Consider the following 144179-nt stretch of genomic DNA (forward strand, 5'->3'; position numbering starts at 1 on the left):
GCCAAGTGGACTCCGGCATGCACGCCGTGAACAAGGTGTACCTGAGCTCAATTAAGGAACTATGCGTTTGCCTATTTAAGGACTGTGCTCATACATTTGCATCGCGAAGTATTACGATACGCATGTACGCATTACTGAGCCTTTCTACCCGTTGTCTTCATTTCCTGTTTAACAATCCTTGTGCCTGTTTCTCGTTCTTGTCCTCACTTAGCCTTTGATGTACTGTTTGCGCCTCAACCAACCCTTTTGCCTGTATTCTCATTTTTGATCTTGCCTGCTGTTTTGGATTGTTTGCCTGTGTATATATTGTCTCACTGTATATATATTCTGCACTTTATTAAACTGTATACTTCTGCACATACATCCACCTCCCTCACATACGTGACATGGAGATTATTCCATACAACTTCAAACCAACGTGGAGTAGAGAAGCGTTGGAAAGACAACAGGATAAGGACTAGTCCATCGCGCTGGTATTTACGTCATTACTGTCACACAATTAAAACATGCCAGATTAGGCGGCTGGTGGGTTTTCAAAATAATAAATACATGCATGTATTTTTGTGATAAATACATATTATACTGAGTGCATTTCCCACATAATCCTCACTAAGGTTTCGGACAGCACTACAAAATGGCGTCCCCACTATATAGTGCCCTATATAGTGAGTAGGGAGCGATTTCAGACAAGGGAAAATGTCAGCATTCGAAGGAGGGCACGCACGTCTTTTAATTATCTGTGCATTTATACGAAATGGAAATAGAATCTAGTGATTGTATTAATTTTAACAATTCAGTTCAATGTTTGCAAATTTAAGTAGCTCAGATGAACTACATTATTAATACTTGCTCAACATATTTCATGACTTATTTGCATAGGTGGGTTTCATCTCATCTCATCTCATTATCTCTAGCCGCTTTATCCTGTTCTACAGGGTCGCAGGCAAGCTGGAGCCTATCCCAGCTGACTACGGGCGAAAGGCGGGGTACACCCTGGACAAGTTGCCAGATCATCACATGGCTGACACATAGGCCCTGTCCACACGGCAACGGATTCAGGTGAATCTGATAAAATTGTTTATCGTTTCGGCCTGGCGTCCACACGGCACCGGCGTTTTGGGTGCCCCAAAACGAAATCTTTTGAGAACGGGTTCCAGAGTGGAAAAATCTGGCAACGGCGCTGTTGCGAAGTCATCTGGATGAGTAGAACGGATTTGTTTAAGATGATGTCACAACCACATGACTGTGAGTGCTTAACGCCAGGTAGAAGTGTAACGAACTCGATGCGAGATGTCAACAAATCAAACAATCCCGCCAGCAAAAATAGGGAAAAAAAAGGAGCGATCTCACCTCTTCAGATGTTGGTTTAAGTCCGACAATACATTCCTCAAAAAGGGTGTAGAAGAACAAAGTAATCCATCAATGTGTAGCATTCAATTTATTCCGGACCATTAAAGAATTCTGGAGGATATCAGAATGTTGGCGTACCGGCTTCCATCTACCCCCATTCATTCCTCTGTCCGCGTCTCCATTCAAAAAACAAGCACGTGATTTAAAGGGACTATATCCATAGGACAGGGAGTGAGAAGGTGTGTGCGTGTGACAGTGACAGGGAAGAAGCTAGGCTCATGCTCGCCCTGAATTTCTCTTAAAGTGAAGTCAGAAGAACGTTCAGCGCCTGGCCAGGCTTTCTATGTATTAATTTACATAGACGTTTTAATATGAAATATAAATAAGTGTCTTAGACAATAGATACTATTTTACGCTACTGATTAATAATCAAAACTTTATGTGGCTGATGCTACAGAAGAAGGGGTTTATGCGCATGCGTCCTGCTTGTTCTATTGTTCTGGTGTCTCCGATGGGACCGTCTTACAACGCACATAGCGGTGTGGCATGTGTATTGCATCGTTTTCAGCAAGCATTGCGTTGCCATATGTACCTGATATTTTACTGATCTGTTGCCCATGTGGACGTGATATTAAAAAAAAAAAAATCTCATTGCCATGTGGATGTAGCCATAGTCACAGACAACCATTCACACCTACGGTCAATTTAGAGTCACCAGTTAACCTAACCTGCATGTCTTTGGATTGTGGGGGAAAACGGAGCACCCGGAGGAAACCCACGCGGACACGGGGAGAACATGCAAACTCCACACAGAAAGGCCCTCGCTGGCCACGGGGCTCGAACCCGGACCTTCTTACTGTGAGGTGACAGTGCTAACCACTACGCCACCGTGCCGCCTAGTTGGGTTTTATCTGCTTTGTTATTAGAATATATTCAAGGAAAATTTAATTCAGAAATGAAATATACACAATTTTCCCTTTCGCCAAGCTTTAAGATGTTTTTGTTGCCTGAAGTTTGCTTCTTTTAGTTTTGTACTCGAAATAAAAGCATCCCTCAGAGAATTTTACAATCTTATCATGCTAACCTGCATGTCTAGATGATCACAGACCTGCATCAAAATACATTTCTGGGGTCAGTAATAGAAGAATATAAATTTGCAAACAAATAATTTTATGAAATTGCACAATAGGTCTGTATTAATAATTGAATATTGAAGACTAATTGAAACTATCAATTCTCATAGTTTCACTATCACTATGACTACTTCAATCATACTTCTGCCCAAACTAAACTGGTTCTGTACTTTTATTAACCTAATTTTGTAGACAGCAGCATCATAAACCACAGAATAAATACTTTGGTTTGCGGTTAGTAGGTGATGTTTTAAACATACACTTTGCACAGTGTTATACCAATATTTATCAGTTTCTCTCTCTCGGTTGCTCTATTAGCTTCCCAGTGTCACTGAAAAGCTGAAGTTGAAGAAGCAAACTTAATTTACCAGTTGTATCATACAGACAGCAGCAGCAGCAGCTCATAACCATAGATTTTGATGTGGCAGGATGACAACAGTACTGACATAACCTCAGACAGAACCAAGTTGAGATGTTATCAGAGTTGACTTATTATAGGTTACTGTCAAAGATTTTTTTTTTTTTAGTAGGCCAGTAAGAAGCAGTTTGCCTCATCCAGTGTACAGTGCAACAGCACCTTTTGAGTGGTTTTATCTTTGATACAGCTAGCATGTTTCCTTTAGCTAGTGAGACACACACAGAAGGTATAAGATCATTACCTGCAGTTCTCAAGTTTCAGCAACATTTCTGGGACATCTCAAAAAATACATCAATAAAATCATAACAAAAATAGATAATAATAGTAATACAAAAATTGATCTGAAATCCAGCCAAAACACTTGAACATTGGAAACAGGAAACTTTTTTTTTAGCCTTTGCAGAGGAAATATACTGACTTTCGTGCACATGCATTTCAATCATATGCATATGATCTGTATAATCCTCATTTCTCTTTCCCAATATATCTCACAGTAGAAGTGGTTCTGTACATCATAAACATGCATTGTTTTCACTTAGACTTTGCCTTTTGTTTGCAGAAATTTATTGGATTTAATTCTAAATATTTGCTATAAAACAAGACCTTGGAGTATTTTAAACTAGCCCAATTGGGCATAAAAAAAACAAAACAAAACAAAACAATGATGCCTTGATATTAACTATCAAGTCTGCAGTTCCTCTTCCACTGTAAATATTCATAGAGCAAGCATTGGGCAGCTTGATTCCTGCCCCAATGGACCTCTATTAGTGCTTGTTGCAGTTCTCATTTTTGACCACTAGATGCAATAATAACTTCTTGATGAGCATCTAGAAAGGCAAGCAAATGAATGGAACATCTTAAATCTTATCTCTCTCTCTCTGTTTTTTTTTTTAACTGTTGGTCATGCAAACAAGGTATTTCAGTAGAATTTAAAATGTATGGAGCCTGGAAATTATTTATGAAGATTAACTTTTTGTTGAAAAACTGATATATAGTGGTGTTCTGCCCCATGTACCCCTATGGACAAGCTGCCACTGCTTAAAGGATTGACTACATTTAGGGGTTATTGTTCAGGATGTTTTCAATTTCATTTTTCACCAAACTACTCCTTTAACCGTGTAGTCTGTCTGTTGTCTTTGTGATTTTTATTTATAATTAGCAAAAGATAATGTTCTTCAGATAGTACTGCACTTTGGATTTTATCAAGCTACAGATATGACCAAGGAATTTGTACATATTGTATATGATAGAAGTGCAAGCTGGCCTAGTGGTTAGCATGTCTACCTCTCGACTGGGAGATTGCGAGTTCTACTTGCGCTCAGGACATACCAAAGACCATCATAAAAATGGTACCTACTGCCATCTGGCAAGACACACTGCAATACAGATGTGAGTATGGAGTCAAACTCTTATGGTTACCAGAGTACTAGACCCCCACTGTAGCTGTATAGGCGAAAGGTTGAGGGCTGTGGAAATGGAGATCAGCACCGCACCCATGCGCCTCAAAGAGCTGGTTAGTACAGGGACAGGAGACTGCCTGGGAAGACCAGATCATGGTGTGGAAGGGACTTTGACTTTTTGTATATGATGGAGGGCAATTTAATAATCTATATGAATAAAGTTGCAAGAAAGGGTTTAAAAATACATTTAAAAAACCCTAAGCTTAATCTTATTATGAATTGTTATGAATATGAGAAATCCTGTAAATAAAAGCAGTCACTGGAGAGCATACTGTTCCCTATGCCATACTATACCATCTTGGCATGTGTCTTAAGCCAGGGTTCTGAGTGATGTACAACCCTATGCTTTCTTTATTACAAGATTGCAAGATCCTTTTAAGCCATTATTAACTGACCATTTAAGACAATGCTTTGTGACTCAATACACTACTTAGCTGTTTTTTCCCTCCCCCTCTAATATTTCAAGAATGCTTTCGGATTGTTTCCAGTTCACAGCATGTTTTATGGGTTCGACTGCTTGTCTGACAGCCAAGTGCTGATGAACTCATACAAACTCATTTTCCTTAAACACATCTAATAATAACTCAGGCTTCTCACACTCCCTGCAGCTTTATCTGTTGCAACAAACAGACTTCTACTGTCACAGGAGTGGCAACCACTACCTGCCCTTGTTAAATCTTAACCCACGTGTCCAGGATGTTGCTCTAACAGCTCCAGTGTCCCTGTATAACATCTTGTCAATTTTTCAACTCAAGATCTACGAACAGAAGTACATATTCATTTATTCACATTACACTTTGCCTGGCAGGGATTCCCAAATGTACCTAATATATCATGCACTTCTTAAACATTCCATGTAGTTTGCATTTTTGGCAAATTCTATGCAATTTTAGATTATATTCTAGACATGTTCTATACAACCACATATAAACCATTTAAATTAGAACTCAAGTTCATCTTAAAGTTTAAAGTTTAATCAACTTCTTTCTCTTTACTTATTGCTCAAATTGTTGTACATACTTAAGAGTTCAGTGTCTTTTCACTTTTATTAATATTTTCAAAAAGCTGAAATAAAATCCACTCACCTGTATATATTCACTTTCAGCAGTTTGCTCTTACAGCTGTGTGCTATGACAGTATGTTTCTCCTTCTGGACTCCTCTGTGAAACTAGCAGCCTGAAAACTTCCTGGCTGTCTTAATGCTTTGGCTGTTCAGACAGGATTTGCAAATAGGGAGGTGTCTCATTGGCTGACATGCCTCATGAAATTTAACACCTTCCAAAGTTTCACATGCATTATGCTGAATCGGATGTGTATTATAAACATGTTTTACTGCAACTGGCATGCTGCCATTTTAAACTCTGTTCGTGGTAGGTTTGTATATCTTACATGCAACATTGTAGAGGACTCCATAAAATGTGGGCTTTCTTTAACAATAAAACATGCTGAAACTAAGATATAAGAACAAGGTAGCTGAGGATTAAGGTGAAGATGTCATGTCAATAAAGAACTTAGAAAGGAACTCGATGCAGGTGCAAACTTGCAGAATAACGGGCTACTGTAGTGTTGAATCCACTGTCATAACTGTTTTTGTTCTCTTCGTTTACAATATCTGGATGTCTTTTAAGCAACAACTGGGTGATCTCATGATTGAGGTGCAGTTTAGCACTTGTAACTTAAAAAAAGAAACTTTATCATTTCCAGCACTGAGGCTAAGTAATTATGCATTTAACCATTCATAAAATATGTTAACCATATCCCAGGCAGCAATAACATTTATTTACAAGGTTACAAGAATTTACAACACATCAAACTTTGAGGTGGATGGACTACAACAGCAGAAGACCACATCAGGTCCCACTCCTGACAGCCAAGATCAGGAATCTGACGCTATCATGAGTACAGACTCACCCATGCTGGACAGTTGAAGATTAGGGAGAGAGATGAAGAAGAAGAAACACCTGGCCTTTTTCTTTCACCTAGTCTTCAATTATCCAGTTTGGGTGAGTCTGGACCCATGATAGCCTCAGACAGGAGTGGAACCAGATGTGGTCTTCTGCTGTTATAGCCAACCCATTTCATTACAGGCATTTAGCCAATGATCGTATCCAGAGCAACATATAACAAAACACTGACATACCCACAGCAGTGAGCAGCCCAGGAAGCAGTTGGGGCTCTTCAGCCATTCTTGTTGATCCAGGGAATCAAACCAGTGCTCTTTTGGTCCCAAAGCTGCTTCTCTAACCTTCAGGCCATGGCTTCCCCCATCCCACCGCAAGGTTTGATGTTTTGTGCATGTGCATGCTGAGATATTTTTCTGCTCACCACAGTTGTAAAGAGTTACTATTCCATCCATCTATCCATTACCGCTTATCCTGTGCAGGGTCGTAGGCAAGCTGGAGCCTATCCCAGCTGACTATGGGAGAGAGGAGGAGTACACCCTGGACAAGTCGCCAGATCATCACAGGACCGACATATAGAGACAAACAACCATTCACACTCATGGTCAATTTAGAGCCATCAATTAACCTAACCTGCATGTCTTTGAACTGTGGGGGGAACCAGAGCACCCGGAGGAAACCCACGCAGACACATGCAAACTCCACACAAAAAGGCTCCTGTCAGCCACTGGGCTCAAACTCAGAACCTTCTTGCTGTGAGGCAACAGTGCTAACCACTACACCACCCAAAGTGATTATTTGAGTTGCTATATCCTTCCTGCAAGCTCAAATCAATCTGAACATATTCCTCAAACTCTCAGTAAGGTGTATCATCCCACAGAACTGTCACTCACTCAATGCTTCTTTTCTTTTTTTTTCCCCCTTGCGCCATTCTGTGTTAACTCAACAGACTGTTGTGTGTGAAAATCCCAGGAGATCAGCAGTTTCTGAAATACTCAAACCAGTCCATCTGGTATGAACATCCATGCCATGATCAAACTCACAGTGATCACACTTTTTCTTTATTTTGATGTGAACATTAATTGAAGCTCTCGACGTGTACCTGCATGATTTTTGGCACTGCACTATTGCCACATGACTGTTTATGTATGTTTAAAATGCATGTTACCTTTACTTTACATCTGTAAAAGTAATATCAGTGGGACATAAACGGCATCCCGATTGTGGAACTGCTTCAACTAACTGAGTGTTTTCATAATTTTAATTGGCCTCAAGTTTAGACTGAAAATCAGGTCACTTGTAGCTCAGTAAAATGTGCAATCATAAACTGAAGACTTGCCAAATGCTCAGCAGTAACATACATTTGCCCAGAAGTACTGGAGTATTGTTATTACTCAGAAGACGGATGCTACCCTATGCTAAGTTACCACATATTTTCAACAGTTATACTACTCCTGCGAAACAGACCAAAACCACTTACTACATGCTGACTTATGGGTGCCACTGAATGTGTAACCTGTCAAGGAAAAAAAAAAGCATGCTATTCTCGGTTTGGCTAAAAGCGACTTCAAATAACCAACTACAGGAACAGCAGCTGGAGACATTTTTAATTAAATGTACTGGACTAGCACCCTGTCCAACTCATGATAAGCTTGCTAATTAGCTGATTATTTACATCAGATGTCTTGGCACTCTGTGTTTGGGAAAACTGAACATTTTCTGTTGTACTGTGTTTGGATGACTTGGCTTGAGAACCCTGGACTAGGACATCGTTGCCACCATGACATTTTGACCTTCAGGCTAAGTTTTATTTTTGACAGCTAATTTACCCCTGTGCACATTTCTATCCCATAATTAGTGGGGGGAAAGAAAAAAAAACGACTGTCATCCTAACCAAAACAAGCAGCTCGCTCTGTGGCTGTATTCACACAATAATATTAGGAATATTAGGAGAATATTAGGAGTTCTCCTAAGTAGAACTAAATATCCCAGGCTTTAATTTTGCTAAATTTATGAATTGGGAGATTTTTTAAGGAAAAATAAATAAATAAATAAATAAATAAATAAATAAAAAGGAGAGTGAGGTCGGCCCCATTGGTACAGATGACAACTGTTGAGCTTATATTTTAGCCTGGCTTAACAAGCAAAAAATGGCAATGCAATCATTCTTATACAGGATCATTTGGGTGTGTAATCACAAAAACATAATTAAAAATCCTCACACTGCAAGGCTTAATAAAATCTAAACTAGCTAAGCATTGCCAAAAGCCAAATTCAACAGAACATGGCATTACAGAAATACAAAATGATTTCAGGCAATTGTACCATCATCATTACATGGAAGAAGAAAAAAAAATCCACAACCACACAAATAATAAGCTGAGGTATAAACACATCATTCTAAGGTCATTTAGTGTGATGAGTGGCAAAACACCCCATAACTGGATGACAAAACAGCACAACTGGGAGATAAATTGATAAACCAATTAACCAATAAAAACAATCACCCTGTTACAATCCATCCCATACTCAATCAGCTTTTCCATGCACTGACAGTGATCTAACAGAACAAAATGATTCTGTGTGTTTATTTTCACTATTTTGGATTTTATTCAGTTTTGGAGTACAATGAATTTGATTTGTTTTGATATTATACTTAAAAAAAACCTTTAGAACAACTTTTAAACAAAAATCCAATTGTGATAAATACAAACCAGTGCAACATTACAGAAAAAGGTGCCTTTGTTATGCTATAAGAGACTTTTTTTTTTCTTTTTCTTCAAAGATTTGGGTCCAAGAATCACTGCAAATCAATTCAATTCATCCATCCATTATCTGTAGCCGCTTATCCTGTACAAGGTCGCAGAGCAAGCTGGAGCCTATCCCAGCTGACTATGGGTGAGAGGTGGGGTACACCCTGGACAAGTCACCAGATCATCGCAGGGGTGACACATAGAGACAAACAACCTATTCACACTCACATCTACGGTCAATTTAGGTGGGGTTTACATTAGACCGTATCAGCGGATCATCAGATTAACGTTTTTAAAATGATTAGTGTGCACACAGCAACGCCAACACACGATTCGCCTGCACACAGCAACGCCAATACACTGATACGCTCGGCTCCACAGGCATCCTGCGCTCCAAATCACTCCGCCCTGAACAGCGAGTGCCCTCTGGAGGGTGCGCACTCCGGCCCTGCGCAGCTCACAGAGTGCGCGAGTGGAGTGCATGAGCAGTGATTTGGGACTGAGCCGCTGTGTGTGTGATCTCAGTGCATGTCGGGCATGCGCGTCACTTACCACTTGCAAGTGGAAGGATGGCAAGCCTAAAGACAATCATAACTACACAATGGGCAGTATTTGCATCAGTATTTGCAGTATTTTCATACTTTTATACTCTTTAATGAAAGGTGATACAAGGCGGAAGTCCGCGCCGTTTTTCAGCAGTCGCGTCACATGACCAACGCCAGCGAATCAGGAAGGTGGATGTCACAGTGACGTTGTCCAATGACGACGCCAGCTAGAGCTCAGCACAGCATATCCGCGTATCCGCGTATTCTCAATGTTTACACAGCACCGGACCAGACACGATCTAGATTGAATACGTGGACGCTGGCGGATTCCCGTTTCCCGGCGTTTCCAGGCATTTTAATGTAAACAGACAGTGCATCCGCGAAGAAAATGAGACAGATACGGTCTAATGTAAACTTGGCCTTAGAGCGACCAAATTAGCCTAACCTGCTAAGACATGGGGAGAACATGCAAACTCCATACAGAAAGGCCTCCATCGGCCACTGGGCTCAAACCCAGGACCATCTTACTGTGAGGCGACAGTGCTAACCACTACGCCACCCAGATTCAATATTATTTATATACCACTTTTAACAATGGACATTGTCACACAGCTTTTCAGAATTATATAAATTCTGGATATAAATACTTACATAAATGCATTTATAAATTTATCCCTAATGAGCAAGCCAGAGAAAACGGTGTCAAGGAAAACTCCCTGAGATGACATAAGGAAGAAACCTTGAGAGCAACCAGACCCAAAAGGGAACCCATTTTCATCTGGGTGACACTGGACAGCGTAATTATAATAAATAAATAAATAAATAAATAAATAAACCTTGCTTCTATACTGTGTGCAGAAAGTGCAATCATGCAACCATGAAACTCATTACAGTTTTAACAGTCTATTTCAATGAAGTTTTCAAGTCACATTTATTTATAAAGCACAGTTAAAACAACAGGACAACAGACGGTGAGCCAAAGTGTTGTACAAAAGACATAAAATTAATGCAATACTAACAATAGTGCAAAAACAGATTATTAAATACTCTAATTCACAAATAAACACAATAAAAGGCAGAGGAGAAAATGTGGGTATGAAGACATGTTTTAAAAATCTCAGTAGAGGAAGAAGGCCTGATGTGGAGAGGAAAATCATTCCAAAGCCGAGGGGCAACAACTGAAAAAGCCCTGTCACCCTTAGACTTCAGCCAAGATCTTGGGACTATGAGGAGAAGTTGTCTGGATGACCTCAGTGATCTTGGTGCAGAGTCGGGATGAAGGAGGTCACAGATACATTTTGGAGCAAGACCATGCAAAGCTTTAAAAACAAACAACAAAAATTCAAAATCAATACAGAGTCTCACCAGTAACCAGTGGAGAGGCTAGTACAGGTGAGATATGATCCTTTTTTCTCATGCCAGTTAAAAGTCTAGCTGCTGCACTTTGAACCAACTGAAGACGAGACAGAGCACATTGGGCCAAACCCACATATAAAGAGTTACAATAGTTGAGCTGAGATGTGAGAAAAAGCATGAATGACTATTTCCAACTCCTTCTGTGTGAGAAAAGATCTTGTTGAAATTTGCCTCAGTTAGTAAAAACTGGACTTGATAACCATAGAAATTTGTTTATCCAAACTGAATGATGACTCAAAAATGATACCCAGGTTCCTGACATCATTATAAACCGTTGTTGATAAGGAGCCTAACTGAGTGCCGATTTCAGCAGTACATGAGTTTGAGCCAAAAATAATCATCTCTGTTTTATTTTCATTTCAGTTATCAACTATTCACTGATAGAAACTTGAGCTCAAGACTGTTTGTGACAACTGCATTCCTAAAATTACCGTGGCAATTGGTAGTCCTCAGCCATTGTATCAAAACTATTTGTATCATTTGTGGTTCAAAGCCATCTTCACAGATTCTAAGTGCATCTTTAAACTGTCCATACTGGGTCAACCTCAGCAGGAGTAGTGGAATATACGGTATGAGAGAGAGAAAGACAGAGAATCAATGAGTATGTGCATGCTGCTTGCAATGATTCTCTATAAACCTTGTGTACTATGTTTATTTTTTACTATTTATTCATAATTATTACAGAGTGCATTAACTTACTCTTCCTTACTCAAATATGCTATCCATTTAATATGGAATTAGCATAGAAATTAGCATGGAATACAATATTTACACAGTGTATGACCTTAACTTGTTATTATATATGTCTTATGACAACTCCTAACAACTACTGGACAGTAAGAACTAATATTTGTAAAGAGCAAGGCCAAGTTTACATTAGACCGTATCTGTCTCGTTTTCTTCGCGGATGCACTGTCCGTTTACATTAAAACGCCTGGAAACGCCGGGAAACGGGAATCCGTCAGGGTCCACGTATTCAATCCAGATCGTGTCTGGTCCGGTGCTGTGTAAACATTGAGAATACGCGAATACGCGGATACACTGTGCTGAGCTCTAGCTGGCATCATCATTGGACAACGTCACTGTGACATCCATCTTCCTGATTCACTGGCGTTGGTCATGTGACGCGACTGCTGAAAAACGGCGCGGACTTCCGCCTTGTATCACCTTTCATTAAAGAGTATAAAAGTATGAAAATACTGCAAATACTGATGCAAATACTGCCCATTGTGTAGTTATGATTGTCTTTAGGCTTGCCATCCTTCCACTTGCAAGTGGTAAGTGACACGCATGCCCGACATGCACTGAGATCACACACACAGCGGCTCAGTCCCAAATCACTGCTCGTGCACTCCACTCGCGCGCTCTGTGAGCTGTGCAGGGCTGGAGTGCGCACCCTCCAGAGGGCACTCGCTGTTCAGGGCGGAGTGATTTGGAGCGCAGGATGCCTGCGGAGCCGAGCGTATCCGTGTATTGGCGTTGCTGTGTGCACGCAAATCGTGTATTGGCGTTGCTGTGTGCACACTAATCGTTTTAAAAAACGTTAATCTGATGAGCTGCTGATACGGTCTAATGTAAACCCCACCCCAGACACATGACTCAGGAACAATTTGGATTTTTGTGGTTTATGGTCCATTCCAATGATAATCAATGACTATCAATCTTCATCGCATAGGTCCCTTGGTTGAAATATCTGTCTATTACCTGTATATAAGCAAGCTTTGGGAGCACAGAATGTGCCACTTCTCTGCATATTGGCTTGAGTTGTCTGAGTGGGTATTAGTTACTCCAGGGCTGTTTTGACATTTATTATAACTGCGTGTTGTAGGACTTGTAGTGCACAAGACAATTATGCTTATTATTTTCACATGACCAAAATACACTATTTGGCCAAAGGTTTCTGGACACCTGATGGGGTGGCACGGTGGTGTAGTGGTTAGCATTGTTGCCTCACAGCAAGAAAGTTCTGGGTTTGAGCCTAGTGGCCAATGGGGGCCTTTCTGTGTGGAGTTTGCATGTTCTCCCCGTGTCTGTGTGGGTTTCCCCTGGGTGCTCCGGTTTCCCCCACAGTTCAAAGACATGCACGTTAGGCTAATGGGTGGCTCTAAATTGACCGTAGGTGTGAATGTGAGTGTGAATGGTTGTTTGTCTCTATGGCTACGTTTACACTAGACCGTATCTGTCTCGTTTTCTTCGCGGATGCACTGTCCGTTTACATTAACCCCCCTGAAAAAGCGGGGAAACGGGAATCCGCCAGCGTCCACGTATTCAATCTAGATCGTATCAGCTCCGGTGCTGTGTAAACATTGAGAATACGCGAATACGCTGTGCTGAGCTCTAGCTGGCGTCTCATTGGACAACGTCACTGTGACATCCACCTTCCTGATTCGCTGGCGTTGGTCATGTGACGCGACTGCTGAAAAACGGCGCAGACTTCCGCCTTGTATCACCTTTCATTAAAGAGTATAAAAGTATGAAAATACTGCAAATACTGATGCAAATACTGCCCATTGTGTAGTTATGATTGTCTTTAGGCTTGCCATCCTTCCACTTGCAAGTAATAAGTGATATGCGCTGGGATCTCACACACAGCGGCTCAGTCCCGAATCGTGGCTTGTTCACTTCACTCGCGCGCTCTGTGAGCTGCGCAGGGCCGGAGTGCACACCCTCCAGAGGGCACTCGCTGTTCAGGGCGGAGTGATTTGGAGCGCAGGATGCCTGCGGAGCCGAGCGTATCCGCGTATTGGTGTTGCTGTGTGCACGGCTAACGGTTTTAGTGTAAACGCGAATCATTTTAAGAACATTAATCTGATGATCCGCTGATTCGACGTAATGTAAACGTAGCCTATGTGTCAGCCCTGCAATGATCTGGTGACTTGTCCAGGGTGTACCCCACCTCTCACTGGGATAGGCTCTGGCTTGCCCACTACCTTGCACAGGATAAGCGGTTATGGATAATGGATGGATGGATGGATGGATGGATGGCCAAAGGTTTATGGACACCTGATGGGGTGGCATGATGGTGTAGTGGTTAGCACGGTCACCTCACAGCAAGAAGGTTCTGGGTTTGAGCCCAGCAGCCAACGGGGGCCTTTCTGTATGGAGTTTGCATGTTGTCCCTGTGTCCGTGTGGGTTTCCTCCAGGTGCTCTGGTTTCCCCCACAGTTCTTCAAAGACATGCAGTTAGGTTAACATGGGGCAGCCATGGGCTGAAGTGCCCTTGAGCAAGGCACCTAATCCCCAACTGCTCCCTGAGCACTGTAGCATGGCTGCCCACTGCTCTGTGTGTGTGTGTGTGTGTGTGTGTGTGTGTGTGTGTGTGTGTGTGTGTGTGTGTGTGTGTGCTCATTGCTCACTTGTGTGTGTGCATGTGTGTCTTCAATGCTTCAGATGGGTTAAATGCAGAGGATGAATTTCACTGTGCTTGAGTGTGCATGTGATAAATAAAGGCTTCTTCTTCTTCTTCTTCTTCTGACCATTACAGTCATGGGTCTTCCCCAAAATGTTGCCACAAATTGGAAGTGCCACAGGCCTCACTCATCATCAGTGCCTATCTCAGTAATGTTCTTGTGGCTGAATGGGCAAATCCCCACATTCATGATCCATAATCGAGGGAAAATTATTCCTCGAAGATTGGAGGTTATTATAACAGAAAAGGAAGACTAAATTTTCAATAAGATGTTCGAAAAGCGGGCAGCACGGTGGTGTACTGGTTAGCGCTGTCGCCTCACAGTAAGAAGGTCCGGGTTCAAGCCCCGTGGCTGATGAGGGCCTTTCTGTGTGGAGTTTGCATGTTCTCCCTGTGTCTGCGTTGGTTTCCTCCGGGTGCTCTGGTTTCCCCCACAGTCCAAAGACATGCAGGTTAGGTTAACTGGTGACTCTAAGTTGACCATAGGTGTGAGTGTGAATGGTTGTCTGTGTCTATGTGTCAGCCCTGTGATGACCTGGCGACTTGTCCAGGGTGTACCCCGCCTTTTGCCCGTAGTCAGCTGAGATAGGCTCCAGCTTGCCTGCGACCCTGTAGAAGGATAAAGTGGCTAGAAATAATGAGATGAGATGTTTGAAAAGCACATATTGGCATGATGGTCAAGTGGACACAGACTGTTCGCTGTACATTGTAATTATGTAGACTGTACCTGTGCTTACCTAAACCCCCCCACAAGGGTCCCTTCTCTGACAAGTCCTTTTAAACATGATCTATATTTTACTGCTCTGTAGTTGGTTTTGTTTTGGTCATTATGTACATAGAAGGTAAAATATGGTATCGAAGTGTAATTGCTGACATGATGGATTTGGATGGGACTAAAATCCAAGAGATGCTGCTTTTATAAATAGTGTGCATTACCCCATCTCCCTGTGTAAAAGTAATCTAATCCAAATATGGCTTTCGGGAATTTAGAGCCCTCAAGCGTTCTTTTGATGTTCTTCTGGTGGAATATCTATGTTACATGACATTACATTAAGTTACATTATTATGTTTCTTGTAAAGGATGTCCTGCCCAAGTCTAGTCCTAGTGATCTACTTCCTTGGATAGTTTATGTTAATCCCTAATTTAACACACCCAATCCCTGTTAATCAAGTACCATAATTTTAGAATTCCAGAAACGTGGACCGGAGTAATATGAGGGTTATATGGAGTATTTCCCAATCAAAAAGGGTTACTAAATGTAGAGCCTTTTAGTATGCCAAGGGCCTTAATTATCCAATGAACTTCTGAAGAACCTTTCAAGACCCCTTTTTATTTTAGATCTTTGTATTTAAGTCACATGACCTATGCATTGCAGTTGGTCTGTTATTGTAAGTTTATGTTCTTTCCTTAACCCATATTTATGAATACCGAAGGTCTAGAATTGGCTTTCTTCCTATATTCTTGTAATTACTGTATGCAAAGAGTGTTGTTGGAGAGGAGGCTAAAAACATGCATCCCACACATTGACATTTCAGAAATATGAGCCCTGGCAATGCTTGGCTTTGCCATCTGTATGCGCTGTCCGTTAGTGCACAGCCAAGTGCTTTTTTTTTTTTTTTTCAGTTTTGGGCAATAAACTGGTTGAGTAACCTGCTGATTCAGATCTTTCTTCAACAGTTAGTCTGCAGGTGGAGGTGTGGCAGCACGACTTCTGGCAATTGACACTGCCAAAACTGCTCCCAGCCCTAAGGCCCCAGACTGTCTCCTTAAAAACAATCTGTTCAGCTACATCAGCAAAAACAAGTGTACTGGTTGGGCTGGATCTCAGCAAACTATTATAATTGCGAATCAAAATGTTTGGTGCTTAATTAATGTGAAGTGAATCATTGTTTACCAATGACAAATTACTGGAGTTTTGAGTTTTATGCAAGACATCTGCCAGTCAAAACAGCTCGGGTTCTCTCCACTGGCTGAACAACTGGAGAGGGAAGGCTGTTATGTGAAGCCCTCTAGTAAAAGTCAATACCCCGGTGACATTTGTCAGTCCATTATGACAGAAAAAGGCAATAATGAGCCAGTAATGGTCTATGGAAATTGTGTACTTTTTAAAATATCACCAGTGAGAAATAGTGCCAGATAATGGTGTTGTACACTGCTTTCAGGATTTTGCTTGAAAACTGACGGATCTGAGATTGTTCAATAACACCATCTGCTGGCCTTATATCCTATATACAGCAGTTAAATGAATAGAACAAATACAGAAGACAGTACTAGTTTGGGTTAAGTACAGACAATCTGACAGTCGTCTCGTCCATCTGAATACCAGTGAATTTGGAAAAAAAATTGACAGCTTTTAAAATATTAGATTAACAATGATGTCATTGTTTAAACAGCAAAGGTTGTGCTGATTCCAAGACAAAAGGGTTTCTACTCAGTAACAGCATGATTCAACAAGAAGCTGGGAAATGCTGTCACAGTTTTAGCTTGTTGAAGAGTTGAAGAACAGGTCATGTTTTTGTGCTCTGACAAAGCCTCAGGTTGACATTGCAGATAGATTCACTGACATTCAGGTGCCTCATAGATTGCACAAAAAAAAAAAAAAAAACACCAGGTGTTCCCAGAATGAGGTGCTCCAGCTGACAGCTCATCAAAAATGTATAGAAGCCCAAAATAAAAAGAAGACCAAAAAACAACATGACAGGGGAAAAAAAAAAATTGTCAACTTTGTTCTGCAGTTCAAATTGAATGTATAAGTGGTAAGAGCAATAGATGATCCCCATGTCCTTTATAGTCACTTTGTTCTTTCTATGTTTAATATGGAGAAGATTCAATGCCAGATTGAAATGCAATCATGTCACAAAGCTTGAAATGTGAGAAGGAAAAAAAATACTGTATTGCTTTTCATTAGTGATCTGTAGATAACATACCGTAACACCCTGAAAAGCAAAACATTCACTGGATTGCGCTTCCAAAACTTGATCTCATCTCATCTCATTATCTCTAGCCGCTTTATCCTTCTACAGGGTCGCAGGCAAGCTGGAGCCTATCCCAGCTGACTACGGGCGAAAGGCGGGGTACACCCTGGACAAGTCGCCAGGTCATCACAGGGCTGACACATAGACACAGACAACCATTCACACTCACACCTATGGTCAATTTAGAGTCACCAGTTAACCTAACCTGCATGTCTTTGGACTGTGGGGGAAACCGGAGCACCCGGAGGAAACCCACGCGGACACGGGGAGAACATGCAAACTCCACACAGAAAGGCCCTCGCCGGACCCGGGGTTCGAACCCAGGACCTTCTTGCTGTGAGGCGACAGCGCTAACCACTACACCACCGTGCCGCCCCTTCCAAAACTTGATCTGTAATGAAAAACAATCAGGGTGATTGTTTTTGCTTTTTATGAAAAAAAAAAAAAGCTGAACTTTTTCCAGAAGTGGATATGATCAAACTTTACAAGCAAGCCATGCCACTGCATTGCATTTTACTGTGGGATTCAGTTTCAGATAGAAAAGCAACCACACCAGTGAGAAAATGTGAAATACAATACACAACCAATATTGATTTGCATAAGTGACATCACACACCAAAAAGCAAAACCGTCACTGCACTGATATTACATTGCTTAATCAGTGAATTGCTTTTTTTAATCATAATTTCCTGACTTTGTGTCAGAAGTAAAAGTAATCCTCAGTTATAGTGCATTTCACTTTCATCAATGCACTGCAGTCATGCCAAACTGAAATGCAATCTATGTCAAATGACAGCCATAAGCTGTATTTGGGGTCAAGGCTGTAATCGGGGAAGAGGGCCTGGAAGTGTAATTTTCTAGGAGGAGCATCCTTTATAGTTTTGTTATTCAGTTGTTGTCTTTCGTGGCTACTGCACTGATTTTTGAGCAACCTTTTGATAAATATATTAATATGATTAAAGCCTAACTCATAACCCACTGTAAGTGTTTTGGACACGTATGGGTCTCAGGGTTTGGTAGCTCGCAGCCGTGCCGCAGGGTCGCGGTGAACCCGAGGGAAAGTTTGGGGGAGGAGTATGGGCAAAGTACTTGTCAAGTACAGGTTGCACGCCTGACTTCCTCGAGGCATGGGAAAAATTGCACCATTAGCCCGTGGAAAGCGTATATCTGATGCACGTGATCAGTCCGTGTTCAGTGAGTGTGGAGTGTGTGAGACTTGCATTTTACCAGTTTCCTGCGCTCTGAGTATGGGCCGCACTTGTGAAGCATGTGTGATGCATGTGATTAGCACGTTACAATCACTCATAACTTGTGTGTGACGCAAGCCAGGAGTGGGTATAAAACCAGCGTGTCTGCAGCATTCTGCATCTGTCTTTCGACTGAAGAACATTGAATATTTTATGGGAAAAATGTTTTAAATTTCAGTTTAAAGTTTAGAAAATGGGACCCAAGAAGAAGCAAGCAAAAGTGAAGTAGCCCAGCCTGATTGCAGCAGAGGGGGAGGAGGAGGAAGAGTTTGATGATGATGATGGCAGCAGCACCGGCGAGCCCTGCATGGACAGGGAGAAGTATGCCTTCAAGCCGGCAGAAGGCACAGCACCCTGCCAGAGGGATTTTCACAGGTACATGCTTTAAACATTCATTTTGGTATCTATGTGCTTATGTAATTAATATTATATATGCTGATTTTCATGTATGTTTCAGCTAACGGCGCCCAGAAGTGAAGACATTGCAATCTCATCATTGCTGTCAGGCCATTATGCCCTGCTCAGTGATGAGGACAAGGACATCCTGACACCCCGTCCCACCACTCAGTAGGAGTAGGAGCAGGACAGTAGCTCGGAGTCAAAGTGTGTTTAAGTCAAACTGTTGGGCTATTTAGTTGGGATTTTTTACAATGTAATAAAATGTGTTATTCCCTTATACTCGTGTTTTTTTATTTGACGTTTGCATGGTAAATTAAGGGGCGGCACGGTGGTGTAGTGGTTAGCGCTGTCGCCTCACAGCAAGAAGGTCCTGGGTTCGAGCCCCGGGGCCGGCGAGGGCCTTTCTGTGTGGAGTTTGCATGTTCTCCCCGTGTCCGCGTGGGTTTCCTCCAGGTGCTCCGGTTTCCCCCACAGTCCAAAGACATGCAGGTTAGGCTAACTGGTGACTCTAAATTGACCGTAGGTGTGAATGTGAGTGTGAATGGTTGTCTGTGTCTATGTGTCAGCCCTGTGATGATCTGGCGACTTGTCCAGGGTGTACCCCGCCTTTCGCCCGTAGTCAGCTGGGATAGGCTCCAGCTTGCCTGCGACCCTGTAGAAGGATAAAGCGGCTAGAGATAATGAGATGAGATGAGATGGTAAATTAACATATACTCAAATAAAAACAGCAAATGAGGTGGTCTTCTTCCTTTCTACAATGCTACACGCTACATGATCGGTTCCTTGGTTCCTCCCCAATATATATACCCAGAGTCTTGCCCCTCGTATCGCGTGCACTGCATGCAGTTCTCATGCGCTGTGTGCACGCCACACATAGGGGTAGAAAGTGAGATGTACTTCTCACTTCCACTCAAATAGCAAGTGTGGAATACTTGTGTAGTACTTCTGAGGCACGTCATTCATACAGTAACCATGCGTCACAAAAAGCCCCTACTAGCCGCGCTGCTGACTTTGTTCAGGCGTACAAAAGGAGTACGGGTCCCATACGTAGTGTATGCATTCTTGATTTGTCGCAAGACCTGTAGAATTTGCATGTGCAGGACCAAAAGTCTCCATGGCCAGTCTGCGACCTTCTACGGCGCTGAACACATGCAAGTGTCGCGCAAGTCTCAAACATGGTTTTGCCAAATTTTTTACCGTAGACTGCCAGTAGCAGCACGTACGGCGGGTTGTGAGTGAGGCATAAAATACTAAATCTCACAGCTGGACTTAGGAGTTATGTCATGCAGTTTCTTAAATTCAGGGATGCTGTATCAAAAATTAGAAATTTGTTTATGTTCTTTGCCTTCATTTAAACATAATAAAAATACAATGCATTTTGTGAATTGTATATAAAAAGTACTATACAGTAAATGATAATGATAGTGTCAATGAACATCATATTATAATGATGGAGAGAGAATACCAGGGATTCTTGTTTTCGTCTCAAATCAGGTAAACTTGTAAGGACAGGTTCTCTCAGAAATATGTAGATTGGTTGATTTCCATAAATAATGTTTAACCTACAGATATAATAGTGAAAGACAGGCTATATTGAGTATTTGAAATAAAACCTACTATTGGTGTAAAGCTATGGCCTAGGTCAATGAGAGACTAATCCATCCATTATCCATAATGGGGGAGAACATGTGGAGTTTGCATGGGAGAACATGCAAACTCCACATGTTCTCCCCCGTTAGCCACAGGGCTCAAACCCAGAACCTTCTTGCTGTGAGGCGACAGTGCTAACCACTACACCACCGTGCCACCCAATGAGAGACTAATGATGAACAAAACATAAGAGCTGTCAAACTTCGAGGGAATGTTCAAGACAACAGGACAACTGTTTTTTTTTCTTTTCTTTCTTTGTTCTTTGTGTGTTCTATAGTATTGCACCATATGGAGTACAATACAATTGTATCACAATATGGAGTAGAATAAAATACATTTTTACACACATGCCCACCCAAACACGCACACACACACACACACACAAACTTTAGTGCCTTTTGTGGATTTATGGAAGACAAGAACAGCTTGAAATGGCAAACCTCACATCCACTGAATCTTCTCCCAAACACAAGACAATCAATTATGAAACTAAATGGTTCAGTCTGAGCTACTTCTAAGAGCAGTGATTAATCAAGCCATTGCTTTATAAGACCTTTTCAGAAATGTCAACCTTTGAAGAGACTTCTGTCGATTAGCATTTTAAAGGGAATCAATGGTCTAACCTCTCAATATTTTAAACTGAAGGGTGCAAAAGGAATTATTGTATTCTATTTTATAGATGGATGAATTTTGAAAGGGCCTGCTGTTATTTGTCACTCTCAAAATGTTACTGTATGTAGCATGTCTTTAATAATTCAGCTAGTGTTCTGCTGCCCTCTCTGGCATCGATGGGAAGTTAATCTCCAGACCACGGATCTTTTACAAAGGACTGGTTTTATCTATTTTAATTGACATGACACAGCAAACTGAAATAATAGCACTTGTTTTTGCAACTTGGTGCCAGTCAAACTTGTAGAAATATTAGTTATATACAAGTACACTATTTTGCCTCCATAACATTGGAATCCAGTAATTAAGGAAGACTGGGGCAGAGAAGAAAGAGAGAGAGAGAGAGAGAGAAAACTCCAAATGTAAATTCAGCATACAACCTTTAATATCTTAATTATTATATTCAAAATGATCAATGTAGAACCAGAAACAAAACTTTGTCATCAATTTGATCTCAATAATCATTAAAAAAAGTGGTGCAGTTGGTTAGTACTGTCGCCTCATAGGAAGAAGGTTCTGGGTTCGAGCCCAGTGGTCGACAGGGGCCTTTCTGTGTGGAGTTTGCATGTTCTCCCCGTGCCTGCATGGGTTTCCTCCAGGTGCCCTGGTTTCCCCCACAGTCCAAAGACGTGCAGGTTAGGTTAATTGGTGACTCTAAATTGACCAGATGTGAGTGTGAATGGTTGAGAGGAGAAAACCTCTATAATAATCCAGTAGAAGGCAAAGGGAAACCACTATTGTAATGTTCCCTAGACACTTTGATGGCTGAAGTTGTCAGAGTGGCCACGTCACTGTAGTGATATGCCAAAATGGATGGATGGAATAATTAAAAATGAAGACTGAAATGTGAAGACTGCATTTCTTGTTAAAAAATGCAAACCAACATAAAGACCAGAGAGCTGTCTATAGGAGTAAAACAAACAGTTCTGAAGCTGAGAAAAGAATTAAATTCATAATGATGATGCATAATCCATCAACATATTTACCTGTTGATCTCAAACCCAAAGGTCTTCAGTATATACCACAAGCAAAAGAATTGGCCTTGCCATTCATGCAATCAAATTGAGACCAGGATTTCCAACCAATTACTATGCGTAGCCCAAAAATCAAATAAAGTATACCCATGTAAAATAATGTAATGCAATGTGAGTTAATTCAAAGTAACTGATTTGCCTTTGTCCAAAGTAATATAATATAATATAATATAATATAATATAATATAATATAATATAATATAATATAATATAATATAATATAATAGATGAGATGAGATGAGATGAGATGAGATGAGATGAGATGAGATGAGATGAGATAATAAGCGGCAAAGTTTGTTTGTTTGTCTTGAGCTAACTTCGCCATTTCTCGACGGATTTTCACCAAATTTGGCAAGTAGGTCAGGGGATGACCCAGAATTTTGCAGGTATAAATAAAATTCATGTATGGGCCCCAGGGAGGTCCCTGGGGGGCACAGCATCCACCCACCCCCTCCCTCAATGCCTTTCATGTTACATTTATCAACACAAACTCTTGACAGATCTTCACTAAACTTGGCTTGTAGGTACAGGAGATAGCCACAATTTGGCAGAACTCAGAAATTCCATATTTGGTCCCCAGGGAGTCCCTGGTGAGCCCTTGGGTGGTAGATGTTTGGATATTTGTTTGACTTGGGTTAACATCACCATTTCTTGATGGATCTTCAACAAATTTGATATGGAAGTCTGGGGCAACCCAGAATTTTGCAAAACCTGGGCAATGCCGGGTAACCTGCTAATATAATATAATATAATATAATATAATATAATATAATATAATATAATATAATATAATATAATATGCCCTGTGATGACCTGGCGACTTGTCCAGGGTGTACCCCGCCTTTCGCCCGTAGTCAGCTGGGATAGGCTCCAGCTTGCCTGCGACCCTGTAGAAGGATAAAGCGGCTAGAGATAATGAGATAATATAATATAATATAATATAATATAATATAATATAATATAATATAATATAATATAATATAATATAATATAATATGCCCTGTGATGACCTGGCGACTTGTCCAGGGTGTACCCCGCCTTTTGCCCGTAGTCAGCTGGAATAGGCTCCAGCTCGCGTGCGACCCTGTAGAACAGGATAAAGCGGCTAGAGATAATGAGATGAGATGAGATAATATAATAGAGTTTAGGGTGGCATGGTGGTGTCCTGGTTAGCATTGTTGCCTCACAGGAAGAAGGTTCTGGGTTCAAGCCCAGTGGCTGACGGGGGCCTTTCTGTGTGGAGTTTGCATGTTCTCCCCATGTCTGCGTGGGTTTCCTCTGGGTGCTCTGGTTTCCCCCACAGTCCAAAGACATGCAGGTTAGGTTAATTGGTAGCTCTAAATTGACCGTAGGTGTGAATGTGAGTGTGAATGGTTGTTTGTCTCTGTGTGTCAGCCCTGCGATGACCTGGCAAGTTGTCCAGGGTGTACCCCGCCTCTCACCCATAGTCAGCTGGGATAGGCTCCAGATTGCCCACGACCCTGTAGAGGATAAGTGGCTATAGATAATCGATGGATGGATGGATGGATGGATGGATGGGATAATTGGGTTTAAAGGGAAGATTTGATTTCCTACAAAACCTGGTTCAGGCATTTACAGTGCCAGTCAAAAGTTTGGACACACATACTCATTACATACACAGACTGTCATGCTCTGCCCTGGACTTCCACTCTGGAGATTACTTATCTCCCAGGTCAGTGCCAATCTGGATCCAGGATGGGAATTCCATCTAGCCTGCATTTCAGTTCCTGGTTCTCTCTGCTGTGTATAAATAAGCCTTTCTCAGACCCTGACTTTGCCAGAACATCTCGTTTTGTTATTCTACCCATTTCTGTGCCTTTATTGTGTTTCATGGTTTTTGATCAAGCTATTTTACTAGTCCATGGTTTTTGCACTAAGGTTTTTTTTCTAGTTCATGGTTTTTGCACTTAGGGTTTTTCTTGTTTTTTTTTTTTTTTTTGCTCTAGCATTTTTGTCCTTGTCTGTCTCGTGTTTTTGTCAAGTTTTTGTTTCTTTTTACCTGGACTATTTTTGCCATTTGTTTTTGTCCCATTTTTTGCCATGCCCTTTTCCCTGGATTAAAGCACCTTATTTATTGGATTACTGTCCGTGTTCTGCTTGTGGAGCCTTATCTCACCACACCTCCACCACCCCTAACAGTAAGTTCTGGCCAACATGGATCCAGCAGAACTCACCCGTCTGAGAACAGCCATCCAGCAGCAAGGGACTCTTCTTGGGACCCATCAACAAGACCTCCAGAAGATCACCCAGAACTTCACCACCTTGTCCAACTCACTCAATCTCCTCACCACACAGATGCAGCGCTGCCTACCCCTGCCCAGCCATCTCCTACTTCAGCTCCTCTCTGCGAACCGAGACTTCCAGCGCCTCAGACCTATGATGGAGAACCAGGTACTTGTAGATCATTTCTGTCTCAATGCTCTTTGAGCCTAGAGCTGCAACCTCTGGCCTTCCCCACAGAACACTCCCAGGTAGCATATACAATCACGCTTCTCACCAGCAAGGCCAGAGAGTGGGGAACAGCGGTCTGGGATGCCAGTGCACCCTTTTGTTCCTGTTTCAAGGATTTCTCCGAGGAGATGAGGCAAACTTTCGACTGCTCTCTGTCAGGCCAGGAGGTGGCTAGAGAGCTCATGGAGCTGTGGCAGGGGTCCCGGTCTACGTCGGACTATGCCATCAAGTTCTGGATGTTGGCAGCATCGTGTGGTTGGAACGAGAGCATCCAGGTTGACGCGTTCCTGCATGGCTTGTCCGATGTCATTAAGGATGAACTGGTATCGCGGGAACTGCCATCAGACCTTTCCAGTCTCATGGACCTTGCCAACCATATCAATGCCCGGTTCCAGCAATGGAGGAGAGAGAAGACCCACCCCAGCTTCACCTCCTCTCCACCTCCCTCCTTGTCTGTCAGACCCATGCAGGTAGACCGGGTACAGGTGTCAGCGGAGGAACGACAGTGCCAGTGGAGCACAGGGGCCTATTTCTACTGTGATCAGCGAGGACACATCTGCCGAGCCTGCCCGCTAAAGGGAACGAGACCACCAGTGAATCGAGGGGCCCTGTTGGGCAACACTCGGAACCAGCCCCCCCGCTGATTGACTGTTACTCCCTGTCATCATCATCCACAACAACCACCATCACCATCTCCAGGCCCTCGTTGACTCAGGGGCAGACAGGAACCTGATCTGCTCTGCCACCGCCAAGTGTCTGGGAATTCCGCTACTCGCCCTCGACGTCTCTCTCACAGTCCTGACACTCAATGGCACCAGCTTGACCACCATCACCCACCTTACTGCCCCGCTCACCCTGAGGATTTCCAGCAACCACTCTGAAACCATCCAACTCCACGTCATGAACAACCCCCATGTACCCATCATCCTAGGATTACCCTGGTTAACGCAGCACAACCCTCACCTAAACTGGGCTGATAATACCATCCTAGGCTGGAGCCATTCCTGCCTAGCTTCCTGCCTGAACTCCACCCTGCCTCCTGCCAAACCACCACAGCCTTCAGCCAGCAAGTTTCCTGACCTCTCTCACCTGCCTCTGGAACACCTGGACATAAGACTTGTTTTCAGCAAGACCCAAGCAGTGTCCCTCCCTCCTCACAGACCCTATGACTGTGGAATTGACCTCCTTCCCAGGACGGTGCCACCCAAAGGGTGACTCTACTCTCTTTCTCCTGTTGAAAGGCAAGCCATGGAGAAGTAGATCTCTGAGTCTCTGGCAGCTGGGATCATCCGCCCTTCCTTCTCAGCAGGGGTGGGATTGTTCTTCATGGAAAAGAAGGACAAGTTGCTCCGCCCCTGCATTGACTATCAAGGTCTCAACACCATCACAGTCATCAAGGTCTCAACACCATCACAGTCAAGAACCGCTACCCCCTACCATTCATGACTATGGCCTTTGATCTACTCCAGGGAGCCAAGCTATTCACCAAGTTGGACTTGTGCAATGCCTACCATCTCATCAGGATCAGGGAGGGGGACAAGTGGAAGACGGCCTTTAACACCACCACTGGCCACTATGAGTACCTCGTTGTCCCTTTTGGCCTGACCAACATGCCCGCAGTCTTCCAGGCACTTGTCAACAATGTCCTAAGGGACTTCCTTAACATCTTCATTTTCGTGTACCTGGATGACATCCTGATCTTCTCTCGCTCCCTGGAGGAACATCGGGGCCACGTCCGGCAGGTCCTCCAGCACCTGCTAGAAAACAAGCTGTTTGTCAAAGCAGAAAAGAGGGAATTCCACCAGAGCTCTGTCTCATTTTTGGGGTTCATCATCTCCCTGGCTAGGATCCAGATGGACCCCCTCAAGCTTGAGGCAGTCGGAGACTGGCCTACGCCATCCTTGCGATGAGAGTGTCAGTGTTTCCTGGGATTTGCTAATTTCTACAGGCGCTTCATCCACGACTCCACCCCTGCTTCTTCTTCTCTCGCTGGCTGTCCCCTGCTGAACATAATTATGACATCAGTGACAGAGAGTTGTTGGCCATCAAGCTAGCCTTGGAGGAGTGGAGGCACTGGCTCAAGGGGTCGGATATCCCCTTCCTAGTCTGGACCGACCATAAAAACCTAGAGTACCTCAAGTCTGCCAAATGTCTCAATTCCTTTCAAGCCCGTTGTTCTCTCTTCTTCTCCCGGTTCAACTTCACGATCCCCTACCACCCAGGCTCCAAGAACGGCAAACCCGATGCCCTGTCCAGGGTGTTCTCCTCCCACCAAGAGGAGTCCAAGCCACCCGAGACCATCCTTCCTCCACGCTGCCTGGTGGGAGCCACCATTCTAGAGGTTGAGATGCTCATGCAGAATGCCCTGGAGCAGGACTCTAGTGAAGGTAACTCAAGCAACATACCACCTAACCATCTCTTTGTTCCCTGTTCTGTGCGAACCCAGGTGCTGCAGTGGGGTCATGGCTCCAAGTTGGCTTGTCACCCGGGAGCTGTTTGAACCCTGGTGCTCATCCAACAGCACTTCTGGTGGCCATCCATCAAGGAAGATGTCCAGGAGTTTGTGGCAGCCTGTGACACATGTGCCCGGAACAAGACAGCCAATCGACCCCCTGCCGGCTTGCTAAGACCCCTCCCAATTCCTCATCAACCCTGGTCTCACATCACCCTGGACTTCATCACAGGACTCCCCAACTCAGGTGGCAATACATGCATCCTCACTGTCATTGACTGTTTTTCCAAGACCGTCCATTTCATTCCTCTGCCCAAGCTCCCCTCAGCCAAAGAGACTGCAGAACTACTTATCCACCACGTTTTCCACCTACATGGTCTGCCTACTGACATAGTTCCTGACCGGGGCTCTCAGTTCACTGCACAGTTCTGGAGATCCTTCTGCAAACTCATCGGGGCCACCTGTAGTCTCTTCTCAGGCTTCCACCTACAGACCAATGGCCAGGCAGAACAGGCGAACCAGGCTTTGGAGGTTGCACTCAGGTGCATGGCATCCAGGGATGCAAGTTCTTGGAGCAAGTACCTACCTTGGATCGAATACACACATAACACTCTCATTTCCTCTGCCACAGGTCTCTCTTCATTCCAGTGCTCACTAGGGTACCAATCACCACTGTTCCCCAGCCAGGAGGAGGAGGTTGCCATACCCTCAGCCCAGATCTTCATATGCCACTACAGGAGGACATGGGCAATGGCCCAGAGAAGACTCATTCGCTCTGCCCTAGCATACAAGAAGCAGGCCAACAAACACCGCTCTAAGGCACCCACCTACTGCATGGGGCAACGAGTCATGCTCTCCACACGCCACCTGCCACTCAATCAATCCATGTTCCGTCAGATTGGCTTTACCACTCACCATGCGACGTGTTCACCCCACTTTAAATTCGAGGTGGTCCAGAGGGTAGGGGCACAGATGATGATGGCAGATGACCTCTCATGCCATGGGGGGGATCAGCTGCAGGCTGGACAGCTCCCTGCCCTGAGTTGGGTGGTGGAGGTATGTGGCAGTAAGGGTGTGATCCAGCAAGGAGTCAGGGTGAACCAGCAGGTAATGTGTGATGTGGTACACCTGTGTCTAATTACTGGCTGTCTATTAACGTGTGTCTCTGTGTGTCTTGCAGATAGCCAGTAATGAGAGAGAGAGAGAGCTGTGTTCCCCAATGTGTGTGGTGTCTGTGTCTTAGCAAATGCACAGAAAACTGAAAAAAAATAATCATACCTTTTTCTGAAACCTGCTCCCAGTTCCTCTGTATTGCAAATGCCAGAGAGGCGTCACATATTTGATTGTGTCTTTTCATAGCAGCTTTTTGTCAAACTAGAGCTTATTCATACTGCTTCACAGAGGCTCCTTGGCTGGACACGGTTTCCAGAATGCATTCAGCATGATAATTCTGCCTGATCAACCTCTGCTGGGCCCATGCACCTGGGTCAGTCCTGCTGTTATGATCTCATCATGAATGAAGTCTCAGGTCTGCTTCCAAGAACAGAGTTTACCCACAATGTTTCAGGGCTGATGAGAAAAGTTTAGACCTCAGTGTAGATGGCAGGAAATAATGGAAGATTGGGGGGGGGAGAGGTGGGCAGGCAGATAAAGGTCTCCAGAGAACAAAGGGAAAAGCAAAACAACCAAAGAAAGATCCAAGTAACAAGTCTGTAGCACAGGGGTGGGCAACAGTTTTAGTCTGGGGGCCACATTCTCTTTGGCAAAGTAAGCAGAGGGCCTCATTGGACGATTGCTAATAAAACATAGTTACACGATTAAATGGTACAAATTAATTTGATGCAAATTATATATTGGGATACTTTACAGTTGCCTCAACTTTGCCAGCCTATTTCAAGGCCTGACACTTATTTTTGCTAGGCCTATCTGACACTGGCTACTCTAAGGTTACAATAACTGGATTTACATTCAAGGACTCATTTACTACACTATCATGCATCTTGTTCAACTGTCATTCATACCAACTGTAGCTCAATAGATAACTATTAACAAAACTTTAAATGTGTGCAGGTTACATCAACATACAGACACCAGGCAGACTGGCATGGAATTATCAAATTTAATTTAGGTTACCAGAGGGAGACCTTCATCACTGAATGACAAATACATGCTTATCCAGCTGATTTCTGTCATTATTCATTTTGTTTTTGTCATTTGTTTTTGTCATTTCTTTCACATATTTTAATATTTTTATGAAATGGAACACAAATGAAGTGCAGCTCAACTTCATTACACTTAGCTTGACAGATGTAAAAGGGCAACATGGAATATGCTACCGTACATCTAAAAAATTTGGAACTTTGATTTAGCTGTCTCATCACCATCTACGTGGGACAAAAATGCCAACATACAACTGAACAATGATGAGAAAATAACATCCTCAATTCAGGTGAACTGATCTGTGTAGATAGGCTACTTTAGAACACAGTATTATGGCCTATACAACTATGAGACGAAAAGCTTTTCATCAGTGTTATATAACTTAATGTGAACAATTAAGGCGGTCCAATCTCTTTACCAGATCATCGAAGTCTGGTGTCATGTTGGATGTTGAGATGCGCAAAACGGACGACAGGTGTCCGTCCGTTAGCCGTGATCTGTAATGGGACTTGTTATAGTTCATCACAGAGAAAGTCTGTTCGCATACATACGTGGAGCCAAATAAAACTAGCATCCTTTGTGCATGCTTCCACATGTTAGAAAACTGGCCCTCGTTCAAAGCACCATAGAACTTGTCCAATGATGACAAAGTGATTTTCTCTTTGAGAGTGGGATCGCACTGCAAGTCAATTAACTCAAGCTGAGCTTCCGGAGGTGCTTGGTCGCTGTCAAAGGTAAAGGGGGAGGATACCAGCTCCATCTCTTTTTCAATCTTGCCGAAGTCAGAAAAACGCCTGTTGAATTCAGTGTGCAGATCCTCGAGTGTAGTGGTGTATTTGACAGTGAGTCAAGATGGCACATCCTTCATTGTGGCGAGAGTTGGAAAATGTGTAAAGCTCTTGTTTGACATTTGTCGGGAAAACAGGGTCAGTTTTGCTGTGAATGCTCGCACGTAGGAATACAGTTCGTGCACAAATACATCCTTCCCCTGCAGCTTCAGATTGAGGTCATTCAAATGGCCCATTAAATCCACAGTGAAGGCAAAGTCAAGCATCCAATCAGGATCTTTAAGTTCTGGAAAGTCACTAGCCTTCCCGACATTCTCGAGAAACAACCCTATCTCACCTCTCAGGTCCCACACACTTTGCTCAGGCTCAGCCAGTGAACGTTCGAGTGGTATGGCACATTGGTGTGTTCTGTCTCACACTCCTCCAACAACTGAATAAACTGGTGGTGGTTAAGCGCCCAGGCCCTGATGAAATTGACAAGTTTAGTCACAGTTTTGGTGATGTGGTCAAGCTTTAACACCGATTTAGACAAGACCTCCTGATGAATGATGCAGTGCAAGAAAATCAGAGTTGAGTTGGGGTCATCCTCTCTCACCCTGTCCTGTATCCTACGCAATAGTCCAGAATTCTTGCCGGTGAGGTTTGGCTAGCCATCAGTAGTCACGTTCAGTAACTTTGTCCACGGCAGGTTTAATCTCTGCATACATCCTGACACTGTGTCGTAGAGGTCTGAACCTCTTGTCGTGCCTTTTATTGATTCCATCGCAAGAAACTCCTCCACTATTTCAAATGTGTCAGTAATTCCTCGGATGAATATAAGCAGCTGGGCAGTGTCTTTGATGTCAGTGCTTTCATCCAGCGCTATTGAAAAGTAAGTGAAATCGGAGGCCCTTTTTAACAATGCAGGATCGTAACAAAATATTTTGGTTTCCATTCTTTGTTAAATATTCGACATTCAGCGTCAACTTTTCTCTTTTTTGCTCCACTCATCTTGAGAAATTGTTTAGCAGCTGCATGGCCGTTTAGAGTTTGTGGCATTGAGGAGTGAAGAAGAGAATGAACCAAATTGTAATTTCACACAGCGACATCTGTTGGATTGGTTTTAATAGCGGGATTGGTTCGGATAAAGAGGGTTTTTTTTTTCCTTCCAAATTCCGAGGGCATCACGGGGGCCGGATTGAAGCACTATGGGGGCCGGATCCTGCCCGTGGGCCATATGATGGCCATGTGTGCTGTAGCATGAAATAATAAAAGGAACCATGTGAACATCCAGACGTATCCAGGCAAATGTATATTGCACACAAAAGGCAAGTAACTGCCAAAAATTTATCGAAAGACGAGGATACCAAAGATTTAGCAAGAAACACAAAACAGCATTTAAAAACAGAACACAGGTAAATACTATTATTAATGAACAAATATGAAGATAATTAACAGAAAAGGGTATAAGAAAAACAACCACAACACTGTAAAATATCCTCACCTATTGACCAAAACAAAGAAATCAAGACTGAGCATGATATGATTTGATTTATTGTATATAAGCTATTAATTTCATGTATCTATCTGGTGATGACTGTCATTCAAGCTCCAGGTCTAAAAGTTCCTATTATTCAAACTGTGATGATCTCATCTCATCTCATTATCTCTAGCCGCTTTATCCTGTTCTACAGGGTTGCAGGCAAGCTGGAGCCTATCCCAGCTGCTGCTGCTGCTGCTGATGATGATGATGATGATGATTATTATTATTATTATTATTATTATTTTCTTTTTATTTAGTCTCTGGTTAACCAGGGGTTCAATATTTCTATTGTTATACGTAGCTGAGAAGATTCTGAGTGTCTGATTTTGGTCCAGTATGTCCGGGTAAAATTCTGGATTCAAATTTCATGTTCAATTATAGATTGAGCTCAGACCAATGATCTGTATACATTATGTATCCACAGCAAATTCAGCAAAAATAAATAAATAAATAAAGCTTGTGTTGACATGGAATTAGAGTAGGTTACTGTGGGGGGAAAAACAAGTTTTACTGTTGTTTATTTTATTGTTCAGTTGTCTTTTTTTTAACTAACTAACTAACTAACTAACTAACTAACTAACTGTAGCAATTCGTAGGGGTGGAGCACAGAAAAGACAGCAGGCCAGAATTAAGTTCCACAAGAACCTCTTTATTTTATGTCTTTTCAGACTTTAGATAATCTATCTATCCACACATGCACACACACACCAGTTGTCTGGTTGGGGAGCAAGACTCCTTCCTCTGCTCTCTCTCTCCTTATAGGGCGCGGTCACTGGGGAAGACACACAAACACAGATTAACCAACATCAGGTGCAGTGATTCTGCCACTTACCTTCCCTGACTCCGCCCTCCGGTCACAGACTGACGCTTGACCACGCCCCCACTGACACACTAACTAAGTAAATAACCAAATAAATTAAAATAAGTAAATAAATAAATAAATGAAAAGTCGTGCAGAGCACGATCCTTGCGAAAATAACAAAGAAACGGACGTTATGGCCGATTAGGTGTTTTTACAAGATTTGACCTTGGTGACCTTGACCTTTGACCCTGACCCACCAAAAACTAATCATGTCTTTATGTGACCCTAGTGAGTTGTCCTGTGCATTTTGGCGAAGATTGGTCAAGAAATGACAATGCTAGAGCACAAACAAACAAACAAACAAACAAACAAACAAACAAACAAACAAACAGACAAATGGACAGATCAACATACTTGCAAAAAGCTCTGATTTTTGCAAGTAATGATTATAATGGGAATTCGATGGAATATGATGTGATTTTTTTTGTGACATCATTATCAAGGTCACTCAAGATTTTATTTTATTGATCAAAAGGGCTTTTCATGCAAAACCTCCAAAAAATTCATCAAATTCTGAGTTCAACGTTGAGTTATAGGTACTTGAAATGTTAGCATTAAAAACTGGTACTTTGACCTTGACCTTTGACCCCAGATTTTGCATATGACCTTACAATTAGGACCAGAATGCTAATTCATGGTCAGAGTATCGATATCAAATCGATAAACATGTTTTTGAAGTCAAGGTCTAATTTGTCAAAAATCTTGTGAAATTTAACCTCATTTTTCAACCTCAAGATGATGGCAAAGGTAAAACATAAATGGTGGACTCGAAAGGGATTTAAAAATGCTTTCCAATGCCACCAGTCCCATCTCAATACGAATGCTGGTTCTGAAGTTATGGCAGATTAGGTGTTTTTACAAGATTTGACCTTGGTGACCTTACCCTTTGACCTTGACCCACCAAAAAGTAATGATGTCTTTGTGTGACCCTAGTGAGTTGTACTGTGCATTTTGGTGAAGATTGGTAAAGAATTGATGATGCTAGAGCACCAACAAACAAACAAACGGACAGATCAACATACTTGCAAAAATCTCCGATTTTCGCATGTACTAAGTCTCATCTCATCATCTCTAGCCGCTTTATCCTTCTACAGGGTCGCAGGCAAGCTGGAGCCTATCCCAGCTGACTACGGGCAAAAGGCAGGGTACACCCTGGACAAGTCGCCAGGTCATCACAGGGCTGACACATAAACACAGACAACCATTCACACCCACAACCACGGTCAATCCAGAGTCACCAGTTAACCTAACCTGCATGTCTTGGACTGTGGGGGAAACCAGAGCACCCGGAGGAAACCCACGCGGAGAACATGCAAACTCCACACAGAAAGGCCCTCGCCGGCCCCGGGGCTCAAACCCAGGATCTTCTTGCTGTGAGGCGACAGCGCTAACCACTACACCACCGTGCCGCCGCATGTACTAAGTAAATACCTTATTAAATTTACATGTTAAACCCATGTGGGGGGCGGCACAGTGGTGTAGTGGTTAGCGCTGTCGCCTCACAGCAAGAAGGTCCAGGTTCGAGCCCCGTGGCCGGCGAGGGCCCTTCTGTGCAGAGTTTGTATGTTCTCCCCGTGTCCGCGCGGGTTTCCTCCAGGTGCTCCAGTTTCCCCCACAGTCCAAAGACATGCAGGTTAGGTTAACTGGTGACTCTAAATTGACCGTAGGTGTGAATGGGAGTGTGAATGGTTGTCTGTGTCTCTGTGTCAGCCCTGTGATAACCTGGCGACTTGTCCAGGGTGTACCCTGCCCTTCGCCCGTAGTCAGCTAGGATAGGCTCCAGCTTGCCTGCAACCCTGTAGAACAGGATAAAGTGGCTAGACATAATGAGATGAGATGAGATGAGATGAGATGAGATGAGATGAGATGAGATGAGAAACCCATGTGGACCCAGTCAATGCGGTAAAAGCAACACCAAATTAAATAAGAGTTAATTTTAGTTTCAACCACTAGAGGGTGGAGATGAGTTATGTGACTTATGTTCCCCTTCTTTCTTTCTTTCTTTCTTTCTTTCTTTCTTTCTTTTACTTTTTGTTAATTTATGCAATTTTTTTAAACCCGTGGATTGAATACAGTTCAATACTATACTGCAGGTTTATTTTGTTTATACTGAAACAAACAGTGGTGGCTCAGTGCTTCCAAGGCTCTGTGCTGCTGATCAGAAGACCAGGGAGTAAAAGCCCCAGCACTGCCAAGCTGTCATTGTTAAGCCCTTGAGCAAGGCCCTTAATCCTATCTCTCCAGGGGTACTGTATCATGGTTTACCCTGTGCTCTGACCCCAGCTTTTTAGGAAGAAATATATGCTTGTATCCATGAAAAAGGAATATAATTGTCTTGCAATGTATATGGTATGTGACAAATAAAATCCCCTTCTTCTTCTTCTTCTTCTTCTTCTTCGAAGCAGCATGTGTTGCCTTATCTTGTTAACACCACTTGTAGTGTATTAATGTTGAAGGTCAATAATGTTATATTCGATAAAAGGAGCCTCAGTGTCAAGTGTTACCCTTTCCATTTTTATTCAGTGGTTACTACTGATGACTTAGTGACTGACTGTATAACAGGAATGTCTGACTAACTGGCTGATTACATCTTTCTGGGCAAAAACTTCACACTGCTTTATATTAACATTGGTACAAAGATAAAATGGACAGCATAACTAAAGCTTTTTTGATAGTAAAACACTTCACAACTTCCACAATAAAATTATCATATTTAAAAGTAGTAGGCTAGGTAAAAAGAAATAAATTAATAAAATGCTTATGAAAACTGCAAATCATTAAAGCCTTGAGGGTCTACTTTCATTTGAGCCATTAACCACTACTGTGGAGTCTGACATCACAAATAAATGTTGAACATGTGTACCCCAAAACAGGCAGAAATTCCATTTTTGGTCTCTGGTAAAAAAGAGTTAAATTAATAGTATTAACTTGTGTTTAATTTTGTTTGAAGAAGAAAATCACCAGAATGTTCTGGGCCCCTGCCCTCGATGACTGGAGTTGGCCGCTGTTGATTAAAGCCGTCATAAATCTTACCTTCTCACCCAACTCCTGATAGGCCTATCACCTGTCAGCAGATAAGCTTTTTCCATTTATCCCGATCTTTAAATAATTCAGCTTCCATTACAGAGTCCAAAGATGTTAATCTTGCTGTGAGTGACTCAATGTCTTGGATCCATCTCTTTCTTGGTCATCCTATGAGTCTTTTAGTCATAGGTTTTTCCATTTCCGGTTGAAAGTGTGCTGTGCACATTATGGCTGCCACTTCTCACTAGAGCTTTTTATTTAATTTTATTTTCCATTTTGTTTTTCTTTTTTGTGTCTGTGTAGTTTGATGTGTGTTTGTTTGGGGTTTTTTGAGTGTTTGGGGTGTAGCTCTGGATCCAGTTTTGGGCGTTAGTTCCTTCCAGGCCTTGGTTTGCCGTGGGTGATGCCTGTGCTCCTTGCTATGGACTGCAGTGATCTCATTGCTCTTTTAACATAGTGGTTGTCCAGTGCTCTGTGTAGCGGTGCTTTTGTGCTTGGCGTGGCAGCTGTGGCAGCTGTGTGGGCGGTGTGGGACATACCAGCACTCTGCGTGGCGGAGCTTCTGTACTCACTTTGTGGATCTATGGCATGGTGTTCCAAGCGATGTTGCCCAGTGGCATCGCAGCAGCTGTGCAGGTGGTGTGGGACTTATCTTTGTGTGCCTTTTGGTGGGACTGTGGCGGCTACACCATTGGAATGGCATTCTGGCCTTCTTTTGATGGACTATTTTCTTTTTTTTCCCCTAATTGTAAAGTGACTTTGGGTGTGAGAAAGGTACTATATAAATTCAACTGATTATTATTATTACTATTTTAGGTTTCCAGATGAACCATTTCTTTGGTATTCGTTGGTCCTCCATTCTCATCATATAACCAAACCACCTAAGTTGGGCACACTCCACAAAAGTGAGGACACTCTCCACATCCAGTTCTTGTCTAATTTTTTCATTCCTGATTTTGTCAAGTTTGGTGACATCCTTGATCATTCTAAGATCAAAATCAAGCAAGAATATCAAAGTCAATACAATACATTTTAAAGGTGTATAAACTATATAGTGGCACAAATGTCTAAAGTTGCTTTCAGTCAAGGTCACCACTTCCTCAAACAAGGTTCAGTTATTTAATATTGTACATAAATGCATGATTTAAATACATAAATGAATACATGTATAGATTGCATAATTTCGAGTGAACACGTGGGGGAAATCCCTGTGACTCAAACTAACTAACCCCATCAGTGAGAGGTGGAGCAGAACCCTTGGGACCAAGATGTACTTATTGAGCAGGTATGCTGTAACATTTCTAAGGAATAAGAAACTTAAGGCTGCACACATACACATGTGTACACACACACACACACACACACACATATGGATTGTGATACTCAACAACAAGACATAATCAAGAATATTTGCATTTTATGCAATTGCTATTATTTTCCATTTAGCACTCTGGGTTAGTTTAGCGGGCTGTGTGTCATATAGAGGCGTGCATGACTGGATAGCATTAGTCAGTTCATAAGTTTTTCATCCCACCCACGATCTGTGGGGTACATCTCATCTCATCTCATCTCATTATCTCTAGCCGCTTTATCCTTCTACAGGGTCGCAGGCAAGCTGGAGCCTATCCCAGCTGACTACGGGCGAAAGGCGGGGTACACCCTGGACAAGTCGCCAGGTCATCACAGGGCTGACACATAGACACAGACAACCATTCACACTCACATTCACACCTACGGTCAATTTAGAGTCACCAGTTAACCTAACCTGCATGTCTTTGGACTGTGGGGGAAACCGGAGCACCCGGAGGAAACCCACGCGGACACGGGGAGAACATGCAAACTCCACACAGAAAGGCCCTCGCCGGCCCCGGGGCTCGAACCCAGGACCTTCTTGCTGTGAGGCGACAGCGCTAACCACTACACCACCGTGCCGCCCCTGGGGTACATCTTGACCTTGCAAATTATATTCATCTTTCCAATGACAGGTGGTCATGAGATTACAACCCCAAATCAAAAAAAGTTGGGACGGAATGGAAAACACAAATCAAAAAAGAAAGCAGTGGTTACTAAATTTACTCTGACTTGTATTTCACTGCAGACAGTATGAACCCAGGATGTTTCATGCTTTATATGTTCAACTTAATTTCATTTGTAAATATATTTCAGGCCTACAACTCATTCCAAAAAAAGTTGGGATGGGGGGGCAATGTATCAGGCTAGTAATAAGGCAAAACCATTAAATAATGATGTGATTTGAAAAAGGTGATATCAACAGGTGATTGTAATCATGATTTGGTTCAAAATCAGTATACAGGAAAGGATCCACCTTTGAGGAACAAAGATGGGCTGAGGATTTCCAGTTTGTCAACAAAGGCAAGATAAAAAGTATTGAAATGTTTAAAAATCTTATGTTCGACAAAGAAGGATATGAAGGGATTTGGATATTTCACTCTCTATGGTGCATAATATCATTTAAACAATTCAAGGAACCTGGATCAATTTTGTTGCAAAAAGAGCAAGGGCGCAAGCCAAAACTGAACACCCATGATCTCCGATCGCTCAGATGGCACTGTTTCAAGAACCGTCATTTAACTACAGCTGATATAACCACATGGGCTCAGGATTACTTCAGCAAACCTTTGTCAAGCTCTACAATACAGTTGCATCCACAAATGGCAGTTAAAACTTCACTGTGCAAAAAGGAAGCCTGAGGTTTACTGTGTCCAGAAGTGCTGTTGACTTCTCTGGGCTCGGAGGCAGCTTGGATGGACCATCACACAGTGGAAATTTATCTGACCACAATAGAGATCAGTATTCAAGGTTTTTTTTGGAAGAAATCAACACCATGTGCTCTATACCAAAGATGAAAAGGACCATCCAAACTGTTACCAGCAACAAGTCCAAAAGCCAAGGTTTGTCATATGGCCCTTTTCCACTACCCTTTTTCAGCTCACTTCAGCTCGCTTCAGCTCACTTCAGCCCAACATGGCTCGCGTTTCAACTACCTCAGAACAGCACGACTCAGCTCGCTTCAGCCCTGCTTAGCACCCAAAACTCGCACAGTTTTGGAGTGGGGCTGAAGCGAGCCAAACCGAGCTGAGTGAGGCTGGGGGTGTGAGCAGACACTCCCCTGTGCACTGATTGGTGAGGAGGAGTGTCCTCACATGCCCACACACGCCCCGCGAGCACGCTGGGATCTGTAAACACCGCAAACCCGGAAGAATAATAATTACGAATTACGAGAATTTCTGAAGCCTTATGCGCCTCGCCTCATCTATACGCTCTTGCCAGTATCTGTTGGCATTGTCGGTGACAACAAGCCACAGAACCAAGACCAGCAACACTAACGACTCCATGTCCTCCATGTTTATTGTTTACTATCCGGGTCGTGAGACTACCGCTTAAAAGATCACTGATGTCACTGTTTGTGCCACTTAACGACATCACGTGACGTCCACCCACTTTCGCTAACTCCACCCAATGTGTCCACCCACTTCCAGCCAGCACGGTTCAGCGCGGTTGTAGTCGAAATGCAACTCCAATAGCCCCGCTCAGCTCGACTCAGCCCAACTCAGCACGGCACGGCTCAGCCCGACTCAGCCACGTTTGTAGTGGAAAAGCGGCAATAGTATAGGGTTGTGTAAGTCCCCTTGGAAAAGACAACTTACACTTCTGTGATGGCAGCAATAATGCAGAAAAGTAAAGTGAGATTTTGGAGTAGCATATGTTCTCTTCAAGATGCCATCTTTTCTAGGGATATTTCAACAAGACAAAGCAAAACCACATTCTGCACACATTACAAAGGCATGGCTGTGGAAGAAGAGGGTCCCTATCCCCTCTGTCCCCAATGGAGAATGTGTGCAAATTTTGAAACAAAAAATATGACAACCTGTTTGCAGGAAGAATGGGACAACGTAAAACCTGTAATCCTTCATCACTTAGTGTCTTCAGTCCCTAATTAAGTGATGTGAGAAAGAATGGCAACATTACAAATGCCGCTTTTCCACTACAAACGCGGCTGAGTCGGGCTGAGCCGTGCCGTGCTGAGTCGAGCTGAGTGAGGCTGCTGGAGTTGCATTTCGACTACAACCGCGCTGAACCGTGCTGGCTGGAAGTGGGTGGACACATTGGGTGGAGTTAGCGAAAGTGGGTGGACGTCACGTGATGTTGTTAAGCAGCGCAAACAGTGACATCAGTGAGCTTTTAAGCGGTAGTCTCACGACCCAACAACGCGGACAGATACTGGCAAGAGCGTATAGATGAGGCGAGGCGCATAAGGCTTCAGAAATTCTCGTAATTCGTAATTCTTCTCCTTCCGGGTTTGCGGTGTTTACAGATCCCAGCGCGCTCGCGGGGCGTGTGTGGGCATGTGAGGACACTCCTCCTCACCAATTAGTGCACAGGGGAGTGTCTGCTCACGCCCCCAACCTCACTCGGCTCGCTTTGGTTCGCTTCAGCCCCACTCCAAAACCGTGCGAGTTTTAGGGGCTAAGCAGGGCTGAAACGAGCTGAGTCGTGCTGGTTTTTGGTAGTCGAAACGCGAGCTGTGTCGGGCTGAAGTGAGCTGAAGCGAGCTGAAGTGAGCTGAAAAAGGGTAGTGGAAAAGGGCCAATAGTGGTAAATGCTTTACTGTCCCAACAGTTTTTGAAATGTGTTGCAAGAATCAGAATTAAAATAAGTGTTTATTTTGAGAAAAACAAACAAACAAAAACAATACAATTCATTAGCTGAAACATCAAATAATCTACTGTTGCATTGTTTTGAGTGCAATACAGGTCAAACATTCTTTACAAATCATTGTTTCCAAATTTAATTTCAATTTCAAAATACTGCCCCAACTTTTTCTAATTTGCAGTTGTAAATGTGAGGCGAAAATCAAATATTTATCAATAGCTGAACATTAGAGCAATTAGATTTCAACGATGAAGTACAGTAATAAGCATGATATGGGGCAAACTATAACACACACACACACACACAGTCTAAAACAGATAGGCGGTTGCATTTGAGTTTTATTTTTCATGCCATATTTATCCAAAAACAAACAGAAAACTTAGTCAAAGAGAGTGTATGGTAGAATCTATCTATCTATCTATCTATCTATCTATCTATCTATCTATCTATCTATCTATCTATCTATCTATTTTTTAATGACTCTACCATACACTTTGACTGTTCTTAACCTAACAAATAATTAATGCTGTATTTGTCCCTGTTAAGGCACAAAAAATAAATAAATAAATAAATAAATAAATAAATAAAATTAAAAAATTAAAAAATTCTGGTCTTTAACTGAGTCCCTTCTTATCACACCCTCTCTCTATCAAATGTAGGCCCGTTCATGATAAAATAATCTACCAAGTCATCATAATAATCTCTGTTTTGTTTCACTTGGTTTTATCGATGCATGCATGACTTATCATGTCTCCAAGACTCATAACGATAGAACTAATCTTCACTATGTATCATAAAAACACTGACCTCAAACTACATGAAGTGGCAATTATATGAATCACCATGCAAATGCAACTGCAGTGTAGTCATAACTGGAAGTGTAGTGCAAGAAGTAGAAGTTGCCTAAATAAAATGCACAAACTAAAAAGATGTTGAAATGAAACATACCATTTTAGCAATCTATTCACACACCTCACACAGCTTGTAAGGAGCTATGCAAAGGGATCTCCAGTGATGGATATGGGAGTTTTCATATAATATTGCATTAATAACAATACCACAGAATGTGGGAAATAACAGATAGTGACTTATTTTTTACTTCAGTCTTGCAGGTCAAAGTTTACTATACAATCTACAAAACTACATAGAAGTTGTAATATTTCTTGAAGATGTGTAAACGTGTAATATTAACACATTATTTGCTGTCCTTGGCTACATACAGATGTTAAAAAATACGTCTAAACCCCCCTCCCCCCACACACAAAGTGCTAGACACAAAATTAGTTAATGACAATAATACACTGTTTATGAATTCAACATATTTTTTCTCAACACATTTATTATCATGACGTACAGTGGTGCTTGGAAGTTTGTGAACCCTTTAGAATTTTCTATATTTCTGCATAAATATGACCTAAAACATCATCAGATTTTCACACAAGTCCTAAAAGTAGATAAAGAGAACCCAGTTAAACAAATGAGACAAAAATATTATACTTGGTCATTTATTTATTGAGGAAAATTATCCAATATTACATATCTGTGAGTGGCAAAAGTATGTGAACCTCTAGGATTAGCAGTTAATCTGAAGGTGAAATTAGAGTCAGGTGTTTTCAATCAAAGGGATGACAATCAGGTGTGAGTGGGCACCCTGTTTTATTTAAAGAACAGGGATCTATCAAAGTCCGATCTTCACAGCACATGTTTGTGGAAGTGTATCATGGCACGAACAAAGGAGATTTCTGAGGACCTCAGAAAAAGCGTTGTTGATGCTCATCAGGCTGGAAAAGGTTACAAAACCATCTCTAAAGAGTTTGGACTCCACCAATCCACAGTCAGACAGATTGTGTACAAATGGAGGAAATTCAAGACCATTGTTACCCTCCCCAGGAGTGGTCGACCAACAAAGATCACTCCAAGAGCAAGGCATGTAATAGTCGGCGAGGTCACAAAGGACCCCAGGGTAACTTCTAAGCAATTGAAGGCCTCTCTCACATTGGCTAATGTTAATGTTCATGAGTCCACCATCAGGAGAACACTGAACAACAATGGTGTGCATGGCAAGGTTGCAAGGAGAAAGCCACTACTCTCCAAAAAGAACATTGCTGCTCATCTGCAGTTTGCTAAAGATCACGTGGACAAGCCAGAAAGGCTATTGGAAAAATGTTTTGTGGACGGATGAGACCAAAATAGAACTTTTTGGTTTAAATGAGAAGCGTTATGTTTGGAGAAAGGAAAACACTGCATTCCAGCATAAGAACCTTGTCCCTTCTGTGAAACATGGTGGTGGTAGTATCATGGTTTGGGCCTGTTTTGCTGCATCTGGGCCAGGACGGCTTGCCATCATTGATGGAACAATGGATTCTGAATTATACCAGCGAATTCTAAAGGAAAATGTCAGGACATCTGTCCATGAACTGAATCTCAAGAGAAGGTGGGTCATGCAGCAAGACAACGACCCTAAGCACACAAGTCGTTCTACCAAAAAATGGTTAAAGAAGAATAAAGTTAATGTTTTGGAATGCCCAAGTCAAAGTCCTGACCTTAATCCAATGGAAATGTTGTGGAAGGACCTGAAGCGAGCAGTTCATGAGAGGAAGCCCACCAAGATCCCAGAGTTGAAGCTGGTCTGTACGGAGGAATGGGCTAAAATTCCTCCAAGCCTGTGTGCAGGACTGATCAACAGTTACCGCAAACGTTTAGTTGCAGTTATTGCTGCACAAGGGGGTCACACCAGATACTGAAAGCAAAGGTTCACATACTTTTGCCACTCACAGGTATGTAATATTGGATCATTTTCCTCAATAAATAAATGACCAAGTATAATATTTTTGTCTCATTTGTTTAACTGGGTTCTCTTTATCTACTTTTAGGACTTGTGTGAAAATCTGATGATGTCCGTCTGGCCATTGGACTGGGGGTGGAACCCAGAGGAGAGGCTGGCAGTGGCCCTGATGCTCTTGCAGAAGCCGTGCCATACTCGGGAGGAGAACTGGGGCCCCCGGTCAGAGACGATGTCCTGAGGGAGACCAAAAACTCGGAAGACATGAGTGAACAACAATTTAGCAGTGTCAAGGGCAGAGGGGAGTTTCCACAGTGGAATAAAGCAGCAGGCCTTGGAGAATCTGTCCACTATGACCAATATGACAGTGTTACCTTGAGACTCAGGGAGACCCGTGATGAAGTCGACCGCCACGTGGGACCAGGGATGCCGGGGAATGGGCAGAGAATGCAGGAGACCCTGGGGACGCTGTCGCGGGTTCTTGGTTCTGGTACAGACCTCACAGGACAGGACGAATGACCTCACTTCCTTCTCCATGTTAGGCCACCAGAAGTGTCTTTTCAGGAAGTCCAGGGTCCTCCAAGCTCCCGGGTGGGCGGTGAGAGGGGAAGAGTGACCCCACTGGAGAACCTTGGCCCGGGCTTGACAAGGGACGTACAGGAGGCCCGGTGGCCCCGTCCCAGGATCAGGGTCCCGGCGTTGAGCTTGTCGAACAGTCTCCTCAATACCCCAGCGGACAGGAGCCACAATCTGGGATATAGGGATGATAGGCCCAACTTCACTCTCCCTGTTGTTGGGCGAGAACAGCCTGGAGAGTGCGTCCGGTTTGGTGTTCTTAGAGCCCGGGCAGTATGATAGGGTGAAGCTGAAACAGCTGAAAAACAAAGCCCACCTAGCCTGTCGTGGGTTCAGCCTCTTGGCTTGCTGGAGGTACTCCAGGTTCTTATGGTCCGTCCACACCAGGAATGGATGTTGCGCTCCCTCCAGCCAGTGCCTCCACTCCTCAAGGGCTCGTTTGACCGCTAGCAGTTCCCGATCCTCCACATCATAGCGGGACTCCGCAGGGCTCAGGCGGTGGGAGAAGTAAGCGCAGGGGTGCAGCTTCCCTTCCGAGCGTTGAGAGAGCACCGTGCCGACACCACTGTCCGAGGTGTCCACCTCCACGATGAATGGTTGGGAGGTGTCTGGGAGAACCAGAATGGGTGCCGTGCAAAAGCGGTGTTTTAGGTCACTAAACACCTCTTCCGCCTGAGGGGACCAGACAAAGGAGCCACCAGTCCTTTTGGTGAGGTCCGACATAGGTGCAGCTACGGAACTGAAGTTCCTGATGAACTTGCGGTAGAAGTTAGTGAATCCTAAGAACCACTGAACCTCCTTAACGGACTTGGGAGTAGGCCAGTCCTGGATGGCCAGGGTCTTGGCTGGGTCCATTTGGAGTTGCCCCGTTCGTATGATAAATCCCAGGAAGGAGACCTCGGGGACATGAAACTTGCATTTTTGGGCTTTAGCAAACAGATTATTCTGCAAGAGTCTCTGGAGGACTTGGCGGACATGGTGGTGGTGTTCCTGTACGGTCTTGGAGAATATAAGAATGTTGTCGAGGTAGACGAAAACGTATAGATTAATCATATCCCTCAAGACGTCGTTGATAAGGGCCTGAAAAACAGCTGGTGCATTGGTGAGTCCGAAGGGCATCACCTGGCACTCATAGTGCCCTGACGGGGTGTTAAAGGCGGTCTTCCACTCGTCTCCCTGTCGGATACGGATGAGGTGGTATGCGTTCCGTAAGTCCAACTTGGTGAAGATAGTGGCGCCTTGGAGCAGGTCGAATGCTGTGGACATCAGCGGAAGGGGATAGCGGTTGCGCACGGTGATCTTGTTCAGGCCCCTATAATCAATACATGGCCGGAGACCCCCATCCTTCTTGCCGACAAAGAAGAAGCCGGCACCAGCGGGTGAGGTGGAGGGTCGAATGAACCCAGAGGCCAAGGCTTCCTTGATGTACTCCTCCATGGCCTTGCGTTCTGGCTGAGAGAGGGAGAACAGATGGCCCTGAGGAGGAGTAGTCCCAGGGAGCAAGTTGATGGCACAGTCGTAGGCGCAGTGCGGAGGAAGAACGGTGGCCCTGCTCTTGCTGAAGACCTCCTTGAGATCCCAGTACTCTGTGGGAACTTGAGATAACTTGGTGAGATCAGGGGGCTCGGCAGGAGACACAGGAGAGCTAGAGAGCAGACAAGAGGCATGGCATGCAGGGCCCCATTCCACAACCTGGCTTGTAACCCAGTCTATACGAGGGTTGTGGTGAGTAAGCCAAGGAAGACCTAGAATAACTGGGAACTCAGGTGAAGGAATCAGGTGCAGGGATATTTCTTCCTTGTGACCTTGAGACTGGAGGAAGACTGGAGAAGTAACTTGGGTGACTTTTCCATCACCTAACGCTTGGCCATCGAGGGCAGACACAGACAGTGGGACTTCAAGAGGCGCAGTAGGGACATTGATGCTTTGGGCGAAGTGGATATCCATAAAGTTTCCAGCCGCCCCTGAGTCTAACAAGGCTTGACAAGAGTGGACAGACTCACCCCAGGAGATGGAGACCGGGATGTAGATTCCTTGGCCAGGGAGTCCGGGAGAGAGGGTAGGCCCCATCACAACCCTCCCTCGGCTGGACGGGGTGGTCCTTTTCCCGAGAGTTCGGGACATGATGCTTGGAAGTGACCAGGCTTGCCACAGTAAGTGCAGCACTTGTCCCTCCTTCTGCGCTCCCTCTCAGATGCGGAGAGGCGAGTACGACCCACTTGCATGGGTTCTGGACAGTCACTGGAGGAGGTAGACGGGCTCCAGGTAGAGGCAGGGAGGCCAGGGAGGCTCAGTACTTGGCGGCGTTCTCTCATCCTGTTGTCCAGACGAGTAGAATGTGAGATCAGTGTTTCGAGGTCACTTGGACATCCGATAGAAGCCAGACCATCTTTGATGGGGTCAGACAGACCATGGTGGAAGGCTGACACCAGGGCAGTCTCGTTCCATCCACTTACTGCTGCGAGCGTCCGGAACGAGATGGCGTAGTCTGCAACGCTTCCCTCTTGCCGGATGGACATGAGCTTTCTGGCTGCGTCTTTACTGATGTCTGCTTGATTGAAGACATGCAGCATCTCCTCAGTAAACAGCTGGAAATCAGAGCACTCAGGTCCCTGTCTCTGCCAGATAGCAGTAGCCCAGGCTCGCGCCTTACCAGCTAACAAGGTTATCACAAAGGCAATCTTGCGGCGATCCGTAGTGTAGGTGGTAGACTGAAGCTCAAAGGTGAGTTGACACTGGGTAAGGAACTCTCGACACTCACTGTGCTTGCCGTCATACCTCTGTGGTGCAGGAAGGCTGGGTTCGCGAGGTGAAGAAGGCAGCATGGCAGGAGGCAATGGAGCAGGAGCAGAATCAGGCAGAGGAGATGGGGCAGAGAAGTCAGCTGTGCCAGGGTTCTCCCAATCTGCTGAAGCAGTACCTCGTGGCGAGCAAGGGTCTCACGTTGGCTTGCGAGAGTCCGTCCATGAGTGCCCATGGTGGATCCGAGGTGTGTTAACGCAGCCATCATTCCCTGAAGGTTGGCCGGGTAGACAGATGAAGAAGCCTTTGCTGAGTCGGTTATGACGGAGTCTTTCTGTTAGGGTTTTGCTGGGATTCGAACCTGGTTCACTGGTGTGATAATCCAGCAAACCCCCCTAGGCCACCAGGGGGATGACTCAAATGCAGAGGTGTGAGGCGGAAGTAGAAAAAGTATCAAAAGGTTTATTTACAATATTTACACTATTAACAATCCAAGGCAAAAACAAAAGTATAATCCAAACGCTCAGAAGATAACCAGGAAAAAAAACAAAAGTTCAAAGAAACAAAGACCCAAAAAACCAGAAAAGAAGAGGCAAAAATACAAACGCTCAGAGTATCCAAAATGGTAAACAAAAAGTCCAAAAGAAAGCAAAGTACAAAAACCACAAAGACACGGGCGAGGAAATCGGAACAGAGGTTACTGGAGCTAAACATAACAGCACAAAGACTCCATGACAAGAGGACTGAACTCAGGGGTATAAATACACAAACTAATTAAGGACAGGGCGGGGCAGGAAACAGGCAATAAGACAAAAACAAAACACAGAATACAGTGGTGACCTCTAGAGGCCCAAAACAAACATGGCCAGAAAAGGAAATAACAGTGGCCTCTAGAGGCCAAAACAGTCCCAGTCCTAACAGATTCTTAGCGCACACTCTCGCCAAAATCACTGTATGTTAGCATTAACCAGTGACACCATGCACGAAACACACTCTTGCCAATCAAAACCAATAAACTACTACTGTAACTACAATATTAATCAGCCTTTACCTGCTTCAAGAGCACATTGTTAAAAACAAGTAGCAAGCTAAAGTTATTCAAGCTGAAGATAGAGAGAGCTAGCGTTAACACTACTTAATTAACCACATTAGTTAAAATTCCCCACTAAAACCCCTCATCTGAGTTACTATCATTCCACTGATTTCCAGAGGGTTGTAGACAAGGTCTTCAATCTTGTCTGCAAAGGGCTGGTGTATTACACCACAAGTAGGTAGTAAATACTGACCAGCTTTGAAATGTCTGGCATTGTTTACTTTGTCTCTGAGAAACAGAAGATGTTTGGATGCATTCAGTGACTACTGAGCTATGGATTATTTATTTATTTATTTATTTATTGCGATTCACAGAGTGAATTGATTATGATATAAAATATTACATTTTATGTCCAACAGTGTACAATAAAATGAAAATGAAACGGCAAGTCAATGTCATTATCAGACTACGGGCTGACTGCTGTTCAGCAAACACAAATAGCTCATGCATTTAAAAAATGACACTCAGTTTGTGTTGAGCAGATCAGTCTACACATATTGTGTGGAATGTTGCGAACAAATTCAGATGAGGTTTTCATTTTAAAACTGCACATAACTATGTGTAAAAAAAGCTGAATTCTTCAAACATGATTTTATTTAATATTGAGACAAAATGTATAAACTAGAGTGCTACACATAATTTGTCATTTTTCTACACATTCCTTCAGTGTACTACTACTAGTACTACTACTACTACGACTACTACTAATAATAATAATTATTATTATTATTATTTGTAGTAGTCATATTAGTAGTAGTAGTATCTTATCTCATTACCTCTAGCCGCTTTATCCTGTTCTACAGGGTCGCAGGCAAGCTGGAGCCTATCCCAGCTGACGACGGGTGAAAGGCGGGGTACACCTTGGACAAGTCGCCAGGTCATCACAGGGCTGAGACATAGACACAGACAACCATTCACACTCACATTCACACCTACGGTCAATTTAGAGTCACCAGTTAACCTAACCTGCATGTCTTTGGACTGTGGGGGAAACCAGAACACCCGGAGGAAACCCACGCGGACACGGGGAGAACATGCAAACTCCGCACAGAAAGGCCCTAGCTGGCCACGGGGCTCGAACCTGGACCTTCTTGCTGTGAGGCGACAGCACTAACCACTACACCACCGTGCCGCCCTGATTATTATTATTATTATTATTATTATCTCATCTCATTATCTCTAGCCGCTTTATCCTGTTCTACAGGGTTCCAGACAAGCTGGAGCCTATCCCAGCTGACGACGGGTGAAAGGCGGGGTACACCCTGGACAAGTCGCCAAGTCATCACAGGGCTGACACATAGACGCAGACAACCATTCACACTCACATTCACACCTATGTTCAATTTAGAGTCACCAGTTAACCTAACCTGCATGTCTTTGGACTGTGGGGGAAACCAGAACACCGGGAGGAAACCCATGCGGACACGGGGAGAACATGCAAACTCCGCACAGAAAGGCCTTAGCTGGCCACGGGGCTCGAACCTGAACCATCTTGCTGTGAGGCAACAGCGCTAACCACTACAACACCGTGCTGCCCCTATTATTATTATTATTATTATTATTATTATTATTATACGTGCTTACGTATAGTTAATAATTGTGAACACCTTGGAGTAATCTGGCCATTGCTGTTACTTGGCAACCCATGGTAAAAGGAATATTAAAAGGCAGCATTACAAAATGGAAAATACAAATACTTTTTTTTTAAAAATCATACGACCCTGATTCCATAAAAGTTGGGACAAAGTACAAATTGTAAATAAAAATGGAGTGCAATAATTTACAAATCTCAAAAACTGACACTGTATTCACAGTAGAACATAGACAACATGTCAAATGTCAAAGTGAGACATTTTGAAATTTCATGCCAAATATTGGCTTATTTGAAATTTCATGAGAGCAACACATCTCAAAAAAGTTGGGACAGGGGCAATAAGAGGCTGGAAAAGTTAAAGGTACAAAAAAGGAACAGCTGGAAGACCAAATTGCAACTCATAAGGTCAATTGGCAATAGGTCATCAATATGACTGGGTATAAAAAGAGCATCTTGGAGTGGCAGCGGCTCTCAGAAGTAAACATGGGAAGAGGATCACCAATCCCCCTAATTCTGCGCTGACAAATAGTGGAGCAATATCAGAAAGGAGTTTGACAGTGTAAAATTGCAAAGAGTTTGAACATACTGTATCATCATCTACAGTGCATAATATCATCAAAAGATTCAGAGAATCTGGAAGAATCTCTGTGCGTAAGAGTCAAGGCTGGAAAACCATACTCGGTGTCCGTGATCTTCGGGCCCTTAGACGGCACTGCATCACATACAGGCATGCTTCTGTATTGGAAATCACAAAATGGGCTCAGGAATATTTCCAGAGAACATTATCTGTGAACACAATTCACCGTGCCATCCGCCGTTGCCAGCTAAAACTCTATAGTTCAAAGAAGAAGCCGTATCTAAACATGATCCAGAAGCGCAGACGTCTTCTCTGGGCCAAGGCTCATTTACAATGGACTGTGGCAAAGTGGAAAACTGTTCTGTGGTCAGACGAATCAAAATTTGAAGTTCTTTATGGAAATCAGGGACGCCGTGTCATTCAGACTAAAGAGGAGAAGGACAACCCAAGTTGTTATCAGCGCTCAGTTCAGAAGCCTGCATCTCTGATGGTATGGGGTTGCATTAGTGTGTGTGTCATGGGCAGCTTACACATCTGGAAAGACACCATCAATGCTGAAAGGTATATCCAGGTTCTAGAGCAACATATGCTCCCATCCAGATGACGTCTCTTTCAGGGAAGACCTTGCATTTTTCCAACATGACAATGCCAAACCACATACTGCATCAATTACAGCATCATGGCTACGTAGAAGAAGGGTCCGGGTACTGAACTGGCCAGCCTGCAGTCCAGATCTTTCACCCATAGAAAACATTTGGCACATCATAAAACAGAAGATACGACAAAAAACACAGAAGACAGTTGAGCAACTAGAATCCTACATTAGACAAGAATGGGTTAACATTCCTATCCCTAAACTTGAGCAACTTGTCTCCTCTGTCCCCAGACGTTTACAGACTGTTGTAAAGAGAAAAGAGGATGTCTCACAGTGGTAAACATGGCCTTGTCCCAACTTTTTTGAGATGCTTTGTTGTCATGAAATTTAAAATCACCTAATTTTTCTCTTTAAATGATACATTTTCTCAGTTTAAACATTTGATATGTCATCTATGTTCTATTCTGAATAAAATATGGAATTTTGAAACTTCCACATCATTGCATTCTGTTTTTATTTACAATTTGTACTTTGTCCCAACTTTTTTGGAATCGGGGTTGTATAAATAACCAAGTGGCATGGTGGTGTAGTGGTCAGCGCTGTCGCCTCACAGCAAGAAGGTTCTGGGTTTGAGCCCAGTGCCCAACAGGGGCCTTTCTGTGTGGAGTTTGCATGTTCTCCCCGTGTCTGCCTGGGTTTCCTCTGGGTGCTCCGATTTCCCCCACAGTCCAAAGACATGCAGGTTAGGCGAATTGGTGGCTCTAAATTGACCGTAGGTATGAATATGAGTGTGAATGGTTGTTTGTCTCTGTATCAGTCCTGCGATAACCTGGCGACTTGTCCAGGGTGTACCCCGCCTTTCGCCCGTAGTCAGCTGGGATATGCTCCAGCTTGCCTATGACCCTTTAGAACAGGATAAGTGGCTACAGGTAAAGGATGGATGGATATAAATAACCAAGAAAGTGATTTGAAGACAAACAAATAAAAACGTCCTGATCCCTGAATATTACGGAATCCTTGAACTGTAAGTTGCGATGTTGTAAATTGCTGCAATTGCTGAAATGCTATGTCTTTATTTTGACTTGATATCTCATTATTTAACAATTTAGACTTAATAGCGGGGCGGCACGGTGGTGTAGTGGTTAGCGCTGTCGCCTCACAACAAGAAGGTCCTGGGTTCGAGCCCCGGGGCCGGCGAGGGCCTTTCTGTGTGGAGTTTGCATGTTCTCCCCGTGTCCGCGTGGGTTTCCTCCGGGTGCTCCGGTTTCCCCCACAGTCCAAAGACATGCAGGTTAGGTTAACTGGTGACTCTAAATTGACCGTAGGTGTGAGTGTGAATGGTTGTCTGTGTCTATGTGTCAGCCCTGTGATGACCTGGCGACTTGTCCAGGGTGTACCCTGCCTTTTGCCCGTAGTCAGCTGGGATAGGCTCCAGCTTGCCTGCGACCCTGTAGAGGGATAAAGCGGCTTGAGATAATGAGATGAGATGAGACTTAATAGCTTATTATTTGAATATAATATGTTATTTCACCATGAGCCTATATCTTGTATTTTCAACATCTTGCCTTATTTCAACTTCCATATATTATCACATTATTTCCACAATCTGTCATTAAAGACGAATTCATTGAATATTAGCTTATACTTCTTGTTTCATACTCTGATTTCAAGATAGTACATCAACCAGATGTAGATTTAGTGGAATTCAGTTGACCAAATGTGTGTCTAATGATTGGTAAGTCACTTCAATGCATTCAAATATGGCAAAGGTTTTTACTCCTAACACTTAAATAAATTGTTTTATTGGTGATATTGGTGACATTTTGACCATTTAAATTCACATCAAATGAAAAATTAATAAATGTTTGGTGTTAAACTACTGGCATGTATTTTCATTTGTCATTGCCTCATTTCACCTGATGATAAGGTCACTCAAGAAAACTCCCGAAGTATAGACTCGCAGAAAGTGAACCTCATTTTCCACATAAGCTGGAAAATGTCATATTTCCCATTCTGTGGTTCTATTGACTAGTAAAGGGCTGACTGTCAGAGTCATTCTCTCTCTCTCTCTCTCTCTCTCTCTCTCTCTCTTCACACCTACACATTACAAAGAATTTCACATGGATGACTCTGCCATTCATTCTAGTTTCTATCTCTCTCTTTTTTTTCCTTCACATCTCTTACTCAAACTGCAGACCATTCAACCACAATTCTCAGCAATGTGTGTTTGCCTCACCAGCATTATTGTGGTAACTTGCCTTTGGGTTTTGTCATTCATGTGATTTTTGCATAGCCTTGTCATTTGTTCATGGTTCATCTTGTAAAACTTGGACAGTAAACCACAGAGCAGTTATTTTTAACACCATATATTTTTCAGTGTGGAAAATACCCAATATTTTTAGTAAAGGTAGAATGGTTGATGTAGAATGGAATGTAGAAACAACACTATACTTATAGAACAAGGGTTTCACAAACAGTCTTTTGGGTGGTCAACTGTTCTAGTTTTCTGAAGGGAAAGGGAAAAAAAACTGTGTTCCTGACAGTCAGACATAAAACAATTTTTCCTTCTCTTTTTAAGGAATGTTAACAAAAATGCTGAAAATGTACAGTACCAGTCAAAAGTTTGGACACACATTCTAATTCCATGTTTGTCTCGTCATTTTCATTCATTAAAATACACTTCACGTCTTAAAGTAATGATGGATGTCGTTTCTCTTTACTTAGTTGAGCGGTTCTTGACATAATATGGATTACTACAGTTGTGGAGTAGGGCTATTTCCTGTATTTTTATGATTTACCATCTAGTGTTTGATCTCAAATTCATTTAGAAAGCAATATATTCCACGAATTAACTTTTGATGAGGCACACTGGTTAATTGAAAAGCATTCCAGGTGACTACCTCATAAAGCTGGTTAAGATAATGCCAATATTGTGCAAAGCATCATCAAGGTAAATGCTGGATACATTGAAGAATGTAAAAAAAAATGAAACATATTTTGCTTTTTAACACTTTTTTGTTTACTACATAAGTTCATATATATTCCATATGTTATTTTATAGTTTTAGTGACTTCAGTATTGTTTACAGTGTAGAAAATAGTCCAAATACAGGGGGAATAAATAAATATATATATATATATATCATCTCATCTCATTATCTCTAGCCGCTTTATCCTTCTACAGGGTCGCAGGCAAGCTGGAGCCTATCCCAGCTGACTATGGGCGAAAGGCGGGGTACACCCTGGACAAGTCGCCAGGTCATCACAGGGCTGACACATAGACACAGACAACCATTCACACCTACGGTCAATTTAGAGTCACCAGTTAACCTAACCTGCATGTCTTTGGACTGTGGGGGAAACCGGAGCACCCAGAGGAAACCCACATGGACACGGGGAGAACATGCAAACTCCACACAGAAAGGCCCTCGCCGGCCCTGGGGCTCGAACCCAGGACCTTCTTGCTGTGAGGCGACAGAGCTAACCACTACACCACCATGCCACCTATATATATATAAAAGAAGACATGCAGGTTAGGCTAATTGGTGGCTCTAAATTGACCGTAGGTGTGTATGCCCTGCAATGACCTGGCAACTTGTCCATGGTGCACCGTGCCTCTTGCCCATAGTCAGCTGTGATAGGCTCCAGCTTGCCCATGACCCTGAACAGGATAAGCGGTTACAGATTTAAAATAAATAAATAAATATAAAGTTTATTTGTGAGTGGTGAACATTTTTCACAAGTGAGCAAAGAGAACGACTGATATACTTTTCAACATGAGAAGATAAACTTCATATCATCGAGGGAACACTCCACATTTGGTAAAAATACACCCTGGATGGGCTCACATGCATTTTTACACCTAAGGTAAATTTAGCAGAGCCTTTCAGGATGTTCTTGGGAGTTAAGAAGGAAACAGCAAAATCCATGGAAAAAAAAAAACACATGCAGACATGGAGAGAATATGCAAAACTCAACACAGGTATCCCAACCTCAGGATCAATCTGGGAACCCTGGATCACTGAGGTGGCTAACCTGTTGCACCACCATGGCACCCAGTATGTTCCATAATAAGTAAAATATTAAAGCCGCAAGCGGCCTCGACGGGCCCTCGCGCCAGCGGCCAAGGGGGGCGGGGGCATGCGTCCCCGCGAAAAACCTTCCACAGCTTCCTCGGCAAGAGACATTACTGCCACAATGGCGACAAAGCACAGAATTGGACACATGGCAACAATAGGGTCTCGCACTGTACGGTGCTCGGGGCCTAGTAATAATAGCGAAAGTGCACAAAATTTGGCGTATATGTCAGGTGAGCTATGAAGAGTTTGCGTATGAAGTTTGATGACAATTGAGTAAATAGAAGAAGAGGTATAGATTTTTGAAGAATAAATTTTTTGGTTTTTCCCATGTCAGTAGGTGGCGCTATGCTGTACATGAGCGATTATGAGTTGGAGAAATAAGTGTCTACAACAGCAACGTACTATCACAAGGTAGTGGTGTGAAGGAAAAGCATTATGGAATAATTTCCCCAAAACAGGTTTTGGAGCAATTGCGTCGGCCAAAAACAGCGCCCCCCCATGGACGAAAATTCCCAAAATGTGGTATACATGACATGGGAGGTAGTAAGAGGGTGGTCGTGAAGTTTGACCAAATTTGAGGAAAGATTGGATTTTTTGCCCAAAAATAGCGCCCCCAGTGGCGAAAGTGCACAAAATTTGGCGTATATGTCAGGTGAGCAATGAAGAGTTTGCGTATGAAGTGTGATGACAATTGAGTAAATAGAAGATGAGATATAGATTTTTGAAGAATAAATTTTTTGGTTTTTCCCATGTCAGTAGGTGGCGCTATGCTGTACATGAGCGATTATGAGATGGAAAAATAAGTGTCTACAACAGCAACGTACTATCACAAGGTAGTGGTGTGAAGGAAAAGCATTATGCAATTATTAACCAAAAACCCGTTTTGGAGCAATTGCGTCGGCCAAAAACAGCGCCCCCCATGGACGAAAATTTCCAAAATGTGGTATACATAACATGGGAGGTAGAAAGAGGGTGGCCATGAAGTTTGACCAAATTTGAGGAAAGACAATGGCGACAAAGCACATAATTGGACACATGGCAACAATAGGGTCTCGCACTGTACGGTGCTCGGGGCCTAATAATAATAGCAAAAGTGCACAAAATTTGGCGCATATGTCAGGTGAGCTATGAAGAGTTTGCGTATGAAGTTTGATGACAATTGAGTAAATAGAAGATGAGATATAGATTTTTGAAGAATAAATTTTTTGGTTTTTCCCATGTCAGTAGGTGCCGCTATGCTGTACATGAGCGATTATGAGTTGGAGAAATAAGTGTCTACAACAGCAACGTACTATCACAAGGTAGTGGTGTGAAGGAAAAGCATTATGGAATTATTTCCCAAAAACCCGTTTTGGAGCAATTGCATCGGCCAAAAACAGCGCCCCCCATGGACGAAAATTCCCAAAATGTGGTATACATGACATGGGAGGTAGTAAGAGGGTGGCCGTGAAGTTTGACCAAATTTGAGGAAAGATTGGATTTTTTGCCCAAAAATAGCGCCCCCAGTGGCGAAAGTGCACAAAATTTGGCGTATATGTCAGGTGAGCAATGAAGAGTTTGCGTATGAAGTTTGATGACAATTGAGTAAATAGAAGATGAGATATAGATTTTTGAAGAATAAATTTTTTGGTTTTTCCCATGTCAGTAGGTGGCGCTATGCTGTACATGAGCGATTATGAGTTGGAAAAATAAGTGTCTACAACAGCAACGTACTATCACAAGGTAGTGGTGTGAAGGAAAAGCATTATGCAATTATTAACCAAAAACCCGTTTTGGAGCAATTGCGTCGGCCAAAAACAGCGCCCCCCATGGACGAAAATTTCCAAAATGTGGTATACATAACATGGGAGGTAGAAAGAGGGTGGCCATGAAGTTTGACCAAATTTGAGGAAAGATTGGAATTTTTGCCCAAAAATAGTGCCCCCAGTGGCGAAATATCACAGAAATTGGGTAACATGTCAGAAGCCCAATGAGTGATTTGCATGTGAAGTATGAGCAGTTTTGAGCAATCAGAAGATTTGTTATGAATTTTTAAGCATGTAAAATTTTGCATCGAAAATTGATTGACGTATAACTTCTGAACGGTTTATCCTACATGAAACGTATTTAGTAACTTTTGTCAGCCATGTCTGTAGATGATGTGTATCAATTTTGGTGACATTCCTATGAACGGTCTAGGAGGAGTTGCGCCGTCTTCGTGGCCATGCATTTCGCACAAAAGTGAAATTACCTCACTTCCTGTTGGGCGTGGCTAATGCATTGGCATTACATTTTTGTCCGGCATAGTGAGATACATATGCGTACCAAATGGCATGCCACTACTACAAACTACATGGCACCCAGGCACCTTAATGCGGGAGGCCAAAATCACAACGACTTAGGGGGCGCTATAGAGGCCCTGAGCCCCGGCCAAGTTTGGGCCTCTGGTTCTGAGTAGCGGTCGCAATTCTCGGAACTGGCGCCAAATTTCGTGCGTTTTCGCCCATGGCAAGTGCCCCGAAAATGGCCCAACAGCGGAGAAAAATAAAGAAGAAGAAGAAGACGGAAGAAGAAGAAGAAGAAGACGGAAAAAAATAATAATAGTGAACTCTTACAAGAACAATAGGGCCTTCGCCCATAGGGCTCGGGCCCTAATTAAATGTTAGTTTTATGTCAGGTGGCACGGTGGTGTAGTGGTTAGCGCTGTCGCCTCACAGCAAAAAGGTCCTGGGTTCGAGCCCCATGGCCGGCGAGGGCCTTTCTGTGCAGAGTTTGCATGTTCTCCCCGTGTCCGCGTGGGTTTCCTTCGGGTGCTCCGGTTTCCCCCACAGTCCAAAGACATGCAGGTTAGGTTAACTGGTGACTCTAAATTGACCGTAGGTGTGAATGTGAGTGTGAATGGTTGTCTGTGTCTATGTGTCAGCCCTGTGATGACCTGGCGACTTGTCCAAGGTGTACCCCGCCTTTCGCCTGTAGTCAGCTGGGATAGGATCCAGCTTGCCTGCGACCCTGTAGAAGGATAAAGCGGCTAGAGATAATGAGATGAGATGAGTTTTATGTCAGATTGTGTTTATAATATATTCAGTCATACGTTTAGATGAAAAGAACAATGTACTTTGGTACAGCTCCGTGAAATGGCAACTCAGTGCTGAACCGTTTTCAATTCAGGAAAATAACTTGTCGAGTAGGACACTGATGACTTAAAGCAGAAATACTGGAATTAAGTCTTCACCTAGACAATATTGTTGAAATTATCTTGCACTGTCAGTCCTCCCTCCCATGCCAGCACCTGGTATTCCCAGGCAGTCTCCCACAAAGTACTAACCAGGCCCTTTGGCCCTTTGGCCTGTTGCCTATTACAACCCCGATTCCAAAAAAGTTGGGACAAAGTACAAATTGTAAATAAAAATGGAATGCAATGATGTGGAAGTTTCAAAATTCCATATTTTATTCAGAATAGAACATAGATGACATATCATATGCTTAAACTGAGAAAATGTATCATTTAAAGAGAAAAATTAGGTGATTTTAAATTTTATGACAACAACACATCTCAAAAAAGTTGGGACAAGGCCATGTTTACCACTGTGAGACATCCACTTTTCTCTTTACAACAGTCTGTAAACGTCTGGGGACTGAGGAGACAAGTTGCTCAAGTTTAGGGATAGGAATGTTAACCCATTCTTGTCTAATGTAGGATTCTAGTTGCTCAACTGTCTTAGGTCTTTTTTGTCGTATCTTCCGTTTTATGATGCGCCAAATGTTTTCTATGGGTGAAAGATCTGGACTGCAGGCTGGCCAGTTCAGTACCCGGACCCTTCTTCTATGCAGCCATGATGCTGTAATTGATGCAGTATGTGGTTTGGCATTGTCATGTTGGAAAATGCAAGGTCTTCCCTGAAAGAGACGTTGTCTGGATGGGAGCATATGTTGCTCTAGAACCTGGATATACCTTTCAGCATTGATGGTGTCTTTCCAGATGTGTAAGCTGCCCATGCAACACGCACTAATGCAACCCCATACCATCAGAGATGCAGGCTTCTGAACTGAGCGCTGATAACAACTTGGGTCGTCCTTCTCCTCTTTAGTCCGAATGACACGGTGTCCCTGATTTCCATAAAGAACTTCAAATTTTGATTCGTCTGACCACAGAACAGTTTTCCACTTTGCCACAGTCCATTTTAAATGAGCCTTGGCCCAGAGAAGACGTCTGCGCTTCTGGATCATGTTTAGATATGGCTTCTTCTTTGAACTGTAGAGTTTTAGCTGGCAATGGCGGATGGCACGGTGAATTGTGTTCACAGATAATGTTCTCTGGAAATATTCCTGAGCCCATTTTGTGATTTCCAATACAGAAGCATGCCTGTATGTGATGCAGTGCCGTCTAAGGGCCCGAAGATCACTGGCACCCAGCATGGTTTTCCGGCCTTGACCCTTACAGTACGCACAGAGATTCTTCCAGATTCTCTGAATCTTTTGATGATATTATGCACTGTAGATGATATGTTCAAACTCTTTGCAATTTTACACTGTTGAACTCCTTTCTGATATTGCTCCACTATTTGTCGGCGCAGAATTAGTGGGATTGGTGATCCTCTTCCCATCTTTACTTCTGAGAGCTGCTGCCACTCCAAGATGCTCTTTTTATACCAATTGACCTAATGAGTTGCAATTTGGTTCTCCAGCTGTTCCTTTTTTGTACCTTTAACTCTTCCAGCCTCTTATTGCCCCTATCCCAACTTTTTTGAGATGTGTTGCTGTCATGAAATTTCAAATGAGCCAATATTTGGCATGAAATTTCTAAATGTCTCACTTTCGACATTTGATATGTTGTCTATGTTCTATTGTGAATACAATATCAGTTTTTGAGATTTGTAAATTATTGCATTCCATTTTTATTTACAATTTGTACTTTGTCCCAACTTTTTTGGAATCGGGGTTGTATATAGTTCGGGCTATAGTAGGGGGCTGCTCCTCTGGTAATCGCATTTATACAAGAGTTTGACTCTCTTCCTGCATTTCCATCTGTCTACCATCCTTACATGACAGAACCTGTCAACTGTCCAACAAGTTAGTGGACAAATAAATCTAGGTTTATATGAAACTGTCATGAGTATTTTCTGTCAAAAGTGTTAGTAAATATTCCCACATTTTTAAAATGAAAAATAAAAATAAGCGCTGGATAAAAACCCATCTATCTTATGTAAATAAATATACAAATTTAATTTTCTGGTAGTCAAATGTTCATGAGACACTTTGCTTTGCACTTACAATCAGGTTCCCTGTGGTGGTACACATTTGAACGTCATACGGTCACCAAAGCTATCAAAAATCAGGTCGATGTATTAGCATATTCTCTTAAGGGTATCCAGTTAATTAGTACAAAAGTATTTTAGCACAAGTTCTAAAATATCTTAGCACAACTCTGAATTATGTTCACAATAATAAAAAAAATACTCATCTTGATATAGGAAGGAGTTTATTATGATTGATTAGATTAGATTAGATTAGATTAGATTAGATTAGATTAGATTAGATTAGATTAGATTAGATTAGATTAGATAAAACTTTATTGATCCCTTTGGGCGGGTTCCCTCAGGGAAATTAAGATTCCAGCAGCATCATTACAGATAAACAGAGAAAATAAATAGAGAAAACTTCTAGATAAATAAAAATAAAGTATTTACATATACAAATATAAAAAGAATAAGATATGGGGAAGAGAGGAAGGGGAGGGGGAAGAGAGGAAGAGGGAGGGGGAAGGAGGGGGAAAGAAAAAAAAGGTGGGGAGAAGGGGGGGCGGCGGCAGGAGAGATATTGCACTTTATATTGCACATTATATTGCACGTTGTCCGGTATTGCTTACTGTTAGGCTAGGCTACTGCTCCTTCCCATCCTCTGTCCTCCTGTTACCCCTCCTCCCCCCCAGAGAGGAGTTGTACAGTCTGATGGCATGAGGGACAAAGGAGTTTTTAAGTCTGTTCATCCTGCACTTGGGGAGGAGCATTCTGTCACTGAACAGGCTCCTCTGGTTGCTGATGACGGTGTGCAGAGGGTGACTGGCATCATCCATGATGTTCAATAGTTTGTTCATAGACCTCTTCTCTGCCACCATCACCAGAGAGTCCAGCTTCATGCCGACCATAGAGCTGGCCTGCCTGATCAGTTTGTCCAGCTTGGATGTGTCCTTCTTGGATGTGCTGCCCCCCCAGCACACCACAGTGTAAAACAGGACACTGGCGACCACAGACTGATAGAACATCCACAGGAGTTTCCTGAAGATGTTAAAGGACCGCAGCCTCTTAAGGAAGTATAGCCTGCTCTGTCCCTTCCTGTACAAGTGTTTGGTGTTGCAAGTCCAGTCCAGCTTGCTCTCCAGCCACAGCCCGAGGTACTTGTAGGAATCCATAGCCTCCACCTCAACTGCCTCGATCAGAACTGGTCGTGACCTTGGTCTGGACCTCCCAAAGTCAATGACCAGCTCCTTGGTCTTCGAGGTGTTGAGCTGCAGATGGTTCCTGTTGCACCGCACAGCAAAGTCCCTCACCAGGCTCCTATACTCCTCCTCTCTGTCGTCACTGATACACCCAACGATGGCTGTGTCATCGGCAAACTTCTGAATGTGACACAGCTCCGAGTTGTAGCAGAAGTCCGTGGTGTACAGGGTGAAGAGAAGAGGGGCCAGCACTGTGCCCTGGGGTGCTCCAGTGCTGCTAATCACAGTGTCAGATGTGATGTCCTTCAGCCTGATGTACTGAGGCCTGTCAGTGAGGTAGCTGGAGATCCAGGTGACCAGGCAGGGGTCCACTCACATCCTGTTCAGTTTGTCCTGAAGCAATAGGGGCTGGATGGTGTTGAAGGCACTCGAGAAATCCAAGAAGAGGATCCTCACTGTGCTATTTCCCTTATCCAGATGCGAGTGGGCTTGGTGTATCAGGTAGAGGATGGCGTCTCCCACACCAACACCTGCCCGGTACGCAAACTGCAGACAGTCCTGGGCATGTTGTACCTGGGGTCTGAGGAGGCTGAGGAAGAGCTGCTCTAATCTCTTCATCAGATGTGAAGTGAGTGCCACCAGTCGGAAGTCATTCAGCTCACTGGGCCAATTCTTTTTGGGAACTGGAATGATACATGATGTCTTCCAGAGGGTGGGCACTCTCCCCAGCTGCAGGCTAAGGTTGAAGATGCAATGGAGTGGTTCACCCAGTTCAGCAGCACAGGTCTTCAGTAGTTGGGGACACACCTTGTCCGGGCCTGCTGCTTTCCTGGGGTGAAGCTTCCTCAGTTGACCTCTGACCTGGTCTGCAGTAATGCATGGAGGAGTCTGTGTTGCAGTGGGGGAGGAGGGGGCTGCTGTGATGACTGGTGGGAGGTGTGTTGAGGGAAGAAGGAGAGATGGCTGCAGTGAGGGAGAGGGTGGGGGGGACGTGGGCTGGTTGAACCAATTGAAAAAGTCATTCAGCTCATTCACCCTCTCCACTGTCCCTTCAATGACTCTGGTTTTTGTATTGTGGCCTGTGATGGTTTTCACACCTTCCCAGACCTCCCTCATGCTGTTCTCCTTCAGCTTCTGCTCCACCTTTCTCCTGTAGCTGTCCTTAGCTTCCCTCATGCAGCGTTTTACCTCCTGCTGTGCTGCTTTCATTGCCTCCCTATCCCTGCTCCTGAAGGCAGCCTTCTTCCTGTTGAGGACAGCTTTGACTTCCTGTGTTACCCATGGCTTGTTATTAGGGTAACACCGTACAGTCTTAGCGGGGGAGACCACGTCTGCACAGAAGTTAAGGTAATCTGTCAGACAGTGTGTCAGCCCCTCTATGTCCTCACAGTGTGGGCTAAGCAGCACATCCCAGTCCATGATGTCATAATAGTCCCTGAGGGCATCTTCCATTTCAGGGGACCACCTCCTGATGGAGCTAGTTGTTGCAGGCTGCCTTTGAACCGGGGGGTGTACTTCGGCTGTAGAAGAACCAGGTTGTGGTCAGACTTCCCTAGTGGGGGGAGGGGTATGGCTCTGTATGCATTGCTCACATTAACATACAGCAAGTCAATTGTCCTGTTGTTCCTTGTTGGACAATCCACAGCCTGGTAAAAAGCAGCCAAATTAGAGTCCAATGTAGCATGATTAAAGTCCCCAGAAATGATGATAAATGCCTCAGGGTGCTGTGTCTGCAGCCTTGCTGTGACAGAGTGAATCCTCTCACATGCAGCGGCTGCATCAGCCCTCGGAGGGATGTAAACACAGATGGTGATCACGTGACTGAACTCCCTCGGCAGATAATATGGCCGCAGGCTAATGGCTAGCAGCTCCAAGTCTGGGCAACATAAAACTGTCTTTACAGAGATATGTCCCGGGTTACACCAGCAGTTGTTAACATAAATGATGAGTCCCCCACCTTTGCTTTTCCTGCATGTGTTAGTGTCTCTGTCGGCTCTCACAGCAGTGAATCCCCGCAGGTCCACGTTAGCATCCGGTACAAGGTGTGTTAGCCATGTCTCCATAAAGATAAATAAGCTGCTCTCCCGGTAAATCCTCTGGTTGTTCAGAGCGGAAAGCTTGTCGACTTTATTCAGCAGCGAGTTCACATTCCCCATGATAACGGAGGGAATGGATGGTTTGTAGTGCCGCCAGTTGTCCACTAGCCTCACCTTTAGCTTAGCTCCAGCTTTGCAGCCCCTGGGTTTCCTCCTCAGCTCATCCAGGATGGGGTGTCGTATCCTGGCTCGTCCCATTGTTTTCAGGGCCAGCAGATCCTCTCTCGAATAAGAGAGAAAACTGGCTCCTGGTTGCGTGTTAAAGTTAAAAATTGCTAAGGGACTGGAAGCCAGAATTTCTGCTGCTGTGCATGTTCAGGATCAATTGTTGATCCCTGAAACATGGACTGAAAATCCGATTTTTTATGTCTTTGGATATTTGTAGTTAAGCCATAACATACCTTGAATTGTGGGCACCTTCATACATAACGTCAGTCACTTCTGATCATATCACAAATGCAACTGATTGTTAATAATTACGCATTTGCCAAATTAATTAACCGGGGGATTATGTCTCTTGCCCTGCTTGACAACATGTTTTGCCGACGAAGAGCAGAATCTATTCCTAAAAACTTACTCAAATTATAAAAAGTCAATATGATATCACATATTACTGTTTTCAGATGTATTTGACTAATAAAGCTACAAAGTCTTTCACCAACAAAAAGACCAATTTCAATTAGTAGAGGATGTGGGTTAGATATGTATGCACATAATTTAGGAGAGGATAACTCAATTGTTATAGGCTAATTTGAACTCAAGGAACAACTTGGGATGTGTGCCAAAATTGCTATCCAGGGCAAGAAGACTGAAAATTACCAATCCAAGATGGCTGCTGGTAGCCATATTGAAAATATCAATTTTTGAACCACTCACCACAGAAGTATGTGAATCCAGCCACTGGGGGTGCATAAGTGTACTCTTGGTGCTGGTCCCAAGCCTGGATAAATTGGAGAGGGTTACGTCAGGAAGGGCATCTGGCGTAAAACTGTGCCAAATCTAACATGTGTATGAAAAAGAGATGAAAGACCCGCTGTGTCGACCCCAATCGGGAGCAGCCAAAAGAAGAAGAAGAAGACCACAGAAGTATGTGCAATACCTCATTTTATGTGTTTTGGGGCATGGGGAATCCATTAATGACATCATTTCCATGATTGAAGGAAAAGGGAACAAGCTATGGTCAAGGGCAAATTAAAAAAACACCAAAAATTGGCCAAAATTGCAATTTCACAGAAAACATGAGAAAAACAGAATAACCCTACCTCAAACATGAACTCATGGATTTGGGAGACCTATGCACATACAACCCTGATTCCAAAAAAGTTGGGACAAAGTACAAATTGTAAATAAAAACGGAATGCAATAATTTACAAATCTCAAAAACTGATATTATATTCACAATGGAACATAGATAACATGGCGGCACAGTGGTGTAGTGGTTAGCGCTGTCGCCTCACAGCAAGAAGGTCCGGGTTCGAGCCCCGTGGCCGGCGAGGGCCTTTCTGTGTGGAGTTTGCATGTTCTCCCAGTGTCCGTGTGGGTTTCCTCCGGGTGCTCTGGTTTCCCCCAAAGACATGCAGGTTAGGCTAACTGGTGACTCTAAATTGACCATAGGTGTGAGTGTGAATGGTTGTCTGTGTCTATGTGTCAGCCCTGTGATGACCTGGCGACTTGTCCAGGGTGTACCCTGCCTTTCGCCCGTAGTCAGCTGGGATAGGCTCCAGCTTGCCTGCGACCCTATAGAAGGATAAAGCGACTAGAGATAATGAGATGTGAATGAGACATAGACAACATATCAAATGTTGAAAGTGAGACATTTTGAAATTTCATGCCAAATATTGGCTCATTTGAAATTTCATGACAGCAACACATCTCAAAAAAGTTGGGACAGGGGCAATAAGAGGCTGGAAAAGTTAAAGGTACAAAAAAGGAACAGCTGGAGGACCAAATTGCAACTCATTAGGTCAATTGGCAATAGGTCATTAACATGACTGGGTATAAAAAGAGCATCTTGGAGTGGCAGCGGCTCTCAGAAGTAAAGATGGGAAGTGGATTACCAATCCCCCTAATTCTGCACCGACAAATAGTGGAGCAATATCAGAAAGAAGTTCGACAATGTAAAATTGCAAAGAGTTTGAACATATCATCATCTACAGTGCATAATATCATCAAAAGATTCAGAGAATCTGGAAGAATCTCTGTGCACAAGGTAGCCTAGTAAACTCGACCCACCCGCCTAGCGGCCAAAAATATTTTTGCCTTGCGAGTAGGTCTAGCCTCGCACCATATAAACAAAAACACCCCGAGCATCAAATCGTGCCCGCCAATCACAACGCAAGGTTTTTGTTTGGATTCTTTGGGCGAGCTTTTGCAGGAGTGACGACAAAGCTGCGCAACGCTGGAGAAAGCACAGCAGGAAAGATGGCTACGGCTAGTGAACAGCGCGCGTTTGACTCCGCTTTGGAATCAGTTTTAGAAGAATTAGACTTGGAGTTTTCATTGAAACATGAGCAGGAAGAGGCTCTCCGCTCATTCCTTTTCAAGAAGGACGTTTTCGCTGTTTTGCCAACCGGCTATGGCAAAAGTCTGATCTACCAGCTGGCTCCGCTCATAGCCAAAAGGATGGGGCTAGTTTGTGCAGTACGAAGAATTAATAAAAAGCTTTGAAACATTACTTTTTGATTGTTTCTTATTTTCCCGTTATTTTAAATTTTAGGGAAATTATTTCACCAAACACCACTAAATAAAAACTCTCAAAAACAGTTTAAGCAAACCCTTGAAAAACACTTGGAAAAAAAAAATGAGTGTATGTGGTACAGACTCCAAACTTGTGGTCATTATCTCCAAACTTCTTAATATCTAGAACCTGTTTATTAATTAATACGCATTTTGAAAAATTATTTATTTCAAGGTCTCCCCCACTGCTTTCTGTTGCTCTGACTACGTCACAGTCACTGTTGCGGTGATTGGTCAGAGCGTTGGCCTATACGCACAGAGACAGTTTGAAAGACAGCAGTTTGTTCCTCCCACCCCCTTCGGAAATGTCTATATAAATATTCACATTTAGTCTGGCTTGCCAGGCTATGCGCAAGGGTCAAGGCCAGAAAACCATACTGGGTGCTTGTGATCTTCGGGCCCTTAGACGGCACTGCATCACATACAGGCATGCTTCTGTATTGGAAATCACAAAATGGGCTCAGGAAAATTTCCAGAGAACATTATCTGTGAACACAATTCACCGTGCCATCCGCCGTTGCCAGCTAAAACTCTATAGTTCAAAGAAGAAGCCGTATCTAAACATGATCCAGAAGCGCAGATGTCTTCTCTGGGCCAAGGCTCATTTAAAATGGACTGTGGCAAAGTGGAAAACTGTTCTGTGGTCAGATGAATCAAAATTTGAAGTTCTTTATGGAAATCAGGGATGCCATGTCATTCGGACTAAAGAGGAGAAGGACGACCCAAGTTGTTATCAGCGCTCAGTTCAGAAGCCTGCATCTCTGATGGTATGGGGTTGCATTAGTGCATGTGGCAGGGGCAGCTTACACATCTGGAAAGACACCATCAATGCTGAAAGGTATATCCAGGTTCTAGAGCAACATATGCTCCCATCCAGACAACATCTCTTTCAGGGAAGACCTTGCATTTTTCCAATATGACAATGCCAAACCACATACTGCATCAATTACAGCATCGTGGCTGCGTAGAAGAAGGGTCCGGGTACTGAACTGGCCAGCCTGCAGTCCAGATCTTTCACCCATAGAAAACATTTGGCACATCATAAAACGGAAGATACGACAAAAAACACAGAAGACAGCTGAGCAACTAGAATCCTACATTAGACAAGAATGGGTTAACATTCCTATCCCTAAACTTGAGCAACTTGTCTCCTCAGTCCCCAGACGTTTACAGACTGTTGTAAAGAGAAAAGTGGATGTCTCACAGTGGTAAACATGGCCTTGTCCCAACTTTTTTGAGATGTGTTGTTGTCATGAAATTTAAAATCACCTAATTTTTCTCTTTAAATGATACATTTTCTCAGTTTAAACATTTGATATGTCATCTATGTTCTATTCTGAATAAAATATAGAATGTTGAAACTTCCACATCATTGCATTCTGTTTTTATTTACAATTTGTACTTTGTCCCAACTTTTTTGGAATCAGGGTTATAATTTAGGAGAGTATAAGAAAGCAAGCATTTGATTAATATCAAGAAATTGTATTTTCAATGACACTATTATGATCAATGAAATGTTAACTTAAAGTGAAAAATACAAAACAAAACTTATTACTTTAGTCGGCAGTAATATCTTGAGATCCTAAATGTTTAACAGCCAACAATGCAACTTTCAACACCACATTATTACTGTTTGTGTCGCATAAACCAGGGTCAGGAACATGAAGAGTAACACAATAAAAAATGCCATAAATGACTTGTTTCCTCAGGTGAGGAGACTGATGTGAATGATCCTGATAATCAAAGTGAGAACTCATTTCCCATTTTAATTTACCATTCTTTCAATTTTGGTAGTAATCTAGCTGATCCATCAATATATAAGTTTATAAATGGACAGGAATATGGTGAGTCTGTCAGTGGAATTGGAATGAAATTTTTAAATGCAATATTCTCACCTTTCACTTTTGGGAGTAACCAGACTTTCAATCATAGTTGATTCAGTTCGGCAGAGCTTGTAGTTTTCAGAACTATGTATAGCAGAAAATGTCAAAATTTGACCATGTGAATGGTTTCCCCCATATGTATCTCCAGTGTCCTATTAACATGTGTCCATTTGAAAGAGAGAGAAAGTCACATTATTTCTATCTATCTGTGCTTCTGTCTAAATGTGCACACGCATATAGAGTCATTGTTTCAGCAAAACTGCCTTAGGTTTCTCACAGTGTCGGTATGGTTGTGTAGTTGTGCACTGTCACCTCACAGCAAGAAGGTTCTGGGTTCAAGCCCAGCAGCTGACAGGGGCCTTTCTGTGTGGAGTTTGCATGTTCTCCCCGTGTCTGTTTGGGTTTCCTCCGGGTGCTCTGGTTTCCCCCACAGTCCAAAGACATGCAGGTTAGGTTAATTGGTGGCTCTAAATTGACCACAGGTGTGAGTGTGAATGGTTGTTTGTCTCTATGTGTCGGCCCTGCGATGACCTGGTGACTTGTCCAGGGTGTACCCTGCCTCTTGCCCATAGTCAGCTGGGATAGGCTCCAGCTTGCCTGCGACCCTGCACCAGGATAAGCGGTTACAGATAATGGATGGATGGTTCTCACAGTGACTCAGCTACAGGATTAGGTTGGGGTACAGGGTTTTAAATGCTAAACTGCCAGTAGGTTACATGTGATACTGCTAGTGACGTTTGTAATGCATGACTTTTGAGATTACTGTCAAGACCTCAAACCCATGCCGGTGGTCGATTACCTTTCAAGTGACATTTAATTCTGCATATCCTCTGTAGTATTATTCATAACGGCATACACAGTCTTTTTTTTCCCTCAGTGAAGAGCAGTCAGTTATGCCATGATGAGATTACATAGCCTGTATGCCTCAACACATCATTAGGTGAGGAAAGTGCATATTCCACTTTCTGTATACGCATCATATTAAAAGAAGGACATCTGTAGTAGAACTGATAAAATGTATTTTTAATGAAACAATACATATAATAAAGCCATCACTATATACATTTATCTACAATATATAAATTGTCTAAATCGATATCTATTTATTAATTTAAGAAAAAAGTAAAGAGAAAAGCTCTTTTATTGCCTTTTAGTCTGTATTTATTCTTGTGTTATCTGAATCTACACAGTTCCTTTTGAGTTGTTTGTTTGTTTGTTTGTTTGTTTGTTTGTTTGTTTTAATATCAATTTGACACTTTTACTGATATCCTGTACTGTATATTATACTTAAATGATAAAACAGTCCTTCATATAAGACAATTATACCATGGGGATAAATGATAGCAGCTGTGATTCATTCACAGGGGCGCAGAGTGAGTGCAGATTCTCTCGCAAGGACTGGAATCTCTCAGTTTGCCAGTGGTACTGATAGTACAGTTTCAGAGTGCATCATGTGGCCACAAAAGTCGTTTTGTACAGTATGCAAAGCCTTTCCTCTAAATTGTTGGGGGGGAGAGGAGTAGTCTGTAAAATCGCTGAACCGTTCAAATCAGGAAACATTTTATGCATCATGTGGTCTATTGTAAGGCATCTCACATCTACAAGTTATGCCAGTTCATAACTGACTTTAAAGAAACTAAATCTGTAAGCAGAACTATTGTGGCTAGCCATGTTTAGAGGCAAATTAATAAATGGAATTTAAAAGTGTGTTATATACAATACAGATAATAGAAATTAAGGGTGACTTTCCCACTAATGTGAAATCTGCATTGTTTTCAGATACTGTTGCTGTTCTGTTTATCTTTTGCCTTATCTGTATAAATACACATACATAGTTTGTTAGATTGTAGTCCTCCATTTAATATATCAGAATGCTTCTCTCTTTCAAAGAGTAAATTAAACCCATATTTGATTGTCGTAGCCTCTAAGACGCCACTTCCTGTGAACTACAGCCTTATCAGCTCTTTCTCACTATCACACCAACACACACCACATATATACACACAGCTGATGAACAAATGGAAAGTGGTCACATAAGACATCTCACCTTTTTCGAACAGGCTGCTTGGTCTAGTTTTCATTTCTGAGAAATGCATGCCACTTTTGCAATTTATTACAAACCCAAATCAGGAAAAGTTGGGGTGGTATGTTGAAATAGAAAACAACTGAAAACAGTGATTTGTAAATCATCTTTGAACCATATTGCACTCAACACTATACAACAGCACATCATTTTTTTTCAAAACAAGCACTTATTTCAATTCTGATTCTTGCAACATATTAAAAAAAAAAGTTGGAGCAGTAAAACATTTACGACTTTGTAATGTTGCCATTCCTTCTCACAACACTTTAAAGATGTTTAGGAAGTGTAGACACCAAGTGATGTCACATTTCAGATGTTATTTTGAATGATTCTTCCTTCAAGCAGGTCTTAACGTGTGCAACAGTGTAAGGTCGTAGTTGTCATATTTTTCATTTCAAAATTCACCACATATTTTCTGTTTATGACTGAGTGAAGGTGCCCTCTTCTTCCGGACCCATGCCTTTGTAATGTGTGCAGAATGTGGTTTTGCAATGTCTTGTTGAAAAATCCCTTGAAAGGGTGTTGTCTTGAAGGTAGCATATGTCGCTCCAAAATCTCAATGTACTTTTCTGCATTAATGCTCCATCATAGAAGTGTAAGTTACCTTTTCCAAGGGCACTGACACAACCCCGTACCATGACAGACCCTGGCTTTTAGACTTGTTGCTGGGAACAGTCTGGACGGTCCTTTTTCTCTTTGGTCAGGAACACAAGGCATCTATTTCTTACAAAAAAACACTTAGAATACCGATTCTGACCACAATACATGTTTCCACTGTGTGATGGTCCATCCCAGATGCCTCTGAGCCCAGATAAGTCAATGGTGATTCTGGACACAGTTGACATAAGGTTTCCTTTTTGCAAGTAACATTTTAACTGGGATTTGTAGATGTAACTTCTTATTGTAGAGCTTGACAAAGGTTTGCCAAAGTAATCCTGAGCCCATGTGGTTTTATCAGCTATAGATGCCGCCACAAGGCGGCTGGTAGTCTTTCAAACAGGGGAGGCTGGTCGGTTACAATATTTCCAGATTTTAAAAGAAAAAAACACATCAATTTTGCCCATACTCTTGCCTCTGAGCTGGCTGATTGTTGGCAGGGTCACAAACTGTGAAATAACAGGTTCTTTTGCCCCATTAGCCTACTGTCCAATATACATGATGGTGGTGTTTAACATTTTATATTTTAAAATTGTGGCATGCGGCATGTTGTATAAAAATTGATCATTATTGAAAGCAGCTCTTTGTCAGGAACCTCAGCAGTAACAGCAGAGTGTTCTGGAATAGGCACAAGCACTGACCTTGGGGAGCCAAACATAGAGCTGGGTGCCACACATTTCATTCAATGACACTTTCCCTATATTTTACTTATTTTGACTGAGAAATGTTTTATTGACAACTTTGATAACCCTTCACTTTTAATCCAGGTCTGTAGTGTGAAATGTTCTCGGCTGTGTTTTTGTTTAAAAATGTTTTCCAAATTGTAGCTGTGTTTAATTCATATCCAGAAAAAATATATATTCCAATATAATATACTCAGCATAAACATTTTAAATAGATTCTATATTTTTGGTCCATCCATGACATATTACTAAAGTAGCCTATTTACTGTTGTTGATGTGGGTCACTTGCTGTTAGCCAATTCACTTTCTCGTACCAGGAGAGCTGAAAGGAACAAATATTATTCCCTACCTTTTTCACCAAGTCAATTTGAGGCGTTGGTCTACCCTGCTCTTTAATTTTAATTTTTTCCTTGAAAGGAAGACTGGCAAATGGCTTCGCCAAAATTAAATCAGCAATGCTTGGCATCCGTGCGCAGCTTTCTTGCTAGCTGACTAGCCCCCTCAAGTTCAAGTTCAGTCACTTAAATAAATGAAATTTATGGAACTAAGATAGCAAACTTGACAACACTATATTTACACTTTATTTACAATGAAAATATATACAAACTAAAAAAGCTGGTAGAAACCGTATGTAATGAATGAAATTGAAATGTAAGCTGATCTCTTACAATACACCACAGCACTTGCAAATCCGCATGGGACTGAACTGAGATTCACCGCTGCCTGTCTATATTTGAAACGAGCTGTCAATCAAAGAAAATATCCGGCCACTTTCACCAATCACCAGTCTCCTCGCGGAAACTGCCATGTCCCTCCCACTGTGAGGCTGGGAGTCCGTAGGCGGGCATTTTCGCAGTATTTGTCCAATAACCGTCTTGCATTTTGAGATTGAAAAGCGCATCGCTCCCAAATGCCACTGAAGTCCACTGAGGCTGGGAGTCCGTGAGACTCTGTGGGCGGGCGTTTTCGCAGTATTTGTCCAATAATCGTCTTGCATTTTGAGATTGAAAAGCGCATAGCTCCCAAATGCCATTGAAGTGCACTGAGGCTGGGCTGCATCGTGCTGTCACGAGGTGGAAAAACTCACGCAGACATTAGGCGAACTGGGGAAAGTTATAACGGAATGATTTCGCACTGTAGTTGGGTTGAGCACATATATTTCTATGATTCTGGATCTGAAATAGCAATGTTATAAGGTCGGCTATAACATAAGCCTAGCGCAATTCATCCTACACGATGTTCGTCATTTTTAGAGGAGGCTGAGCCTCCCTCGTTGTCTTAGAGCAATCGCCCGTGATGAATGATGGTTCTTGATACAGTGCCATCTGAAGGATCAGAGATCACAGGTGTTCAGCTTAGGCTTGTACACTTACCCTTCACACACCACAATTCCTCCAGAGTCCTTGAATCATTTCATGATATTATGCACCATAGCAGGTCATACAGTATATCAAAATCCCTTCATGTCTTTCTTTGATGAATATTGCTTTTAGACATTATTTTCTCATGCATTTGTTGACAACCTGGAGATTCTTGGCCCATCTTTGCACTTCAACAACTAGGCCTTTCCTGGATACTGATTTTGTACCAAATCACATCATTATTTCATTTTTTTACCTTGTTACTAGCCCTAAATTGCCTCCATCCCAACTTTTTTGGAAAGTGTTGCAGGCCTGAAATGCAAGAATGGATGTATATTAACAAATTGGTGGAATGACCTTCCCAGTGAGATCAGAACTGCCAACTTTCTGACCACTTTCAAGTGCAGACTGAAGACTCACCTCTTCAGGCTGCATCTCTCCCCTGCTTCCCCGCCTACTGTGTAACTGCGTTTCAGTCTAGACCAAACCAGGTTGTGTATAGTCTAGCCTGGGGTTAGTTGTTTTGTGTTCTTTATTTAGTTATACTTTATGTGGTTGGTTTGTTTCCTTGGCTCTTTGAGTATCGGTATTTCAACAGCATATTACACTTGGTATTGTTGTCACTTGTTCCAGTTGGCACTAGAAATTTCTTGTCTCGAAGTTCAGCACTTCATGTACCTGACTTTTGCACTCATTGTATGTTGCTCTGGATAAGAGTATCTGCTAAATGGCATGTAATGTAATATAATGTAATTAAATCAGTCAGTCTGTTCTAGTAACATTTCTCATGGTTCTAGGATATGATGAGTTGGGAAACAGGCTTATGATAACTCCAGTGTTTATTTTACACTCTCACTTTTCAGTGGAATTTCATTTTATTTGCAGATCTTACTCTGAGACACACACCTACACAAACACACACACACACAGCTCTGTGTTGGTTGTCTTTCTCTGCTCCCTGGCTTCTCTTTGCAAATGCAAAAAAGGATACATATACATTGCTGGTAATTTGGCATAGGTAAGACTCATCACTTGACCTGCCCACTGCCATATACTCAGGCCAGGGTGCCCTCTGATTTCAGGCTTTGCAGCTGATGTATATCATGGGACGCATCTCCCTCTCCACCACCTGAGAGGAAATGGACCCTAGCCCTCTGTCCAACATGTCAGTCTGCAGAACAAAAGGTCTATCTTGAGCACCAAGACCGCCAGGCTGCTCCAATCACTGTAGGACTCCTTGATTATCCCCATATCAAGCATAGCCTTGAGTTCATCCCAAACCACATTTTTGTGTTCAGGTGCCTTTCACAGCCACACCTGGAGGAATCTCAATGTGATGCTCTATGAGGTCTGGGTAGAGGTCTGTGACTGGGTAGAGGTGAAAACACATCAGAAAATTCCTTCTGCAACCTTTTCTCTCTGGGACAGTTAGAGGTGGTCTCCACAGGGGACCAGGGTGAATTGGACCTCACTTTTTGGACTTACTTCTGATCCCAGCCTAACATCGTATATTTGAAGTGCATTCCCTCTATTTGCCTGACCTCATAGTCAACTTCTCGGACTTGCCATGTGACTTCAAGGGTGCTTGCCACTTCATAAGTAATTTGCAGCTCAATGTGGGTAGTAAAACAAGCACTTTATCACCCCGTGCAAGTTCCCATAGCCAAGCACCTTTATTACATAACCGGGATTGCCATTCTTGCACCTGTAGAAAATGCTCCTGGGTTAGGTGATTCAATGTGTGGAGTTTTGCTCTCAGGCCAAGAATGTACTGAATTTCATTTTTCCTAATAGAAGGTCCCTCCTCCTAATTTTCCCTAATGACATGCAGGATGCCATGAGGCTTGCACCCATAGAATTATTCAAACGTGGAGATACCCATAGAGGCTTGTGGGACCTCCTATTTCAAATACTAGGGGTTCAAGCCATTTATCCCAATTCCATGCATCCCTATGAATGAACTTAACAATCATGTCTTTAAGTGTTTGATGAAAACTTTTTACCAGTCCATCTGTTTGAAGATGGTAAACACCAGTAGGAATCAATTTAATCCCCGATAATTTGAAGTGTGAACAGTTTGTTCATTTGACATGGCCGTTGTGTCCTGATCAGTCAGGATCTCTTTTGCCAACTCAAGAGATAACACAGAAGGGTGCATCTGCAACACTGCATGCAGAAATGTTGTGTAGAGGCACTGTTTCTGGGTATCGTGTAGCATAATCTACAAAGACTAATATGAACCAATGCCCTTGTGTAGTTCAGTCTAATGGCCCAACAAGATCCAAACCAATTATTTCAAAGGGTATCTCAAATAATGATAAAGGGTGCAATGGTGCTCTTGGGATGGCTGGTGAATTCACTAGCTTACATTCATGGCATGCCACACACCAAGTGAGAACATTGCCACAAATGCCTGGCCAGTAGAATTTGGCCATGAAACAGTTCAGTGTTTTATCCTGTCCTAAGCATCCAGCCATGGGATAGCAATGAGTAGCATGAAACAGAAGTTCCCTACAGTTCTTTGAGACCAAAAACTGGGTAATTTTTCCTTAGTTTGAGTGTTGTCTGCCACTCAATAGGTTATATCTTTAATGATGAAAACATACAGGTGGGAAAGAGCAAGATTAGGGTGAGTTTTATGACCACTAATTACTCTCAATTGGTCAAACGTGTGTCTTTGGGTCTCATAGAAGGACTTTTCCAGCAGTAAATCCCCAAGGGGAATCCTTGCAAAGGGAGGTGGGATGGAGCCCCCCTGATGCATAGCTGACTTTGATGGCCCTGGGACTGCCTCCCCAGCCAAGGCTGTGCATATTCCACACCTGGTCTTCCTAGTGCAGGACCCATCCACAAATCTTTACCTCACCAATGTCTGAAATCCAGGCCAATATATACCAAAAAATAGTGGATGGGTGAGGTGAGGACTAATCACTGACCTTACACTATTTTTTTCTTCCCAGAATTGAATTATGGCAGGTATTAGAGTATACTATTGAACATCCCTGTGTACTCACCTCACTTTCACCAATTGTGCATTTCCCAATTAAGATAAGATAGAACCTTATTGCCATTGTTTTAGAAACAACTAAACACAGTTTAGCAGCTCTCGGTACTGGCAGTGCAAAATGCAAAATAGATACACAAGAACAAATAACACAAAAAGAAACAATAAATAGACATATTTATTTTGAATCAGCATTGAAGCAGGTTTTGATGGACTATGGTCTAGTTGCATTCAAAGTCCACCAAAGCCTGATATACTCACTGCCACTCAGTACATTCCTGCTTGATTAGGGGAGGCCACAGGTGTCTCAGGAATCCAGATCAGAATCCCCACTTTCATAAGGGGATGCTGATTCAAGAAATTCCTGGCTTTTCCAGCATGTCTACAGACCTGCCCGGGCTTTGGCCTGGTCTTTGTGAGCACAGACAGTTCCACCTATGGAGAGAGAGAAGGAGTTAGTGGAAGCACTGCCACAGAGGCACAAGAGGGTGAGGGAAAACAGGGAGGGACACAGGTTTGGGGAGCTGGCTTCTGGGGAATTGGCCCCTGTTTCCATGATGCAGGGACAGGGGAGGACAGGGGACAAGGGAAGGATAAAAACAAGAGGGTGAGGGAAAAGGGGTAGGGCACTTGCCCTGGAAATGCTGCCAGATGGTCTTTGGCTGGTTGGACCACCTCTTCTAGAGACGCCAAACAGTGGGCTGGACCCACACTATTGCTCCTTCTAGTAGCCAACTGATGAACTGCTCCAGTACCACTCAATCAATGATGTCATCCGTATCATGCTCTTCTCCCATTAGCCACTGTCAGCAGCATATTGGAACTGTTGGGCAAAGGTGAGCTGTGCACAGATTGATGAAGGCCCAATGTTTGTCTTGGTGAATGCTGGTGAAGGTCTGGATGATCTCAGGAACTGGCACTGACTCTGTGACAGCACTTCCTTCTCAGTTCTTGGGTGTTGGCACCAGTGTAACACTCGTGATTCTAGGAAATGAGGAGTCAGGGAACAGGCTTGGAATGACTCAGATGGGTTTATTTTGCACTCGAAGTTTTCAGCAGAACTTCTGTTTATTTGCAGGTCTCACACTGAGACACACACATGCACAGACAGATGGGTACACACACACACAGCTCTGTGCTGGTTCTTTCTGTGCTCGCTGGCTTTTCCCTGCAAACACAAAAAAGTACACACATAAATAAATTGCTGGTAATCCGACACAGGGGAGACTCATCACATGTTACCTGCTGGTTTAACCTGCCTCCTCTCCATCCACAGCTGATGCTCAACCACACCCCCTGAGCCACAGTTCTCTTAACTAAATGTCTTGCATTTTTATTAGGTCATTTAAACATTGTCTGGTGTTACCTGTACAAATTGTTCTAGCACTATTCTGTATTTTGATAATGATGTGATGGTGCAGGAGCATCTCAGACAATCATTTAATTTCCAACTGAATTGATTAGGTTTATGTCCTTTTCACTATGACACATACCTATTCAACAGTTCAGTGTGAGTAATTCACACTTAATGAGCAAGGCTTGAGACACAATTGGTCAGATTGACTGGTACTGATGAATTTGTTACATTTGCTCTTTACACTGCATGAACATTGAAGACAGCCAAGTCAAAGTAAGAAAATGGCCTAAATAAAAACATACATATTATCAGAAAATACATTTTTGTTTTCATAAACTAGGTACTCCTTCTTCTTCTTCTTCTTCTTCTTCTTCCTCTTCTTCTTAAATTGTATTTTTGTATTTTAAAAGTTGTCTTTTGATTGATTGATCCTGTTGAATTAACCGTTCAAACGCATCGGCTAGTTCAGACTTAGTTCATCATGCTCATCTTTTCTATTAACTTTATGTGCTTACTAAATATTTCACAATAGTTACTGAATAACATGCTAGAGAATAAGTAATAATTGAGGAACAACTGAGTAAAAATGTGTTTTGCATATTTGTTCTTTTAATCAGGACGATGCAATGCATGCCCTGCACTTACAATTGCTGATATGATCAGAGGTGTGAAAGTCATAATTCTGAAGAAAGAGAGGGGGCAAATTTGCAGGAAGGCCATCCTTTGCTATAAATATTCAATATAACTGCAATACACATTTAAATTGAGGTTTTAAATGAGTGAGTGCGTGTATGCGCGCGCGCGTGAGAGAGAGAGAGTTACCTCTTGTGATTTAATATGTATAAAATATTTCACTACATTTTTTGGAAACTGGCACAATTTGGGTATCCTCCTCATGAAAGGTGTTTGTGTGTGCGCGCACACGTGTGTGATATGAAGGGAGGTGAAAGTAGTGCAACCATGGTTTATTTTGCATCAATTAGTTTTGTTAATTATTCAAGTTAAATTGATGAAAACCTCTGACGCATATCTTTATCATCTCTGTAACATAAATAGAGGCACATACACACTTGCACATGCACACATACATTTTGTTCTTTTGCTTTTTGTAAAACATTAAAATGGCCATGTTGGGCTTAAAGTAGCCATTTTAGATCTGAAGCATTGATTCGGATCTAGATATAGAGGCTATGGTCTACATTATATCCTGTTATGTTTGCTTAAATAGAAGTCACTGATAAGATCTCACACACTTAAGGACCTGGCTGATTTTAGATGATTTCAGATGCCTCTGTGAGGGAGTGTGCACTCTTCATGAATCTTAATAGGTTTAATTTGAGGCTCAGCAGTGAGTCGTTTGACAGTTCTCCCTTTATTGACTATTTTCCATCTCTTGACATTTTCAATTTGTGGAATTTTTTTTTTTTTTTTTTAATCTGAGCATGAGTGGGCAGCTGAAAAAAAAATGAAGAATAGTGTAGTGTAGGTACAGTTTAATGATTAATATTTAAGGAAAGGCTGGAAAAGAATATAACTGGTCAAAGCAACTGTCATTATTACTAAAGTCAATATCAATTTTGTCATGTAGAAGAGTGAAAAAAAGTCCTTCTCAGCTACAAGGCTTATAAATAAGATAAAACACCTAATTGTCATTAGAAATGTAATCCAATAATCATCTATCATCTTATTGTGTGAATTTTTTTTCACTACATCCCATTTGAGCATTTTGATCCACCTCAGTAACCACTTTTTGTGAGTGTTATGTATTTTTGTAAGTTTTGTTACCTTTACCGCATTTTTGTTACTTCTAACTCTACAATACAGCCATGTTTGGCCAGGGTGAGACAGAAACACTTGCTTCAATGCCTTTCATATATTTTGCACTCAAATGCATGTTATCAAGATTGTTATATTTCTAAAACCATTGAGAGAATTTTACACCGATATTAAAAACAGGGTCATGCTGCATATAAACCTAATTACACAGGCCCAATCATGAGTGAGGCATAAGTACGAAAAAAAAAATAACCCAGAGCAAATAAGTTGGAAAAAAATGACTCATGACAAGTGATGCCTAACTTGGAAGTTTCAAAAAATGGCACAATGCAAATGATAAATAAGTTTGAAGTAAGAAAAATGGCGCATGGGAAATGAGAAGCGAGTTGAAGGTAACAGATAACACATGACAAAAAAAAAAGTTGGAAAGTAATGCAAAAAAAAAAAAAAAACATGGCAAGTGATAAAGGAAAATTGGAATTAATAAAAATAGCCCATGGCAAACAATCGACAAATGCTTATATGACACAATAACACAAAGAAACCAGAGACAGCTCAGTGAAATGATAAACGATTATCCAGTCATCCATCTAATGACTAATTTACTTTTAATTGACAGACTTTTGCACCCCACTTCTTTTCCTCAAGCAGTATTTCTTACTACTTTATTAGTAACCATCTGCACAATGACCTGCATGACTTTCACTCCGCGTAACAGAAAGCACTTTTTGTGTCTAACCCATGTGACATAAGCAATCATTGTTCATCCTACAACAGTACATGATATAATTCTACAATTTCTAATTACAATTTCCTTTGTTTGTTTTAATAACTCCTATAACTGTCATATGTGTTTTGCAGATGATGTCTACTTCCTTCAGTTACATCAACACTGACTCAACACTCTAACTTCAGCTATGAGATGAATTGATCAGTTTGTACAGATGTGCACCAAATGGGCCAATCAAGAAGCAGCTGGTGAGTGAGGGGAGGGGTTGGCCAGAGGTGGCCATGCTGTAACTCACCTACATTTAGTCCTCAACCAGACTAATTTCTGTGTAAAGCCACAATGCGTGTATGTGTGTGTGTGTGTGTTTGTGTGTGTGTGCTCGCACATGTGTCTATCTGTACCGTCGCCTACTTCAGGACAGCCTGAACCTCAACTGCATCGGTAGGTCTCTCTTCTATCTTTTTACTTGTTAAGTGAAAAACATCAGCTTAAAAAGCTTCCGTGCAAGTGTCACACTGATTGTAAATGTGTGTGTGTGTGTGTGTGTGTGTGTGTGTGTGTGTGTGTGTGTGTGTGTGTAGAGAGCTTTAGTTTGCAGGCCTGGAGAGGATGTGTCATTGCGAAGAGGTTTTCCCCTTCTTACTTGTGAGCCTCTTTTTCTGTCTGTCACTCTCTATTTATCTATATCTTACTGTCCGGACCTAAAGTTTTTTTGCAAGTTTGGTTTTCTGTAAAAAGTTGTCAACCTGCCAATAACTTCTAATAAAAGCACACTGTGTAAACTTTGTTAGTCATTCTAGGATGGCAAACATGCAGTATAGTGTCAGTAGCGATGATTATTACACACACAGTAATGTGTTTTATGATAATTATATGTTAATATTCAGTTCAGCAGTGGACTATTATCTCATTTTTCTAGTAGTCACATTGTTATATACTGTAGGAAATAAACAATGGGTAAGTTGTCAACTCGTTTCTAATCAGTATGTTCGGTTGTAGCTGTCATATGTAGCAAATTTATATCTTAACAATTGTAATGATCGTTTTTTTTTCTATTGTTTCTGACATGAACTAAACTTAGCATGTCGACTTGACTGAGCAAATGCCTGTGGCGTTATGTGTTTTGGGAGAATGGCGTATTTATGGCACATATGGCTTCTATGATTTATGTTACTCATAGAACTTCAATACTGTTGCAATGACAGTCTGAGATTTGCATAATTATAATTCTTCATGTTTTTATTATTATTTTTTATTTTTTTTCCTTTTTTGAAACTTTTTTTTTTGATATCGCACAGGATTCCCCAGGCTAATTTCATTTCCTGCGGACAGTTCATGTTATTAGTAAAGAAAATTCACATATTTTAGCAGTTCTGCATTTGCACATGTTTTAAAAACATACATGTTCAATAACAACCTGATTAGCAGACACCAGTTTTATAAAATCCAAGTATGCATCATAAATTTGTGCTAAACAAGGCATTAATTTTGCCTCAACAGCGTGTTTATACATTTCATAGTGGATTTTCATACATATAGTAAGTATGTATGTGCTGCGAAAGCAGATTTTGTTTCCTTTAGGTGGACTGATGAATTCAGAAAATAATGTATGTGATTAAAAAATGCACAAAAGAGAATTTCAAGAGCATGCCTAAGTTAGTTATGTCCAAAATTTTGAATTAATTTAGTTTCTGTGTAAAAGAAGTAAAAGATTCAGTATTTTTCAGTTCACCTACAGAACAAGAATAGTGTTTTTATTTAATAGTGTATTTTTCTTCTGAAAACTTATTGCAACATGACCCAATGAACACTGCAACAGGGTTTAAGCTAGCAGTTACTTGTTTCTAACAATTCAAAAGTTCACGTCTGTGTTTCCATGCAATAGTTCATTTATTTGAATGCACCAAAATTTCTAATTGACAAATAGTTTTATTTATTGCATGAAAAGTATAAACAGGCTCAAGCAATTTGCAGAAAGCCACCAAACTCAGTGGAATCAGAAAAAAAATGCATGACCTAAAATAAAAGTACCTAAGCTTCACAGAGCTAAATGAGAGTATAAAAGCATAATATAATATATAATGGTATCAGAAACAATAATGAAAGCCATAATCCAAAAATGAAAAAAAAAGCACCACCAAAAGGACACCATCAAACAATGGGAAACAAGACACAGATGTCATTAGTTTTGTAGTTTGATAAACATCTACCATTTTATTATTTCATTTTTGTTGCCTGCATCATTAAAGCAAAGATTTAATTCATAATGTAGTGTGAGTATGTTTGCGTCTTGAGGCTCTTCCATTATTTAGCCTGGTTAATTTTTGCCACTCGCAGCTCAGTTTTGCTATTTAAGACTCTTCTTACAGAGATGATTAGCCAGGGTGAGACATCGAAGTTTGCAATAAATAAATAAATAAATAAATACATGAATAAATAAATCCATAAATAAATGGAGAATCTACTTAACTGTTGCTAAGAAATTGTAGACTGTTGCTACGAAAAAAGCAAAAGCAAAAAAAAAAAGAACCATAACACCGCAGTCATATATTAACAAGTAATTACAAAACATTTTGTTGGAATGTTGTCTGACCAAATATATATATATATATATATATATATATATATATATATATATATATATATATATATATATATATATATACACACACACACACACACACACACACTGCAGTTGCCTGTGCTTGCCCATGTTTCTATTCTTTAGATTTTTACTAAGATGCACAAACATGTTAATATATACATAAAACAAATGTAGAGTTTAGTATCAAAGTAATTTGGAAAACATGGAAAATACTTTATCACATCTACTTTCCACCCAATCAATAATCATCATCAAGAACAGACTGAGGGGGAGTGATTCTATCTCTTGCATATGCTCTTGCATATGTTTTTAGCACATTCTTGAGCAAACAGAACACATGGGAGTCAACAGATATAGTGTATCGTAGACAGCAAAAAGGAAATGCAATTTTGCATTTTGATTTTGGAAATACACTGAATTTTGATTTTGGAAAATCAATTCGATGTTCACTGACTAGCATTAGTAATAAAGTCCTGTAACTTAGTTGGATTTATTCATTAATTCATTCATTCATTCATTCATTCATCCATCCATTCATTTATTTATTTTAGGCCAATGGATCTACAGTGTTTATGTCGCCAAATGTCAAATGTTTTACGGACATTCTGTGCTATAGTTTAATATGTGTGACAGCATTTGTCGAAAATAGATATGTATTATTTATTTTTTCCCGTTCCATCCAAGTGCATTATACATAACTTTATTGAAACACTGAACTAAACTTTAATTCACTTCAAAACATACAGCAATGTGGGGAGTGTTTTTGTTTGTTTGCTTGTTTGTTTGCTCGTTGAGAATTATTTTGCGCATTGCCATGTTATGAAAATGATGTACTCATCACCTCATCACACTGTTACTACAGTAGATGTATATCTTAACCAACCTACTGTATCGTCATTTTTTGTTGATCAAACAAAACTTGGCGCTTTGTTTTATGAGAAGCTGTGTACAGGCATTAGTCACAGTTTCATATTCTAAGGAGGTCTGTGGCTTTGGTCCGAGTTTTAGAGTGAAATTTCAAAGATGATGCAAAGTGTGAGTGGTGTTCTCTGGCTGTGACATGGCTAGACTTGTAGACAAATACCTCCTACAGTCTGTTTTAATCTGATGACACGTCATAATGCTGGGTGGGAGTTACGCTTAAACAAAGGCAAGACTAGCACATTGTCACACTATCCTTATTCTTCATTAACCTAGCTTTGTAGAACCAAGGAACTGTGTCTATGTGGAGCTAAGCCTCTCCTATCCGTATAACCCTTCAAGATTCATAAAACCCCATACACACCTGTTTTATGTCCCACCAGACAAACTATACTACCAGACAAAATAGAGGATAGTACTGTTCATTCAATAAAATATTAAATAAATAAAACATTCGTTAAAACATTAAGAGCAAGTAAAATTGATTTTCAGATAAATAATATGTCATTTGAGAGAATGGTGTTAAGAAGAAGAAGAAGCAGCCTTTATTTGTCACATTCAAACTCAAGCACAGTGAAATTCATCCTCTGCATTTAACCCATCTGAAGCAGTGAACACATGCACACACACCCAGAGCAGTGGGCAGCCACACTATAGTGCCTGGGGGAGCAGTCAGGGGTCAGGTACCTTGCTCAAGGGCACTTCAGCTCAAGGCCGCCCCATGTTAACCTACTGTAACTGCATGTCTTTTGAAATGTGGGGGGAAACCGGAGCACCCGGAGGAAACCCACACAGACACAGGGAGAACATGCAAATTCCACACAGAAAAGCCCCCCGTCGGTCACTGGACTCAAACCCAGAACCTTCTTTCTGTGAGACGACAGTGCTAACCACTACACCACTATGCCACCCCAATGAGATGTAGCTAAGAAGCCTTAATTAGCTAAAGAGCCTCTGAAGAACCTCTGATATTTTTAGGTGTGTAATTTGAAAGAACTGTTGTAACATTATTCTCTCTGCGGAACCCTTCAGTGTTGAATCCTTAGCTAAGAATCATGTTCTATCATTTATTTATTTATTTATTTTTAAATATACAACTAGGCATACTAGACACAATACGAGTGATTATTATACATACAGGACACTTTTTCGATGGATTAAACACATGTATTATATTCCCTTCTAATGGGTTCCATTCATTTGGTTTGATAGCATGCAATATTGTTAACATATTGCTTATCCTATGTGTATTACCCAATGTGTATTACTCACTCTACCCAATGGAGAATGAGCGCTGAATATGGTTTATGATATTGCATGGGGCACGGTGGTCTACTGGTTAGCACTATCACCTTACACCAAGAAGGTCCTGGGTTCGAGCCCAGCGGCCGACGAGGGCCTTTCTGTGTGGAGTTTGCATGTTCTCCCCGTGTCTGTGTGGGTTTCTTCCGGGTGCTCCGGTTTCCCCCAAAGTCCAAAGACATGCAGGTTAGGCTAACTGGTGGCTCTAAATTGACCGTAGGTGTGAATGGTTCTGTGTCTCTATGTGTCAGCCCTGTGATGACCTGGCAACTTGTCCAGGGTGTACCCCACCTCTCACCCACAGTCAGCTGGGATAGGCTCCAGCTTGCCTACGACCCTGTACAGGATAAGTGGCTATAGATAATGAATGGATATTGCATGGTTGTCAAGACAGCATGGTGTCACACGTTGGAGATGTAAAACTTCCGTGCTACCGAGCGACTGTGGCAATTTGTAAACAAACATGGCTGCCAGGTTTGCGTCATTAAATACGGAAGATTTTGAGAGAATTTTGAAAGAGAAAGATGCATTGAACACCCGAAAGGAATGTCTAATAATAATAATAATAATAATAATAATTATTATTATTATTATTATTATTATTATTATTATTATTATGGCTTTTTTTCCATGATATATCAAATATATATCCAATCAACATGCATGGTATTGAACTCATCTTTGACTCGTTCATTATCAGGCTAGCGGAATAGAATATATCTGATAACGGCAGCCAGTATAATTATTGTAAAATATTGTTAGTTAGTGTTTGTCATCTCTAAAAGTATTGATGTTTATGGATCAATTCTAAAATCTAATCAGTTCATCTGTTATCATTTGTCTTGCAATGATAATTCTATATAAATCCAGTAAATATTCAATCATTAATTATTGAGATATTCCATTAATGGAAATCTCAGGGGACAGAGGGATGGACACATGGACAACCCGAAAACCCAGTTCCTCCACCATTATGGAATTATAATAAAGAAACAAATAAATAAATGGATAAGCATTGAATTGCACTGTATTTCTTGCTGTATCAACTTTTACTAACTCCTCACTAACTTAGATTTAGCTGAATTGTATTCTTATACCCTGAACAGTGCTGTAAATATAAAAAAATAAATAAATAACTGTCTCTTAACTCCTCTCGCATTTTCATTTTCTTTTCATTAGGTTGAATGGAGATTATCCAGCACATCATCCACTGTAATCACGTTCCCCAGAATTCCTCTTCCATTCTCAAGAATTTCACTTTCCTTTCTGTGCTGAGATGATTCGACTCCACAACCCCCACCCTCTACCTTTTTTGCATCAGACTGAAAGGTTTCTGAGGGCAGGTACACTGTGTGACACCACTCTCACTGTGGATGGTTACGCTTTCAAAGCACATGCGTTGGTGCTGTCCTGGGCCAGCAAGACCCTTCAACGCCAGCTAATAAACCAGAATCCAGCTAAAGGCTACTGCTGCACAGTTGATGGTGTTTCCCCACAAACTGTTAAGCAAATCCTTGACTATGTGTACAGTGCTTGCATAGAAGTTCCAAAAGGGGACCTTCCAGCTTTGCTCAGGGGAGCTCACCATCTGGAGATGCAGTCACTTATGGAGCAGTGTGAGTTGCAAATGGGCTTCCAAGACAGGGTTAAAGGTATAGAAGAAGAGAGATCCTCCCCCGACATTGATGTAGGAGAATGTGATTCAAGAAAAAAAATCCCCTCTTCTGATGAAGTGTCTGTCAGTTCTTCTTTAGAGTCTCCTTCTCTGACACACTTTGACCATGAAAGGTCACAGCGTGTTGCTAGCCTGTCACCCACACCACAGAAACCCCCCTTGTCCATAACTGTAGCATCTCCCACAGCCTCCAGGGAACCCGCCTCCTCTACCTCATCACTGGCCCAGACCCCTCCACTCAACTGGCCCCCAATAAACCCATCACGCCATATGGTCCTTACTTATACTGACATCATGGCATTCCAGCACATGGTGGCATGTTCATACCCCACACCTATGTACCCCTTCTTACAGCACTCTCTCCAGCACCAGATTCCCTCATCTCTAATGGGCTACACAGGGCTGCTTCATCCACATCAGCATCTTATTTATCCTAGGCCTGTGACTCTTGATAATCCAGTTGTCCCAGAGGTCAAACGGAAGACTGACCACATCAGTGCACTGCTGCCAGGAGCAGCGTCACAGGAGAGAGAAAGGTATGATCACAGTGCCAAAGAAATGTGACTATGTACTGTAGCTCCTACTGAAATATTTAAATCTTCAATAAAATAAAATAAAAGATATTACAGGAATTTACCAGGAACAATCAATAACATTTTCTATGAAGCCAATATTTATAAATAACTATGAATGTGGTTATAAGTCTTTATAAGTTGATGATGCTTATAAGCATTTTTTAAAATAAATGTTAATAATTCCTCATGAAGCCCTAATAATGTGATATAATCTGTAACTCACTGATAACTATAGTCTAACATTCATGTTAAAAAGTTCATAATTATTTCAAGTGCTAAAGTGCACGACCTTTATAACTAATAATGACCCGTGAATAATTAACACACACACACATTATATATATATATATATATATATATATATATATATATATATATGAGAGAGATTAATTTGTTTTCACACTATTTACAGTATGCTTTTTTGTTTATGTAACACATAAATATCCATAAAAGCACACAATTAAAAGACATAAAGGGAATATGTTATTGTATTACAAAGATTAATTAATGCTTTTAAATATGTTTTTTTTAACTTGTGGGTGAGTCTTAACCACAACGTATGTTACTGTATGAATATGTATTTACTGACACTGTCTTTCCAATTGACATATTTTCCTAAACCTCCCCTCCACCTACACATAGTTAATCACAAGTGCCACAATACTTATAGACATCCCTGCTTAATTTATACATTATAACAGACATTATACTTTTTTTTATGAAACTTTGATTTGAGTACTTGATACTAAACATCTGCAGAATGCATGCAGAACAGATGCTAATCAGCACTCCTACATGCTACTTGCTCAAACCTCACACAGACACTGTACGTCAGTGTATGAACCCTTACACTGTACTGCCTACTCAGTTCCTTTGTGTGAAGTGTTATGGAGCAAAAAGTGCTAATACTATCAGGATGGAGAAACTGAGGGGAGATCCCTTTATTCCCCCTGATTACCCATATGGCAAATATGAAAGTCTCCTTTCATCTCCCTCACAGCATCACAGAGTAATGTTTCAGTCTCATTTTTAGCCACTGTTTGTTTCTTACAAGTATGGGTTCATGAAGTGGTTTTCTGACAACACTTCTTTCATGATCAGAGTGAATAAACAAACAATAGCTGAAACAAATATAGAAAACAAATCACAACACTCGTGACAGCTGGGTTGTGTAACGTGATGGCATGTCTAAATTAAAATATGTACAAATAGCTTGACAATGATGCTATTAGTTTTGAGCAATGTATGATATGAGCAATAAAAGTTGTGATTTCTATTTTTTTGAAGTCCATAAGGCCTGAATGCACTGATTCGGCATGTAAAAAGAACAGTTTTTCATTTTCATTCATCCAAACACTAAACGAATGGTTCTCTGTTTCCTTTTGTGAGATGTGCATTTTGTTTGGACAGATTGTGCTCAGTCTTTCTCGTTTTGATTTCTCCTCCAAAGGCATTTTTTTGGGGAAAAATGTATGGTAGAGTAAATAATTCTCCTCGCTTGCCTTCATTACACCTACAGCTATATTTCACATGCGCCATATCAATCATTGTTAATGATATGTTACGGATGTGTTTTTGTGTTAGCAAAGCAAGCTGAAAAGGGCGGGACGGTGGTGTAGTGGTTAGCTGTTGCCTCACTGTTGCTTCACACCAAGAAGGTTCTGGGTTTGAACCCAGTGGCCGCCAGGGGCCTTTCTGTGTGGAGTTTGCATGTTCTCCCCATGTCTGCGTGGGTTTCCTTCACAGTCCAAAGACATGCAGTTAGGCTAATTGGCGACTGTTTCCCAAGCCCAGAAATGGAAGGGTTGCAGCAGGAAGGGCATCTGGTGTAAAACTATGCTCCAGTTAATATGACATGTGGATCAGTACGGTCCCCATGGACCCTGACCCGGCAATAGTGCTGGACAAGGAGGAAGAAGAAGAAAGCAGGCTGAAAAATATCCGGCAAAATGAATATGACATGAATATAGGGTGCATTTCACTGTGTGTTGTCACCTGATATGACTGACAGACTCACTTTTACGTACAGTGGTGATTGAAAGTTTGTGAACCCTTTAGAATTTTCTATATTTCTGCATAAATATGACTTAAAACATCATCAGATTTTCACACAAGTCCTAAAAGTAGATAAAAAGAATTCTCTCAAATAAACAAATGAGACAAAAATATTATACTTGGTCACTTATTTATTGAGGAAAATGATCCAATATTACATACGTATCTATGAGTGGCAAAAGTATGTGAACCTTTGCTTTCAGTATCTGGTGTGACCCCCTTGTGCAACAATAACTGCAACTAAACATTTCCGGTAACTGTTGATCAGTCCTACACACCGGCTTGGAAGAATTTTAGCCCATTCCTCGGGACAGAACAGCTTCAACTCCGGGATGTTGGTGGGTTTCCTCACATGAACTGCTTGCTTCAGGTCCTTCCACAGCATTTCGATTGGATTAAGGTCAGGACTTTGACTTGGCCATTCCAAAACATTAACTTTATTCTTCTTTAATCATTCTTTGGTAGAACGACTTGTGTGCTTAGGGTCATTGTCTTGCTGCATGACCCACCTTCTCTTGAGATTCAGTTCATGGATGAATGTCTTGACATTTTCCTTTATAATTCACTGGTATAATTCAGAATTCATTGTTCCATCAATGATGGCAAGCTGTCCTGGCCTAGATGCAGCAAAACAGGCCCAAACCATGATACTACCACCACCATGTTTCACAGATGGGATAAGGTTATTAGGCTGGAATGCAGTGTTTTCCTTTCTCCAAACATAACGCTTCTCATTTAAACCAAAAGTTCTATTTTGGTCTCATCCATCCACAAAACATTGTTTCCAGTAGCCTTCTGGCTTGTCCACATGATCTTTAGCAAACTGCAGACGAGCAGTAATGTTCTTTTTGGAGAGCAGTAGCTTTCTCCTTGCAACCCTGCCATGCACACCATTGTTGTTCAGTGTTCTCCTGATGGTGGACTCATGAACATTAACATTAGCCAATGTGAGAGAGGCTTTCAGTTGCTTGGAAGTTACCCTGGGGTCCTTTGTGACCTCGCCGACTATTACATGCCTTGCTGTTGGAGTGATCTTTGCTGGTCGACCACTACTGGGGAGGGTAACAATGGTCTTGAATTTCCTCCATTTGTACACAATCTGTCTGACTGTGGACTGGTGGAGTCCAAACTCTTTAGAGATGGTTTTGTAACCTTTTCCAGCCTGATGAGCATCAGCAACACTTTTTCTGAGGTTCTCCTTTGTTCGTGCCATGATACACTTCCACAAACATGTGTTCTGAAGATCAGACTTTGATAGATCCCTGTTCTTTAAATAAAACAGGGTGCCCACTCACACCTGATTGTCATCCCATTGATTGAAAACACCTGACTCTAATTTCACCTTCAAATTAACTGCTAATCCTAGAGGTTCACATACTTTTGCCACCCACAGATATGCAATATTGGATCATTTTCCTCAATAAATAAATGATCAAGTATAATATTTTTGTCTCATTTGTTCAACTGGGTTCTCTTTATCTACTCCTAGGACTTGTGTGAAAATCTGATGATGTTTTAGGTTATATTTATGCAGAAATATAGAAACTTCTAAAGGGTTCACAAACTTTCAAGCACCACTGTATCATTCTGTGGATTTTCTGCATGTCTTTGGACTGTGAAAGAAAACCAGAGCACCCAGAAGAAACCCATGCAGGCAAGGTGAGAGCATGCAAACTCCATTCAAAAATGCCCCAGTCTGCTGCCAGGTTTGAACTCACAACCTTCTTCTTGTGAAGTGACAGTGCCAACCACTGCACCACCGTGCCACCTGCATTAAGGCATTTGTTAATAGAAAATAATCTAATGTAGATTACCATAAAGAACTCTATATCCATGATAGATTGGAAGGACTTATTCCTACTAGTCCATGTATACCAGCCGCTCCTGAAAAATGCTATTTCTAGTTAATGTTGTTATGATTTCTGATATCATTTCAGCTGTCCTTTACTTTCTGCTTCCTATTTAGTTAGCCCATTTACTGAGGCTAAAATTAGTCAAGTGAAAAATTTATTGTGGGTGGAGTATTTTTTTCTCATTCTGTAGATTTTAATCTGTGCCCACCATCATCTTGGAAAAGAAAATCTTCGTACCACGCATTCCATAACTGAAAATGAGTCACTGATGTTAAGTGATATATAATTGTGAATGACAGTTATTGTGTCCATTCTTCTTTTTAATCGTGCTGAATTATTATTTTTTCCTTTTGTAATTTATTTGAAAGGTACTGTACTCTGTGATTATCTCTCTCTCTCTCTCTCTCTCTCTCTCTCTCTCTCTATATATATATATATATATATATATATATATATATATATATATATATATAGTGACTGAATTCAGACAAAGAGCCAAAGAAGAAGTTTCTGGCCAAAGGTTTTTCTACCTAAAAAAATTCTTGAATACTCTGACACTTTAAATTTAAGAAACCATCATTATATATCTCGACTGACTTGGAACAGTTTTTTATTTAATCTTATTAATATTGTCTCGGCTAGTTTCTTGCAAAGATCATGTCATGTAAGGAGGAAGTTAATATAAAGACCATTCTGCCTAAAGGTGTCTAAAACCTTGCTCGCCAAGTATGATTTGCTCATATAGTGGATAGCTAGGTGTCATAGCAAAATGGACATAACTCTAATAAAAATTAGCTTTTCTTCAGTTACCAGCATTTAAAATTCACTTTTGGGAGTAATCAGATTTTGATATGCTCGACCCTTACTTCTGGTTGTGATACATGCAAAAAGAAAACATATTACAGTTCAGAAAAGTCTGTAGTTTCAGAATTATATACAGAAGATGATGTCAAAAAGCTGCCGACAATGTCAAAATCAGCATGATTTCGGCAGATGGGTGGAAAAGGCATAATAGTAAATGTTCTGAGAAAGAAAATTTGTAGACAAGTTCACTTGTACAGGTAAATGCTCTATGTATCAATTGACAAGATTTATCATTTTATATGCATTGCTGTGGTGAAGTGTTACCCAACATTTCAGGACATTTTTTAGAGGACTTTTACAATTATAAAGTTGTAGATTAATATTTGAAGTGACAGGTTTGGTCCGACGGCTGAAGCACATGTAACTGTAATTCATGTCTGTGTACTGTATGAGGAACTTGTTCTAATTATTCTCACACTGGTCACAATTATCTGTGGTCAGTCCAATTAAAATACAAGGCTGAAACGTTATTATAAATAATGCAACACATTTCTACATATTTAGTCACCTCGAATTCAGTGGTCTGTTCTGTTTTACTGTTGTAGAGGAGTTTTATAGATTAACAGACATAAATTTGAGTGGCTTTTAAAAAATGCCATTAAAAAATAATTTAAAAAACTATATTTGTTTCACTCTTTTTACAGGAAGTCAAAGCAGCAGTCAGATAAGGAGAGGCATTGTAGACACTGCAGTAAGCCAGTGGTAGAAAACTGGAGACAGAGTGCCAGGTCAGCATCTCCAGGTAAATAATGCACACGTATGCACATTGATTTCACACATGGTTTCCCAGGCAAATCATTTTATAAACACATAGATGAATATTATTTGTAAACTTAGTATACACTAAGGTGTTTGAGGAGAAATAAATACATTTATTGCACAGTTATTCGTTTGGGTTTTATCCAAACAGACTTAGAAATGAGGTTTAACACAGCAAAGGCTGTGATGGTGCTAAAGGAGCTGAGATCGAGGCCAGTGCTGTAAGAGTTCCGTTACCTGATCAGAAATAAGTGTAAGATTGTTGCATGAAGAATATTGAAAGTTGAAACTGAACAAGATAGTTGCAGTATCATACTCTGGCATGCTGCAAACACAAGACACAAAGCATTCAGTCATTATGCAGTCTGATTTTGTATAGGTAGTAAGATTTAATAGTATTTATGACACAGTTAATGCTTTATATTATTCTGCATTATACCACAACACTGTTGAATTCTATATTCGATTTGGTCAGAAGTTTTTTTTTTTTTTATAACAACAGCTTGTACAGGAGTGCAGCTACAAATGACAAGTTTATAAAAATGCACATGTTCTAACACATTATTGTTACTATAGTACCAACAACATAATCCAAGACTAATCATTAAACACAAAGAACATTATTAATGTTTTTTTAAACATTATTATTATTATTATTATTATTATTATTATCAATGTTACTTACCAATGAAGAAAAATCTACAACGTTTAATATAGATATGTTTTTGTAAGGATATGTTTCACATTGATAGAAGGAGTCTCCATTATCAGTGCTTTTTAAATCTCAGTAGGTCTTCACAACTTTGTGCTTTTTGATTTCTTGGTAAAACGATGAGCTGCATTTTGTTGTTGTTGTTGTTGCTGTTGTTGTTGAAATTGTTGTTGTCGTCTTAATGACCTCGAGAGAACAAAGAGGCTAGTAAGGGAAAATCTATTTATAGCAGTTATTACATAAGTGACAATTTGTTGCATCAAGCATGTTCCACAGCATGAAATATAACTATGATGGGATAAGAATAAGAATGATATGGCATGTTCATGAAAAAAAAATGTTGGCAAATTGTTGTGTATATTAAAAAAATAAATAAATAATATATATATATCTCATCTCATTATCTCTAGCCGCTTTATCCTTCTACAGGGTCGCAGGCAAGCTGGAGCCTATCCCAGCTGACTACGGGCGAAAGGCAGGGTACACCCTGGACAAGTCGCCAGGTCATCACAGGGCTGACACATAGACACAGACAACCATTCACACCTACGGTCAATTTAGAGTCACCAGTTAACCTAACCTGCATGTCTTTGGACTGTGGGGGAAACCGGAGCACCCGGAGGAAACCCACGTGGACACGGGGAGAACATGCAAACTCCACACAGAAAGGCCCTCGCCGGCCCCGAACCCAGGACCTTCTTGCTGTGAGGCGACAGCGCTAACCACTACACCACCGTGCCGCCCATATATATATATATATATATATATATATATATATATATATATATATATATATAAAAAAAAGTGGAATAAAATGCTTGAGGATTTACTGTTATAGGAAAATAATCAACTTCAGGGTAGTAATAGGAGTTATACGTCACACTTCACACCATCCCACTGCTGATTATTTTCTTCAAAAACAGAACACCCCAAGTATCCCTTGCTTAATTTCGTAAGAATAATCCAAGATAACAGATAGATAGATAGATAGATAGATAGATAGATAGATAGATAGATAGATAGATAGATAGATAGATAGATAGATAGATAGATAGAATGTTGTGGCTCTCTCTTGTGGTACGTTGGTGCACTACTGCGGTTGCCTGGTTGTAGACACCATACAGTACTTTCCACATGTGTACTGACAGTGCACACAACATGGAAACATCGCAGATGTCACCTTTCACCCTCATCTCACCCTCAACTCTGTGTGTGGCTGAAGGATAGATTGAAATGTATATAAACTTTAATGTTTGCAACAAACATCGAAAGTGTAATGGTACTTTCACAGTCGGGGAACTTTAAAGTTTTTGTTTCATCGCTTCCTTTCTTTCTTTTTTCTTTTTTTTGTGCTGCATCCTGTGTGTGTGTGTGAGGGTGTGTTTGTGTGTGTACAAAAACAGAGAGAGTGAGAAAGAGAGAGAGAGAGAGAGAGAGAGAGAGAGAGAGAGAAAATTTAAAAATAGATGATAACCCACCAAAAGGTTTTGTCATTCTTGCCATAGAGTACAAAGTTACACTGGCATCCATCGATATGTTCTTAGTTCTCAGAAACTATCTTGGTATCTAAACAAAGAAAAAAAAAGTGTTAACCACGTTTTTTTTCCCCCTTCATCATTTGACTTTCGTGAGAGAGGATGTGGTGTGTGTGTGTGTGCGTGTGTGGACATATGGAGCAGTACAGCAGGTTGCACACTGAAAGCTGCCACAGGATGTGCTTATCTAAAAATGGGCCCCTTAGCAGCATATGGCAACTTTGGAATGTCACTTAACCTCAAATGCTGTACAGTGTAACACAAAGTGACCTACAAAATGACATTATAATACTCTCATGCTTACCATGGGAAGAAAGAAAGAAAGAAAGCCAACTAAAATTAGTTTTGGCCTATGCACATATTCAAATGTATCTTCACCATTTAGAGTTTAACTTTTATATAATTCCTGTCCAGTATGTGTAGTGGAAAAGCATAATAAGACTCGAGGTTGTTAGGAAGAAACAGACAGAAAATATAAGTTTATTGTAGTACTACTTGCAAGAGGACTTCTCCGAATGGAAAGAATCACAAAAGAATTTCACCCGGAGAAGTGTTCTCTATTTTCATACACACCATTTTATACTTGGGTGGCATGGTGGTGTAGTGGTTAGCACTGTCACCTCACAGCAAGAAGGTTCTGGGTTCAAGTCCAGCGGCTGACAGGGTCCTTTCTGTATGGAGTTTGCATGTTCTCCCCGTGTCTGTGTGGGTTTCCTCTGGGTGCTCTGGTTTCCCCCACAATCCAAGGACATGCAGGTTAGGCTAAATGGTGGTTCTAAATTGACCATAGGTGTGAATGTGAGTGTGAATAGTTGACAGGAGAAAACCTCTATAATAATCCAGTAGAAGGCAATGGGAAACCACTACTGTAATGTTTCCTAGATACTTTGATGGCTGAAGCTGTCAGAGTGGCTATGTCACTGTAGTGATATGCCAAAATGGATGGATGGATTTTATACTTGCCAAAATAACAATAGCATATCAGATATCTTCTTAACCTCAGGGGGTTCAGCCTTGGCATCCTCTCTATCACTACCTCACTATCCCAAGACGTATACATGTTTACTTTAACCTAGAAGATAGAACAATGTGACACAAAAGGACAATCTTCATCTTATATAAACATGAAACACAATGTCTGGCCTTCTTTTCTAAGGAGCTGAAAGGAACAGAAATTTTCTAAAAACTATATTTTCCTCTACATACGGAAGCTGTGACCCTGTAACCTACAAACCAAACAAAATCAGAGGGATATAGTATCTAAATATAAATATATATATATATATATATATATATATTTTTTTTTAAGTGAAACATCTATATGTTAATTAGATATTCAAATTAGGTAATATACAGATACTTGGAATGTAAAAAAATAGATGGAGACATTCAGACTGAACAGATAGCATGCTATAAACTGGTACAAATACAACTGTGAATGAGTTGCATTTTTTTTCCACAGGCCATCTTGTTGAGAATAGAGTTGTGCAAAATGGCACTAGTGATAGAACAAAAAGGTGACGCAAGATGAATTTTTTTTTTTGCCTTCATGCAGGCAAGTGGTCAGATATGAAGCTTGTGGGTGTGAGGGAGGGGTCAGATATGACGCTTGCATGGAAAAGAAAGTTGCAGTGGTATAGCAGTAAGGTTCATATTTTATTTATTTTTTTTAAATCAGGTTGGGGTGGCGTGGTGGTGTAGTGGTTAGTGCTGTCGCCTCACAGCAAGAAGGTCCGGGTTCGAGCCCCGTGGCCAGCGAGGGCCTTTCCGTGTGGAGTTTGCATGTTGTCCGCGTGGGTTTCCTCCGGATGCTCCGGTTTCCCCCACAGTCCAAAGACATGCAGGTTAGGTTAACTGGTGACTCTCAGTTGAGTGTGAATGGTTGTCTATGTGTCAGCCCTGTGATGACCTGGTGACTTGTCCAGGGTGTACCCTGCCTTTCGTCCATAGTCAGCTGGGATAGGCTCCAGCTTGCGTGTGACCCTGTAGAACAGGATAAAGCGGCTAGAGATAATGAGATGAAAAATCAGGTTTTGGCTACACCAACCTAAGATTTAAATCCAAATACAGACATAGCTATTCAGAGCATGAAACAGTGACAGATACACAGTGTTTGGCCCCTAGCAAAGATTATCATAATAAAATTGTAATGCATCTATAACAGTGAAAACAGTAGTTACATTACAGTAGCGTTGATAGGTTATTTGTAACTACACAGTAATTAGAGACTTATTTTTTCGTAAGCAGGATCAAAAAGTTCCAGTAAAATAGATTGTGTTTTATTTTGATATTTGGGTCAACATATTTTACATGGGGGCGGCACGGTGGTGTAGTGGTTAGCGCTGTCACCTCACAGCAAGAAGGTCCTGAGTTCGAGCCCCGGGGCCGGCGAGGGCCTTTCTGTGTGGAGTTTGCATGTTCTCCCCGTGTCCGCGTGGGTTTCCTCCGGGTGCATCGGTTTCCCCCACAGTCCAAAGACATGCAGGTTAGGTTAACTGGTGACTCTAAATTGACCGTAGGTGTGAATGTGAGTGTGAATGGTTGTCTGTGTCTATGTGTCAGCCCTGTGATGACCTGGTGACTTGTCCAGGGTGTACCCCGCCTTTCGCCCGTAGTCAGCTGGGATAGGCTCCAGCTTGCCTGCGACCCTGTAGAAGGATAAAGCGGCTAGAGATAATGAGATGAGATGAGATGAGATGAGATGAGATGAGATGAGATATTTTACATGTTGGTTTTTGTAAATTGTTCAAAACTATGTATGCATGCTGAAAGAAATACTAGGGAGATAGCAGCCTACCTGAAAGAGATGATTAAAAAAAATGTGAAATCGATAGATAGATAGATAGATAGATAGATAGATAGATAGATAGATAGATAGATAGATAGATAGATAGACCTGTATCGTGTAAAAGAAATAGGTTAGTTCAGGGTGGAAATTGGGGTCATTTTTGTCAGTTAGTGAACTGACCACAATGACCTGCTTACCTTTTTCCACTTACATGCTGAAACAAGTAAAATGCATTTCGAATGTACAGTATTTTCATGATCTGAAATTACAAGAGCATGCTGTGTATACAGTGCTTAATGCACTGTTCCGCTCTGAGCTGTGCACAGATAATTAAATATTGTTTGGTTCTTTCGAGCCATTTTTATCGCTCAATGGTGATGTTATTTAATTTCAAAATCCATCATCAGATCAGCTAAAGTTTTGGCCTAAGACATATATACACATACATGCATGCGCGCGCACACACACACACACACACACACACACACACACACACACACACACACACACAAACATTTTTTGCCTCATATGCTGCCAGTTCACAGGAATGGTGTTATTTCCACATCAAAGCAATCAGACAGCTTGTTGAAAGATAAACATGCTTGTGTTAGTAGGGGAGAAGGCAAGCGAGAGTCGTGAGATGACCAATACATGAGTAAACACCCATCTTGGCTTGGGCGTGTTTGACTTGTGATGATAGCCATGAGAGGCTAATAAAATAAATTCATAGATGCAAATAGCTACAATAATATATTTCAAATTTATAGCAAGCCATTGAATGAGTCAAAGAGTTATCGTGGTTCTTTTGTATGGTAGTTTGTAATTAGGAAATAGATTTTAAACAAGTTGTAAAATGAGGTTTGGGCAGTCAGAAAACTTTAGACAGGATTTTTAACACGGATGTACTCATAGTGCACTTACCTTCCCTGACTCCGCCCTCCATTCACAGACCGACGCTTACCCACGCCCCCGCTGCCACATGCACTTTACAGATTTTTAGACATTCTGTTGAGTTTCAATTATCTGAATTTTAATATCTCATCTCATCTCATTATCTCAAGCCGCTTTATCCTTCTACAGGGTCGCAGGCAAGCTGGAGCCTATCCCAGCTGACTACGGGCGAAAGGCAGGGTACACCCTGGACAAGTCGCCAGGTCATCACAGGGCTGACACATAGACACAGACAACCATTCACACTCACATTCACACCTACGGTCAATTTAGAGTCACCAGTTAACCTAACCTGCATGTCTTTGGACTGTGGGAGAAACCGGAGCACCCGGAGGAAACCCACGCGGACACGGGGAGAACATGCAAACTCCACACAGAAAGGCCCTCGCCGGCCCCGGGGCTCGAACCCAGGACCTTCTTGCTGTGAGGCGACAGCGCTAACCACTACACCACCGTGCCGCCTGAATTTTAATATTTGCTGAATAAAAAGTGTGTACACAGATTACAGTGTTTAACTTACTGTCAGATGCATAGAGTCACTGATTTTTTTATTTTATTTTTCCCAAGGTATCATCACAAATTAATACCTGATGCCACAAGCTAGACTTCTTGATATATATTTTGTAGAAATGATTATATATTAGGGCGGCACGGTGGTGTAGTGGTTAGTGCTGTCGCCTCACAGCAAGAAGGTCCTGGGTTTGAGCCCCGGGGCCGGCGAGGGCCTTTCTGTGTGGAGTTTGCATGTTCTCCCCGTGTCCGCGTGGGTTTCCTCCGGGTGCTCCGGTTTCCCCCACAGTCCAAAGACATGCAGGTTAGGTTAACTGGTGACTCTAAATTGACCGTAGGTGTGAATGTGAGTGTGAATGGTTGTCTGTGTCTATGTGTCAGCCCTGTGATGACCTGGCGACTTGTCCAGGGTGTACCCCGCCTTTCGCCCGTAGTCAGCTGGGATAGGCTCCAGCTTGCCTGCGACCCTGTAGAAGGATAAAGCGGCTAGAGACAATGAGATGAGATGAGATGAGATGATTATATATTAATATGAGTGAGACAGAGTTGAATTTGAAAATTATGGCCATAGGAACCTGAGCATGGAGAAGAATGATTATTCTGAATGATTATTAAGCTGACACTTATTCCACTTCAGATTTGGTAGAATGTATAGAGACATACTGAAATCACTGGCAATATAACATTTGCCCATATCACCTCAAGCTACTTCTTAAAGTGAATAGTCTTTTCACCCATTACCTTCAAATTTATTTGGAGGTAATTTTTTTTTTATTCTTCTTGAAGGATGATTTAAAAAAAAAAAGCTATTATAAAAGTTTTCATGTGTCCACTCAGGAGGGCAACATGAATTTGTGTGTACAATTACATCTAATGGACATCTAATGAACAGTCAATTGTTTGTAAATCAAAGAAATTAAAACATACAATTTCATCTTGTAAAACCTGAAGAAGAACAGGGCTTTGGGGCCTCTATTTGCCATATACACATTACAGCACAGTGAAATTCTTTTAGGGGGCAGCACAGTGGTGTAGTGGTCAGCACTGTCGCCTCACAGCAAGAAGGTTCTGGGTTCGAGCCCAGCGGCTGACAGGGGCCTTTCTGTGTAGAGTTTGCATGTTCTCCCTGTGTCTGTGTGGGTTTCCTCTGGGTGCTCCAGGTTCCCCCACAGTCCAAAGACATGCAGGTTAGGCTAATTGGTGGCTCTAAATTGACTGTAGGTGTGAATGTGAGTGTGAATGGTTGTTTGTCTCTATGTGTCAGCCCTGCAATGATCTGGCGACTTGTCCAGGGTGTACCCCGCCTCTCACCCATAGTCAGCTGGGATAGGCTTCAGCTTGCCTGTGAACCTGCACAGGATAAGCGGTTATGGATGATGGATGTACGGATGGATGAAATTCTTTCTCTGCATTTAACCCATCTGAAGTAGTGAACACACACAGACACACAGCAGTGGGCAGTTGCTCTACAGAATATGGTTAGGTGTCTTGCTCAAGGGCACTTCAGCCATGGATGTAGAGGGAGGAGAAAGCACTGTTCATTCACCCCCTACACACACACTTTTTTCTGCTGGTCCAGGGAATCAAACCAGCAACCTTTTGGTGCCAGATCTGCTTCTCTAACCTTTAGGTTTATCTGCTACAAAAACTCTGTATCACATTTTAACACTCTGGACTATTGCAAAAACAACAGCAGCAAATATAATATGGTTGCCTGATATATTTTTTTAATTATTATTATTTTTTTAAACAAACCCCTACCCAACCTCCTCCCACCTCCAATCCTCCTCCCCCTCAAAAAAAAAAAAAAAACTCATAAAAAACAATAACCAATGCACTCCATGGGCTGGGCTGCAAATAGAATAAGGTCAGTTCTATGTATGTACACTGAATATTCCAGGGCACATGGGGTCTAGACACTGCATGCAGAAGTTAAATGCAAACTACATAGAGTTTTTTTGTTTGTTTTTTGTTTGTTTGTTTAATACAGGATCTTTTAGTATTCTTTGCTTCAGTGAGCTGGGGTCAGTGTTTCCCAGGGCTAAACCTGAGTTCAGGGGGTAACTTGAACACTGCTCTGCACTTCAGAGAAGGTGGGCGCATGACAGGTCCTTTGAAATGCAGAAGATCCTAATTTTCCAAACCTGAATTCTAAGTGCTATGTTTTCACAGTGGTCACATCCAATAAATGAAAGAGAGGTACCACCATTTGGTCTTATGACAATGGGGATACATAGAGACACTGGTCCATGACATCCAGTCCTCCTATGTGTTTATTGTACAGCCTTACTGAAGGATGTTCCTTATATTTCTTCTTTCTTGCTCCATCTCTGGGCCAAATCTTGTGGACACTTACCAGCATAGGATGAAGCAAAGTGAATCACTGAGATGTTTAACCATCATGTGACAATACTGTTAGCATTGATTATAACAGACGATGCACCCCATTCCTCTTCTTTGAGCTTCTTTTCATTCTTCAGTTGTCCTCTCTTGAGCCTGGTATTTTGGCATGCTCCTGTGCTACATATGCCATGTAACTGCATTGGCTGAAGGAGTGGGATACAAATGAAATTGCCAAAGAGTACATTATGATTTTCTTCAGGAGGTCATCACAAAGGTGCACAACTACATCTTCATCCATTTCCAGTACACCTTATATACCCACCTGCACCCTGGTATAGCTCAAATCTCTCCACGTATCCAGCGATTCCTGATTGCACCCAGACCTTCAAACCACAGAGTTTGAAAACTTATTTGCAGAGCAACTATAAACAAAGAATGTGCATTTTCACCAAAATATCCACTGATGTTGTAACCTTGGTGTTAAATGGCAATATTACTAGGATACATGATGTCCAGTTGAGTGGGCATGTGGCTAATCGTAATTTGCTGCATACACAAAAACAATATTTGAAAAGAAAAACAACAACAACAACAAGACAATTACATAATTCCAAATGTGACTTGCTGTGATCATATTTTATCTACAAGGGTCTTTTCCTGTAGAAGGACTGAACATAAATCCCTGGCGCAATAAGTAATTCTGAACTGGAGTCCACCATCTTTGTTCAAAATGTCTTTTGTTGCATTTAAAATGACTTGCCAGTAGGTGGTGTTTTGAGTTTCCAGATGATGAGCTGATATAATTTAAAAAGGTGAAACACAAAGTAAAACTGACCAAGCTGTTAAAATGTGTTATATTTCAACTGCTTAAGTCCACTCTTTTAACCATTTGCTTGGATGAAATAATAAGAAAGGATAGGAAACAATGGGGAAACTGGATTTTTTAAAATTTTTACAATCATGATCGTGTGCCTTCACTGATCACCTGATCTCTCCCATATTCCTAGGTTTAGAGGAGCTTCTTCATGAGTGTAAGTTCTGTCAGAGGGGTGTGAAAGAGAAGCGTTCACTGCGCTCGCTAAGAAGGGGCCACGGAGGAGAGAAACCCTACCAATGCAAACACTGCAACAAGAGATTCAGTCTGAAACACCAGCTAGATACACATCTCAGGGTTCATACAGGTACAGCACATGGGCACAAATTACGGCATCATTCTAGTTACATCTACAGAATTTGTTTATACCACTACTCCCCAAGTTTGATGCTTTAGTTCTTGTGTAATGCATTTTAGTGGTTTCTTTATTCCAATATATTGACCTTCTTCAGCTGAACTGTTTAATTTTCTTGTGTTCATCTCCCAAGTGGTAGAATTCACATCAATGTGAGATGTTTAAGTCCCAGTGTAGCTCTTCATAGGGATGGTGTTGAAGAGAGTTTCACTGGAATTCCTCTATCCTGAGACACTGATACTGGCATTAGAGAAGTGGTTCTCAAAGTGAGATCTGATATATTCAGGGGGTCCAAAATTATTATTATTATTATTATTATTATTATTATTATTATTATTATTATTATTGTTGTTGTTGCTGTTGTCGTTGTTCAATTTAGTTACAATTATGAAAATCACAATGCAATATTATCAAAGTTGTCATGTTTATTAAGTTATATAAAAGAATTTTATATATAAACGTCTTCTATCAGTTGATATTTCAGGAATAAAAGCACTATGGATCTAATAAATAGACAGCATAGTATTGTACAGATTGGCATAACATTCGAGAAATAAATCTGTGTTGAATGTTTCCATGAAATTTATTCTATGGCTGCCAAAAGCTTGAGAACCCCTCCACTAGTTATGTATTTGAAAGAGAGCATTGGGTGTAACCAGATGCTGTGATACAGTGACTCAAATTTCTTTAAGGAAGCATGTATTTGGCCTCCCCTAGTGGGCAGAAATTGCCAATGACAAAATTAAAAAGGAAAGGACAATGATTTACAGTTATTTTAATGAATAAACTATCTATCTATCTATCTATCTATCTATCTATCTATCTATCTATCTATCTATCTATCTATCTATCTATACATACAGTTAGGTCCATATATATTTGGACACTGACACAAATTTTGTTTTTGTACCTGTTGACTGAAACATATTCAAGTTATAGTTATATAATGGACATGGACATAAAGTCCAGACTTTCAGCTTTCATTTGAGGGTATCCACATTAAAAATGGATTAAGGGTTTAGGAGTTTCAGCTCCTTAACCTGTGCCACCCCGTTTTTAAAGGGACCAAAAGTAATTGGACAATTGACTCAAAGGCTATTTCATGGGCAGGTGTGGGCAATTCCTTCGTTATGTCATTCTCAATTAAGCAGATAAAAGGCCTGGAGTTGATTTGAGGTGTGGTGCTTGCATTTGGAAGATTTTGCTGTGAAGAAAACATGCAGTCAAAGGAGCTCTCCATGCAGGTGAAACAAGCCATCCTTAAGCTGCGAAAACAGAAAAAACCCATCCAAGAAATTGCTACAATATTAGGAGTGGCAAAATCTACAGTTTGCTACATCCTGAGAAAGAAAGAAAGCACTGGTGAAATCATCAATGCAAAAAGACCTGGACGCCCACAGAAGACAACAGTGGTGGATGATCGCAGAATAATCTCCATGGTGAAGAGAAACCCCTTCACAACAGCCAACCAAGTGAACAACACTCTCCAGGAGGTAGGTGTATCAATATCCAAATCTACCATAAAGAGAAGACTGCATGAAAGTAAATACAGAGGGTTCACTGCACGGTGCAAGCCACTCGTAAGCCTCAAGAATAAAAAGGCTAGATTGGACTTTGCTAAAAAACATCTAAAAAAGCCAGCACAGTTCTGGAAGAACATTCTTTGGACAGATGAAACCAAGATCAACCTCTACCAGAATGATGGAAAGAAAAAAGTATGGTGAAGGCGTGGTACAGCTCATGATCCAAAGCATACCACATCATCTGTAAAACACAGCGGAGGCAGTGTGATGGCTTGGGCATGCATGGTTGCCAGTGGCACTGGGTCACTAGTGTTTATTGATGATGTGACACAGGACAGAAGCAGCTGGATGAATTCTGAGGTATTCAGAGACATACTGTGTGCTCAAATCCAGCCAAATGCAGCCAAACTGATTGGTCGGCGTTTCATAATACAGATGGACAATGACCCCAAACATAAAGCCAAAGCAACCCAGGAGTTTATGAAAGCAAAGAAGTGGAATATTCTTGAATGGCCAAGTCAGTCACCTGATCTCAACACAACTGAGCATGCATTTCACTTGTTAAAGACTAAACTTCAGACAGAAAGGCCCACAAACAAACAGCAACTGAAAACCGCTGCAGTAAAGGCCTGGCAGAGCATTAAAAAGGAGGAAACACAGCGTCTCGTGGTGTCCATGAGTTCAAGACTTCAGGCAGGCATTGCCGACAAAGGGTTTTCAACCAAGTACAGTGGTGCTTGAAAGTTTGTGAACCCTTTAGAATTTTCTATATTTCTGCATAAATATGACCTAAAACAACATCAGATTTTCACACAAGTCCTAAAAGTAGATAAAGAGAACACAGTTAAACAAATGAGACAAAAATATTATACTTGGTCATTTATTTATTGAGGAAAATGATCCAATATTACATATCTGTGAGTGGCAAAAGTATGTGAACCTTTGCGTTCAGTATCTGGTGTGACGCCCTTGTGCAGCAATAACTGCAACTAAATGTTTGCGGTAACTGTTGATCAGTCCTGCACATCAGCTTGGAGGAGTTTTAGCCTATTCCTCCGTACAGAACAGCTTCAACTCTGGGATGTTGGTGGGTTTCCTCACATGAACCGCTCGCTTCAGGTCCTTCCACAACATTTTGATTGGATTAAGGTCAGGACTTTGACTTGGCCATTCCAAAACATCAACTTTATTCTTCTTTAACCATTCTTTGGTGGAACAACTTGTGTGCTTAGGGTCGTTGTCTTGCTGCATGACCCGCCTTCTCTTGAGATTCAGTTCATGGACAGATGTCCTGACATTTTCCTTTAGAATTCGCTGGTATAATTCAGAATTCATTGTTCCATCAATGATGGCAAGCCGTCCTGGCCCAGATGCAGCAAAACAGGCCCAAACCATGATTCTACCACCACCATGTTTCACAGATGGGATAAGGTTCTTATGATGGATTGCAGTGTTTTCCTTTTGCCAAACATAACGCTTCTCATTTAAACCAAAAAGTTCTATTTTGGTCTCATCCATCCACAAAACATTTTTCCAAGAGCCTTCTGATTTGTCCACGTGATCTTTAGCAAACTGCAGACGAGCAGCAATGTTCTTTTTGGAGAGCAGTGGCTTTCTCCTTGCAACCCTGCCATGCACACCATTGTTGTTCAGTGTTCTCCTGATGGTGGACTCATGAACATTAACATTAGCCAATGTGAGAGAGTCCTTCAGTTGCTTAGAAGTTACCCTGGGGTCCTTTGTGACCTCACCGACTATTACACACCTTGCTCTTGGAGTGATCTTTGTTGGTCGACCACTCCTGGGGAGGGTAACAATGGTCTTGAATTTCCTCCATTTGTACACAATCTGTCTGACTGTGGATTGGTGGAGTCCAAACTCTTTAGAGATGGTTTTGTCACCTTTTCCAGCCTGATGAGCATCAACAACGCTTTTTCTGAGCTCCTCAGAAATCTCCTTTGTTCGTGCCATGATCCACTTCCACAAACATGTGTTGTGAAGATCAGACTTTGATAGATCCCTGTTCTTTAAATAAAACAGGGTGCCCACTCACACCTGATTGTCATCGCATTGATTGAAATCACCTGACTCTAATTTCACCTTCAAATTAACTGCTAATCCTCGAGGTTCACATACTTTTACCACTCACAGATATGTAATATTGGATCATTTTCCTCAATAAATTAATGAGCAAGTATAATATTTTTGTCTCATTTGTTTAATTGGGTTCTCTTTATCTACTTTTAGGACTTGTGTGAAAATCTGATGATGCTTTAGGTCATATTTATGCAGAAATATAGAAAATTCTAAAGGGTTCACAAACTTTCAAGCACCACTGTATTAGAAATGAACATCTCATCTCATTATCTCATTATCTCTAGCCACTTTATCCTGTTCTACAGGGTCGCTGGCAAATTGGAGCCTATCCCAGCTGACTACGGGCGAAAGGCGGGGTACACCCTGGACAAGTCGCCAGGTCATCACAGGGCTGACACATAGACACAGACAACCATTCACACTCACATTCACATCTACGGTCAATTTAGAGTCCCCAGTTAACCTAACCTGCATGTCTTTGAACCATGGGGGAAACCGGAGCACCCGGAGGTAACCCACGTGGACACAGGGAGAACATGCAAACTCCGCACAGAAAGGCCCTCACCGGCCACGGGGCTCGAACCCGGACCTTCTTGCTGTGAGGCGACAGCGCTAACCATTACACCATTGTGCCGCCCGAAATGAACATTTTATTTACAGTTATTTAATTTGTCCAATTACTTTTGAGCCCCTGAAATGAAGGGATTGTGTTTAAAAAATGCTTTAGTTCCTCACATTTTTATGCAATCATTTTGTTCAACCCACTGCATTAAAGCTGAAAGTCTGAACTTCAACTGCATCTGAATTGTTTTGTTCAAAATTCATTGTGGTAATGTACAGAACCAAAATTAGAAAAATGTTGCCTCTGTCCAAATATTTACGGACCTAACTGTATATATATATATATATATATATATATATATATATATATATGCAAGCGTAAGGATCTGAGCAACTTTGACAAGGGCCAGATAGGGATGGCTAGATAACTGGGTCTGAGCATTTCCAAAATGGCACATCTTATGGGGTGTTCCCAGTATGCAGTGGGTGTTGAAAGCTCATTGATTCACATAGGGCACCAAGGCTGGCCCATATGCTCCAATCCTACAGAAGAGTTCCTGTAGCACAAACTGCTGAAACAGTTCATGCTGTCACCGTTCTGTTTTAGCTAGCATTAACTTTTTCAGCAGTTTGTGCTACAGTGACTCTTCTGTGGGATTGGACCATATGGGCTAGCCTTCATGTCCCATGCGAATGAATGAGCCTTTGACACCCATCACAAAAAACGACAACATAGCAAACATCGAAACTGAGAAATCTTATTGTATTTTGAAAAATATACGATCAGTTTGAATTTAGTGTCAGTAATATGTTTCAAAATATATTGAGACAGGGCAGCAAAAGACTGGAAAAGTTCTGTAATGCTAAAATATATAAATAAATTGGAATTTTCAGCCTTTATTTATCACATAAACATTAGAGCACTGCACAATTCATTCTCTGCATTGTTCTCTGCATGGGTTTCTCTGTAACCCATCTGGAGATGTGAACATACATACACAGAGCAGTGGGCAGCTGTGCTGCAGCACCAAGGAAGCAGTTGAGGGTTAGATGCCTTGCTCAAGGGCACTTCAGCCATGGATGTTGAGGGAGGATAATTGCAGTTCATTTCTTGAACAATTTCCTGCTGATCTGGAAAATCAAACCAGCAACATTTTGTTCCCAAAGCTGCTTCACTAATCTTTCGGCCTTGGCTTCCCCTTTTAATGCTATGATGAACATTTTATGTTTACTGATGCATTATATTTAGCAATATTATGTAAATAAATAAATATGTTAATTCACAACAGGTCATTAGTATGATTGGGTATTAAAAGAGCATCCCAGAGAGGCTGGGTGCAACAATTGAGGCAATTAGTGCAACAATTTAAGACTGACATTCCTCAGTTCCATAGTGGAAACTGCTACATGGGCTCAGGAAAACTTCTGAAAACCATTGGCTATGAACAGAACTCATCACTGCATCAACAAATGCAAGTTAAAGCCATATGTAAACTATATCCAGAAACACGGCTGCCTTCTCTGGGCCTGAGCTCATTTATGATGGATGGAGGCAAAGTGGAAAACTGCCATGTGCTCTGTAAATCAAAATTTGGAATTCTTTTTGGAAATCATGGATACCGCATCCTCTGGGCTAAAGGGGAGAGGGACCTTATGGCTTGTTATCAGCACACAGTTCAAAAGCCAGCATTCGCATTTTGTGTGTGTGTGTGTGCGTGCGCACGCGCATGTGTGTGTGTGTGTGTGTGTGTGGGTATGTGTGTGTGTGTGTTGGGGGGGTTGTGCACATGGAATGGATAGTTTGTCCATCTGGGAAGGCACCATTAATGCTGAATGATATATACAGGTTTTGGAGTAACATGCTGCCATCCAGAACACGTCTTTTTAAGGAAGACTTTGCTTATTTCAGGAAGACAATAGCAAAATTCATTCTGCACGTATTACAGCTGCATGGCAAGAGTCCAGGTGCTAAACTGGCCTGCCTGTAGTCCAGACCTCTCTCCCACTGAAAATATTTGGTGCATTGTGAAATGAAAAATACAACTATTCTATGGCAAAGGAGAGCCCAAACTGTTGAGCAGCTGAAATCCTATATCAGGCAACAACAGGACAACATTTCACTTTCAAAACTACAGCAATTGGTCACCTTCATTCTCAAACATTTACAGTGTGTTGTTAAAAGAAGAAGTACTGCAACACAGTGGTAAACATGCCCCTGTCCCATCTTTTTTTAAATTTGTTGCTGGCATCAAATTCAAAATGAGCATATATTTTTTTAAACAACAATATAATTTCTCAGTTTCAGCAGCTGATATGCTCTATTTGTACTATTTTCAATGAAATATAGGGATTCCATGATTTGCTATTTATTGTATGCTATTTTTATGTCTCCGCCACCGTAAGGTGCAGGAGGCATTATGTTTTCGGGTTGTCCATCTGTCCATGCTTCTGTCCGTCCGTGCATCCGTCCGTCCGTGCGTGCGTCTGTGCGTGCGTGCGTCCCTCCCGAAACCTTGTGAACGCGATATCTCAAAGGCTAATGAAAGGAATTTCACCAAACTTTCATCATTTGTGCCCTTTGGGACATAGATGAACTGATTAGATTTTGAGATCAAAAGGTCTAAGGTCAAGGTCACTGTGAGGTCAAATGTCTGTCCGAAAACCTTGTGAACACAATATCTCCAAGGCAGATGAAAGGAATTTCACCAGGTCAAGTTTACTGTGAGGTCAAATGTCCATCCCCAAATCACAACTTAATAAGGCGTGTAGTCTACCGGGCGGGGGCAGAGGCATCCCCATCGACGCCGTTGGCGTCGAGTTCTATCTAGTTACAGTATTTACATTTTACACAGTGTCCCAACTTCTTTGGAAACAGGGTATAACAGTACAAAATGGTAAGGTTTAAGCTGGGGAAGGAGTAAGGTGTATAACATTTAAGTGCAGTTTGTAGATATACAGTAGTGTGTGTGTGTGTGTGTGTGTGTGTGTGTGTGTGTGTTGTGCTGGCGTGAGTGTTTTAGGCTCTCAGCCTTATCGTTGGGTCAAACAAGAGCTCAGTGTCACTGCTGGATTAAGAAACCAAAATTCAACCAACAGCAATTCTGTGGCCAGAAACAGAAACCAATGGAGACTAGAATATAATTATGTTGTGAATATAATAAAAGCAAACAAACAAACAAAAACTAGTCTCTTCTTGTACACCTGCATAGATGAAGATTAAGTTTAACAGGGAATATGTGCCTCATCAGCTGTCAGAAAGTAGACAAAAGGTTGTAATAATGCATCTTTGTGTGATACACTTACAGTATACCAGCACTACACACACACACACACACACTTTGAAGTCAGAGTTACTGCTGTGCAGAGAATGAGCCACCACCAAAATGGTATTGTTTCAAATCTGGTCCCTTTCCAGTGATAGACAGAATAGAGAAGGAAAGACCAAATATTTAGAGGTAGTGTGATGCGGTCCAACAAGAAGCAGAGTTACCCCAAAGTTGATTATTTTCCAATAATAGTATTTCCCAAAATATTTTATTCCTCTTATACCACAGGAATTTACTAAAAAAAAAAAAAAAAAAAATATATATATATATATATATATATATATATATATATATATATATATATATATATATATTCATCCTCACCAGCTTCACTTTTTTTTCCGTTTCTTAAAGCTAATAAGTTGCAGTAATTTTTTTCTCCTTTATTCGCTATTGTTTCAGGTGAGAAGCCATTTGAGTGTCGTCTGTGTGGTCAGCGGTCACGTGACTACTCTGCTATGATCAAGCATTTGCGTACTCATGGGGGTGCCACACCATATCAGTGCACATTGTGTTTAGAGTTCTGCAGTAGCCTGGTTACCATGCAGAAGCACCTGAAGAGTCATCCGAGTCAAGACTTTCCCCCTAACTGGAGCCTGAGCAGCACCTACCTCTATACCTGCCATGCATAAGAGCCAGCCAGACTCTCTTTGTGATTAGGATCAAAGATAAAGAAATAATAATACATTAATGGCATTTAGCAGACACTCTTATCCAGAGCAACATACAACATGTCCAGAGCAATCTGGGGAACAGTGGGGGTTAGGTGCTATGTTCAAGGGCACTTCAGGTATTCTTGCTGGTCCAGGGAATCAAACTGGCAACCTTTTGGTCCCAAAGCTGTTTCTCTAACCATTAGGTCATATATTATAATATGCTCTGATAAAGAAGTTATTATCAAGCACATACTAAACTACTAGTGAAAAACAAAATGTTTCACAGTAGCAAATTGCAGGATTTTAAGCAAACAGCATAATGTATATAGCATGCATTGTTTAATGAATTTGGTTTTCTCAGTTTGTCTGCACAAAGTTAACAGTGTTCTTAAAGTATTTTATATTTTCTGAAGTGCCATGGTATAGTCTACATATGACAATATTTATGATCAATTAAAATAAAAGATTGAATATTAATTTAGGACATTGTATATATAGAAAAAGAAAGAAATAATTGTTTTACATTTCACAGCAGTGGCAGGAAAGTTCTTCTTCATCTCACTGTTGCTTTTTCTTAGCACTCAGGTCATGCATGAGATATATTCATGGATTTTACAATTAACAAATTAAAGCATTATAATTACTACCAGAGCATGTGTTTGGGTTAAATTTGGCTCCCCATCATGTTCATCTTTCTTCTGATTTGTAAGCTGTTGCCCACTTCTTTGCCTTTTTTTTTAACTGTACAAGCCTGAGGCATGTTTGTTCCAAGGATCTCATGCTTGTGAAGCTGACTTCAAATTTAAAACAAAGGCAGGAGAATCTACACTATTCTAGAGATAAGAAGCTTAAATGCCCTCTTACAATCACCATTCTGTCTGCTATATAAATCAAGTGTTTGCATAAATTACATTAACAACTAATTTCCCATGCACATTATTATAAAGTTATACCAGCTTGTTTACTGGGTCATAACTACAGCCAGCCTAGTTGGCAAAAAAAATTCAGATTATTGGTCACATGCAGTAACTGACATTGGTTTCCTGAGTTATAATGTTAGTGAAACCAGCATTTCTGCCAAAGATGGTCATGCTGCAGTATATAATAAATAAACGTATTAACCCTAATCATACCGGCATATTTTGCAACCTATTCATACCGGGTGGGGTCAGTTACGACCCCAAGTTATTTTTAGCCAAATATCGTTACATTTTTTATGTGTAGACAACAAAAGCTTCATAAGAGATCAATATGCTTTATTAAACATCTTGTTAGAGATCCACAAATACTATTCTATACTATTCTATGTATATCAGAGAAAGCAGCCAGTTTATTTGTAACCATTCTTTCAGCCCGGGTTGCTTTGTTGTCAAATCTTATATGTTCCAGTATTTCTTGAAATCGGGTACGGGCCATTGTTGCAGTGAAGATTGGTCTTCCTTCAAGATTAGACCATAGGGAGGATACAGGTTCAAAGTTAGACTTCTGGATACCAGCTAAAATGCACAGGCCAATAAATGCATTTATTTCCACTTCATCAACATCCTTCTATACTTTCTGACTCTGAGGATGAACAGCATTGTACTCAGTAGTCTTCCGGCAACCCTCTCTATTTGTCTCTTGGACAATCTGAATCACTATTGGCTGGGTGATAAAAAGCTGGAAAGACTGCAGTATATCAGTACATCTTCCTTCTGGTGTGATTCCAGGGGCCTGTCTCAAAATATCCTGGGCTCGCCTTTGTCCCTGTGGTGGCTGGGCCTTATCCCAAACAGTTCCATCTTTACCAATTATGTGGTCTTGGTCCACAGCAGGGTTGTTGGGCTGGGCTTGGCCTTGGGGAATTGCACCATTGTCCTGGCCTCGCCCACGCCCACACCCCCTGCCACGACCTCTGCCATGACCTCTGCCATGGCCTCTTCCCCTTCCTTGATTTATTTCAGCCTCTCTGTCATCAGGGCGTTGTTGATTTCCATGGTGTTCAACCTCTGGATCATTATCACTGGCACTCTCAGTGTCACCTCTGTCTGATGCTTCAGATATGTGGTCTGCTTCTTCCTCAGAGTCAGATTCATTTGGTTCACTCTCATCTGTGGTACTGTCCTGCTCTAAGAGTCTTTGAATCTCTTCTCTTCTCAAGTATCTCACTACTCTTGGTCTGCCTGCCATATTTCAATCTGAAAAGACAAAATTGGGTAAAATACACTGAATAAAAAACAAGTACTATATGGCTAAATAGTGAAAAATGAGTAGGGTCATTTACGACCCCAATGGTTTTTGGTCTGATAAAAAGCAGGCATCGAGGGCACAAAGAATCCAGATGTGTATCCTGTAACCTGCAAAAAATGTGACAAATTCATGAAATTTCATGAAAAAATAATGCATATTAAATTTTTTATCCTAAAAAATAGACGTCCGGGGTCGGAAACGACCCCACCCGGTATGATTAGGGTTAATCTATCAGCTCTTGCAGATGTAACTGCACCCAGGCCAACTCTGTGTTATGACAAAGTGATGGCCAGCTGCAGGGTCACTGACCATGTGCTCTGAGGAGCAAAGTAAAGAGGCTCTGCAGGCAAAGGTTGCTTTCACATTTGGCTCTTTTTTCTCACAAAAAAGTGATGGCCAGAGTATCCGTCCATCCATTATCTGTAGCCACTTATCCTATTCTACAGGGTCACAAGCAAACTGGAGCCTATCCCAGCTGACTATGGGCGAGAGGTGGGGTACACCCTGGACAAGTCGCCAGATCATCGCAGGATGGCCAGAGCACTTTTTTTTCACAGCAGCACAAAAAAGGCTCATGCTTTTACCAGCACTAGCTAAGACTGGCTAACTAGGTAGCCTAGCATGCAGTTTAGAATAGATTTATAATTGTCTGGAATAAATATTTAAACAAAACATTGAAACACTCTGGAAATGATGGAAGTGAATGTTACAAAATGTGATGGAAGTGAATGTTGCAAAAATAGTTTTGTGATATTTTTAATTGCAATGAGATTGGCGAACTTCCAGTGTACCCTGCCTCTCCTCACCCTGCCAGGCCCTAGGCCTGGCCTAAGACCTGGGGCCAGATGTCATAAATCTGGTTATACGTGGTGTGATCAAAAATTTCCAGGACTGTTCCTCTTGCATATGAATATATTTTTTCAAACAGCCGTAAAATTTCTCAGTTTCAACATTTGATATGTTGTCTTTGTACTATTATTATAGCCTCGCCAAAACTGCATGTCTCAACCCTCTGAGCCGCAGTGGAAGCATTGCTGGCCAAGTGTGTACGCATGGCCGTTGCGCAGTCACGATCACCTAAAACAAGCTCTTCAGCAAATGGCTTTCGCCATCTGTTTCTTCCAACCTCTTCCACCAGGGACCCCCTCTATTGACATGCGGTACCACATGGATGGCGGGCTATTCAATCTAACCCATCTTCGCACAAAGACTAAGACATCTACCATCTCAGTCCGCGAAATGCAGTATGCCGACGACAACACCACCCTGAGTCGGACTGCTGACGGCCTTCAGAGGATTGCCAATATTTACAATGCTTCCTACGAGCATTTTGGGATGCAGGTAAACACTGACAAGACCAGGGCCCTCATCCAAACACCACCAGGTCAAATGCTTCCAAATACTAATATCATTATTAACGGCCAGCCCCTGGAAGAAGTGGATCACTTCTCATATTTGGGGAGCATTCTCTCGAAGATCCCCACATGTGAAAAAGATGTGGAAAACCGGATCAAGGCAGCCCATTCCACATTCGGTCGCCTTAGCTGCCACGTATTTAACAACCATGCACTGGCCATCCGAACCAAGATCATGGTCTTCCGGGCTGTAGTCCTTTCTACCCTTCTATTTGCCTGCAAGACTTGGACACTGTACCCCCATGACATCAAACGCCTCGAGCAACAGTACAAGCTGAGGCAGATTCTCAAAATTCGGTGGGAAGACCTCATTACCAACACTGAGGTCCTGAACTGAGCCTCGCTGCCCAGCGTCAAAGCCACCATCATCCACCATCGTCTCTGCTGGACAGGCCATGTCCTATGAATGAACCCCTCCAGACTCCCAAAGATCCTGCTCTGTGGGGAACTCGCCACTGGAACACGACCCTGAGGAGGACCAAAGTGCCGCTACAAAGATCAGCTCAAGCGCACCCTGGCCCAAACCAACATTGAACCTTCCTCATGGGAGCAAATTATCAGGGACAGAAGTGCCTGGAGGTTAGCTGTCTGTGACGGCACCTCAGCTTTCGAGGAGAACAGAAGACAGCATGAGGAGGATAAACAAAGAAGAAGAAAGGAGCTACTGGAACAACCTTGTCCTCTTCCTGCCCTCCCATGCAACTTCTGCCTGTGGCTCTTCCACCACCAGTTGGGTCTCAAAAGTCGTATCCGGCACAAACACCAGCCAAGGAGACAAGATAATTAAATAATATATTATGCAATAAAGGGAAGCCAGAAGGAGATGACGAAACCGATGCTCAGACATGAGCTGGAGCCAATGACGACTATTTTCAATGAAATGTAGGTTTCCCATGATTTGCAAAAAATTGCATTCTGTTTTTATTTATGTTTATGCCTTTGTTTATATTTAATTTGCTTATATTGATTAAAAATGTCTATTAATTCAATTTCCATTCTGTCCGTGAAATGGAACACCAGTGTACTGGCAAAAATGATTCAATTCTGTGTGGTATTATTGTGCTTAATGTGAGGCAGGGGTGTGTGACCTAAAAGTCTGATGAACATGAATGTGAGAGCTGTTGGGAATTGTAGTCTGTGGCGGTCATGTTTGTATGCTGCTGTGGATTCTGAGAAACAGAGTCCAAATCAGATTCCAGCACAGATGTGACAAAAATAATGCAATGAACCGTTTTCTACATGAAAAGTCTAAAAAGAGCAGCAAATAGCACTAAACAAAATCAATATCTGATTTGAAAACCTTCATCTTTAAAAACAGATCAGTAATTTTGCATATATTTCATGCATTTTTCTAAGGAAATTGGCTGGTAAAACACCTTGAAGAATCTGCTGCAGTTCTTCTGGAAACTTTGGCTGCCACACATGGTTCTATTTCTTTGTTTGTTTCTAGCTTGCTTGCCTTTTTTCCCCAGGCAAGCCCTGAGGGACTTTTTTTTTATTATTTTTTTGGTTACATGTTAATATTAGTAAAACACAATTTAAAAAGAGTTTGGTTAGAAGATTAATGCATGGATTTTTTTTTTTTATTAATTGACCCAATGATGCAGAAGTCATTAAATGAACAATTAAGGCAAAAAAAAAAAAAAAATGCACAGTACTGTTTTTCAAAATGCTTTGCAGATACACATGGGATTAATACTCTCTGAGGTCAAATATCTGCACCTATTATTTTTATGTTTATTAGAAACTGCCATAAAATAACTATGGGAATAACAGTTGCTACTGTTCCAGTAGCAACAGGTTTAGAAACACTAACACAACGCATTATCTATCATGAGACCAATTAGACTTCTCCCCAGTTAATAGTCTCAAGAAACTGAAGACAAGTGCATGGACTTTAATGTGTATTAGTTTCTGTTGCTCACACATCTGTTTATTATGGCTGAGGTTTGAGCAATATGCAAGATAATGTCATGCCCTGGTTAAAATAATAATAATAATAATAATAATAATAATAATAATAATAATAAAAATAAAAAATAAAAAGTAAAGTTTAAAAAGTCAGCCATGCAATGTTATCATAAACTGTAGTACAAACAGGTAACATTTGACACATTTATCTAAAACAATGTTCATAAAACATAATCCAAGCAAAGCTGTGATGACAATAATTGTCCTATAAAACTGACCAAAAGAAAGTGATATTTATAAGAAGAACAACCTAAAACAATAGTTAGAATATGGTTTGTTGCAGACAAGTATCTCAAAATAGAGCATTTTGAGCTCAAGGGTGGCAATTGCCTTTTTCAGAGGGACAATTAGAGTTGTTTATAAGATCCTTCCTATTCACAGGTGGCTAATACTAATCCTCAACACTCTGTAGAGATAACACTGACCACAGCATAATTAAATTACCTTCTAGGCCTCTCTTGTGTTCCTTGACCAAGTCAGTGGCGACTAATTAAAGAACCCTTGGCCCCTTTGTCCCAGTAGGCCAGAACAATGTGCTAGATCAGTATGAGTGATATAAATGGCAACCACCACCAATAATGAGCTTTTCACTGGGTAACAAGTGCCTTCCAAACCTATTTGCTAGATTCCAGTCTCTAACATACTTTCTCAAATCCATATTCCAATAAGTAAAACATTACATTAAAAGATATGGCTGATTTGACATCAATATAAAACTTGTCCAGCTATTCTGTTAAAGTTATTTTTGCATTCAAGGGAAATAATAGTCCCCCTCCTTGAATCACCACCTTAATGTGGTGGAGGAGTTTGAGTGCCTCAGTGATTCTAGGAGCTATGTTGTCAGGGGCATTTGCCCCTGGTAGGCTCTCCCAAGGCAAATAGGTCCTAGATGAGAGGTCAGACTAAGAGTGGTTCTGAAGACCCTTATGAGAAGAAAAACAAGGATCCTAGTGCCCTCGGCTGGACCAGGAATACCGGGGCCCCACCCTGGAGCCTGGTCTGGGGGAGGGGATCATCAGCGAGTGCCTGGTGGCCAGGCCTATGTCCATGAGGCCCAGCCAGACCCAGCCTCAATAAGCGACACGGAACCACCCTCTTGTGGACTCACCACCCACAGGAGGTGCCGTAAGGGTCCGGTGCATTGTGGATCAGGTGGAAGCCAAAGGCAGAGGCCCTGGTGTACTGATCCCCAACTGACAAAACTGACTTTTGGGACATGGAACATTACCTTTCTGGTGGGAAAGGAGCCTGAGCTTGTGCATGAGGTTGAGAGGTACCGAATAGATATAGTTGGGCTCACCTCAATGCATTAAGGTGGCCCTGGAACCAATTTCCTGGAGAGAGGTTGGGCTCTCTTCCATGATGGAGTTGCCAAGGGTAAGTGGTACCAGGCAGGGGTGGGGCTATTGGTAGCCCCCCAGTTCAGCACACTAACATTGGAGTTCTCCCCAGTAAACAAGAGGGCTGTTTCCCTGTGCCTTCAGGTTGGGGGACGGTCTCTGACTGTCATTTGCACTTATACGCCAAATAGTACTTCAGAGTACCTGGCCTTCTTGGAGTCCTTGAGTGGGGTGCTAGACAGTGTACCGCAAGGGAATGCCATTGTTTTACTGGGGGACTTCAGTGTTCATGTGGGCAATGACAGTGAGACCTGGAGGAGTGTGATTGGGAGGAACGGCCTGCCCGATCTGAACCCGAGTGTTGTCCTGTTGTTGGACTTCTGTGCCATGCACGGTTTGGCCATAATGAACATCATGTTCAAGCACAAGGGTGTCCATAAGTGCACATGGCATGAAGACACCCTAGGCTGTAGATCGATGATCAACTTTGTAGTCATTTTGTTTGATCTGTGACCATATTTCTTGAACACTCAGGTGAAGAGAGGAGCGGAGCTGTCAACTGATCACTACCTGGTGGCGAGCTGGATCAGATGGCAGGGGAGGAGGCCAAACAGACCTGGTAGGCCCAAATGTGTAGTGAGAGTATGCTTGGAACATCTGGCAGAGGCTCCTGCCTACTGGATCTTCAACAGCCACCTCTGGCAGAACTTCAACTGCATACCAGGGGAGAATGGGAACATTGACCCCGAGTGGACCATGTTCTGTACCTCCATTGCTGAGGTGGCCATGTGGAACTGCAAGGTTGTTGGTGCCTGTCAAGGCGGTAGTCCCCAAACCTAGTGGTGGACACCTGGTGTGAGGGGAGCCGTCAAGCTGAAGAAGGAGCCCTATCTGGCTTAGTTAGCCTGTGGGTCTCCAGAGGCAGCTGACAGGTACTGACAGGCCAAGTGAAATGTGGCTCTGGCAGTTGCTGAAGCAAAAACTCAGGTGTGGGAGGAGTTTGGTGAGGCCATGGAAAGTGACTTTCGGTTGGCCTTGAGGAGATTCTGGAAAACCATCTGGTGGCTCAGGAGGGGGAAGCAGTGCTCTGTCCCAACAGTTAACAGTGGGGATGGAGTGCTGTTGATCTCAACTGGGGACATCATCTGGTGGTGGAAGGAATACTTTGAAGATCTCCTCAATCCCACCTTCATATTGTCTGAGGAGGATGCAGAATCTGAGGGTGCTTGGGAGGACTCGCCCATCACAGGGGCTGAGGTTGCTGAGGTGGTTAAAAAGCTCCTCAGTGGCTGGGCTCTAGCAGTGGATGAGATTCATCCTGAGTTCCTGAAGGCGCTGGATGTTGTTGGGCTGTCTTGGCTGACATGCCTCTTCAACATTGCACGGAGGTCAGGGACAGTGCCTCGGGATTGGCAGACTGGGGTTGTGGTCCCCCTTTTCAAAAAAGTGGACCGGAGAGTGTGTTCCAACTATAGGGGGATCACACGTCTCAGCCGCCCTGGGAAAACCTATACTGGGGTGCTGGAGAGGAGAGTCTGATCAATAGTCGAACCTCGGACAAACAATGCAGTTTTCATCCTGGTTGTGGAACACTGGACCATCTCTTTACCCTTGCAAGGGTGCTGGAGGGTGCATGGGAATTTGCCCAACTGGTCTACATGTGTTTTGTGGACCTGGAGAAGGCCTACGACCATGTCCCTCATGGTGCCCTGTGAAGGGTGCTTTGGGAGTATGGGGTTCGGGTCCACTGCTGCGGGCCATTTGGTTACTGTAGAGCCAGAGCAGGAGTTTCGTTCGCATTGCCGGCAATAAGTCAGACTTGTTCCCAGTGCATGTGGGACTTTGCCAGGTCTGCCCTTTGTCACTGGTTCTGTTCATAACTTTTATGGACAGAATTTCAGAGGGTGTCTGGTTTGGTGGCCTCAGGATTGCATCTCTGGTTTTAGTGGATGATGTGGTCCTGTTGGCTTCATCAATCTGTGACCTCCAGCAGGCTCTGGGATGGTTTGCAGCCGAGTGTGAAGCAGCTGGGATGAGGATCAGCACCTCCAAGTCCATGGCCGTAGTGCTCAGATGTAAATGGGTGATGTGCCTGCTTCAGGTCAGGGGGGAGTTGCTGCCTCAATTGGAGGAATTTAAGTATCTCTGGGTCTTGTTCACGAGTGAGAGTAGGGGGGAGCGGAAGTTGGACAGACAGTTCGGGGCAGCATCAGCAGTGATGCAGACGCTAAACCAGTCTGTTGTGGTAAAGAGAGAGCTGAGCCAAAAGGCAAAGCTCTCAATTTACTGGTCCATCTAAGTTCCCACCCTCACCTATGGTCACAAGCTATGGGTAGTGACCGAAAGGATGAGATCGTGGATACAAGTGGTCAAAATGAGTTTTCTCTGCAGGGTGGCCGGGCTCTCCCTTAGAGATAGGGTGAGAAGCTTGGTCATTCGGGAGAGACTCAGAGTAAAACCGCTGTTCCTCCACATCAAAAGGAGTCAGTTGAGGTGGTTCAGGCACCTTGTTAGGATGCCCCCTGGATGCCTCCCAGGGGAGGCTCTCTGGGCATGCCCCACTGGGAGGAAACCCTGGGGCAGACCCAGGACATGTTGGCGAGATTATATTACATCAGCTGGCCTAGAAACGCCCTGGTATTCCCCCGGAAGAGCTGGTGGAATTGGCCAGGGAGAGAGAAGTCTGGGCTGCTCTGCTTAGGCTGCTACCCCCATGATCTGGACCCAGATAAGCAGCAGAAAATGGATGGCTGGAAATAATAGTCCAGATGGTCCCTACATCTATACACTACATGTACACTTGGTTATGCTAAATTTCCTCTAGGTGTGAATGAATGTGTGAATGTGTATGCATGGTACCCTGTAATGGGCTATTATCTCAACCAGGGTGAATTCTCCAGCTTTACACCCAGTGTTGCTGGGACAGGCTCCAGAGTCACCACAACCCTGACAAGAATAAAGCTGTTCGTGAATCTCATCTCATCTCATTATCTCTAGTCGCTTTATCCTTCTACAGGGTCGCAGGCAAGCTGGAGCCTATCCCAGCTGACTACGGGCGAAAGGCGGGGTACACCCTGGACAAGTCGCCAGGTCATCACAGGGCTGACACATAGACACAGACAACCATTCACACTCACAGTCAATTTAGAGTCACCAGTTAACCTAACCTGCATGTCTTTGGACTGTGGGGGAAACCGGAGCACCCAGAGGAAACCCACGCGGACACGGGGAGAACATGCAAACTCCACACAGAAAGGCCCTCGCCGGCCCCGGGGCTCGAACCCAAGACCTTCTTGCTGTGAGGCGACAGCGCTAACCACTACACCACCGTGCCGCCCTGTTCGTGAATGATGAAAAAAAATAATGAATTTAGATAGGCAATTCCTTTATTTTTTTTAGCTGCAACTTGGTCAAGCAAAAGACTTATGCCTACTTTTATAATGCAGTGACCCCATAATACATGCTTGAGGCATGTTACAGGATAACTACCCTTTCCAATTAACTAGGTATCAAAATCAATTAAAGAAATCAACACACAAGTATCTCATGCCTCTAAAAGTCCATGTCTTCATGTTATTTTTGTTCATATTATATTTTACATTTAATTCATACATACACAGTAAGAATTACAATTGTAAAATAACTCTAAAACAAAAAGAAAATACCTTATAGCTCACTAATATCTTAAGGTATGTACTATATTTGTGTTCTAAGTACAATAAAAGTTTTACTTGCACACAAATAAAACTGATAATATTATTTAAATAACCTTAACTCAACTAATAAAATAAAACAACATGTTCAACCCCATTCTCAAGGTACCCCATCCCAATAGCATTATTAGCAGCATTACTTATTAGTAGATAATCCCTGTACAAGATAGACACTGGGAAACTGGGATCAAGTCCCTAAAGGTCAATTACTATTTCCCTATGTTATTAGGACCTCATTAATGGAATTCCCCACTCATCTCATTAATGGAAACTTGCATTAGCATGATGTAAGATTTTGCGTAAAATGTCCCAGAAGACAGGAAGAGCAACACTTGTAACATTATGGCACAAGTTGGACAACTTTGATATTCTGAAATTCATGGTTATCATTTTAATATAGTTGTTTTTTTCTGATTTTTGGAGGCATCAAACTGATGTAATTGATTTTATTTTTCAGACATTAGGGCTGCACAGTGGTGCAGTGGATAAGACTGAAGATCCCTGATCTAAACTATCATTAGGTGTGAATGAATATGTATTTGCGAATGGTTCTCTGCATTTTTCTGCATTTAATTAAATTTGTGAACCCATAATATTTGGTAGAATCACCTTTGGCTGCAATCACAGCTGCAAGTTGTCTAGGGCAAGTCTCGACCACCTTTGCACATCTGGTTCTTGATAGTCTTCCCCATCCTTTTTGGCAAAATTGTGCAAGACTGTGCAAGCATTCTGCATAACATGATGCTATCACCACCATGCTTCAATTTGGAGATGGTATTCTCAGAGTGATGAGCAGTGTTCAGTTTTCACCAAATGTAATGCTTTGGGAATGTTACATTTTGGCCTCATCAAGTCAAGTCAATTTATTTGTATAGTACTTTTAACAATAGACAGTGTTGCAAAGCAGCTTTACAGAAAAAATGTCAATTTTAGATATACAAATTATATATTATTTAACCTTTATTTTACCAGACAAGACATTAACAATGATATCTCACTTACAGTGACAGATTGCCAAGTGCCAGAAGACACTTGCATGCGGAGGAAAGGGAGGAAAGAGGGGCAAAAAACACAAGGCAGATAAAGTAAAGAAGAATGGCTAATTCATAAAACAAGTAAAATATTACAAGTATCATTAAAAATATCCACAAGTAAGCCCTTTAAAGCAGTGACTGAGGTAAAATATCCAGTTTTATTTTATCTATCTATCTATCTATCTATCTATCTATCTATCTATCTATCTATCTATCTATCTATCTATCTATCTATCTATCTATCTATCTATCTATCAACTAACAATTCCAAACATTTCAAGCAGCGGGAGACTGGAATGACAACAGGACAAATGATGTGTTGGATTTAGGGACCTTTACTCTGATATAAAGGGATGACCATGTATTGTACTTGGGCACAGATAATGGCTGCAATAACTGACTTGAATAGGAGGGTGTATGCAAAGAGGGCCATTTGACCACAGAATACAGATTACATATAGATTAGAAAATACAAATAGATTTTGTCAAAATTTTGAAGTATTCCTTTGCATGCCAACCTAAAATCATCTCATCATCTCATCTCATCATCTCTAGCCGGTTTATCCTGTTCTACAGGGTCACAGGCATGCTGGAGCCTATCCCAGCTGACTACAGGCGAAAGGCGGGGTACACCCTGGACAAGTCGCCAGGTCATCCTAAAATTATATATCCATAATCAAACAAGGGAAGTATGGTCATTTGAACAATCATGGATTTGGCAGTAGAAATAATGGAAGAATGATTTTTATTTAGAAAAACAAATTTTTCCCTTGACCCTTGACTGCAGCTTAGTGACATGGTGAGAGAAGGGCAACACACTATACAGATTCCTACAGTATGTACATGGCAACCCTGCTATAATGAACTCCAAGGGGAATGTCCAAATAGTTTGTTATACTGAAAAGTTCCTAATACTGAAATGAACCCACTTGTTGCACCAAACATTCACATTATATGCAAAATTTCTGGCACATTCTCTTTACCACGAATTTCTCCTTCCAAGTCATGATCACAGTTCACTGAATGAGTTAAAGGATCACGAATGGAGGTGATGATTTCTTTGTCTGTGATGGAAATGATGGAGGTAACCAGTGTATCGTTGTCAGTGTCCACCCACTGACTCGCTATGTTTTTGAACTCTTCACCATTCAGTTCATTCACATGTTGCAAATCACCAATGATGTAATTTATGTCATGGTGGGGCTGGGTGGGGGGTATAAAAACCTCACCAGTACGCTTTATCTAGGTGTTAAGTTCAGCAGTAATTTCGTCCTTTTATCCATCCTTTGATCACCATTCTTGATAATTGTTAGTGATTGACACCTACTGAAATTTCATCTGTGCTGTATGTCGAGCATGTATAGCATATTTGACAATAAAGTTGACTTGACTTGATGACTTGACTAAGTGAAGCTTGTTAAGCCTTTGTTTTATGGCGTTAACACACATTGTTAACTTGACTGTGAACTTGATTATTTATTGCTTGTCTCTGCTGGAAAGAGGAACACATGACTCAGTGTGTCATATAAGTAAGTGAATGACGGATGTAATTGCAAGAAGAGTGTTTATTTACAAACAGGCAGGCAAAGAGTTCAAAAACGTAAAACAAAGGCAGGGTCATGAAATAGGCAATGGTCAAGCGAGGCATAAAGAGAATGGTGGAGACAAAGACAAAAGGCAGAGTTCTAATGCACAAAACAAAGTCAAAACCAGAAAGGCAAGCCGCAGATACAAGGCTTCGTAATGTGAGAAATTAGTTATGGTGTGTATACGTCACCAACTATGTGTGTTTAGAGAGTTCTAAGCGTACCATATTAGTCCTAATTGTGCTGTGCAACCTGCATGCTCCAAGTGCCAATGTGCATGGACATGACACAGTGATTTTTTTTTTTTTAAGACTGCGACTCATTGTCACTGAAGGCGGGGGGCACAAGCTTAGTTTGTCATATGCGGAAGTTCATAGTAAACAAGTTTCTTACAGTGGGGTTGCAGCATATTTATAAACTGTAACCTGCTCCTGGACAGTTCCATGTCTAGTGATAATACCCAAGGTGAACAGGAACTCAAGGCCCTTTCAACCAAACCACATATATTTAGTTCTGGTAGTGTTTAATGATAAATTGAGCCAAGTAAAAGCCTCCTGTATTTATAACTATCCTGAAGTAATTTTTTTTTCACTGCATCAGGAGATGGACCAGTGGCATACAAGATTGTATTGTCAGCCACCTAAATTAATATGTGGGTTAGGGTTAGGGTCCCATGGCATGGTGGTTTGTTGATGCTTTAAACGGGCTCGTGGAGGTTTCCGGATGTTATATCCGCAGCCTTTCTCAAAATGAACCCTCCGCACGTAGATATAGCCTCCTGGGAGAAAGCCCCATTTCAGCGCTTTTCCCAGTGTGTCGTTTTGCTAATGAGAAGCAGGAGGCGGGGAAGGGTAGAGGGTGGGGGTGGGTCTTATCATTAATATTCATGACATGTAAACGTGTTACCTCTGATTGGCTAACAGCACTGTGATGCTACCTCCAGTGGGTCAGAACAAGTGGATGTGGGTGTCTTACTATGGCGAGAGAGAAGGAACAAACCGCGAAGGGAAAAATACCACGCGCTGACATCATTAAGGTGCGACACGAGGAAATAAAATAAATTCAACAAATGTTTGGGGTTTTTACTGAACAAACAAACAAATAAAATGAACGAGTGACTTAAAAAAAGAATGTGGGTGTCTTTGTAAAAACTGTTTTGATTGGCTATTATAACAGAGCATGCTGCATGCTTTTTGGTTTTGTAGCGCAGAGTACCTGGCTAACTGCAGGAAGCGGTTAGCTGCACAGCTAATGTAGCCATTGCAAGGCTAACGTGGCACCGATTTTAAAACACGGCAAAACATAAGCTCCTAAGTTACAGTCAATTTCCAGACTAAACTCAGTTTAACAGAGCATGCTGCATGCTTTTTGGTTTTGTAGCGCAGAGTACCTGGCTAACTGCAGGAAGTGGTTAGCTGCACAGCTAATGTAGCCATTGCAAACGCACCGATTTTAAAACACGGCAAAACAACTTAACAGTTATACACTTACTTGTTCGGTGTTTGTGGCTGATGCGGCAGGGATGCTTGGTACGGACCCAGGCTTCAGTGACAGTTGATGTGCAAAACCTGCCCTGTACTGTCCCAAGTTGTGGAAACATTCATCAGGAAAATGCTTCCGACAAACATACACCGTCTTAGGTAGACTTGACGGCGTATTATTGGAGTAAATAAAATTAAGCCACTGCGTCTTCAGGGGCTCTCCCCTCGGCAGTAAAAACAGACTCCTTTCTGTGTTGTCACATCCATGTACAGCACAACTTCCATGTTTGGTAGCAACTTTTGAGCTGGGCGGGCAATCCATACAGTGGGTGGGAATCCGGGGGGGGGGGGGGCGTGGGGATCATCTCCCTTGCTGACGTAGGCAAGGGAAGAGTTTATCAACGCGCCGTTTTGACGCGCCATTCTCAAATGTTGGGCATAGTTTGGTTTACACATTATGAATTTTCTAGCCACTGGGGTGACTTAAGAAGGTCAGAGGAACTCATTTTAATGTTAAAAAAACTCAGAAAGTGAAAATTTCATGCCATGGGACCTTTAACAAGAAGAGGAGCATCATCAATAAATATGGAGAAGAGAATGGGACCAAGCATTGCACCTTGAGGAAACACCTGGAGGTGCTGAGAGAAATGGAGGTCTAAATTTACATGCTGCATGTGAATAAAGAGATATTTAGAAAACCAAGCCAATGAGTTACTAGAAACCCCAGTACTATCTAGTCTATTTGCTAATATGGAATGATCCACAGAGTCTTTTTTATTTTTTTTATTTGGAATTGAAAAAAAAAACTCCTGTGGGTTCACCACCCACAGAGGTAGCAGTAGGGGTTTGGTGCAGTGTGGATTGGGTGGCAGTCGAAGGCAGGGGCCTCGACGACCTGATCCCCGGACACAGCGGCTGGCTGTTGGGACATGGAATGTCACTTCGCTGGGGGGGAAGGAGCCTGAGCTTGTGCGGGAGGTTGAGAGGTACCGGCTAGAGATAGTCGGGCTCACCTCCACGCACAGCTTGGGCTCTGGAACCCAGCTCCTCGAGAGGGGCTGGACTTTCCACTTCTCTGGAGTCGCCCGTGGTGAGCGGCGGTGGGCTGGTGTGGGCTTCTTTATAGCTCCCCAGCTCAGCCGCCATGTGTTGGAGTTTACCCCAGTGAACGAGAGGGTCGCCTCTCTGCGCCTTCGGATTGGGGAGAGGGCTCTTGCTGTTGTTTGTGCCTACGGGCCAAATAGCAGTATAGAGTATCCAGCCTTCTTGGAGTCCCTGGGAGAGGTACTGAGGGGTGCTCAGACTGGGGACTCCATTGTGCTACTGGGGGACTTCAATGCTCACGTGGGCGATGACAGTGACACCTGGAGGGGCGTGGTTGGGAGGAACGGCCTCCCCGATCTGAACCCAAGTGGTGTTTTGTTATTGGACTTCTGTGCTAGTCACAGTTTGTCCATAACGAACACCATGTTCGAGCATAGGGGTGTCCATAAGTGCACGTGGCACCAGGACACCTTAGGTCGGAGGTCGATGATCGACTTTGTAGTCGTGTCATCTGATCTCCGACCCTATGTCTTGGACACTCGGGTGAAGAGAGGGGCTGAGTTGTCAACTGATCACCACCTGGTGGTGAGTTGGATCCGCTGGCGGAGGATGAAGCTGGACAGACCTGGCAGGCCCAAATGTATGGTGAGGGTCTGCTGGGAACGTCTGGCCGAGCACTCTGTTGGGGAGGTCTTTAACTCCCACCTCCGGGAGAGCTTTTCCCAGCTTCCGAGGGAGGCGGGGGACATTGAGTCTGAGTGGACCATGTTCTCTACCTCCATTGTGGATGCAGCTGTTCGGAGCTGTGGCCGCAAGGTCTCCGGTGCCTGTCGTGGCGGCAATCCCCGAACCCGGTGGTGGACACCGGAAGTAAGGGATGCCGTCAAGCTGAAGAAGGAGTCCTGTCGGGCCATGTTGACCTCCGGGACTCCTGAGGCAGCCGATGGGTATCGGCAGGCCAGGCGTGCTGCAGCTCGGGCAGTTGCGGAGGCAAAAACTTGGAACTGGGAGGAGTTCGGGGAGGCCATGGAGAAGGACTATCGGTCGGCCTCGAAGAAATTCTGGCAAACCGTCCGGCGCCTCAGGAGGGGGAAGCAGTACTCTGCCAGCACTGTTTACAGTGCGGGTGGGGAGCTGTTGACCTCGACTGGGGACATTGTCGGGCGGTGGAAGGAATACTTTGAGGATCTCCTCAATCCCACCGTCATGTCTTCCACTGAGGAGACTGAGGCTGATGACTCAGAGGTGGACTCGTCCATTACCCAAGGCGAAGTCACTGAGGTGGTTTGCAAGCTCCTCGGTGGCAAGGCACCAGGGGTGGATGAGATCCGCCCTGAGTATCTCAAGTCTCTGGATGTTGTGGGGCTGTCTTGGTTGACACGCCTCTGCAACATCGTGTGGCGGTCGGGGACAGTGCCTCTGGAGTGGCAGACTGGGGTGGTGGTCCCTCTTTTTAAGAAAGGGGACCGGAGAGTGTGCTCCAATTATAGGGGAATCACACTTCTCAGCCTCCCAGGGAAAGTTTACTCCAGGGTACTGGAGAGGAGAATTCGACCAATAGTCGAACCTCGGATCCAGGAGGAACAATGCGGTTTTCGTCCTGGTCGCGGAACACTGGACCAGCTCTATACCCTTCATAGGGTGCTCGAGGGTTCATGGGAGTTTGCCCAACCAGTTCACATGTGCTTTGTGGATCTGGAGAAGGCATTCGACCATGTCCCCCGTGGTATTCTGTGGGGGGTGCTTCGGGAGTATGGGGTTCGGGGCTCTTTGCTAAGGGCTGTCCGGTCCCTGTACGAACGGAGCAGGAGTCTGGTTCGCATTGCCGGCAGTAAGTCAGACCTGTTCCCAGTGCATGTTGGACTCCGTCAGGGCTGCCCTTTGTCACCGGTTCTGTTCATAATTTTTATGGACAGAATTTCTAGGCGCAGCCAGGGGCCGGAAGGAATCCTGTTTGGGAACCACAGGATTTCATCTCTGCTTTTTGCGGATGATGTTGTCCTGTTGGCTTCTTCAAACCAGGACCTTCAGCATGCACTGGGGCGGTTTGCAGTCGAGTGTGAAGCGGCTGGGATGAGAATCAGCACCTCCAAGTCCGAGGCCATGGTTCTCGACCGGAAAAGGGTGGCTTGCCCTCTCCAGGTTGGTGGAGAAGTCCTGCCTCAAGTGGAGGAGTTTAAGTATCTCGGGATCTTGTTCACGAGTGAGGGAAGGATGGAGCGTGAGATCGACAGGCGGATCGGTGCAGCCTCCGTAGTGATGCGGTCGCTTTACCGGTCCGTCGTGGTGAAGAAGGAGCTGAGCCAAAAGGCGAAGCTCTCAATTTACCAGTCGATCTACGTTCCGACTCTCACCTATGGTCATGAGCTTTGGGTAATGACAGAAAGAACAAGATCGCGGATACAAGCGGCTGAAATGAGTTTCCTTCGCAGGGTGGCTGGGCGCTCCCTTAGAGATAGGGTGAGAAGCACAGTCACTCGGGAGGAGCTCGGAGTAGAGCCGCTGCTCCTCCACATCGAGAGGAACCAGCTGAGGTGGCTTGGGCATCTTTTTCGGATGCCTCCTGGACGCCTCCCTGGGGAGGTGTTCCAGGCATGTCCCCCCGGGAGGAGGCCCCGGGGAAGACCCAGGACACGCTGGAGGGACTATGTCTCTCGGCTGGCCTGGGAACGCCTCGGTGTTCTTCCCGAGGAGCTGGCCGAGGTGTCTGGGGAAAGGGAAGTTTGGGCTTCCATGCTTAGACTGCTGCCTCCGCGACCCGGTCCTGGATAAGCGGAAGAAGACGAGACGAGACGAGACGAGACGAGAATTGAAAAAAGAAAAGTTTATTGTCAATATTATTGTAAGTCTTAAGCATCTTAGAAAATGCTTTCTGGTCTTAATGGTGTTAGTGCTCATAACACTGTTATTGCAATGTCTACACTTAACATCAGAGGCAATCTCATTCTACAATATTTCAATTAAATATTCCTGATATACTCTAGTGACACATATGCATTACTTACATGGTCTTCAGAGGGCATACCAGCATATAAAAGTATCATACCATGCTCCTTTCTTGACCTAACTATTAGACCTGCATCTTTATCAGGTACGTGCATTGTAAGTAAAGAATAATTGATTGAGGATTATTGGATAAAGAAATATAATGAGTACTGTAAAGGTGGTTTTACAAAAATGGCAAATGCATACTAACAAAACAGTAACTCACTTTCCTGTGTTTATTTCTGACCCAGGTTTTCAATGGCACTTCAATTCTCAAATAACACATTTACTTACAACCTTCAAATTGCCAAATTTGATGTCTCGCCAGAAGCTACTTATCCTGTTTTTATCACTGGATCTTTGTGCTATTTGTTTGCAGTGTTCTGTAATGTAACAATTTTAGCATTGATTGTTACCCAGCAAAGCCTTCATAAACCAATGTTTTACATTTTGTTCAACCTTCCTTTGGCAGACCTAATAGGGATCACATGTGCTCTTCCCAGGGTGCTTGTCGACATTGTAACTCAAACAAATATGGTCTATTACCCAACATGTGTCCTGCAGGCCTTTTTGCTTCATTTGTATGGAGGTAGTGTACTTTTTATTCTGGCAGCCATGTCATTTGATCGTTATATAGCAATTTGTAAGCCACTGAGATATAACTCAATAATGGGTCCATACACAGTCGGTGGTGTGATAGCTCTGGCTTGGGGACTTGACATTGCTATGATTGTTGTGTTATTTGCCCTTCAGGCAAGATTTCCAAAATGCAAGACTTCTATTTTTAATGTCTTTTGTGATAATGTATCTTTGCTCCAACTCTCTTGTGGTGGTGACTTTACTGTGAACAATATCTATGGATTATCTATAACTGGAGTGATGCAGGGAATAAGTGTGTCTGTTCAGTTATATTCCTATGTACAAATTCTTAAAGCCTGCATTCCCCACACACAAACTGATGCTAGAATTAAAACTGTAAACACATGTTTAGCACAATTAATTACATTTTGTCTATATGAAATAGCATCTAGTATGACAATACTTTCATATCGTTTTCAGAATGTACCATCTAATACACAAAAAATATTTGGCATGTTGACTTTCACAGCCCTTCCAGTTATTAATCCAATTGTATATGGAATTAAAACAAGAGACATTAGAAAAGCTTTCTTCACATTTATGAATAAAAGACACAAGACTGGGTTCATATAACTATGACTCAAACAGTATAAGAATATGCAAAACATTCAAGTCAGTTGTGAGCAACCCCAAAACTGTAATGCACTGTGATTTTATTTGGTAAATACACCATGCAAGGATAATTACATAAAGTATAAATTTAGCAATCTTTATTTCACTTTGTTAAAAAGGACAAATTAAATATGGTGAATATCAGATGTCAGGATATATGAAAATTAAGTGTCAGTTTCATTTCTTCAGCCAAAAGATGAAAATTCAACAAATTGTGCTTTTTATTGCACTTACAGACATTGAAAGGCAAATGTTAAGGTTTTTTTTTTTTTTTTTGGGGGGGGGGGTATTTTAGGCACACATTTAACTATACACTGGCATTTGACATACAAATGAATCACATTGGTCATCAAATATCCTTTCAGAACTGTCAGCCTTGGAGGAGATGGGTTCTGGTTGACTGTGACGGGACACTTATTGCAATTTTGGTCCCTGGTTAAATGAACAAATGAATAGATAGATAGATAGATAGATAGATAGATAGATAGATAGATAGATAGATAGATAGATAGATAGATAGATAGATAGATTAATAAATTGAGCAATTAATTTAGGTGCATTTTGATTTTTCAGTGTTGCAACAAATTATAGAAATTCTACTGTCATTAGTTATGAAAATGATCATATTACACCCATATTAATATTACATTACTGAAAATCATGTTCGTTTAAGGCTCAGGTTACAGTGGTGCTCGAAAGTTTGTGAACCCTTTAGAATTTTCCATATTTCTGCATAAATATGACCTAAAACATCATCAGATTTTCACAAAAGTCCTAAAAGAAGATAAAGATAACCCAGTTAAACAAATGAGACAAAATTATTATACTTGGTCATTTACGTATTGAGGAAAATGATCCAATATTACATATCTGTGAGCGGCAAAAGTATGTGAACCTCTAGGATTCGCAGTTCATTTGAAGGTGAAATTAGAGTCTGATGTTTTCAATCAATGGGATGACAATCAGGTGTGAGTGGGCACCCTGTTTTATTTAAAGAACAGGGATCTCAGGGATCTATCAAAATCTGATTTTCACAGCACATTTGTGGAAGTGTATCATGGCACGAACAAAGGAGATTTCTGAGGACCTCAGAAAAAGTGTTGTTGATGCTCATCAGGCTGGAAAAGGTTACAAAAACATCTCTAAAGAGTTTGGACTCCAACAATCCACAGTCAGACAAACTGTATACAAATGGAGGAAATTCAAGACCATTGTTACCCTCCCCAGGAGTGGTCAGCCAACAAAGATCATTCCAAGAGCAAGGCATGTAATAGTCGGCGAGGTCACAAAGGAACCCAGGGTAACTTCTAAGCAACTGAAGGCCTCTCTCACACTGGCTAATGTTAATGTTCATGAATCCACTATCAGGAGAACACTGAACAACAATGGTGTGCATGGCAGTGTTGCAAGGAGAAAGCTACTACTCTCCAAAAAGAACATAGCTGCTCATCTGGAGTTTGCTAAAGATCATGTGGACAAGCCAGAAGGCTATTGGAAAAATGTTTTGTGGACAGATGAGACCAAAAAAGAACTTTTTGGCTTAAATGAGAAGTATTATGTTTGGAGAAAGGAAAACACTGCATTCCAGCATAAGAACCTTATTCCACCTGTGAAACATGGTGATGGTAGTATCATGGTTTGGGTCTGTTTTGCTGTATCTGAGCCAGGATGGCTTGTCATCATTGATGGAACATTGAATTCTGAATTATACCAGCAGAATTCTAAAGGAAAATGTCAGGACATCTGTCCATGAACTGAATCTCAAGAGAAGGTGGGTCATGCAGCAAGACAACGACCCTAAGCACACAAGTCATTCTAACAAAGAATGGTTAAAGAAGAATAAAGTTAATGTTTTGGAATGGCCAAGTCAAAGTCCTGACCTTAATCCAATTCAAATGTTGTGGAAGGACCTGAAGCGAGCAGTTCATGTGAGGAAACCCACCAACATCCCTTAGTTGAAGCTGTTCTGTATGGAGGACTGGGCTAAAATTCCTCCAAGCTGGTGTGCAGGACTGATCAACAGTTACCAGAAACATTTAGTTGCAGTTATTGCTGCACAAGGGGGTCACACCAGATACTGAAAGCAAAAGTTCACATACTTTTGCCACTCATGGATATGTAATATTGGATAATTTTCCTCAATAAATAAATGATCAAGTATAACATTTTTGTCTCATTTGTTTAACTCTGTTCTCTTTATCTACTTTTAGAACTTGTGTGAAAATCTAATGATGTTTTCGGTCATATTCATGTAGAAATATAGAAAATTCTAAAGGGTCCACAAACTTTCAAGCACCACTGTATCTGCTTGTCTCTAGAACTTTCTCATCCAAAAGTAAAAGACTAAGAGTGTTGATGCTGTGAATTACTCTTTCAATTATTATTTGGATTGTGCATCAAAATATTATTTTTGCACAGACACATGAAATTTATACAATTTGTGTTTTCATTTGTATACATGCCACTGTATAAAAATGTCCTGTAGATTGTACAGTAAATTCCTAGCAATTAAGTAGCCAGTAAACTATTGTAACAATTACAAGCTACAGCTGTAAAACTGTACAAACTGGAAAATGTCACAGTTTAGCAAAAGTACAATCATGTTAGAAAATGCAGTACTATCAATGAAAAGCACAGTCTCAATTCAGTTTACTCAGTAAATACATTGTGTTTTACTTTAATCTTCTGTATTAAAAAAAAACTCAGAATTTATCACATTATTACTGTCTCATACTTGCAACATTCCCAGTACTGCTTCAATTGCATGTAAATGATTAAATCAATAAAATCAATCACAATTAATAATTGGTTTCATTTACCTATTTTGCTTTCAGTATGCAAAACACTATGACCCCAACCATGAGAGAAAATCAAAATCCACCACAGCAACATAAATCTTAATTCTACAGAAACATAATGGACATGACAACTCTTTAATTACATAATATGTTCTCACCAGCATCCTCAGTTTAAAATTCATCACTAACTAAAGAAAAAACATATAGCATGTAACATAAATGACTGGCAATTAAATTTCTGTGAACACTTGTGAAACCCATCCATCCTTTACCTCTAACCGCTTATCCTGTTCAGGGTCAGGGGCAAGCTGGAGCCTATCCCAACTGACTATGGGTGAGAGGCGGGGTACACCCTGAACAAGTCACCAGATTATCGCAGGGTTGACACATAGAGACAAACAATACACATTCACGGTCAATTTCGAGCCACCAATTAACCTACTGTAACCTGTAGGTCTTTGGACTGTGGGGGAAACCAGAGCACCCAGAGGAAACCCACACAGACATGCGGAGAACATGCAAACTCCACACAGAAAGGCCCTCGTGGGCCACTGGGCTTGAACCCAGGACCTTATTGCTGTGAGGTGACAGTGCAAACCACTACAAACTAAAATTAGTTAATTTATCTTGGCAATTTGCTTCATCTCAGTTTCACCTTCAATTTGAATTTGCATGCATTATCATACCTAATATATAAACATTAGCTAGCGTCACCTCTGGCACACTGGACATTTATTTATTTATTTATTTATTTATTTGACTTGAGAGAAATGTGATTTCATGTGCAAGATGCTTGTAATTCAATGTCCAGGATGCTTCAAGCACAGTAAAATAGTAAAATACACACACAGTCAAAAACATAAAACCAAATCACAGGCAAACAGTGAGAAACGAGTTGCCATATCACTGACTGTTACCATATTTCCATAACACTGAAACACATCCCATCTCTTTACTGGGTCCTCTGGCATACTGACTAATTTTTTTTTTTTTTTTTGCTTGAGAGAAATATGATTCCACATGCAAAGTATAGATAAACAATCCATGGTCAAAAAAAAAAAAAAAACTATGATCCAAAGGAAAAAATAAATAAACTGCTTGAGATTAATCAGTGGCCATGGTGACAATACTCTACAGAGTATACACTCTGGAAGATCATTTGGTAGATTGAGTCCAGGTTACTGCAGGGGAGACTGTAAACACTGAAGTGCAGGATGGGTGTTGTAGTCCATGGTAAACATATTTGAACACTGCTTCCTGTGAATTCTGGGAAGTGAAGTTTTGAGTGTAAGCAAGGGCAGACATGACACAAATATACAAACACTAATACTGTATACCTGAAATCAGTGTTTCCTGAAACTACTGAATAACTGAAAATAATAGTGGCCCAAAAAAAAAAATATATATATATATACACAGTTTACCCCTCCTAGAACTGCCACCTTATTGTGGTGGAGGGGTTAGTGTGCTTGAATGATCCTAGGAGCTATGTTGTCGGGGGCATTATGCCCCTGTTAGGGTTTCCCAAGGCAGACAGGTCCTAGGTGACAGGCCAGACCAAGAGCAGTTCACCAAAAAACCCTATGGAGAAAAAATCCAGGACCGTGATGTCGCCCGGTATGACGCAGCCAGGGCCCCACCCTGGAGCCAGGCCCGGGGTTGGGGCTTGTATGCGAGCGCTTGGTGGCTGGCCCTTTGCCCGAAGAGGTGACGTGGGCCCGACCTCCTGTGGGTTCACCACCCACAGAGGTAGCAGTAGGGGTTTGGTGCAGTGTGGATTGGGTGGCAATCGAAGGCAGGGGCCTCGATGACCTGATCCCTGGACACAGTGGCTGGCTGTTGGGACATGGAATGTCACTTCGCTGGGGGGGAAAGAGCCTGAGCTTGTGCGGGAGGTTGAGAGGTACCGGCTAGAGATAGTCGGGCTCACCTCCACGCACAGCTTGGGCTCTGGAACCCAGCTACTCGAGAGGGGCTGGACTTTCCACTTCTGTGGAGTCGCCCGTGGTGAGCGGCGGTGGGCTGGTGTGGGCTTGCTTATAGCTCCCCAGCTCAGCTGCCATGTGTTGGAGTTTACCCCAGTGAATGAAAGGGTCGCCTCTCTGCGCCTTCGGATTGGGGAGAGGGTTCTTGCTGTTGTTTGTGCCTACGGGCCAAATAGCAGTATAGAGTATCCGGCCTTCTTGGAGTCCCTGGGAGAGGTACTGAGGGGTGCTCAGACTGGGGACTCCATTGTGCTACTGGGGGACTTCAATGCTCACGTGGGCGACAACAGTGACACCTGGAGGGGCGTGGTTGGGAGGAACGGCCTCCCCGATCTGAACCCGAGTGGTGTTTTGTTATTGGACTTCTGTGCTAGTCACGGTTTGTCCATAACGAACACCATGTTCGAGCATAGGGGTGTCCATAAGTGCACGTGGCACCAGGACACCTTAGGTCGGAGGTCAATGATCGACTTTGTTGTCGTTTCATCTGATCTCCGGTCCTATGTCTTGGACACTCGGGTGAAGAGAGGGGCTGAGCTGTCAACTGATCACCACCTGGTGGTGAGTTGGATCCGCTGGCGGAGGAGGAAGCTGGACAGACCTGGCAGGCCCAAACGTATGGTGAGGGTCTGCTGGGAACGTCTGGCCGAGCACTCGGTTGGGGAGGTCTTTAACTCCCACCTCCGGGAGAGCTTTTCTCAGCTTCCGAGGGAGGCGGGGGACATTGAGTCTGAGTGGACCATGTTCTCTACCTCCATTGTGGACGCAGCTGTTCGGAGCTGTGGCCGCAAGGTCTCCGGTGCCTGTCGTGGCGGCAATCCCCGAACCCGGTGGTGGACACTGGAAGTAAGGGATGCCGTCAAGCTGAAGAAGGAGTCCTATCAGGCCATGTTGACCTCCGGGACTCCTGAGGCAGCCGACGGGTATCGGCAGGCCAGGCGTGCTGCAGCTCGGGCAGTTGCGGAGGCAAAAACTCGGAAGTGGGAGGAGTTCGGGGAGGCCATGGAGAAGGACTATCGGTCGGCCTCGAAGAAATTCTGGCAAACCATCCGGCGCCTCAGGAGGGGGAAGCAGTACTCTGCCAACACTGTTTACAGTGCGGGTGGGGAGCTGTTGACCTCGACTGGGGACATTGTCGGGCGGTGGAAGGAATACTTTGAGGATCTCCTCAATCCCACCGTCATGTCTTCCACTGAGGAGACTGAGGCTGATGACTCAGAGGTGGACTCGTCCATTACCCAAGCCGAAGTCACTGAGGTGGTTTGCAAGCTCCTCGTTGGCAAGGCACCGGGGGTGGATGAGATCCGCCCTGAGTATCTCAAGTCTCTGGATGTTGTGGGGCTGTCTTGGTTGACATGCCTCTGCAACATCGCGTGGCGGTCGGGGACAGTGCCTCTGGAGTGGCAGACTGGGGTGGTGGTCCCTCTTTTTAAGAAAGGGGACCGGAGAGTGTGCTCAAAATATAGGGGAATCACACTTCTCAGCCTCCCAGGGAAAGTTTACTCCAGGGTACTGGAGAGGAGAATTCGACCAATAGTCGAACCTCGGATCCAGGAGGAACAATGTGGTTTTCGTCCTGGTCGCGGAACACTGGACCAGCTCTATACCCTTCATAGGGTGCTCGAGGGTTCATAGGAGTTTGCCCAACCAGTCCACATGTGCTTTGTGGATCTGGAGAAGGCATTCGACCGTGTCCCCCGTGGTATTCTGTGGGGGGTGCTTCGGGAGTATGGGGTTCAGGGCTCTTTGCTAAGGGCTGTCCGGTCCCTGTATGAACGGAGCAGGAGTCTGGTTCGCATTGCTGGCAGTAAGTCAGACCTGTTCCCAGTGCATGTTGGACTCCGGCAGGGCTGCCCTTTGTCACCGGTTCTGTTCATAATTTTTATGGACAGAATTTCTAGGCGCAGCCAGGGGCCGGAAGGAATCCTGTTTGGGAACCACAGGATTTCATCTCTGCTTTTTGCGGATGATGTTGTCCTGTTGGCTTCTTCAAACCAGGACCTTCAGCATGCACTGGGGCGGTTTGCAGTCGAGTGTGAAGCGGCTGGGATGAGAATCAGCACCTCCAAGTCCGAGGCCATGGTTCTCGACCGGAAAAGGGTGGCTTGCCCTCTCCAGGTTGGTGGAGAAGTCCTGCCTCAAGTGGAGGAGTTTAAGTATCTCGGGATCTTGTTCACGAGTGAGGGAAGGATGGAGCGTGAGATCGACAGGCGGATCGGTGCAGCCTCCGTAGTGATGCGGTCACTTTACCGGTCCGTCGTGGTGAAGAAGGAGCTGAGCCAAAAGGCGAAACTCTCATTTTACCTGTCGATCTACGTTCCGACTCTCACCTATGGTCATGAGCTTTGGGTAATGACAGAAAGAACAAGATCGCGGATACAAGCGGCTGAAATGAGTTTCCTTCGCAGGGTGGCTGGGCGCTCCCTTAGAGATAGGGTGAGAAGCACAGTCTCTTGGGAGGAGCTCGGAGTAGAGCTGTTGCTCCTCCACATCGAGAGGAACCAAGAGGTGGCTCAGGCATCTTTTTCGGATGCCTCCTGGATGCATCCCTGGGGAGGTGTTCCATGCATGTCCCCCCGGGAGGAGGCCCCGGGGAAGACCCAGGACACGCTGGAGGGACTATGTCTCTTGGCTGGCCTGGGAATGCCTCAGTGTTCTTCCAGAGGAGCTGGCCGAGGTGTCTGGGGAAAGGGAAGTTTGGGCTTCCATGCTTAGACTGCTGCCTCCGTGACCCGGTCCCGGATAAGCGGAAGAAGACGAGACGAGACGATATATACACAGTATATATAATATCAGCTGGATAGTACAGTGGTAATGCTCACTGACTACGACGCGGTTCGATGGATGGAGATCAGGGTTCGAATCCTGGTTGGGGCAAAACATCATCCAGTAAGGGTCCTTAGGCAAGACCCCTCATGATACATCAGCCTACCTCAGGAATGAGTGAAAACATAACTAATATCTAGAGTCATACCGGCTCGGACGTCGCCCGGGTCAACAAGGTCTGCGTCAGAACCAGGGCAAACTGATGATAAATGGGCTACTGGAACAAGACATCGATGGACGAGGACAGAAAATATGGATTTGCTGGAATGCTACTATACAAGCAATCCCAGAGAGAGGGGATGCATGCGGGATGTGGGATCATTGGATACTTCGAAACCCACAATCAAGGCTAACAAAGAAACAGCTATTAGCCCAGTGTTCCAATGTGAAGCCACTTTATCCTGTTCTACAGGGTCGCAGGCAAGCTGGAGCCTATCCCAGCTGACTACGGGCGAAAGGCGGGGTAAACCCTGGACAAGTCGCCAGGTCATCACAGAGCTGACACATAGACACAGACAACCATTCACATTATGGTCAATTTAGAGTCACCAGTTAACCTAACCTGCATGTCTTTGGACTGTGGGGGAAACCGGAGCACCCGGAGGAAACCCACGCGGACACGGGGAGAACATGCAAACTCCACACAGAAAGGCCCTCGCCGGCCACGGGGCTCGAACCCAGACCTTCTTGCTGTGAGGCGACAGCGCTAACCACTATACCACCCCACGCCCCATATATGTCCATAAATATTTGGACAGAGACAACATTTTTCTAATTTTGGTTCTGTACATTACCACAATGAATTTTGAACAAAACAATTCAGATGCAGTTGAAGTTCAGACTTTCAGCTTTAATTCAGTGGGTTGAACAAAATTATTGCATAAAAATTTGAGGAACTAAAGCATTTTTTTTAAACACAATCCCTTCATTTCAGGGGCTCAAAAGTAATTGGACAAATTAAATAATTGTAAATAAAATGTTCATTTCTTATACTTGGTTGAAAACCCTTTGTTGGCAATGACTGCCTGAAGTCTTGAACTCATGGACATCACCAGACGCTATGTTTCCTCCTTTTTAATGCTCTGCCAGGCCTTTACTGCAGCAGTTTTCAGTTGCTGTTTGTTTGTGGGCCTTTCTGTCTGAAGTTTAGTCTTTAACAAGTGAAATGCATGGTCAATTGGGTTGAGATCAGGTGACTGACTTAGCCATTCAAGAATATTCCACTTCTTTGTTTTAATAAACTCCTGGGGTGCTTTGGCATTATGTTTTGGGTCATTGTCCATCTGTATTATGAAACGCCGACCAATCAGTTTGGCTGCATTTGAGCACACAGTATGTCTCTGAATACCTCAGAATTCATCCGGCTGCTTCTGTCCTGTGTCACATCATCAATCAACTAGTGACCCAGCGCCACTAGCAGCCATGCATGCCCAAGCCATCACACTGCCTCCGCCGTGTTTTACAGATGATGTGGTATGCTTTGGATCATGAGCTGTACCACGCCTTCACCATACTTTTTTCTTGCCATCATTCTGGTAGAGGTTGATCTTGGTTTCATCTGTCCAAAGAATGTTCTTCCAGAACTGTGCTGGCTTTTTTAGATGCTTTTTTAGCAAAGTCCAATCTAGCCTTTTTATTCTTGAGGCTTATGAGTGGCTTGCACTGTGCAGTGAACCCTCTGTATTTACTTTCATGCAGTCTTCTCTTTATGGTAGATTTGGATATTGATACACCTACCTCCTGGAGAGTGTTGTTCACTGGGTTGGCTGTTGTAAAGGGGTTTCTCTTCACCATGGAAATTATTCTGCCATCATCCACCACTGTTGTCTTCTGTGGGCGTCCAGGTCTTTTTGCATTGATGATTTCACCAGTGCTTTCTTTCTTTCTCATGATGTACCAAACTGTAGATTTTGCCACTCCTAATATTGTAGCAATTTCTCAGATGGGTTTTTTTTCTGTTTTCGCAGCTTAAGGATGGCTTGTTTCACCTGCATGGAGAGCTCCTTTGACTGCATGTTTTCTTCACAGCAAAATCTTCCAAATGCAAGCACCACACCTCAAGTCAACTCCAGGCCTTTTATCTGCTTAATTGAGAATGACATAAGGAAGGAATTGCCCACACCTGCCCATGAAATAGCCTTTGAGTCAATTGTTCAATTACTTTTGGTCCCTTTAAAAATGGGGTAGCACAGGTTAAGGAGCTGAAACTCCTAAACCCTTAATCCAATTTTAATGTGGATACCCTCAAATGAAAGCTGAAAGTCTGGACTTTATGTCCATGTCCATTATATAGGTAACTATAACTTGAATATGTTTCAGTAAATAGGTAAAAAAACAAAATTTGTGTCAGTGTCCAAATATATATGGACCTAACTGTATGTATATATATATATATATATATATATATATATATATATATATATATATATATATGTCAAGTTTATTTGTATAGCGCTTTTAACAATAAACATTGTCACAAATCAGCTTTACAGAATTTGAATGACTTAAAACATGACCTAATTTTATCACTAATCTATCCCCAATGAGCAAGCCTGTGGTGATGGTGGCAAGGAAAAACTCCCTCAGATAACATGAGGAAGAAACCTCGAGAGGAACCAGACTCAAAAGGTAACCCATCCTGGGCAACAACAGACAGCATGACTATAATATTAACAGTTTTAAAATGAAGTCAGTTTTGTTGATGTTATAAATTCTTCATTGATGGAAACTTGAGTGCAAAACTGTTCATGACAACTGCAGTCCTAAAGTTAGCAAGTCAACTGTAGTCCTCAGCCATAAAAGCATTGCTGTAAGAGTCCAGAGCGTCCTCCAGGTGTGATTTTCAACTGTCCTCATGGGGCCGTCCTCCACAGGAGAGATGCGATGAGACTTCAACCAGACACAGGGCACCAGGATGGATCAAGCAGGACCGAGGAGCAGAAGAGGTCAGCATCTCGATCCCAGGACCAACATGTAACTCAGAGGAACAGATTTGGGGGGAGGGGGGAGAGAGAAAGAGAGAGGGAGAGGGAGAGAAAACACAGGTTGTTAGGTATGCCCAATGTCACCTGAATAAGTAGGAACAGTATACATATTGCACTGAGTACAAGCAAGGATTCCAGCAACTAACTATGACAGCATAACTAAAAGGGGAGAGCCAGAAGGTAACACAGGCATGAGGTAGCCCCAGGACATAAAGCAGCCAGCCATTACACCATCAACAAACTTGAGTGAGCAAGCGAGTGGGAACTGACAGCATCCATACATCCCAGTGTACCAAAACACTTTATGTCTGAGGACCCTCCAGATCCACACCTTTACCTCATAAACACCATTAACAAAAGGCTTGACTAAACAGATATGTTTTCAGCCTAGACTTAAACACTGAGACTGTGTCTGATTCCTGAACAGTACTTGGAAGGCTGTTCCATAACTGTGGGCCTTTGTAAGAAAAGGCTCTGCCCCCTGATGTAGTCTTCACTATATGAGATACCAGCAGACAGCCTGCACCTTTTGATCTAAGTAGGCGAGGCGGGTCATAGAGGACCAGAAGTTCACTCAGGTACTGTCGTACACACACACACACACAAGCATATATATATTTTTTTGTTTTATTTATTTGTTTGTTTATTTGTTTTGTGCAGTGTATTTTGTGCAGTGTTGTCTCTAAAGATGCACATACCTCAATGAACTGTGGATATGGCCAACAGTGAGCCAGTTTTCCACAGTTGAATGGTGATATATTGTGCTCTGCGCTTAGGCCATTACTGTTCCAGTAAATTATAAACTCATTTAATGGTCCAACATGTTCAATCCTGAAACCCTGATTTCTACATGAATATTGCCTCCACAGGAACCAATATAGCAACACTAACATAGTGCTTAAATCATGAATATGAATAAAGTTTCACAGGCTTAATTGGTATTACCAAGGAAACTACACCCTTTTTGCACTACTGTTTTTCGATCCCTGCTTCCTATACTCAACGAGTGATTAATGAATATGTTGCTGGGAATGATCATGAAAAATTGTGATGAATAAGTAATTATCAGGCGGCACGGTGGTGTAGTGGTTAGCGCTGTCGCCTCACAGCAAGAAGGTCCGGGTTCGAGTCCCGTGGCCAGCAAGGGCCTTTCTGTGTGGAGTTTGCATGTTCTCCCCGTGTCCGCGTGGGCTTCCTCCGGGTGCTCCGGTTTCCCCCACAGTCCAAAGACATGCAGGTTAGGTTAACTGATGACTCTAAATTAACCGTAGGTGTGAATGTGAATGGTTGTCTGTGTCTATGTGTCAGCCCTGTGATGACCTGACGACTTGTCCAGGGTGTACCCCGCCTTTCGCCTGTAGTCAGCTGGGATAGGCTCCAGCTTGCCGGCGACCCTGTAGAACAGGATAAAGTGGCTAGAGATAATGAGATGAGATGAGAAGTAATTATCACTCATCAAAATTCAATGACGTATCAGTTCTGGAGTGGCAACTCCACCCTGTTAGGTCATGTATACATGCTTTATTGTTTACTAAATATTGTCAATCAAAAGGACTCTCCTGAGACACATTTCACTAGGTGCCAATTATTATTATTATTATTATTATTATTATTATTATTATTATTGGCACAGTTGTGTAGTGGTTAGCACTGTTGCCTCACAACAAGAAAGTTCTGGGTTCAAGCCCAGTGACTGATGGGGGCCATTCTATGTGGAGTTTGTATATTCTCCCTGTGTCTGCGTGGGTTTTCTCTGGGTGCTCCGGTTTCCCCCACATGCCAAAGACCTGCAGGTTAGGCTAATTGGTGGCTCTAAATTGACTGAAGGTGTGAATGTGAGTGTAAATGGCTGTTAGTCTCTATGTGTCGGCCCTGCAATGACCTGGAGACTTGTCCAGGGTGTACCCTGCCTCTCACCCATCGTCAGCTAGCATAGGCTCCAGCTTGCCTGCGACCCTGTAGGACAGGATAAGCAGCTATAGATAATGGATGGGCATATATATATATATATATATATATATATATATATATATATATATATATATATATATATATATATGTGTTTGTTTTTACAGTGCCCAGCCTTGTGAACTTCTTGTACATACAGTGGTGCTTGAAATTTTGTGAACCCTTTAGAATTTTCTATATTTCTGCATAAATATGACTGAAACCTCATCAGATTTTCACACAAGTCCTAAAAGTAGATAAAGAGAACCCAGTTAAACAAATGCAACAAAAATATTACACTTGGTAATTTATTTATTGAGGAAAATTATCCAATATTACATATTTGGGGCGGCACGGTGGTGTAGTGGTTAGCGCTGTCGCCTCACAGCAAGAAGGTCCTGGGTTCGAGCCCCGGGGCCGGCGAGGGCCTTTCTGTGTGGAGTTTGCATGTTCTCCCCGTGTCCGCGTGGGTTTCCTCCGGGTGCTCCGGTTTCCCCCACAGTCCAAAGACATGCAGGTTAGGTTAACTGGTGACTCTAAATTGACCGTAGGTGTGAATGTGAGTGTGAATGGTTGTCTGTGTCTATGTGTCAGCCCTGTGATGACCTGGTGACTTGTCCAGGGTGTACCCCGCCTTTCGCCCATAGTCAGCTGGGATAGGCTCCAGCTTGCCTGCGACCCTGTAGAACAGGATAAAGCGGCTAGAGATAATGAGATGAGATGAGATTACATATTTGTGAGTGGCAAAAGTATGTGAACCTCTAGGATTAGCAGTTAATTTGAAGGTAAAATTAGAGTCAGGTGTTTTCAATCAATGGGATGACAATCAAGTGTGAGTGGGCACCCTGCATCTGGGCCAGGATGGCTTGCCATCATTGATGGAACAATGAATTCTGAATTATACCAGTGAATTCTAAAGGAAAATCTCAGGACATCTGTCCATGAACTGAATCTCAAGAGAAGGTGGGTCATGCAGCAAGACAACGACCCTAAGCGCACAAGTCGTTCAACCAAAGAATGGTTAAAGAAGAATAAAGTTAATGTTTTGGAATGGCCAAGTCAAAGTCCTGACCTTAATCCAGTCCAAATGTTGTGGAAGGACCTGAAGTGAGCAGTTCATGTAAGGAAACCCACCAACATCCTAGAGTTGAAGCTGTTCTGTACGGAGGAATGGGCTAAAATTCCTCCAAGCCGATGTGCAGGACTGATCAACAGTTACCAGAAATGTTTAGTTGCAGTTATTGCTGCACAAGGGAGTCACACCAGATACTGAAAGGAAAGGTTCACATGCTTTTGCCACTTACAGATACATAATATTGGATCATTTTCCTCAATCAATAAATGACCAAGTATAATATTTTTGTCTCATTTGTTTAACTGGGTTCTCTTTATCTACTTTTAGGACGTGTGAAAATCTGATGATGTTTTAGGTCATATTTATGCAGAAATATAGAAAATTCTAAAGGGTTCACAAACTTTCAAGCGCACCTGCAGGCCTGCATTATCCAGCGCCACAGGAACATATGGTGACAAACACTTCAAATCAAAATTATACTTTAATTCATAAATATACTTAAAACTATGAAAAATATATATATCAAAAAAAGACTACAGATCA

The 144179-nt window shown here is 42.3% G+C and overlaps 3 protein-coding genes and 1 pseudogene across 7 annotated transcripts in view; 2 read left to right on the forward strand and 2 right to left on the reverse strand.

Moving 5' to 3' along the window:
- The window catches only part of si:dkey-262k9.2 (uncharacterized), a 46324-nt gene extending 40766 nt beyond the window's left edge, over nt 1–5558 (reverse strand). The window contains exon 1 of the mRNA XM_060897689.1: nt 5447–5558. The gene's annotated coding sequence lies outside the window, so the exon portion shown is untranslated. The remainder of the gene's footprint in view (nt 1–5446) is intronic.
- Nucleotides 5559–30291: 24733 nt separating this feature from the next.
- LOC132901168 (general transcription factor II-I repeat domain-containing protein 2B-like) lies at nt 30292–75825 on the reverse strand (annotated as a pseudogene).
- Nucleotides 75826–79442: 3617 nt separating this feature from the next.
- zbtb32 (zinc finger and BTB domain containing 32) lies at nt 79443–110632 on the forward strand. Of its 5 annotated transcripts, none has more exons than XM_060897690.1 (6): nt 79443–79573; nt 79714–79777; nt 85140–86171; nt 91627–91724; nt 101588–101761; nt 109719–110632. In XM_060897690.1, the coding sequence occupies exons 3-6, from the start codon at nt 85237–85239 to the stop codon at nt 109946–109948; spliced, it is 1437 nt and encodes a 478-aa protein (XP_060753673.1). In that variant the 5' UTR covers nt 79443–79573; nt 79714–79777; nt 85140–85236; the 3' UTR covers nt 109949–110632. The 5 variants fall into 5 exon arrangements, with proteins under 5 accessions (XP_060753673.1, XP_060753674.1, XP_060753675.1 ...); XM_060897691.1 differs by having other exon boundaries at nt 79718–79777; XM_060897692.1 differs by having other exon boundaries at nt 79724–79777.
- An 18340-nt stretch (nt 110633–128972) lies between these two features.
- LOC132901169 (putative gustatory receptor clone PTE03) lies at nt 128973–129982 on the forward strand. The gene has a single exon (XM_060943515.1). It carries the CDS (start codon nt 129029–129031, stop codon nt 129980–129982), a length of 954 nt encoding a protein of 317 aa, XP_060799498.1. The 5' UTR covers nt 128973–129028.
- Nucleotides 129983–144179: the final 14197 nt, after the last annotated feature.

This window comes from Neoarius graeffei, chromosome 17 (genome assembly GCF_027579695.1).
Source record: "Neoarius graeffei isolate fNeoGra1 chromosome 17, fNeoGra1.pri, whole genome shotgun sequence".
NCBI lineage: Eukaryota > Metazoa > Chordata > Actinopteri > Siluriformes > Ariidae > Neoarius > Neoarius graeffei.

Coding starts and splice junctions, on each gene's coding strand:
- zbtb32 (XM_060897690.1), top strand. CDS start 85,237: ATGATTCGACTCCACAACCCCCACCCTCTACCTTTTTTGCATCAGACT. Junction 86,172..91,626: donor GCGTCACAGGAGAGAGAAAG/GTATGATCACAG, acceptor CTCTTTTTACAG/GAAGTCAAAGCAGCAGTCAG. Junction 101,762..109,718: donor ACATCTCAGGGTTCATACAG/GTACAGCACATG, acceptor CTATTGTTTCAG/GTGAGAAGCCATTTGAGTGT.
- LOC132901169 (XM_060943515.1), top strand. CDS start 129,029: ATGGCACTTCAATTCTCAAATAACACATTTACTTACAACCTTCAAATT.